The sequence below is a fragment of the Orcinus orca genome, chromosome 10 (genome assembly GCF_937001465.1).
Source record: "Orcinus orca chromosome 10, mOrcOrc1.1, whole genome shotgun sequence".
Lineage (NCBI taxonomy): Eukaryota > Metazoa > Chordata > Mammalia > Artiodactyla > Delphinidae > Orcinus > Orcinus orca.
This window is the reverse complement of record NC_064568.1, coordinates 18,806,261-18,950,439: the sequence shown is the minus strand read 5'-3', so window position 1 is coordinate 18,950,439 and position 144,179 is coordinate 18,806,261. Positions and strand designations below refer to the sequence as shown.

The following is a 144,179-nucleotide window of genomic DNA, read 5'->3' as shown; positions in this document are numbered from 1 at the left end:
TGTGCTCTGACACTTAAATGACTATTCTCAAAAGTGAGGCATAAATGAAGTGGATTTGTAATGTGGGTTAGGCAGAGATCTGTTTTCTAAACACAGTCTTAGTTCCTCTTAAAAAATATATATATATATATATACATATTTTAAAGTTCTGGAGTACGGGCCTTATCTTCAGCTTTGGTCAACAGAAAGAGGGAGATCCTATAAACAACAAGGTCCCACTGTACAGCACACAGAACTATATTTAATATCCTGTGATGAACCACACGGAAAAGAATATGAAAAAGAATGTGTATATATGTATAACTGAGTCACTTTGCTGTACAGTAGAAATCAGCACACAACATTGTAAATCAACTATACTTCAATAAACTTTTTTTAAAAAGAGGGAGCTCCTACACCCTACAATGCATTTCCACTTTACACTGCAGATTCATTTCATTCTCTACAGCCTCGCGGTCCAATACTTTTATACTCTATACTTTCACCGTCCAATATGGTAGCCACGAGCCATATGTGGTTACGGAGCCCTTGAAATGGGACTAGTCTGAATCGAGATGTGCTTGTAAGTGTAAAAGGCAAACACAACTTCCAAGATTTAGTATAAAAAAGAATACAATGTATCTCATTAGTTTTTTTATGTTGATTACACACTGAAATAACGCTATGCTGAGTATACTGGGTTAAATAAAATCTTATTAAAATTAATTTCACCTGTTACTTTTTACTTTTTAAAATGTATCTAAAAGGAAATTTTAAATCACATATGGCTCATATTTGTGTCTCCTATTATAGAGTCGGTTCTAGTAGTTGTATTGTTACATATACAGTACATATATTTACATACAATATAAGTATATATTATATATGTATCGTTCTTTTGTATATAACTTACACAAAGTAAGTTACACTTATGTTGAAAATGTGAATTTGTTCCAACGCGACTGATATGTTGAGAAGTGATTTTAGCATAACACAAATAAGGCGTCTACTTATGTCTGCAAGGAACACGAGGTGAATTCAGAAAACTGCCCCCAGCTGAACTGCGTGGCTTGGGAACACACAAAACGCTCACACATGCACAGACCTCAAACATCTCCCAGCTACTTCAGTTCACCACATGGATTACACATCACACGCACCCACATCTGGTACTACAGCTTTCCATCCAATTTTAGATAACCCTCCTTCCACCACTTACCGTAACTCACAGGCAGCCACCCACTGCTTGTGGACGCTACTTTCCCAAGCAAATGCCAGGTCTTTTCCAAGGTAAAATGCAATATGTAGTTTAGTACTCATGCAATCTTAATCAGTGAACATATGCAAAACTGGGCTGTTTTTACTACGTTGTTTTTTTTTTTTTATGTGTCACTGACAAACTTTTTAGTGTTATGCCCCTCACCCCACTTTCCCCACTTTCTCTCTAAGTCCTGCAGTTTTTATTGCAAGATTTTACATCTCATGGTATTTTTCAGTAACGTCTATGGCTGTATCTCTTTTGGACGGGGCTGTGCTACAGAACCTCGGTTCCCAAAGCAAACACTAGCCTCTCAGTCCTACCCTTAAGACACCTGCTTCACAGGGTGCCAGATCTTCCTTTAAAGCAATCTTTTAAAAAAAAACAACGCAATATGATTCTAAGGTATTGTAGGGGCAAATGTCATAGAACCTATACGAACAAGGCTAATGATTACTTTCATAACATGACTGCTAACTTTGCTGTAAATGTGAAAACAACCGTTGTGCTTTTATGAACAGTGCCAGGGGAGTGAAATAAATAAGAAGTCTCGCTGCCTTGGGGAAAGCATTTTCTTCTGCTTTGTCCAGGATAAGACAGACCGTGTGACTACATAAGAGAGCACTTCCTTAAAATCTCAGGGGCCACGATTACATGACGTCACTGGAAAAGTGCCGGTGACTGGGATTCCTGCTTCTGAGACATGACGCTTTACTTTTTTCTAGAGCCCGGCTTTATCCCGGCGCTGTCAGGATGGACCCTGGGGGCCTGACTGGAAAACCAGCATAGAATATGGACTCACTTAAACATAGACACTTCCTTAAAAGCTTTGGTTCGATGTGAATGTAAGTCATTTTGATTACTCAATTTCTATATTTATTAGGAATGATAAACCAAAGTACTTGAAAATAATTTCAGTGGTGATGAACTGCGGCAGTCGATCGATGCGGGACACGGCAGTCAATTACCCTCTCACTTTATTTTGGTCCTTGGCAATCAGTTGGGATCGATGCTCTCAGTCTCCATTGATAGCCAAGCGCAAATCACAAATAATTCTTTTAAGTGGGCTGTCACAGTGTGTGCAACCAGGTCCAACTGCTCCCTCCACGTGGGCGACTAGGATCCGGTGCGCGCTGTGGCGTTCCCAGCCCCGCCAGGTCAGCAGGAGTAGCTACGAGAGGCCAGTTCAGCCCGAGAGGACCCTCAGCCTCACAACTGCGTCTCATGACAGCCCACTCTGGCCTCTTCAAAATGGAGCTGCCTGAAGTAAGCTCGAATCTGAAACTTGGTGAAATCAATGAATTGAGCAAAAAAGAATTACCAGGAAAAATCATGCAACACTCAAGAAGGATAAAGAAAGGAAGAACTATAACCCAGCAAGGATACCCATGCATTCTAAATGTGCTTTTCTAAAAAGGAGGTGGTGGGAAGGGAGCTTTTCCTGAAGATACAGACTCTGGAGAAAGGCTGACTTAACTCAGCCCCTACGTGCGTCATTTGGGGAGGCAGAAAGACCCCTGAATTCGAAGTGAGATTCTCCCAGTTTGGCCATTCAGAAGCTGGCTGACATAGGGTAAAACAGCACCACTTGACCACCAGAGCGGTGAGTCCCAATTCATAAAATGAACAGGTTGGCTTAGGTTGACGGTTCCCAAACTGCTCCCTGGGGGAACTTTGCACCTCAGGGAAATGGGGAAAAGGTTTGAGGAGAGGAGGAAGGAAAGGGTTGAGGGGAAGGCCGAGAAGCTTCTCTCCACTCTGTTTACTTGTCTTGTGCATTTGGTTCTACCTGAGTTTGTTTCAAGGAACAGCCTAATTAGCGTGAGAGTCTGAACTCTGGAGCCAGGCGGCCTGGGTGTGTTTCCCAGCTTCCACTTTCTTGCTGGTTGACCTAGCCTCTCTGGGCTTCAGTTTCCACAAATGAGATCTGAACAGCACCTACTCTCGTGGACTGGTTATGAAGCCTAAATACATTAATATTTGTAGTGCACGCAGAACGGTGTCTGGCATGTGGCAAACTACATATGGGTTTAAGTAAAGCAAGTTTTAAGCTGCCTTTAATTTTTTTTTCAACTATAGCCCTAAACTAGGGGTCTCAAGACTTTCTAACCCAACATCCTTATCAGAAAAAAAAAATTCTGAACATGCAATCCCCATGTTTATATACTTGTATACACACATGTACTATGGTTCTAATGTATTCTGTTTTAAGGTGTGCAAACAATTCTGGAATGAACATAAAGTTGGGATATAAATAGGGAGGGAAGTTAGACCTGTTGCCTTGCTTCTCCTCCACTGTCCAGAGCTCAGAGGGCTCAGCACCCAATGCTTGCTCAGACCTCCAGTGAAAGCAGCTGGGCGAGCCTGGTTGAGCGTAAGTAGACGGCTTTGCAAATGCACAGCAAAGGGACCCTTGTCAGTATCCATTTTCATTCAAGATGCGATGCTCTGAGTGTTCTCAAGCATGCGGTGAGCACCTACTGGGTGCCCTAGGGACAGGAAAAAACTACAAGATGACGTTTATGGTCCTAAACACAACTCAGGTCGTGAGAAGCTGAGACTAAAATGCTGGCCGCAAGCCTGCCACTCAAGGATCTGTGACAGAGGGGTTGTGCTGGAGTGCAAGTGGTGTCGGGGAAAGAGAGAGTCTCAAGAAGACGGGCGTGGTCTTCTTCTAAGTTAGCACTCTAAGACTCAAAGTAAAAGCTTGCGCTTCTCCCCTGCCCTGCTACCCATTGCGGCAATTCCAGGCCAGGAATCCAGGTCTTCGTGGCTCGTGTCCGAGGGCATTTCCTACAAGATCATGATCAACCATAGTTACAGAGCTACCCGTGTTCACCGACCAACCCCACGGCCAGCTTGGGGAGCGTGAACAGTCCAGACTTCATCTGAGATCAGAAAAGCCTCTGAGAAGGCTGCCACAGCTCCAGAGGAGAGAAGAGACAATCAAGCAATTATTTAGAACTATCACATAGACATGGGACATTTCATTTATATCAGGATAAATGCCTAACTCACTCTCCTCTACAGCTATGCTTAAGAGCTAATGTTTCAGGAAGTAGCCTTCAGAGCTGAGCATTTTTACGTTACTCTTGTAGAAATAATCTGGGCTGTCTGCTCAGCGCACAGCAACCGTCCTATCTGCCCTCCTCCTACACAGAGTGACCGTGGGCAGCCACCGTACGTTAGATGCCGAAGCTTCTCAAAGCTCAGGGTGCACACCAATGATCTGGGGATCCTGCAAACATGGAGATGTGACAGGTCCGAGGTGGTCCAAGGGTCCACATCACTAACGCAGTGTTGTGATGACACCAACGTTGCTGATGTAGGGGCCACACTTTGAGTGACAGGTTGTATATAACTCCACCCACTGACCATAGCTCACTGGACGTGGAGTAAACACCTCACCAAACTGAGCCAATCAGCTTCCATTCCAGACATTTCGCTTTGAGATAGAGATTCTCTTCCTTCTGGGATGATCTCTCAAATGTGGACAGATCTGAAAACTCAAAAGCTGTCGGATAGCCGTTTTCTGCTATGTGGATGGAGACAAATGAAAGACCAGGAGGCAGAGAAAAATTGAGCAAGTATGCAAAATGAGGGACACAGACAGGACACAGACTGCCTGGGTCCTGCAGCTTTTAATTCCTGGGTCCAGGTCCTATTGATACCTCTAGGAGTTCCCTGACTTGGGTTCCACAAGACACCCCTGCATCATTACAATAATTTTCTCTTTTTCACTTAAGCTTGTTGTAAGTTGCTTTCTGTTACTTGCAACCAAAGTACTATAGACTGTCAACAGCTACCAAGGGCAAGCACTGGGCATTTTAACCTAAGACTTTACCGAGAGCACAGAGGAGGTGCCTGTAAGACAGCTGATGATGGAATGAATGAACATAATGCCCCAGGCATGGTGTTCTCTGCAACTTCCCTGTGCCCAGATTTGGAGAAACCCTTTTACTTCCTGTCTCGCTGTCAATCCTAGAAATCCAATTGTGAAAGCAGCACGCTGACTGTCAATTTTTCTTTTTATGCCATCTATTCCCTCTGCACTCTGATTTCATTCTTCGTATCTGGCAAGGGAAAAAGGGACTCGGGGAAGGTGTATTTCCCCTTTAAATACCATGAAAGTTATGAATATATCTTTCCCAAACTGCCAAAATAATTGTTTCATTTACAGAACTGAAATCCTCTAGGGAGCGTCCCAGTGATGTTCTAAATTGCTAACATCAGATACGCAGAAAACAAATATGGAGCGGGCCATATGCTCCCGATCCTGGATTTAGCATCGCAGCTCAACAAAAACTCGCATTTCAATCACTTTCAGTCGGTTTTGGGTTATGAGTATGTGCAGGGTTGGGGCTGGAAAGAAGCCACCGGCCTGGAACCTTCTGCAGAGAAGGGCTCTGTCTGCACGGCCTGAGGCGCCTGCACAAGTTACCATTTTAGAGAGTTCACTTTAAATCGACACGTACAGGCTGCAGATCCCCAAAGGGGAAACCGGAGAAGGCAGTGGCTACGTGACTGTGGAAGGAGAATCTGACAAATTTCTCCCTCTTCTTTTTTATTACTATTCAGAAAGTCCTATTGTTTGGGGGGGGGGGGCACAGCCAGGCATTTCCCACTTCTCCAGGCTGCATTATGAAAACGGCATGTAACGAGGGACAGGCAATCAAGCGCTCGGGATGGTAACAACGGTGATGGGGGTAACATTTACAGACCTCATTTTATGTTCTAGGTGTTACTCTCAGAACCTTACATATGTTAACCCATTTAATCTTTAAAATAATCCTGTGAGGTGGGTATCATCATTCTCCCCATTTTACAGATGAGGAAACGAAGGCTCTGAAAGTTGGAGTGATCGCACTAATGAGGTGTAGTGGGCCAGCTCTTGCTTTTTCCTGCCAACAGCCATTCTCCTCCTTCTGCTCACAGGTCTCAGTTTCCCTTTGGAGAACCACTATTCCCTTCTGCACATTGTTTTGGTGGGACAAAGGAGACTACCTTAAACTCTAGGACCAAAAGATCCTATCTATTCAGTCATTGTTGGACTATGAACTACACAAGGGCAGGCACTGGTTTTATCCATCTCAAATCCGAGCCCAGGGCACAGGTTAGATGCTCAACAAATAGTTGAAGGACAAACAAAGGAACAAAGTATATGATGTGTAATATATTAACGTGATGTCTTCTACAACAGCTGTGTCCTGATTAGTCAAGCCTGGTTGTGCGTTTCCTCTAGACGGATCATGCTCTCCCGGGAATATGAATGGAATCATGCAGGAATAGAAGCTTTTGGAGCTGATTCATCCTGACCATGGTGCCTTAGAAGGGCTGCTACCTCTATCCTAGACCTGACCCTGTGCTTTTCAGGTCCCGCTTTCCCTTCAGTTCTCTGAGATTACCCCTAACCCACAAATAAATTCCCTTTTTGCTTAACTGCACCAGAGTTGGTTTGTATTGCCCACCAAATCACCGTGCATTCTAAGTGGCATGTTTGGACCATTCATGACATGGCTAGACCCAGAAGATTTAATTACAGGGACACAGATCAGTGCTGAAAGCTTAGGACCTAAGGTTAGGCAAAGCCACTGACATGGAGCATTCATTTATTCCACAGACATCATTCACCGAGTGCCTTTATGAGCTTGGAGCTATAATAAGTCTTTCCCCAGATTTTTCAAGATTCACAATACACAACAATTATCAAAGTATCATACCCACTTCGCAGATGAGAAAATTAAGGCTCAAGGAGATTAAGTAACTTGCCCAAGAACATCAGCAGAGGGAGTGGCATAATTAGGACTGAAAATTACATCTTCCTGAGACCAAAGCAATTGCTCCCACCATTGTAGCCCACAGTCTCCAATGGACTGGGGGCTTGGCTCCCTGGCAGGGCTGAGAAATCCAGTTGCTAGAGCTTGGGCAAAAGGAAATAGAAAAAGTGAATGGAAGCTGAGTGTCATGTGGGTTAAACTAGTTCAAGGGATGCAGACAACCACCAAATACGTTATTATACACTCTGCATTATTCAATAACTTTTTCAGTTAAACAGAAATTTCCTCATTTCAGGAGAAATATTGTTTGAGTCAATACAGGTTCAAAGGATTGGCTCAACTGTCCCAATTCCCCTAGCTTCCGTGCTCAAGTCCCTCATAGGGTGACAGACACATGCGACCTCTTCTGTCCTAAGGACAGCCCTCTCATGTTTTACACTCCGTATGAATCCATTCACAATCAACTTAAAACCCACTACCATTTGTGAAGACCAACCGAAAATATTTAAATCAAAGAGCAGTGTATGGGCTTCCCTGGTGGCGCAGTGGTTGAGAATCCGCCTGCCAATGCAGGGGACACGGGTTTGAGCACTGGTCTGGGAAGATCCCACATGCCGCAGAGCAACTAAGCCCGTGCGCCACAACTACTGAGCCTGCGCTCTAGAGCCCGCGAGCCACAACTAGTGAAGCCTGCGCACCTAGAGCCCGAGCTCCGCAGTAACAGAAGCCACCGCAATGAGAAACCCGCGCACCACAATGAAGAGTAGCCCCCACTCGCCGCAACTAGAGAAAGCCCGCACGCAGCAACGAAGACCCAATGCAGCCAAAAAGAAATAAATTTAAAAATAAATTTTTAAAAAATTGTTAAGAAAGAAAAAGAGCAGTGTATGACATCACAGAGCCAAGTGCAATCTTTTTTCTTCTCTTGATCTAGTGAACAGCAGATGTTTTTGCCCTTATGCACCCACTTCACCTTCTTTTGCTGCCCCTTTGAATAAGCCCTTCCTGATGCTTGGTCTACGTGGCTTAATTGTGCTGACCTTAATTCCTCCTCACTTCTTAGGTGCAAAATGGGCCTGTGATTCAGGTCTGCCAAACGAACGCCTTCCATCTCCCTGGATACAATATGGGTTCAAGGTTGGCCACTGAATGGTCTCATCTGAGTCCTGGGGCTTCTGCTGGACTCATGATATGAAGAAGCCCTCTTTCCCTTGGGAGTACCAGCCACAAGGAAGAAAGAATCCTAGCGCTGCCTGAGAATAAAGCCAACGCCAGAGGAGGCAGAGCTGCTGAGAAACAGACAGAAGAAAGAAAAGTTCTTTCCATCACCTGCATGCAGCCATACCTCAGGTCTGTGCCTTGGACTTTGAAGTGAGAAAGTATGACAGAATCTCCCTTTTGTTGAAACATCTCTGAATCTCCTAATCCAAAGAACCGAGAGGAACACCATCGACTCAACCATGTGTTTTGGAATACATTTATTTGCCCTGAGCTGCTCTTGTGTTCTCCCAAATCTTCATCAAATTGCCTAAAATTTACTATTTTTTTTTAATGTTACATTTTAGAAACTTCACGCCCTAAAATTCCTTTGCCCGGAAGTTAAAGGTTTTAACATAGCAAGAGTGAAAACGTAATTCATTCCCAAGCGGGAATTTATTTGATAACTCAATTCTCTGTAATAGCCCAACTAATGTACTAAGAATGACAGGAAAAAATAGGTATGTGCCCTGCAGATTATATAATATTTACTGAAAAACCACAAGTCCCACGCTACTGGGGATAAGGCAGTAAACAAAAGGCATTTGTTTGGCAGACCTGAATCTCAGGTCCATTTTGCACCTAAGGAGAGAGGAGGAATTAAGGTCAGAAAAAAAATTCCTGCCCTCATGGAACTTATATCCTGGTGGAAGAGGAAAAGAAAATCAACATGACACATAGATAAACAAAGCAGGGCAAAGTGAGAGAAAATGGTGTAGGAGGTGATGCTATTTTAGACGATGGCCCGGAAAATCGCCGAGGAGGTGACATTTGAGCTGATACTGGTGCTAGCTGGAGAAGTATACTGTAGGCAGAGGGAACATCTAGTTAGGGACCCTGAGGCAGGGATGTGCTTCACATGTTCCAGGAACACCAAGGAGGCCAGCGTGGCTGGAACAAAGTGAGGGGCACAGTGACAGGAGATGAGTTCAGCAAGGTAGCCAGAGTCTAGACCATGTGGGTCCTTTTGGGGCCAGAAAGACTATGAGTTTGACTGTGCTATGATGGGAAAGCAATGGTGCGAGTGGGCAGAAGAACAGCATGATTGAACATATATGTGAAAAGAATCACTCTAGTTATGTGTGGAGAATGAACTAAAGAAGGGCAAGAATGAAAGAGACTAGTTAAGAGGCCACTGAGGTCCAGGCAAAAGATGATGTGGATCAAGCAGTTGAGGTGGGGATCATGAGAAGTGGATTCTAGATGTATTTTGAAGGTAGAGCCGCCGACCTGGTTTTAAGAATGGAGCCAATGCAGGATTCTAGGTGATCAACATGTGGACCGCTACTGAACGAGACTAACTATGTCTTTTAAATTAACTGTCTTAATGAGTTTATTAGATAATCTCTTAATTTTAAAATAAAACATGCTGCTTATGCAAGAATAAGGCCTTTGATAAACCGTTGAGTGTTTAAAATATCTTTGCATCATAGAACAGAAATATATAAAAATGATATACGTTGACTGTAAACAGGTGTTTTCACAGGTTTGACTTGTTTCTTTTCTTTTTTATTTATTTATTTATTTTTGGCTGTGTTGGGTCTTCGTTGCTGCGTGCGGGCTTTCTCTAGTTGTGGTGAGCCGGGACCACCCTTCATTGCGGTGCGCGGGCTTCTCGTTGTCGTGGCTTTCTCTTGTTGCGGAACACGGGCTCTAGGGGTGCAGGCTTCAGTAGTTGTGGCACGTGGGCTCAGTAGTTGTGGCTCACAGGCTCTAGAGCTCAGGCTCAGTAGCTGTGGCTCACGGGCTTAGCTGCTCCGCGGCATGTGGGATCTTCCTGGACCAGGGATCGAACCTGTGTTCCTTGCATTGGTAGGCAGATTCTTAACCACTGTGCCACCAGGGAAGCCCTGACTTGTTTCTTGATAAAGTTATTAAGACATTAGAGAAAGGTATACTTAATACAAATTAATGGAATAAACAACTAAATGAGACTTAATAATGGGCATTTGATTTTAAATATTTAATTTGTTCCTATAAACCTTGTCAATACAAACAATAAATCAGCAACAACAAGAAAAGAATGGAGCCAATGTTGGATGTGAGAAAAAGAAAATCAATGGTGATGACACCAAGTTTTTACCATGATCCTAAAAATGAGTAGAGGTGTCATTTTCCGCGATAAAGATGATGGCAGGAAGAACAGGTGTGGGGAGTGGAAACTGAGGTTAGCGTTGGATGTGTACTGTTCTTATTGCAGCAAAATACACAAACATAACATTTACCACTGCACTCATCTTTAAGTGTTCAATTTAGTCGTATGAAGTACATTCACAATGCTGTGGCCATCACCACTGTCCAGTTCCCAAACTTTCCCATCATTCCAAACACAAACTCTGTACCCATTCAACACTAACTCCCCATTTCTCCTCCCCCCAGGCCCTGGTCATCTCTGTTCTACCTCCTGTCTCTAGTGGACACGTAAGTGTAAGATGCCTACTGGACATGCCGCTGAAGATACTGGAAGGTAGTCAGACACGCTGATTCTGGGGTGGAAGGGAGAAAGGAGAGCTAGAGTCATAAATTGGGGAGCCATCAGCATATGGAGTAGTCAGCGCACAATTCCCATTTATTGAGCTCAATGTCTGACTTAGTTTCTCTCACTCCTGTGCAGCTCAGAAAATGAATATGGTGCCAGACAGAGTGCCTGGCATAAAGTAACCATTCAATAAATATTTGCTCACTTGAGCAACTAAACGCTTTGCCCTCCAGTTTGTGGGCACAACGATTCTTTGAACAAGAAATTTTAAAAGTACAAGCCTTTAAAATCAACACCTCTATTTCTTGGGGAAAAAAAAAGAGTCTGAACAAATTTAAAAATACATTGGCACTGCTATTGCAGTTTTCAGAAATAACATTTGATTTTCTGATCTCTTTGGCTGATGACCGTGCCAGAACCCAGTACCACTTGACACCACGCTATGTTACATAAACAGACTGGGAGAGACACGACCAGATGTGGCGTGTCACAGCAAGGATCAATGAGCTTGAAAAGCCGAAGAGGTCCTGTCTAAAACCAGGCATTTGAAGTGTGTTTCAAAACCTCCAACCTCTATTCACATTACCCTGGTGATGTTCGAAGAAAAATGTGATCGTGGAAAAAGGTAAAATGTTGGCTACCAAGATGGGATTCAGAGAGCAATTTATCTTCAGCCAACAAATGTCTTCTACATAGAATAATCTTCAAGCGCCAGATCTTGATAATCTCAGTCACATGCAGGCATTTAAGAGCTGCTGTTCCTTAGGGTGCAGCAACTCTTGGGCATGTCAAGGTGTGTCATACATCCTCGGGGTGTGGAGGTCCTGGGATTTATCTTTACATAATAATGTTGGAATCATCTTCTCCAGCCACACTGCCGAAAGTGCAGAAATTTGAGGATGTAAACTTGGTATGGGAAGATTTCAAAAGCCTCAGCTGTTGATTACATTCTCTTGACACTTACTTCCATCACCTGTATAATTAACCATAGCTTAGTCATCCACTGGTGCCATGGCTACAGCCCTGAAGTTAAATTGAAATGTTAGCGTAATCCAGGCTGCGAAACTCAACGCAGAGCAGTACAAGACAGGCAAGCGTTCACAGACCCCAGTGTCAGTGTTTCACTGGGAAGTGAAAACACATTGGTGTTTTCTCTCAGTCATCATACCTTCTCAATTTACAGTGGTTGTTTTGGTGGATGCTAAAGTATCTGAATATGGCATTAGTAATAGGTTAAGAAACCAATTAGCTTCTGGAGGGCATATGAGAATTTCCAATTCCTTGAGTTGGAATCTGAACTTTGAAAGCTAGGATACGTTTGCCCACTTTGAAAAAAAAGAGAACCTATTCAGTTTAGAAGGCTGGTTATCCAACTCCAGTTGTATGGGCAAAGATGAATTTACCTCCTCCGCCCAATTTTATCATTGGGTTTGGACCTTCCTGATGAGCTCAGAGGAGAAAGGAAGAAGTATTTCTCCACATCCTCTCTTTGGAGTAGAACAAGATACTCAGGATGGATTCCACAAAAGCTTTCTTAACCTAGTGCTACGTGGTGTCACTACGCTCCGCCAGACATAAAACTTCCTTGGGGTACATGAGCCTTCATCTGTCCTCAGGGATGACAGAAACAAAGCATTTTCATTGTTATTGTATCATGAAGAGATTTAAGAACCAAAGAAATGCTTAAATTCCTGTGCCTGAGCGTTGACAAAATAAAGGACTTGCATTTCTAGTGAGAGCCAATGAAAAAAGCTAGCATGTCTCTCGCAATGCACCAAGAGCATTTTCTAACAAATTCCATTGCAAAACCTAGAGCCAGAAATCTTTCCCGAAAGAAATAAAAGTTCACTCGCCTTGGGGTTTTTGAATGAACCGTATATTTAATGTAAAACCCTATTTCAATAATGTGTCCTCGGGCTTCCCTGGTGGCGCAGTGGTTGAGAGTCCGCCTGACGATGCAGGGGACGCAGGTTCGTGCCCCGGTCCGGGAAGATCCCACAGGCCGCGGAGCGGCTGGGCCCGTGAGCCATGGCCGCTGAGCCTGCGCTCCGCAACGGCACCTGAATTTGGATTCAAGATGGGGAAAAAAAATGACCATACTAGGGCTTCCCTGGTGGCGCAGTGGTTGAAAGTCTGTCTGCCGATGCAGGGGACACGGGTGCGTGCCCCAGTCCGGGAGGATCCCACATGCCGCAGAGCGGCTGGGCCCGTGAGCCACGTCTGGAGCCTGTGCTCCGCAACGGGAGAGGCCGCAACAGTGAGACGCCCGCGAGCCGCAAATAATAATAATAATAATGTGTCCTATTTTAAACTATTTTTAAGTTAGTTATCATGGCCCTATTAGATGCTGATGATGACCATTATTAGCAGGAAATTTAAACTTGAAAAAAGGAGGAAACCCAAGGCATGTAATGACATAGACAACAGGGAAGAGGGACTTTCAAAAGGTGTAGACGATTCAAGTTAGTTCAAGAAAACACAGGAAAAGCTAAGTGCGGGGGGGGCAGGGGATAAATTGGGAGATTGGGATTGACATATACACACTCGTATATATAAAATAGATAACTAATAAGGACCTACTGTAGAGCACAGGGAACTCTACTCAAGACTCTGTAATGGCCTATGTAGGAAAAGAATCTCAAAAAGAGTGGGTATACGTAAATGCATAATTGATTCACTTTGCTGTACCCCTGAAACTCACACAACATTGTATATCAACTATACAATTTTAAACTGTATCATACAGTTTTCTCTTTAACTCAACAAACAAACAAACAAAGAAAACAGAGGAAAAGCCCATAGGATTTGTTAATTAGGGAACTGGTTTATCTCTATTGGGTCAGATTGAAGGTGGATGAGGATTCTGCACAGCAAAGGAAACCACCAACGAAATGAAAAGACAACCTACTGAATGGAGACAATATATGCAAATCATTTACCTGTTAAGGGGCTAATATCCAACACATATAAAGAACTAATACAACTCAATAGCAAAAAAAACAACTCGATTAAAAAACAGGAAGATATAAGTAGACATTTTCCCAAAGAGGACGTACAGATGGCCAACAGCTTCATGAAACGATCTCAACATCACTAATCATCAGGGAAAAACCAATTAAAACTGCAAGGAGATACCATCTCACACCTGTTAGAATGCCTACTCTCAAAAAGACAAGAGATAACAAGCGTTGTCAAGGATGTGGAGAAAAGGCACCCTTGTGCCGTGCTGGTGGAAATGTAAATTGGTGCAGCCACTATGGAAAATAGTAGGGAGTTTCCTCCAAAAATTAAAAATAGACTACCAAAGGATCCAGCAATTCCACTTCTGGATTCTCAGCTGAAGAAAATAAAAACTTTAATTTGAAAAGATACATGCACCTCAGTGTTTACTGCAGCGTTACTTATGATAGCCAAGAGATGGAAACAGCGCAAGTCTCCATCAACAGGTGAATAAAGGAGATGTGGTACATATACAATGTAGATATAGATATAGATGTGGTACATATATACAGTGCAATGTTACTCAGCCATAAAAAAGGAAGAAATCTTGCCATTTGCAGCAACACGGATGGACTTTGAGGGCACTATGCTAAGTGAAATAAGTCAGACAGACAAAGACCAGCACCGTATGATCTCACTCGTATCTCGAATTAGAAAAAGGAGAAAAACAAGCTTATAGATACAGAGAACCGACTGGTGGTTGCCAGTAGCAGGGGATCAGGACTGAGCCAAACGGGGAAAGGGAGTCAAAAGGTATAAATTGCCAGTTACAAAATAAATAAATCATGGGGGTGTAATGTACAGCACAGTGACTATAGTTAATAATACCGTATTGCATATTTGAAATGTTAAGAGAGTGTATCTTAAAAGTGATAAGAAAAAAATATTTTATAACTATGTATGGCGACAGATGGTAACTAGACTTACTGTAGTGATCATTTTGCAATATGCCCAAACATCGAATCGTGTTGTACACCTAAAACTAATATAATATTACATGTCAATTATACTTCAATTTAAAAAACGTGAATGAGGAGACGGGCCAATACACAGAGGCATAATCTGTGTGGCTCTTTGGAGAGACAGGCAAGTGTAGGAAAGGAGAAAACAGGGGTGCATACGGGCATCCTAGGACTGAGGCCCTCCACATCTCATTAGTGGGATAACAGGAATAATGCAAGGTCTAGGCTAAAGGGGGTCTTTCTATTATATCCAACGCACAGTTTAAATACACGGCCATGGGTGTCAAGGTTGACTAGGGAGGCCATCAAAGCCAGAGTGGAAATGACAGCGACCACAAGAAAGCAGGGAGAATCTGCTTGGGGGAAGGTGAGGATGGTAAGGTGGTGTGTGTGTGTGTGTGTGTGTGTGTGTGTGCGCGCGCGTGTGTGTGCGTGTGTGTGTGTGTGTGTGTGTGTATGGGGGGCTTTGGTGTTTTTTTCTTCTTTTGGTATATAAATGGTTTTGAGTACTAATGAAAACATCACAGGTTGCACGGAATGTTTAAAAAATTGAATTATTTACTAAGATTTCAAAGTTGAGAGTATTTCAAATAATTTTTTTTCTGATTTATCTTGATGAGGACATGACCTGGGATATTCTCCCATGTGGCAGCAGACATCAGGAACTGCCTGGTTGTGGGCGCCTCCTCTGGACACTGCGGGTTTCTCCTTTGCCCTGATCCTCAGCATTCCCTGTTGTCCACCACCCAGTTCACAGGATCTTTCTGGTCTCCTTAAACACACGAGTTTGCAACCTCGTGGCTGGAGGTTCTAATTAGTCAGTAAGAAATAAAAAGTAGAAAGTGATGGATATATAAGAAATTATGATTAGAGGCAACTTCAGAGCCAGACCTCCAAGTCTGCCTCTCTACATAATCCACAGATTTTGAATGTAACTTCAACACCATATTTCTTCTAAAATATAAACACTTATACAATATAAAAACATTCCCTTATTCATAATTCAGAAATTCAGAGTTTTGTTTATTTTTCTAATTAACTCAATGTTGGCAAGACCTGACCTGATACTGGATCTCTATAGACGTTACTTGGACCATTAACCTGAACATTCACACATTTCACTGCAGAAATATTAAAGTACCAGTTACAGGGTACATGACGCATGGTCCATGCACCATCGTGCCTTTATAAAATCCCCCCGACTCTATATTCTGGCACTAAGAGTCTCAGGAAAGAGACTGGGATCCTTAAGTATCAACTTTCACACACCTATGAACAAAGATACAACTTTGTCCATTTGAGAAAAAAATGTCTCGGGGGGTGTCTAAAACAGTATTTTCAAAATAACATTTATGAAGACAATTAGCAAGAGTTGGGAGGGGTAATTCAGTATTCTTAAGCAAGCAGGTAATCAGAGGAACAAAGCAGGTATGAGATTTCACAACAGATTTCTGCCAACAGAAGCAGAGGACACCGGTGTATTAAGAAGCAAGTCTTTTCCCTTTGCTCCACCCCCAGACAGACCTCCACTTAATGTTCTCTGAGAAACAGACATCTTAATGCCACAGTGATTTTACAACGGGAGCTGAGAGGTTGCAATGGTCAAGTCTACTCAACAGAGTGAGATGCGTGATGACTCCATGTGTGAGCCATAGACTCTCCGGCATGGGGCTTACTCGCCAGAGACCAGCCAAGACTGTCTTCCCCCAAATGGAGGCTTAACCCACCAGAGAGAAAACCCATCGGTTTTTGCATCAGCTAGAAGTTGGGCTCTGTGGGCTTCCGAGGCCACGTTACCAGGCGTGGGCTTTCTAGGCTACAACATCCCCTGTGATGCATTTCTGACTGGTCTTTGACCAGTATTGTCAGTTGCCTGACATTCCCCCTATTTTCTCTACTGGAGTGATGGGGGTTAAATATCATTAAGAAAAGGAGCCTGATGTTCTACATAAAGCCAGGCTCCCCAGTGACCTCTTCTTAGCCAAGCGTAGTCCGCTGTTTGCAGGGAGGCTAAGTGCTTCCAAAAGCCATCTCATGGCTCCAGTAGCATCCAGCACCTCTCCCGAGTGTACGGTATTGAACAACAGGGCCTGGATACCTGCTTGCTAAGCAGAGAAGAGCACGTACCTGCTTTTATGCCAAGCCAAAGAGAGTACCCACTTGGTATCACAATAGCTTAAGATCTCTAAGAAACTGATTTTTTTTTTTTTTTTTTAAAGAGCTTTTCTATGAAGCCAGAGAACACACTGGTGAGACTGCTGTTTTCCACTGCACCTGAAGCTATGGAGCCCCTACAAAGGAATCTGGATGACGTTTCTGCCCCTTTCCTCTATAATCTCTAAGGGATTGCCACTAGACCAGGGCCACTAGACCAGGGCCACTTTGGCAGAGGCAGCACGGACTGAGCCCCTCTCGAACAGAGCATGGCAAAAAAAAAAAAAAAAAGCAACCAACGATGCCTACTGCATCAATATCCCAAAATACTTTTACTCCCCAGTGCTCATCTGTAAAAGGCAATGCTTGCTTTGTTAAAAAAACAGAACCAAAAAACACAAAACAACAACAAAACCGAGGGGATAAATGTGCTGGCACCGACGTTCAGACACCACAGCCAGGCCCTGTGGGGTTGGCCATTTTTCTAAGATTGCCTCTCTCCCCCTCCCGGGATGACAGGGAAGTCAGAAGAATGGGAAAATGGTCCAACAATCTTTTCATTCTGACCTCAGTTATTATATTCCTGAGACAGAACCCAGAGTGGAAAACACCTTCCCATTTTTTTTTGTACCCACAGTTGCAGCCTGATTTCTCTTAGTATTTTTGAAATCTTTTCTTTCACGTTGTATTGGAATTCATTTTCTCTGAAAATGTAAAAGGCCTTGTCTGCATTGAATTCCTGGACAGCGTCTCCCTGATTAAAATCCAGTGTGAGTATAACATGCTTTTAGCACGTTTCCTAGTTAATGCAGCTCTTTGGGAATAATTCCCGTCTGCTCACCTGCAAATCTGGCGCTCGACTTTTCATTCTTTCAGTCCTTACACCATATAGCTGACTCTTCCCATAATTTATGTTACAGTGCCATCTTATGGTAGTTTATGACCACCATTTATGGATGGAAAAACTCTGGACTGCCTCTTCAGCATTTTAAAGAAAGATATGGGGTTAAAAATCATCTTTAATTAATCACACCACGTAAATGTATCATAAACGGAGGTCTGTAAATAAAAAGCTGTTTCATTGCGGTCTGCTAATGCTGAACGCTGCAGAGAATAAGTGAGCAACCACACGAGCCTTAGAGCCCACTGATGAATTTCTTTTAAACGCATTTATGTTCTCATTCAGTGACTATTACTGCATAATCTGACATTAGGAAGCAGTATTTTCCATGAAGGCCATGATGTATTTGGGAAGCATTTATCAGAGGAAGAGGCTGGTCTAAGTTAGTGATTTGCTGCCCAGAATTTTCAGCTCTGCATTCTCATGGTGCCTTATTTCTTCCCTCTCATCTTCAAAAAAAAAAAACAAAAAACAAAAAACAACCCACAAAAGTCTCTGGGCCCCTATCAGCAAGACACAAGGAAACCCAATCCCACTTTTAAGCCTGATCATTTGCAAATGTGTTTCAGACCCAGGTTTAATTCGAGGAGAAGATTCCTGGGAGGAGCCTCCTTCTGGAAGTCTGCCTGCCAGTTTCTGGAGGCTTTAAGCTGTGTTTCCTCTGTCTTCTCCAGGTTTCTTTCCACCCACAAAGTGAATGTACATCGTGAATGGACCTGAACTGAACGCCTTCATCAGAACTTGGCAGTTCTGTGGCTTCCACGGCCAGTCACTCTCAGGAGGGCACAAGGGAAAAGACGGTTTCAATTCCAGGTTGGCTTGGTGGGAGGAGAGGGGGCTCTCCCATTCCAGGTGGGTTCATGGAATGGGATGGGGATGGGGATGGGGATGGGGGAGATCTGGGGTGGTAGTGAGGGTTTTACTGAAGTCATGTCCTATCCTCTTTAATGACAAGAAGTCTAAGACCTAACACAGTGACCCACCTCCAACTCTCACACTCCGGAATTCTTTGTTCACATCCCATCTCCCACCCAGACCGCCTCACTTATTTGCTCATCATTCCTATAGGATCCAGAGGAAAAGTCTGAGCTGCTGGCGCCAGGCAGTTTTCTATCTCTGGATGCTTCTTTACTCTCCATGAAGAAGATACAGAGCACACAGTGATTCATGAGGAAGGAGGCAAAATTAATACGCATTTCACCAGATCTAAAAGGAGACCTTTGTCAAAAAGGCATTTTTTTTTTTTATTAAAGGCATTCAAACGTCCAGTGTGTCTTGGGTTCTTCCTGCCCTGTCACAGTGGAACTGCTTTCCTTTTTAACTTCTCCATTTTCAGTAATTGTAGGGATCACAATTTCAAATTAAACATCTCCAACACATCATGGCGGGTTTCATGTGCTGGGTTTCCGCTCCCCTGATTCTCTAACCCCATCCCCCCTTCCACCCCCTCCCCTCCCCCAACTCTCTTTGGCTCATAAACTTACCTTTGCTGACCCTTCTGCCCTCTCCTGGCAGGGGGGGCTATTCTTGCTTCACTCCCTGCACTTGAAATGTTCTTGTCTCTTCAACTGTCATCCCCAAATCAGCAGGGACACGTCTGGTGCTCACATTTTCCCCATCTTTTGTTGAGTGTGTGTTTGTGTGTCTCTTATTGTTTCCCCTTCCCGCCCTCCCCCCGCCCCCCAATCAGAAGAACATGATCAGAGACTCCAACACACTGAGCTGAGAGTCTAAACTGCCTGTACCCATTAGGAATTCTTAAAGTGCAGATGACTCTACAAAATGACTCTTTACAGATGCAAAAGCAACATCATGGGTTGCCTCACCCCGACCCCACCCCCAACATGTATGGTTTTTTCATTGCTGTTCCAATTTAAATTTCTCAGTTTACCAGTCAAAAGAGATGCATTTTCTTATCTCCATCCTGCAAACTCCATCTGGGATCCCCCAAACAAGCTGTGGTCTTCTGCCTCTGTCACATGCAGGAATTAGAAAAAGTCTGCATAGGACCAGGGACCAGGTCAGGCCTTCTGATCCTGAACCAGGAGTCTCGATGACTGCAAGCAGGCAGGACAAGTGAACAGGGAAGATGTCATAAATGCCTTCCTCCAAGTGATTTATTTCCCCCATCCAGCCTGCTGATCTTGTGCTAATTACCTTGGGAAAGCCCAGGTTCCAGCCCTCAAAAAATCAGAAGCGAGGAGCATCTACTATCATTGCAATTATCCTACGACGTCCATGCATCGCGAGATATTATTACCCTTCCAAGTTGTTGGCCTAGTGTCTCATGTGAACAGAGAACCAGATGGGAGTTTGGGGGGCTAAAATGGATACACCAATTATTTATAGATTCGGACTAAAAATCACGTGAACTGCCTTCTGTGGAGTTCCATCTTCTGAGAAAAGACTTGAAATAGACATAGTTGTGGAAAGTCTCAGAATCCTTCAGAATAATCCTAAACATGATATTGCAAGTAGGCAGTAGTGGAGAGAAGCCTAAAGACTTTTAGAAGCCCCTCAATGAAGAAGAACGTAGTTTAAGAGCTATCTTTTGGAAAACTCTAGAATGAGACCCGGTGGTTCAACTTTATATCCAGTTGGTTTTAGTAGCATCGCCCCTAGTCACTTTTACCTCCTGGAAAAACCTTTAAAATTTGACTTGACTGCTTGCGTAGCTGGGTTTCACCAGCTTCTGAGTAGAAGGAAATTGTTCCTAGCACCTACACATGACAGGCATTCAATCAACATTTACTAAAGGGATGAAAGAATAAAAACAGACTCTCTTTCGTTAATACTAAGTATATGACTATGTCTTATTTGGGGAAGTTTCCTTAAATTCTCAATTTTATTTTTTGACTTTGACATATATTTAAGCAATCTTTTTTCCTTTTGAGGGAGGGAAGTGGAAGGGCAATATTTCTTGAAGGATTCCTTTGTGTTAGGTACCATACTTAATACTTTACCTACATTGCTTTATTTCAACCTTATAATGACCAACAATCTTTCGGACGTTACAACAGTGGAATTATAACCTGGCTGAGGTTAACCACCTTGTCTAGGTCACCCATCCAACCTACTCTGGAGCCCAAGTCCTGACTGCTCCCAACACAGCCTGTTCTGCTCTGATTTAGAATTGAGAAATGCTGCCTTCTATTATTACTCATAAATCTGAAAATCATGATGGAGGAAATTTTTGGAGAATTGCTGAGGACATTAAGATTTTTTAGGGATGCTTCCATTTTCATAGCCAAAAAACCATTTAAGGGAATCAGCAAAAGCTTTTGCTTTTGTTTATTTTTTTAAATGTCTTTAATAGTCTCCTGAAAGACAGGAACAGGCAGCCTAGGCTCAGCTCTCAACTCTCTCCAGGCTCTCCTCTCCATTAGAAGACTATTTTGGTCCACAAACTAGTGCAAAAGCTTCAAGGAGAGAAATTGAGAAATGTCCTTCTCTCTGGTGGTATCAATACTTGAGTTATGGTGTGCCTCTAAAGCACCTGTCTGTACTGATTTACCTTTTATTGATATCCACTGAAACATACAGAGCATCACTAAACACGGGGGAAATAACTTTGATTACCGTTTCCTCTTGACTTGGGAAAAAGTCCTCCTGCGTCAGCAACGGAAGATTCTGCCAACTCTATCAAACTCGCATGGAACCAAAACAAACTTTTCTATTTTCCAGTCAACTGTCATTCTCAGGGGAAAAAGCACTCAGTTTCTCCCCTTAAAAGGGAACAACGGTATGCCAAGTCATCTCCCCGACCCCCGACGCCTAAGTGTTAACTGGTCCATGAATGACGATCTTGAGCAATGATCTAATTCTGGGCCCTCTTCACCATGTGGCTGGAATAATGTCAGTTGCAAGAAATATACTTCATAAAAATTACAAGAAAGCAAAAAACAACATCACAAGAAAGCTTTCAATGAGGTCTCAAAACTCACTTTGCATGGGGGACATTTCCAAGTCAATCACCTAAAATTAAAGAAACCCCTTTGATTTTATTTTAATGACACTCGCAAAGTTGCAAACGTGGAAACCTACCTTTCCACTTGGTTTTAAATCCCTTCATTCCACAATTAATTTTCCAACTGTCACAGCATGGAATGTCGTGGGATTGTGTGTGTGTGTGTGTGTGTGCGTTCCCTGCGTATTCTTTGTACTTCCACCAAACGCTACCTTAGATCATCCTCGACAAGAGAGTAAAGGTTATCATTAGCATGTTGAATAATGGATGGCGTCCATTGTATTTTCTTGTTTAGGACAATAAATCATCCTGAAAACTTTTATTATGTTCTCTATAAAATACAAGCGCATCAGCACTTGTTATGTTTGCCTCTCCTGAGCTGGTTTGGCAGGGCGCCTTAGGCTGCAAAGAACAGCCAGGGGTTGCCAAGCAAGGGCTGACTTGATTCTGTGCCCATTCCTCCAGGGGATGTAAACATCCTGCCCTGGAATACTTCACCAACCTGTAGCGAGCAAACTCCCGTGCACAGTGGTGCACCTGGGAGAGCTGGAAACCGTGCGTCACAGCACCGACCAGGCCCTGCTGGGTAACGGAGAGGTCAAAGGAGGAAGCCATATCTACCGACCCCAGCCAGCCCCAAACAGGAGGACAGCACTGGATTCCACGGAGAACCGGGCAGGAATCGAGTGCAGACAAAGGGCAAGGGACACTAAGATTTACTGAGTACCCACCAACCACACGCCGGAGACTGTAGCAGACACTTTCACGTGCCTTATTTCATGTCCTATCGAGGAAGGCTGCTCAGTGGGTAAGGCCATGGGAGCCAGAGTGACACTGCCCTGGCCCACCACTCACTGGCTGTGTTGTCTTGGGCAACTTGCCTCATCTAATCCTCAGGATTCTCATTGGCAAAGTGGGGACGGACCAGTTAGATACTGACATCCTTTCATACCAGACCATCCAGAGCAGCGCCTTCAAACCCCAGAGCCCAAACCCTCCCACTGTCCTGGCTGCACCAGCCTCCCACAGGGAACCTCCCCATCCACTGTGGGCCACCCTGCAATCCAGGAACTAAAGAGGCATGCGGGCACAGCAGAGCCACTAGGGCCTCTCCAGTGATACAGGCTGGTTTGCTCTCATTGGTGGGTATCCGTGCCCATCAGTCATTGGATAGCTTTCCAGGGCTGTCCTAGGGAAAAGGGTGGAGTCTAGAGAACCTATCACATGACAAGCCACCCATCAACGATAACGATAGCTATGCCTATTATACCGATGCGGAAAGCTAGGCTAAACAAGGTTCAGTAACATGGGGAAAACCAAGGAACCAGGATACGCATCTAGGTGACTTGAACTCTCAGCTCCACATCTGTTGACCACGATGTATCAACTGAAGAATCCTAAGAGCCCCTTTAAAGATGGTATAAAAGAGCTTCCCTCCTAGAGAAAGCCATTGCTTCAGCTAGATTTCAAATGTCCATGCTCATTTTGAATGTCATCCTTGAGGATTTAATAAAAGGGAAGCCTGAATCCAATTGTAATGACAATGTTTTAATTATATTATCAGACTTCTTACATGGAAACTGCTTTTCTCCAGCCTGAATGGAACAGACTGATCTCAGCTGGGGAACCGAGTGTAACAAGCACACAGCTAGCCTTTTCAACCACAAGTGATGCGATGCTACTCTTATATTTGGGTACTCTGAGTGACTGGCTGAGTTGTTCTTCTGTGCTTCTCTGCGTTTTTGAGGGTGGAGGGAGAAAATGCATTAAAAAGATTAAAATACCTAATTTTATACTGTCAATGAAGTGATTTTTAAAAAATTCTTATTGAGATAGAATACTGTCAGGATACATGAAAAACAGTTAACGGCTCACCAACTGCACATGTGATTCGCATAGAGTCATCACAGCGTAAATCCATACCCTGCTCTCAAGATACAGGCTTCTGATTCTACGTCCTGCTTATCTATCAGCTGTTATCACTTGAGTATGAAATAGTCACCTGGGGGCAGGAGGGTGCTTCTACAGGAATAGCACTTAAGGCAGTGAAGTTTTATTAAGAGAAAGGAGGAGAGATAGGAACATTACTGGGGGGTGGGGGGAGGCCAGAGTGGAGATTATTCCAGAAGTAATGGAAGACTCTGCTGCTCAACATGTGATTCACGGACCAACAGCATGGACATCACCTGGGAGCCCATCAGAATCTGAGGCCCACCCCCGGTTCACGGATCAGAATCACTATTCTGATCAGATGCCCAGATACTTCGAGAAGCCCTGCTCTAGGGGGTCCAGTCTCTGCTCACACTGGGTGGAGAGGAGTGGGTACAGGAGTGGCATGGAGCGGGGAATGGAGCTGTAAGAGATGGGAAAGTACCCAAGTGTTTGCCTATGAGGTTATCTTGTCTGCATCAACTGGAGGGGAAAAACCTCTGCTGTGGGAGGCTGAGCAGGCCGTCCCTGCGGCTGCACACAGCATGGTGGCCATCTGTGTATCAAGAGAAGAGGAACGCTGTGCAGGAGCGTGGACTTGTGCAGAGCCTAAGCACGACCAGGTGTTTGAGTGGGAAAGCCAGTCTCCAAGATCAAAGCCACGTCGACTGTAAAGAGAACAGCTTGCACCAAACCCAGGCCCTCCGAATGGAGAGAGGGCAACATCTGAACAGACCAGATGGCAGCAGCCAAGGGCTCTGGAGAGCCCAGAATAAACTTGCCACAGCAGCTCGGTGGCATCAAAACCTCATTATCTGCCAGGCTTACCACTAAAGACAAACACAGGTTCTACAAGCAGGTGGGGAGAAGCCCCAGCGATCCGTGTGGTAAATGGGCAGGAATTAATTACAGGGCAGACGCTGAAGCCCCCTTTTGCGGATGACAAGGGAATGTAGTTTTTGAAAAAAGCTGGGTGAGCACTTGGCACTAACCAGTCTGGGGTCACGCAAAGCGCCGTCCCTGTGGGCCTTTGAGATGGGCAGGCAAGTTATTTTTGTACAGAAGCCTGGGTAGTTCTGGCTCAGAAGCTTCCACCCCTTCGTGCCGGGACTTTAGATCCGGTGCCACGACCCTGTCACTCCACCAGCGACCCAGCGGCCTCTCAGGGGCGCGGGCATTTCACCAACTTGTGAATTTTCCACAAGTATAAGTCGGTCTCCTCTTCACTGCCCCCAGGGAGATTTCCTTAAATACATTTAAATAGAATAATTATTATTGTTATTTTACTTTCTTCTTCTGGATGGCAACTTTCCTACATGCCGCTCAAAGAACTATTCTGAAACGATCCAGTTACTCTTTGCGAAATTCCTGGGAAGAAGGTGGGTGGTAGTTTCTCTACATTTCTGGAGGAGAGGGGCGACATGGAGGGAGGCTGAAAGGGCGGGGGTAAGGGGGACGGGGCAGAAATGGAAGCCAGGCTCCCGAACCCCATTCTCCGGGACAGTGCTCTCAAGTTCAACGTTGTCAAAGTCACCACTGCCTAGACCAGGGCCCTCAGCACCCAGCTTGTATTCAGATCCTGGTGGCAGCCCCCCGTAAGACACGAGGAAGTGTCTTTGTGCAAGTGAACGAGGCTCCTTGGGCCTCAGCATCCCTGTCTGTCTGCTGCCTCGCTGACACACCGTCTGCTTGGGGCGGGGCTCTAAGCTGGGACCCTCCTGCTGTACTGGGTAGCACAGCCTCTGGCGTCTACCCCCGCGGCGGGCTCTTCTCATGTTTTACGCGTTGCAGTGTCAATGGTATTCTTTTGGGGCAGGGAATGGAGCAGAGGCTCTGAGACCGGCTTTGGGGATTAACAGCCTGGCTCAGCTCTTGACTCCCATTCTTCCTAAGTCTCAGGACCGGGGCAGGTCACTTAATCGCACTGAAGCTCTGTTTCGTCGTCTATAAAATGGGGATGGTGATGAGTCAGTGAGATAGTGCAGACAAAGGGTCTGGCACTAGTAGGTGCTCAGTATGGGTTATACAGAGACGGAGTTAAGAGGAGGAGCCTGCTGGGGGACCGCCTGCATTTGAATCCTGGCTTACCACCTCGAGCCAACTGACCTCAGGCAGGCAGGTCACCTGACCTCACCGTATACAGAAGGTTCCTGTGAGGCCCAACCAATTCACAGATGTAACTGACAACAGATTTGGGCACAGAGCTCGAGAAATGTTATTAATCATACTGTGACTATTGTTTAATTTCTTTAATTTTATCTGGCGAGCCATGAAGACTGGCCTCCACGCCCAAAGAAAGAAGAGATGACTCCACAATTTGAGGGCGATGTGGAGGGGAGAACAGCTCAGTGTCAGGCCACTTTCCCCCAGTAATTGGAGTAAGAGTCTCGCAGCTGGACAGCGCTCCCTCTGGAATCAGAGGGACCGCGGGCTGCCACTCACTGGCAAAGTGATACTAGGCAAGTCTTTCCATCTTCCTCTCAGTCAACTCATCACCAATGGTAATGGTAATACGCTAACCACCTTGATTCGTTACAAAGGTGACCTGAGCTAACGTACACAAACGCCCTTTGTCAACTCTTACATGCTACATACATTGCAACGGTTATGAATTCAAAATACTGACTTTCAAAGCACACTCGGGTCTGAATTGTCATTTGAACAAGGGGAAACTAAACACTCTCTATGCGTGCTTTTATTTTTCATTGCTTTGAATAAAAAAAAAAAGTTTTCTTTAAAGCTCCTGTCTCAGGTAGGAGAAGAATGAAGACACTTTAATTTCCGCTGGTGCCAGCGCCCTGGATTTGGGCTTCACCCCCAGCTGCTCTCAAACCAAACCAAAACCAAACAAACAGTAGGTCCACCCACCCGGGAGACTCAAAGTAACTCTGGGTTTCTCTTTGCCGAGTTTCCTGTGGGTACTTCAAAGCCTGGAGACTTTGCAGATGTCTTGGTGGTGATTTCCCTTTAGCAAACACATGGGAAATACTCCAGTAACAGAGAGACCAACTCCACGAGAGGAAATTTGGCGGCAGAAAGAGAGGGAAGCAGGCGTGCAAGCCGAGCTGACGGGCACAGTTGCCCAGATTCATTTCTAAGACATACGGCATGCGTTTGCAGCTGGGGTCTAATCCTTTCACTCACCTCCAGCATTTACAGCAAGGAAGTATTTCTAGCCCGTGAAGAGTCAAAACCCAACCTGACTGGAAAGAATTATATTCCCTACCTCACCTTTGGCAAGACCGTCCCTGAAAACTGCCACCCCCATGGGAAGAACAGTAGGCTCTTCTACTTGAGAAGGGGGAGGGGGCAGCCGGCAGAGGGTGGGTCCTATCAACCATCGTGTTATTTCCAAATTTCTGTTTCTTTGACATTTTTGATTCTCCTACCAAAGCCAAATTCCCTTAACATAGAGTCAGAGCCATTTTTACTTTGAGCAGCTCTAACGCTTTAGCACAGAAAGTAAATCTTGACTTTCAGGAAAGTTCTTTGGTGGATTAAAATCTGCTTTTTGAATCAGGCAGCAGCTCATCCTTTGAAAACAAGAATTTATTACAAAATAACCTGGCCTATAAAACTAGACATGGACTGTTAAGAGTCTGTGCAGGCAGGGCCCCGGGGTTTGTTCCAACGGTGGGATGGTACGGGGCTGAGGGCACTCACTCCGTATCCAGCTCACTCTCCTTGGGCATCTATAGGAGCCCGTGCAAGGCAAGCGGCCTAGACCTGGGGTGATGACCACAGCTACAGGTCAGCACGAAACCCCCTCATCCACCGGGCAGCAAAGCCTCAGGACCAACCAGGTCTTCACCTGGGAGGTGCCCCATCGGCTGGCCTAGGGCTCACCCCTGGTTGTTTTACATTCCAAAGATCCTTTGAACACCTGCTGTGCGCCAGTTCTGTCACCCAGTATCAATACCCCCTTGTCTGCGGACCACCACCGTGACTTCACTCCTGCATTAGGGATGGGTATGTGACTTAAGCCTGCCCTGTCACCGCATGGCTGGGCCCTGTCCGCAGTCACTGGCTCAGGAATAAGAATGAGAACTAGTTAGAGTCAATGGTACACAACCTTGGAACTCACTAGGACTCCGGAGAGAGAAGGAGAGAAAAAAATCTCTATTTTTGCACTTAAAACTGGGGGGATATAGGTTTAGACCTGGAAGATGAAGACAAAAGAAAACTAAGAACCCAGACAACAGGTCTCCGGATCAGACTCTGCCTAAAGCCATTCCTCCGCAACTTTTCAGTTATGTCATTCATAATTTTTTTTTTTTCTTTAAGACAGTCTCGGTTGGTTTTTCTGTCACTTGGAATCCAGTAGCCCTAATGCAATGGTGATTATGGTGACCCTCTCTCATTGTACCCTAATGTTTTAAACTACTGAAGTTAATTTGGTGTTTTGCTTAATTCTTACTTTTTTTTTTTTTTTTCGTGGTACGCGGGCCTCTCACTGCTGTGGCCTCTCCCGTTGCAGAGCACAGGCTCCGGACGCGCAGGCTCAGCGGCCATGGCTCACGGGCCCAGCCGCTCCGCGGCATGTGGGATTTTCCCGGACCAGGGCACGAACCCACGTTCCCTGCATCGGCAGGCAGACTCCCAACCACTGCGCCACCAGGGAAGCCCCCTAATTGTTACTTTTAAAACATGTATTTTCCTCAGTGAAAACTTCAGGCTTGGAATGGACAGAATTCAGAAAATAAAGGCAGAATAGAGGACAGGGATGTGTGATTTAAACAACTACAAAATTATAGTCACCTAGAGAAAAGGAAACTGTGTGTGGAATATGGGGAGTGAGGTCCAGATCCTGCTCTGAGGCTCACTAGCTCTGTGACCTTGGACGAGGGACCGTTCTGCTCTAAGTTTCAGCGCCCTCATCTGAAAGAGGGGAGTGTCACTAGATGGGACCCTGATTCAGGTCAGTGACTGCTCTTGAATCATCAAAGGATGACCAGCATGGATTCAGGAAGCCCATTCATATCCAAAGGTAAATGGCAGCTTCTCTTCCTTCCAACAAGGTCCACACCTGTGTCTGGCAGGTGCAGCTGAGAAAGGTTCCTCATTGTGCTTGAGCTCACAGAGGTGGGATTATGTAACAGACAACCCCGGAGGACCTAACGTACTGGATCTTGGAAATCTGCAATGGCAACCCTGGGAGAGGGTCTCCAACCTGCCTGAGTCCTACTGGGCGCAGGAGACCACACCTTACCACCTAACCGACGGAGAGAGAGGACTTTCCCGGGCTCACCTTCCACCACAGTGGAATCTCTCTAGAACGAACCCTCACCACGAGTTTCCAAGGCACAGCTGGTCTTCGTTGTCTCTTGATGACTCCCTCTAGCTAATTGGGAGGAATCTCGCAAGGATCTCAGGAAAACCGCACTGGTTAGTTTATCAAGGTTGACGCTGGTGGGTTACACATGGGTAGTGAATGTGAAACCATCTGATAAGCTGAGTGCTTTGTTTACCTATTTGGCTAAAAATTAACCTAAGAATTTCTGCAGCTTTTAAAAATAGATACTTTTGGGCCTCCCTGGTGGCGCAGGGGTTGAGAGTCCGCCTGCCGATGCAGGGTACGTGGGTTCGTGCCCCGGTCCGGGAAGATCCCACGTGCCGCGGAGCAGCTGGGCCCGTGAGCCATGGCCGCTGAGCCTGCGCGTCCGGAGCCTGTGCTCCGCAACGGGAGAGGCCACGACAGTGAGAGGCCCGTGTACCGCAAAAAAAAAAAAAAAAAAAGATACTTTTGATCTATTTTGAACTTCATTCAATGAACAAAGTATCCCTAAGAACTGGAGATAAAGAAGCCAGTCACTGTAACAGACTCTGAACGCAAATTGCTTTCAAAACCTGTGTTCTGTCCCAGGTAAACACATTTTGTCCTCCAACAGCTCAATCTAGGAACTCATTAGGTGTTTCTGTCTCCAAGACAAGATTTAAAATTTTGTAAAAAAAAATGAAATATACAAAATGAAACGGATATGTGAAATGGCTACTGAGCTTTGTCAGAACAAGGGTATGTTATAACCAGGAGTCACTGATGCCTTTCCACAGGCAGAAGGCATCTTCTCAGCTCCCAAGGCACAAAGACACACACAAACACGCCGTCCTGGCAAAGTCCTCACACCACTGCAGCCTCCGCCACCTCATCTGAATGACATTCCAGGGCTGCTCTGTCTGGGGGCTCCATGTGGGCAAAGAGACGTAACAACCCACCGAGGCAAACCAAACAAGAAGACCAAAGTAACTCCCATTTTCATCCTCTTAGAATCTGACACACTCTCCAACTCTAACCAACCGTCCAGCAGAAACCATTTACAGCGCACAACTCATGTCATGGGGACTAGAATTCAGCAACATAAACGCAAGGGGCACAAGCCATTCTTAAAGACAAGATACAACACTGACAAGAAAAAGAATTAAAGACCACAAACCTCCACGGAAGTTTCTGCAGGGCCCAAAATTTCTGCCTCTTGGTGGCAAGATGATGCGTATTTGTCGATCAGTGGGAGTGACGACTTACTTTCTAATTCGGGGGCCTTCCAAACCCTTGAAAGTGCAAGGGGACTCTCGCAGGTTCTCTCTGCCTTCAAACGTCCCCTCCGGGAACGGAGTTAAGAGGTGGAGCTAGGCTTCCTTTAATGACGTTCTTAAACACGGGGAAGAGACAGGTGTTACTAGTAACTTTCTTTCTTGTACCACCTGAGGTAAGGCGGTGCCTCTTCACCAGGCTCACCGCATTCCTTTGGTCCCTCCTTTTGCCTACTCAGTATCCCTTACTTTCTTTACACCTGCATTCTCCCCTCGCCCCAACCCTGGCCTGAAGCAGCCCAATTTTCTTGCATATCTTCAAATATTCATAAACACTGTTACTTCCTACTAATCATTTAGGAATAAAAAAGGTGATGGGGAGGCGGCCAGCTACTATTATTATTGTTCACCTTTGCTTAAATGAGCATGTACTACTTTTATCCTAAAAACACGAATTTTCATAAAAATAAAGGGTTTCTGGACTCTACTTTAGAATGTGATTTTAAAACAATGAGCCAAATACCTAGAAACCAAAACAAAATAAAACCCCCAAACAAAACAAAAAACCCAGGCCTACCTTGACCAAAACACTGCAGTACCATGAGGCATTAACAGCAAAACCTACAGAAGAACAACGCTTAACAGTTGGTAGTGGGCCTTCATGCATAATTTTCTCATTTACTCTTCCCACCCAATGATGGGGGCGTTCATCCTTCCTGTGACCCAGGTGAGGTGGAGTGTGGCAAGGCCCGGGGATGCCTGACAAACGAACACGCACACCAGGATGAACCGAGGGCCACGGGGGGCGGCGGGGGGCGGGGGGCGGTGTGTGCGGAGTTAAAGAGGCTCAGGTGTCTCTTAGATTCCGAGAGAGGAGGGCTCCGCTCAAGCGGGAAAGCTCAGAACAGGCTCGATGGGGGAGGGGGCCTGGGCTCACCCCCAGAGCACCAGAAAGGGGTGAGCAGGGAGGGTGGGGGCGGAGGGTTTGGCAGCTTGGAGCCTGCATGTCAGAGAGCAGGGCTGAGGACGGCTCCAGCTCACGGGGGGCGGCAGAACCCTCAGTATAGTTCGCCCGTTGCTGGAATCTAAACGACAGCTTTAAATTATTAAGGGTCCTGGAATGCCACAGACGTTTTGAAACCTACCTGTCAGGGTCAGAAAGATACTTGGAGGAGGGATCTTCAAACCAAGTGTCAGCCGTGAGAGATGGACCCCTGTGACCCCACTTCCCTCCACCCACGTTTACCAGCCACCAGTCGTCGGGGGGCGGGAGGGGCTCTGGGCAAGCGGACCCTACAAAATTACGGAAGCGGACCCCACAGTGTGTAGTCGTGCGTGTTTTGCCTACATTATTAAAGGGGAAGAAAAAAACCTTCCGGGACTTCTTTCCAAAATTGTGATCTCAAGGTATGAACCATTCCTTTTGTGAAGGCGTTTTGGGAAAAGCGTAAAGCTGGCCCAGGACAGTTAGGGGACCGTATTTCATGCACCAGCAATTCTTCTCAATTTAGAAGGCAGAGCCATCACAAGGATGCAAACTGTCCTCGGATGCCCCACAGAACCGGCAGATGACAGAGCTGCTAAGAGGGTTCTGCGTTGCAATCCTGTGCTCCCCGATTTAGCAGAAGGCTTCTCTCACGCTCTCCTTTGAGAGCGCTGTCGGCGCAGACCCCCAGCAATTGCATTTGGAAGCCCATTCCTTCACCTTGTGCTAGGCCTGCCTTCACAGGTAAATCCCCTGCACTCGGGGAATTCCCTTTTTAGCCAGGTAGAAGTCAATTTCCTTATCCAAACTCAGGGCTATCTCTAACGCTTGCCAGATATCACAGAGCGATTTTTCTTTTTCTTTTTTTCTAACTTCATCTTCACAGCAGAAACATAAAAGGAGAGATCTATAAACATTTCAGATTCATAATATACTACTTCCTCTCAGTCCTTCTAAGCGGAAACTTTGCTCTTGAGTAAAGGTGAGCATCTACTAAGAAGTAATTTTCTCTGTCAGGAGGGCTCGCCATGCACTCAGTCGCAGCTGAAACGTGTTTTAATAAGGCCTTTCTCCTTTACAAGCCCGGCTTGCTTTCAGGCCCGTCCCACAGCCTCCAGCAGGAGGAAGATGCCTCTCAGATATCCTTTTGTTACTCTAATCAGAGCCAGAAGGGCTTTATTGACTTTCGGGCCTTGGGGAGTTGTCGTTCTTTTGTATCCATCTCGTACAAGAAATCAAGTTTGATTAATTTGTCATCAAGGAAAATGTGTGATCCGCTCAGAGCCAGGCCTTTGAAGTGGAAGGATGAACTTGGGCTTGCGAAAGCCCGGGTCAGCGGGCAAAACAGCAGTGGTGCCCAATCGAACACGTTCTTCTCCGCAGAGCTGCCTGTTCTCATTTAAAACACTTAAAACACACACACACACACACACACAGCCTTTTCCACGTAAACGTTCAGGGTTGGATTGCTCCCTGGCCAGGGTCTCCTTTTGTTTACTTTAATTTTGAAAATTGAGTCATCAGGGCTACAATGCAACACCCAGAGAACATTTAGCCATGCCACAAAGCGTGGGGCTGGAAGGATTTGACCTCCTGCCAATCTTAAAAGACCACTAAGAGTGGGAGAGCCGAGAGGGCTGAACTCGGTGTCAGCACGTGCTTCTGGAATGAATAATCGGAGGGGTCTCCAGCTGGGTCATGGGACAGATGCTCATTTATGATGCTCTGGTCTTGTTAACCTGCACTTAGTGGAGTTCCCAAACTGCTGAAAATGCATAAGGTAGCAGCCCCAAGATATTATTTAATCCTAGACTTAGTGTCATATTTCTTGTTCAGATGCTATATATGCTTTATAAGGAATTACAGGGCTTTTAAAAATGACAGAGTAAGCAATCTTTAGACATTCCACAGTGTAAGAATGCCCATACTTAACATGTTGGTGCACAGGCCGTTTTATGACGGTTACCCCTCAGGTAGAGACAGAAAGACAGAGTGAATTACTGAGCAAAAGTTAGGGGCTCGCTTGCCTTTGAAAGATGTTTGAAAAGCACCAACAAATTATAAACAGCCTTTGTGGTTACTGAATTCATTGTCAAAACTATTACCAGACAATTCTAAAACAATACTGAGATTAGTGAAAACACTCAGCTTTAGAAATCTAAGGATATTTTGATTAAAAAAACCACCTCTGCTTAGGGTAACATGCAAACATTCCTTCATTCAAACCTGCACTGAGACTGCAGTATGTGTAGGCATTTGGAACTCAGAGATGTTTAAGATCTACTTCCTGTCTTTCTTACCGTGGAGTAGTTCAGAAGTTCTATGGTATTTACCAATCCCCTGAATCGTAAGCTACACGAAGAAGGGATGATGTCTTGTTTATATGTGCCAGTGCCCGGCACATCTTAACTAGGATGCAATACTTACTTTAACTAAGATTCAATACATACTTGCTGAATGAGTCAGTATCCCATATAATCCTTATCTCAGCTATATTAATGCCTATCAACGTTCCTTTAAGGTACCCAGGATTCAAAGAATATGCCTATAACTCAGGCAATTCTTGGGAGCCTGCTACAGTCTTCGTCCAGTGTCATGTTTACGTGCCTGCAATCCATGTTGCACAACACGGGACTCATGCTTCAATACTAATTTGCTCGGCCTGGAAATATTTTCATCTACCAAACTTCCTTTTTTTTTTTTTTTTGCGGTACGCGGGCCTCTCACTGCTCTGGCCTCTCCCGTGGCGGAGCACAGGCTCCGGACGCGCAGGCTCAGCGGCCATGGCTCACGGGCCCAGCCGCTCCGCGGCACGTGGGATCTTCCCGGACCGGGGCACGAACCCGTGTCCCCTGCATCAGCAGGCGGACTCTCAACCACTGCGCCACCAGGGAAGCCCCCAAACTTCCTTCTTAATACATATTCCTGAGTAATGATGGCAGTCATGTCCTTAAAAAATAATTAACTGGAAGGTTCATTCAGGTTTTAAACTGGTTTGTGGCAAATGGACTCAGAAGCCAGGTACATAGAGCACAGGTGAAGCAGGTAGCTTTGTTTTCCCCAATATGGTGTGATGAGGCGGAAAGACCGGTAAACAAGCAGTTAGGAGACTAGCGGGTTTGGCCAGTGTTGCCACCAACAACTTGCAGGACTTCAAACAGCTGAAGCTGGGCCAATCCCTCACGAGGAAAGTGCCAGAGTTTCACTGGATCGGCTCATTCTCTTTACCGGACCTACTTCACGGATACAGTCAACCAGTGGAAGTACCATTTACTAACGCTTTGCATGAGCAAAGTACCGAGCCGGGTGCCTACGTATGCTGTTTGCCTTGAAGCAGCTCCACCTTCTTCCCTTCTAAAGATGAGGAAACCGGGGCTCAGAGAAGATGGGTGATTTGCTCAAGGCACAAGCTAACAGGATTTCCACGCAGTAACACAAATTTCAAACTAAGCTCCGTGCATGATGCCCAGTTTGCCTCCCTTCTGAAGGTTTGCACGCAAGGCCAAGTCGGGCATCCCAGAGAGGTTCAACCCAGACAGGATCCCACAGTCTGCCACCAAAACCTCCCAACCTTTTACCAGGATGCCTAACCTTCTGGTCATGGAATCAAATTCCATCTTCTCTGCTCTTCTCCTTTGCAATCTCTGGTAGAAGCATTTGCAAACACAAATAGTTAAAGGTCACCAGTAAGAAGCAGAAGAGGGATTTTGCACAATCCATCTGTGCTGGGATAATCCAGAATTGGCCGTGAATGTGCTGAAGGGCCTACACTATACCAGTAATTCTTTTTCACCTGCCATCCACAACAGTCAAATGTGTTATTCTTGTACATTCTTTGGAGAAGAAGTGAGGCACGTGCATCCACAGACTGGGCACTCAGTCAGTGCCGCGGGGAAGCAAACTTCAAATACAAATTTTTTAATTCCCAGTTAAAACCTTGAGAAAATAAGCAAGTGGGTGGTGCGGCCTAGTTATAAACTGGTTTCAAGTCAACTCTGCCCTGTGGAAATGATGCAAAAAAGCAGAATAGAAAATGTCTTTTTTTCCACATAAGGTATGGAATGAAGGAAAGATCATTGATTTTAACAGCTGGAAGGTTTGGGGATCTGTCTGTAACTTTGCCACCAACTGTTTGTGTGACTTTAGACAGATTCTTTATATTCTCTGGGTCATTTTTTCATCTGTAAAAGGAAAAAAGGTGATCTAGGACAGCAATTTTTCCATCTGTTTCTTAAAGCTGTAGATCTTCTCCTTTAGAAGTAAACTCTTATGTGGAATCTCAAAATCCTTGTGCTTCGGAATCTTCAACTTCCATCAAGGCAGCATAGCATTGGGAGAACGGGCTGGAGCCATTACCTTGGATATAACTTGGCTCTGAGACAGACTGACTGTGTGACCTCGGACACGTTATTCCACCTCTCTGAACCTCAGTTTGCACACAGAGAAAGTGGGGACAACAATGAGAGGATCTACCTCCTAGAGCTTTGGAGAGAAGTACATTAATTATTCCACGTGCTTAGAGGGCATGGAACTCCATACACATCAGCTATTACTGTTAATAATATAGCTGTGACCAGAGCAGCAACCCCCAGCAGAAGCACATCAGAGCCTGTCCAGTTGTTGACTTGGGGGGATAGCAACTGTTTATAGACGGTCACTCTGCACTTATCATTCAAAGGGCTCATAAATGATTTTTCTGACCTCAACTTTCATAAGTAGAGGAGCTTCTACAGAAAAAGATAAAACTGAGGTTTATCACTCGAGTGATAAAACCAAAAGGAAATGCAAGGAAGTGCTTACTGTTAAGTTAGGATAAAGGTTATTTTAATGGGGAAGGTGGGGCTGTGACCAGGAGGGGACTCATGAACGGGGCTCCTGGGGTAGTGGGCACAGCTCCTGGGGTAGTGGGCACCAGTCCTCGACCTGGGTGCTGTTCTAAGAATCTTCCCCGTGTAACAATTCACTAAGCTACACGTTTGTTTTGGGCGGTTTTTCTATATCTTGGTTTTATTTTATAATAAAAAGGTCTTAAAAGTGTTGTTTCATAAAACAAAATCAATGAGCACGTAAATTACGCTTACTGGCTTCCAAAATGTTAACGTTTTGCCACGCAACGCACGTCAGTATGGATGTGCTATCGTTTTACTAGACTTTTAAAAATATATTTTACAATAGGAGCTTTGTTTGCAGTATCCCGAAGTATTTCTGTAGAACCAGCCACCTGGGGAACACTCTTTGAAAGCCAAGGGACTTCTGTTAAAATTTTATTTCTGAGTCCGTGATTTTTTTTTTTTAAAGATACACTCTGAAAATCAAAGTCCTGCCCTTCAGAACTTGACTATCTTCACAAAACACCAATTATGTTTGCCTTAAAAGGGGGCATTATTGCTTTAGTATTGAACCTTCACTTCCTTCATTCTCCAGTAAGTCACAAAACCCAAAACTTTCCTAGGACCTGAAACCTCCTCTAGGTCTGTGCTCTCCAGAATTCTATGTGCACCGAAAACAAATGATTTAAGTTTCCCCAGTGAAAGAGGAAATCGGGGAGTAAAAACTTGTCCACATCTTTGAGGCTGGGTGGAGCACACGCACTAACCATACCATCTGTACAAACGGTACCAGAGTTCAGCGTGCTTATGACTGGAAAGGCTTATGATTTATGCTCGCTAGTTAAATATGCTTATGATTTAAACTTATTTTCTCTGGCAAGAAATACGCTAGTCAGCACCATGGCCGAGCCAGATGATGGGAAATAGATACATATTTCAATGATACACATTTTAAGGCTTGCTGAGCCTTGTAAGTGCTACTGTTTTCTTTTTATAACAAAAGACCTAACTTCCTGCAGAATTCCAGAGAGTTTTAAAAAATACATTCATTAGTGAAAGCAGTGAAAAGTTCTCTAACAGCGGTTACTACACTAAAAGAGTCACCGGTTGGCCTCGAAAAAACTGGATTTGAGGTGGGGAGGCAGAGCCTATGCTTATAAAACCACCAAGAACACATTCCAAAAGTGCACGGATAACCTCTAGGTGATAAAGGACACACTGAATACACGGCTGCAGTCACCAGACTCAAATGGGTGGAGGAGATATTAGGAAATCTTAGAGCCTTCACAGCGTTATGCCCTGCTCCTCATTTAATTAATTAATTTCATTTAATTCACTGTGTTAAAATTAATTGAGCATCATATACACAATCCTGAACTGCTTGCTTTTACAGGGAGAGTTAGGAAGAGTCTGCAGATGAATGGGAGAAATAAGAGTGCTGGCATTTTGCTTGTTTTTAAAGGCATATGTTAGCTAGAAAGCAAGAGTAAATTGACTTTATGTGGCTACATAAGGGGCAACTGAATCTTACGGGCAAACTGGGGGACAAAAGAGAAACAAGCATGATTGGTTTACTCTAAAATGAAACCATTCTTAGTAAAGGGTAAAGAAAAAGAATGAAAATAAAATGTGTTTTCTAAGACACCAACGTGAGCCCTATCACCAAATACATTCAAGAAGGGAGCAGAAGAGGGCTTCCTTGGTGGCGCAGTCGTTGAGAGTCTGCCTGCCGATGCGGGGGACACAGGTTCGTGCCCCGGTCCAGGAAGATCCCACATGCCGTGGAGCGGCTGGGCCCGTGAGCCATGGCCACTGAGCCTGCGCGTCCGGAGCCTGTGCTCCGCAACGGGAGAGACCACAACAGTGAGAGGCCCGCGTACCGCAAAAAAAAAAAAAGAAGGGAGTAGAAGAAACAGGAATAGCTGCTTCCTGCCGGAGGACGCATGGCAACCTACTAGGTGTCAGACACCATGCTAGGAGCTTCACACGCATCCAAACAGGTGGACAGAAAGTTTCAGTAGGTGCCGGAATAAACAGGGTTTGACAATCACCACACATATATATACCTGGAACCTTATTAAGATGAAGCAGTGTGGTTTCTAACATTGCATGAAATTCTAAACCTGAGGGAGTAGAACGACATTTCTATACTATAGAACCCAGTTACAGCGTGAGAATCCACGGCAACAGATTAGGAAAGATCTCGACATAAAGCTCTACAGATTAATGAACACTTAAACAAACCCCACGAAGTTCTAACTTAAGAAAAGGAAGGAGCACCAATTCACAGCAATACAGTCCCGAATCAGAAAACGGCAAGAACTTTTGCATGAAAAGTGCAAACATGTGCACTAAACACATAAATCACTATGTTTTTTCAAGTAAGAAAAGTACAGTCTAGTCTTACCTGATGGCTGCCAAAGGCTGGAATAAAAATTACTGACTTAGAGAAGCAACTTTCACATGTATCTGAACATCAAACACAACACACAATATAAAATCAAAAATAACTGGAACAGAAAACTTTTCAGTCTGACCTTAAAAATACTGAGCAAATCACGAGATGAAGCCAGATCAAAAGGAAGGGCATTACACCAGCTTGTAGCCATATGTGAAAGGGCCCCCAATGCACAGGGCACAGATGGTATACCACGGGGAGGAAGGGGCACAGGCAGATCCAAAACATCAGGCAAATAAACCGGCTTCAAGTTACACAGGTAACACGGTTCAAAAGAATGAATAACTGTGAATGCCAGTGATAAGATTTTACATTTGGGACAAAGGGTACTGGCGGTGCCAAGGTCAAGTGTGCCCACTAGTTTAAGCTCAGAAATCTTTTTGTGTTAACAATCTCAATGAAACTGAAATCTCGGTGGGGGGACATGCAAAGGGATGGTGACTTGTTATTACCCAATTACTGAGAAGATAGTTAAGACTTTTTGAAAAACCATACAGTGGCTGTCAGCCATATTACCTGATTACGGGCTGAGAAATTTTTCTTTGGGGGGGGTGATTTAATGTATACTCACGAAGCTAACAGCTCTAATTGAAACTAGAAACACTGTAACTTAATTAAAATGCTCGAAGTCCTTTAATATTCCCCATTCATCACTTATGTAAACTGCTAAAATTAAAATTTTCACCTCCTAAACCTTCATCAAACGTCGCTTCTTTGTTTGAAAAAAAAAAAAAAAAGTTCTATAGAGAACTCAGAAATGCTAATATTTACTTCGTTTGTTTCTCTCATGCAAAGTTGCCAGGTTAATAAATCTCAAACACTTGTTCCCAGATAGAAGTTTCAGAAAAATTCTCTGACTTCGACCTAAGTTGAAACTGTCATAAAGAGATCGTGCGTTTCATTAAGTGAGTTGATCACTTTTCTCAGGCAGCAACCAAAACAAAGCCATTTAAGACAGGTTTCTTCAACCTTGCGATTTCCGAAGGACACAAGAGCATAGAATATCCAAAAGGCTGTTGTATTGGATATTCTAGTAAGATACATTCAACACACACATATACAATGGGACTCTCAATTTTAGTAGCAACGATGAACAAAATAATACTGACTTCACAATGACTTTTGCTTATCATTCACGTGGTTTAGGGAATACTTTGATTTTTTTGGATACTTCCACGTATCAAAGGATCCTTCCAATTTAGTAACAGCTTTGCTAAGCCACATCTAGGAGTGACAATTAATTTGAGTGGAAATTCACTCCCAGACTACTTTGATAGTCATTTGAACACTTTTGAGTTATTTTACATGCAATTTTATAGCTCTGTAACGTTCATTTAATCTCGTTCAATGATGCTGAACCCCAGATGCCGTAAGACATTATGGAAAAGGAGTTACTGCACATATGGGGTACCTACTTTTTCTGAACATTAATTTCTTCTCTCTTAACAGGCTGAAATGGTATCTAGAAAAGAGAAAAGCCACCATTCTGTATTAAAGGTTTTATATTATGGACTTCCGGAGGTGGGCTACCTATTACTGCTTGTGGTCCTAGCCATAAAGTTCTTATTTACGAACATCACCTTCTCAAGTCTAAGTACTAATGGCTTTCTCCAGCCTTCAGAAGGTTGTTGGTATTATACACACAAATCAGGTCACCTGAGAGAGCTTGCGGGCGGGGGGGGGGAGGGGTGGGGGGGCGGCGGTGGCTGTGAGGCTCTCCCCATTTGAAACATCAAGGGGTTGGATATAATCAGGGGTTTGCAAAGTGAGGGTCTGAAGACCATCCACATTAGAACCCCTGGGGCGCTTGCTAAAAAGGCAGGTATCTGAATCAGAAACTCTAGGTTCGGGGTCGAGAAAGGAAGCACCCCAGTAAATTCCTCTGCGTGCTAAGGGATGAGAAGCCCTGGTAGATGATCTCAAAGGTCCCTTCCACTCTAAAATTCTAAGAGTCTGTGAGTTTTAGGAGTAGAGTTGTATCAGCCAGATCGATAAGACAGTGACTCGGAGCCTGAATGGGTTAACCTAAATAAGAAGTGCTGTTAGATTCCGATGCATATGTAAAAGCAGAAAACAAAAACAGAACAGTATCATCAGATGTGTGAGGCATCTATTTGGGCTTTTGTCCTCATGGGAGATGGAGAGGAAGAGCCCACTCTAACTGCTGCATAGGAGGAGAGACCCCAAGGGGGCTTTCACTGCACTTCCATTCCTATCCTTTTCCTCCTCACCTTCTGACCCCTCTCTGCTGTTGCAGCAGTTAGTTCTCCAGGCATTGACCATCGTGACTCACCAAACTCTTAAGTAACTTGTCATCGGTCTGAATATCCTCTTTTAAGAAATAAACTGTCTACAGGCAGTCCTCTACTTTCATTTGTAACGAGCGAAATGTGACAGAAACATCAATCTAGGAAAGGTGAACAGCAGACTTACATTTTTAAAGGGGAGTTTCATATTTAAAAAGAAAAAAGAATCAAACTCTAACTTTACTTCTCCCTTTGGGCACAAGATTTGCCCACTTTGATGAAATATTTCTGGTATTTCCTATATGTTAGTTTATTTCATTCCTTCTCTTCCTAACCGCTTATAGGCTCAATGAGAGCCTAAGATTTGAGATTTTTTTTTAAAGCACATCCGGAGTGCTCTATCTTTGACACATTTTTACTAGGTGTAGGAGAGCTAAACTTCTACTGGTAGTACCTCATCAAATTTTTATAAAACCACAAGAGCAACAGGCAGTGGAACCTTAAAATGATTATACAAACAGAGCTGGATACACGATGCTGCTGAGGCAGAACCGCTGGCAGGAAAGCAGCGCCACCATGTGGTCGCTCCAAACGTTGTCAGCTTTGTGTAAATACAAAAGTTGGGATCCTCTCAGAGTTGGGCATCGTGTAGCAAAATGCCCGCCTCCTGGGATAATAAGGTTACTTTCTAACACCACACTGTGACACTGCTTCAGTCACTGAGTGTGACAGGCAGAGAACGAGAGCTGCTTATAACAAGGGTATCTGATTATGTATCGGTGTATCGATGGCCAGGTTGGATCAGATATTTAGTGCGTGATCGGGGTGACATGTTTTGGTGTTAGGGGGACAGACTTGGAGTGTTCCCTGTTTAAGGAAGCCTGGACTGCGGTGTAGCCTGCAGACTTCAATGCCCAGCTCTATCACGCTGGCTAGTCCCCTGTCCTTTCACAAAGGACAATCTCTCTGTGGGTAGATTATACACTATGTCTAGTGGGCCCAATTATGTTCAAAATTTCTTTCAAGTACAAAGTCTTGTGACTACATGTATGATCTAGACATCGGCTAAATTCAAGAAAGTGGAGAAGGTCAGAGTCAAGTTAAACTCAAAGTTTACCAGAATTGTGTTTTCCTTTCCATGTTTTTTCTCCATCAACTGTATCCCTCAATTTAACAGGCACGTCATATTAAATGGACGTGTCCTCTGTAAACTACACCCTCACTTCAGAAATGCAGAAACATTGTGGGTGGGAGGAATATTAAAACGGAGTGAGCTGGCATTCAGAAAGCGCTTACAAAAGAGAACCGAAATACAGACAAGTTACTTTCAATGAGTACCATCTGTCCTTATTTAATAGGAATGACAAAGACCAGAGAGCAAGCTCTCTGGCTTCTGGATGGCTCTATGCAGAGAGTCCAGGCTACACCTGCAAAGACTTCACTGAAAGTCACCCGGATTCTACTGCAAGGACCCCCTTTACCCAGCAATGGCCGAGGGGGGGACGCCACCCTAACACTAAAGTCACGTGCCCCACAAAACATTTCCTTGTATCTCCAGAGTATTAGCTTCTTTAATCCAAAAAGGTAATGAGAGGTTTTTAAACTGATTACATCAGCTTAGTTCATACACTGTCTCTTAAGAACTAAATAGTCAATTAAAACAATTTCCAAAGCAAAATCTGACAAAATCCTCTCTTAGGGTAATTTAGATGATAGGTTTTTAACTTGGGCAAATTAAACCCTTCTCACAGCTGGTATTTTCCACAGGGTCAGAAAGAGTGGCACAAGTTCTCTGGGACAAAAAAACCTACTTTGTGTGTTAAACCATGTTTCGTGATCATAAACAATAGAAACTAGAAAACATTAATGGGAGCCTAACATGCCTATTCCTTTTATTTTTTTACTTCAAAAGGCTACATACATGCAAAAGTTGAACATGTCATCACAATGCTTTAAATAAAGTTCAAAAATAAAAATACTTCAACATCCATTTACTTGTGGAAATATATATGACAATTATAATGAAGATAAGTCAATTATATCCTTTTTTCTACTCTATCAGAAAAGTACTTATATTATAAAAAAGAATTTAAATTCATGCCCAGAATATTTTTTTTAAATCCTTGATCAATAATTTAAAAACAAGTTGGATGTTAGTACAATGTTTAAAAAAATAAAAGTTCCAGGCTTTTGAAAAATGGGTCTGATATCCTTATACCTCATTTTGAAATCACTGGAGAAACTCAAGTTTAGAAACAAAGCATTAAAAAAAAAAAAAGAAAAGCCATGATCATTGTTATTATGGTTGATGTGGTTAGTGATGCAAGTGAAGGGCACGACTTTTATAAAAAGATATTGTTTCAAATCCTTTAAAATGTTTGAATGGAGGATTTTATTTACAAACACAGGTTGCGGGCTGCAAGGAGCCCCACCTCTCTCTGCTGGTCAGTACTGCAAGAGGAATTAAAAGTCCTGGGTGCAATGAAGTTGGGATGCACCGCCCTTTTGTGAAAAGTATAAGCATGCCTTAGCTCCCCTGAGTCCAGAAAGAAAAGCCAGCAGGAGGAAGCGTCTCCAAATGGCCCTGCCTTTTTCAGGTAGACGCAGTAGGAGGCTTGGCAGAGTCGACGGAGGGAAATCAGAACATTCTGAGTGTTCCAGAGGGTGGTCATTTCCTTCTACTAAAACCGGTATTTATTTGGTAACGTAATACGATGTATCTCAACAATTCTAAAAATTAATGTGAACAGAATGCATTCAGAGTTCAACTTTGTGAATGTTCACATTCATCCTGGAAATGAGATTTAACTTCTGCTCCTAAATGAAAAAGGCAGGGGAAAGCTGCCCACACCGGAGAATGATTGATTATTGGAAACGACACACAATGTGAACGGTAAAAGGGGATCATTTAACAAAATGTGTCTGAATTCATTTGGAAAGCCCTAAGTGGGTACACACACCCAAAATTTAGAAGCAGCTTAATTCAAACACTTAAAATATCACCTCCTCTTTAGATCAGAAATTATAAGGTTTCCTATTGAGACAAACCCCTTGCTACCACTCCAAGCGCCTCCCTTTGAAAAGGCCAAATTGAAATTCTGGTTGGAAAGTATTTCCACCGAGGGTCCAAAGATCTACAGTTTGATTTATATCCTGATACTCAACTGTGGTTATAGTTTTCATGTTTGGCAACCCAACTATTCCTTTCCTTTCATCTCGGAAAAAAAAAAATTCTTAAAAAGGAAAAATAAAAGATGTGTGTGCTCTCAGTGAAAAATCAGATTAAGTAAGGTTTTTCTTTTCCCTGGGACAGAAAAAACAATGCCCAGTGCACAGTATGTAGGAATGTGTCACAACAAATAATCAAAAGACAGGTTTCACCCAGCTAGTATTCCTCCGAGGACAGTGTGGTTTTCAAAAGCAGTATTGTCACGATTATGCATATTCTCATTAACTAGGTACAGCGGAGCTACTTAAAGGGAAACCAATTTCTTGTGCCTCAATGAAAGGGGAGTATAGAAAACAATAATTAGACTGAATGAGGAGTTTAAAAGGGCAAAAAAAAAAAAAAAAAATGGAGTGAAAAGAACAGAGAATTCAGAAAGCAAAAAAAAAAGCAAGTAATGTGACGGTAAAAACCCACACAATCTCCCTCCACCCCACCTGCCACTTTGAATCCTAATTGCTCAATCTGCAAGGGCAGAAACCCACTCTAAATGGACCAGCATCGGGCTTCGGCAAGTCTTCTCTTCACTCTCCCTCCTGTTAAGACCGTTTCCAAAACCAATCAGCAAAGGACAAAGAATTCTTTACAGAGTGCAATTAGTGTTTTCCACGTCCACCTTCAAAAGCATGATGCTCTTCATGGGCTAAAGGACAGAAAAAAACAAAAAAGAAAAAAAGGAAAGAAAACTTTAAGCAAAGGATGGGGCAACCCTCCTCTAAGGCATCTCATTCAGTTTCCCCAAACGTTGGCAAGAACTCAAATACCTTTGTGTGCCAGTAACTGTTAGCTAAGGCGTGCATTTCCTGAGAAACGTAATAATGAAAATTAAAACAAGGAATAAACAAGCAATGGGCATGCTGCCTGTTCCTTCTTGCTGTGCCGGAGAGGATGAGTAATCCCAGCAAGCTGATGAAGAGGATACACTGGGCTGCCAGCAAATTCTGTAGGGAAATGCGCCCCGCAGAATGCAGTGCTGGGGAGGGGCCTCACAGAACCAAGACAGGGCCATTCACAAGCTTATCTTCAAAAATAAAACAAAACAAAAGTAAAACAAAACTGAGAACACCACCAGGAGGACAGCAATTCTCTTAGGTCCTCCCCTACCTTTAAACACCCTCTGTGGGAAATGAAGTTTCATTAAATGGATGGGTCTTTTATTTTTCCCAATCACGTTTTTTTTTTTTTTTCTTTCTTCTTTTTTTCCAGCCCTACTGTCTGGCTTGCAAAATGACTAATTAAAATTAGGAACTTCAGAATAAAAAAATGATGCTGTGAAAAATATCTTCCAAAGACTTAAATTTTTATAAAGTGGAGGTGGGAATCGGGAGACCTGTGAAATATAAAATATTTCCTCCAAGGCGAAAGGCCCAGTTTGAAAATCCACTTCCTGGACTTGGTTAAACCATCATCGTGAAGCAAGGGCAGATCCTCTTCTCTCAAATGGAAAAGTTACTGACTTGGGGCTGAAAAAGCCAAAGGCCACTCAGGATCCCCCATGCTTTGTCCACCCCCCTCCCCCCTAGGAAGGATGTCCTAGGAGGGCAGACATGGGCTGGCCCATCTCACCTCCTAAGCCCCTCCTAAGTCTGTATTTTTAAGATGGACTAAGTTCTTCAGACTAGTGTGTGGTAGGGGTGAGGCGGGGAACTGGACCATTTGCCCTTTAGGATCATCATGGTTATTCACCCAAACCTGCTCTTCACTTGGATAAAACATTGAGAGAAGCACACTTTGCAGCTCCCGGGGTTACCGCAGGTTGGCCCAATTCCCAAGGGTGGCCAGGACTCCAAGCTGACTTAATTGAACATTTCTCACATGTAGAACTTTATAAATATTTCACTTTGTATGGTTTTTTTTTTTCTTTTTAAGAAAGATTTTTAGGACAGACATCAAACAAAACGTGGCCTGCTCTTCAATGAAGTATATAGCATTGCTACTGGGTCAAGTGGGGGGGGGCACAGACCTCTTAGCGATGCTGGACCCCAAATGATACATCAAGAGATAGGAACTGTCCATGGATTTTTATTACTTCTCAGTGGGAGGGACAGTTTGGGGCAGTCATAGTTAAGACAGTGCAATCCTGATGGGTCATGGAGATGGGAACAGAACATTCAGAATCGGGAGAGTTCTGGGGAACAGGGAAAAGTTCTGTGGGCCTTGGGTTAGCCTTGGTTGAAAGGGAATATAGAAAAGGTCAAAGCCAGGAGTCAGCAAACTTTTTTCTGGAAAGGGGCAGAGGATAAACATCTTAGGCTCTGTGGGTCACAGGGTCTCTGTCTCAACTATTAACCCTACCCTTGTTACGTTAAAGCAGCCACAGATGAGATATACCCAAACAGGCATTGCTAGGTACCAATACGCTTTATATATAAATACTGAAATTTGGATTTCATACAATGTTCATATGTTACAAAGCGTAGTTCTTCTTTTGATTTTTTTCCAACCATTGAAAAATGTGGAAGCCATTCTTAGCTGCAGCCCATACAAAAACAGGTGGGAAGGGGGCAGATTTGGCTGGACAGTGTAGTTTGCCAAACTCTGCTCTAAACAATTCTCACATCAGAAGACATCTGTCATTCAGCTGCTCCGAAGAGCCCAACAGAATTTGGCGGGGGGAGGGGGGTCTCCATTCATTTAAGTTTCTCAGTCAAGTAACCAAACTGTATCTAACCCACAGATAACTTATCAACAGCCTGACCCTCAGCCACCCGCCTGGAGGCCCTGCCCAAATTCATCAGGGCTCTTTCTATGCGGGAAAATCTCCCCTGTCACGTGGCTCCTGTAACAAGACTGAGGAAGAGCGTGGAGTTGGCCATTTCTGACCTAGTTCACCCTACCACCCTACCTGTTCTTTACCTACCTACCTAACACCCTGCCTGTTCTTTATCAAGCTGTGAGTAACATTTCTGCCCAAAACCTCATTTTTCCAAATCAATTCTGCAGCACGTGGTGTATAACCCTACTGAGTAAAGGACTGCCTGCTTTATATAAAATAAAGACAATTGCTTGTTTTTTCCAATTCCAATTTTTATTTGAATAATCTTTGAATTTTTAAATGTCAGTTTATGCCCTTAAAATATGCATTTCTACTAAGACCCGCAGCCAGTTCTGCCTGACTCACGAACGTCACTGTGGCCTCCACATAAACGTAGACGCCCTAAAGGGCGCCTGATCTGGGGAGCTGCAACGTCCCCTCCTCTGTCTGGCTTTTTTCTCCCCCCACCCTCCCCCAACCCCAGCCATCACAACAACGAAGTGATGACTCATCTTTGCTTAGTCTTACCTCATTATTGCCACTGGCCTAAAAACTAGCCTAACCGCTCAGTGGCCCGATTACCTCTGTGGCCTAAACACTCCTATCATGTGTTGAGCCTGCTGCTACCCTACGTGTTAGAATTTTGAAGCAGAAGGGACCTTGGAGATCATTTAAGACCAACCTTCTCAACAGTCAGATGGGGAAGTGGAAGGAGGAGACACCGCGACTTGCTCGAGGTCACAGTGTTGAAGTGGGACAAAAGTCCAGACTGCCTGACTTGACCATTCCAAATCGCTTCTCTACTCTTTGGAGTCAAATGTGGAGAAGGTCCTAAGGAGGTAAAGAACGTGTTCGCCCCGTTCATAAATGGCGGCGAAACATACTTCCTTTTGGAGAGTTTCTGCTGGAGTGAGTCTCGTGGAGTACAAAAAAAAAAGACCCTCGGTGAACTTTCAATGAATATCTGGGCTGAAAATACAATTAATGCTCCCTATGGAGGCAAAACTGCATCTACAAATGTGCGACTTCCGCACGGCACAATCAATAAGCGCCTTCTGCAGTGCCATCCTCTGTCTCTTTTACTGAAACTTTCATTTAAAATTCAGACGCTAAGCATCTCCTGAGTATCTGCAGCAGCAGATCTGTCCCACTGCTTAAAATCTAAAGCACTGGGCCTGTGACTATATGAGTGCCTAGAGGGAGGCTTAGTCTTCATATCACAGTAAGACAATCACAAAGCAAAATCTGACTTTTTTTCTTCTCCTTTTTGACCAGGGGTTGGGAAAAGTGAAACGGTAATAGAGTATATTTCACCAATGCTAAGATGCACTCCCCACTCCGCCTCCCCACTGCACACATGAAGACCCCGGAATCAAGAACGTGCCATGGGTCAATTAGGAGCCTTGTATGTTTCTTTCTTAGTAAAATACTAAAATAATACTTATCATCAAGAGCATCTTAGAGTCAATGAAATACCGTGGTTTAAAAAAATTGGGTTACTGACTCTTGGAACAGTCTGGGGAATAGGAAATTCACCATATACGTGTAGGGCTGTCAATGCTTTGCTCTAACTCACTGTTAAAACTGTAACCCGCAGTTTGATCTACCAAACATCGGTTTAATATCACTAAGCTGTTTTCATTATGAAAAAGATGACTTTTTCAAAAGAGCACACAAAAGCAATGAACATGAATCATGATGGAAACAATGGGTCCACACACCTATTCATACTGTTAACATTTCACCACTATGCGTGCATTCTCTTCTGTGTCACAGTCATCCGTAATGAGGACGTATTAGCATTTCAGTAGAACATTCAATCTTGCCTGTGCGCAGAACGAGTTCCTCCACGGATACAGATGTTATACATTATAAATCCCTGTTTATGAAGGGATGATTGAAAATCTACCTGCCAGCTCATATAATAACTTTTTTTGTTACTGTTGCTTCGAACAGAAGGTAATTTTTTCTGAGAATGACAAGTTTGAGATCAGGTTTGAATTTTTGAAATAAAAACAGTAAGTATCTCCTTTTCTGATCCGTGTGTTTAGGCGACAACTGAAATCTCACTTCAATTTCTGAGGCTACAGTTTTTTTAAAACACCCTTAAAATGTATTTTATTGAATTATTTATTGGATTACAGAATTTCAAGCGATTCTCCCTGCACCTCATTGGCAACACGGTTTCTGTCTTTAAAAGTATGATAGAATAAGCTAGAAAGTAGTAACTGGAAATGAAGCACTTACGTTTATAAAATACGGCTTTAAAAGATATGTGGGGCAGGAGTTCATAGATCTTTTCTAAAACGGTGGCTTCCCCCACTACGGCGGCATTTACATTCCAGACTTGGACGACGTCTTCCCGGTCCCGGACACTGACACTAACTCCTATTACTTCGTCATCTGAGCGGAAGGAAGGGGGAAGAAAGAAATGAGTGATAATTTCAAGTCCGCTGGGAGCCGGTTTTCTAGCACTTATCATTTTATCTGTAAGTTGTAGAGAAGATGATCAAGACAAGGTGGCACGAGAGAACCCGTGATAAATACTGTTTCTAAGGGGGATCGTTGGACAAAAAGCAAGTTAGTGGGCAAAAGCTGCAGCAGTCGCATCACATTTATCCGGCGACTTAGGTAAACAGAGTGTCCCAGCCAAACAAATTTTCCAGACAAGTGAGTTGCCCTTCTTAACATGTTACCGAAGCTTTGGACTATTTCTTACTCTGTTTTGATAAGACTTTTTCAAGGTGCATAATGATCGGCCCCCCGAAAGCCAACTGAACTCACATGAACTTTTTCCTCGATGCTTGGCTGTCTTTGTGAGAACAGCAAGTATTTCTCCCGACTTCCCGCCAACCATTCAGAGATCTCGGGGTGGTTAGTGCTCCAGTCCCCAACATTAACTGGACCCAGACTGTGTGTTCCGAGTTGCTCATTCTGCTTTCTGTGGTTTTGCTTGCCTGCTCCTTTCTTATTAATCATCCCTGCTCTTGCCTGTTTCTCCCTAGCCGTCCCCCTTCTGGTTTGGGCATTTTAACTGTAGGCTAGAGAATCAATGACCATCTGTTAGCTCTGTGTGTAAAGTAAGTATCTTCTAAGTGTGGCCATGTCCTTAGAGCACTTCGGCAAATGGGCAGGAAAGCATTTATCTACTTTGATTAATGTAGGTCTTTTTTTTTTTTTTTTTTTTGACTAAATTCTGGATTTGGGGCTGCTCTGTAGGCATTCGAGAATGGTGGCTGGATAAGTAGGATTGTGTACTGTCCTCTGGGGCCACTTTGTGTACAGTCATTTGCAGCAAAATGACAGGAGTAAAGACTTGACTCCTGGTATACATGTTTGCAGCATATTACTGAAGTAGGGTCACCCCTCTGCCCTTGCACACTCAGCATCAACGAGTGAAATGTGAAAGATGAGCATTATCAAAGTTAGGAAATTTTGCTTTAGTTAATATGTTTTGCCTAATTTTCCTTATTTACTATAAATCTGTACATCTCAATAGCTCTGCTATCAGTTTTCCCGTGTGTCTTCTGGAGGTTACAACGTTCCAGCATTTAGATACAATTTAAATGAGGACCTGTCCAATTACTAAAGGAGTTCATCTTCAGTAAAATAATTCCTTTCTTTCCTCCGTCCTTCCCTTCTCTCCTTCATTCCCTTTTTCCCTCTCTCCCTTCTTTCCTTTGTAAATAAACTTGACTCTGGCTAAATGTGTATGACGTGACACTAAATAATTCCATGTATAGAAGTGTTTGAAAGCAGACAAAATCAGTCGAAGGTGTCAGAAGTTGGGCTTGTGGCCACCTCTGGGGGAAGGGGGGGTGTGGAGAGATTCTGGAGGCCAGTAACATTCCGTTCCTTGATCTGGGTGCCAGTTACAGGGATCTGTTTACTTTGAGAATATTAAGGTACACACGTAACAGTTTGTGTCCTTTTCTGTATACATGTCACATTTAAACAAAAATTTCCAAAAGAGTAAACAGTACCTGATCACGGCTACCCAGAGAAACTTATTATCCCCTCAAGAAATGTGTCTTATGTACGTGTTTCTTGTTTTCTCATTTATCTTCAAAGTATATTTGCTAGAGCTCAATGTTAAATTCTATGTGAACAAAAAATCATCAAGTGAAGAGGGAAGCTTTGGCATTTACCACTTTCAAGAATAGTCGTGAAGACACTAGCTCAGCCTTTCAGGAAAAGAGCAGCATTTTCCAGTCTTTTTGGTTTGCCCATTTCTACACTATTGGGCAGAGGGTACTGTAGCTTTACGGGTGCTGAAAATGCTGAACTGTCAATATTTCAGTCTCGTCTGGCTTTTGGTACCTACGCGTAACCTCCTAGCACAGCACTTTCAGAAAGGGCATGGTAAAAAGGCTGCAGCCCGTATGCAAAAGGAGATCCATCAGCAAACATGTAATATTCATAAGCAGAATCAACCGGCAAAAACGCTGATGATTTTAGGGTACTGGCAGCACAAGACGTCAGAGCTAGGAGGAGCCACTGTTTGAAGATGGGGGAAGTGAGGACCAGAGAGATGAGCTGACCTGCTGTCGTGGTGGAGCTGGGTTAATTAAGAGCGAACAGTTAATACTTAATGGTGCTCTCGTTCCAAAGTCAACCACGGAACAATAGGTCTTCTTTGCTCAATCCTGCCTATTTATTATTACTTAGACTATTTTCCCTGGTTCTGGAAACAGGAATAATTCATACAGAAAACTTCCTCTCCTGGGGATTTACTTGTTTATAATTCTACCGAAGATGCATTTTTGACTACATATTGTAAAGTTGCTACCTACCCCCTATTTAAACGGAAGGGATCTGTACTTTTAAGATAATTTCATCTTAACCCAGGTTCTGTCTTCAGTGAATAAAAAGACGTGTAAGAATTAAGGAAAACAAAAGTAGAATGATTGAAACTGTTAGTGAGGTAAATCTGAAACCTGCTTGGCACCGGCTAGGCCTATAAGGGTTCCCAAAGACAGAACCAGTTAAGACGCCTGAGGGCAAATCAGTCAATACCAAAGAGTTAAAAAAAAATGAAAGCTGAACAGGAAAAATGTGATTCTAAATGTTACCTCAGAAGCATTCAGAAGGAACTACCCAAGAAGAAAAAACAAAACTTTAAACGAGCTATTCAATTTTCCTCTCTCAGTGGTTTCACGACAAAAACAAAGCAAAATAAAAATGGGCTAAGGGATTAACAGGTACCAACTATTAGGTATAAAATAAGCTACGGGGATGTGTCGCGCAGCCTGGGGAACAGAGTCAATATTTTGTAATGACTACAGATGGAGTATAATCTTTGAAGATTGGGACTCTTTATGTTGTGTACCTGTAACTTATGGGTTTTGTACATCAGCTATACTTTAATTAAACAAACAAACAAAAAAAGCAAAATAAAACTGTATTCACAGGGCTCTCAGAAACTCACTCAGTATTTGAAAACTGAGTGAGTCTTCAAGTAAAGTCTTCAAAGTCAAGTCCTGAAGACTTTACATTTCAGCCCCAATTGTCAGATCACAGACGCTAATGGCGATTCATCCCCACCTCCCCTTTATCTCTCACTCTGAGTAGAAGGGACCAAGAGAGGGACAGGAGGAAGGGGCGAGTAATTGAGAGGGGCAGAAAGGACTGTGCCGACCTAACTACAAACTTCAGGTGACAACTAAGCCACTGGGCTCTTCTGGAAGAACTGAAACTGACGAAGGAAGCCCACCACCAGTGGTGTTAGGAGCCCAATGTCAAATTTCATTTTCTTCTGGAACATATATAAGGCTGTATGTCAATTATACTTCAATTAAAAAAAAAGAGTTTTCCTTTTTTTCTGCCTATTTATTTTAGACAGACGGTCACGGACACTATGAAGATGAGCTATAAGTGCAAAAAAATATATAGGCGTATACACATATGTATATCCACGTAATATACACATATGTAAGTATACATATGCACATACACATGTAACATGAAAACGCCACGAGCACATGGGAAAAAGCTAAGTAACTTCATAGTTACAAAAGAAGCAACTCCAAAATATGTAAAAAAGGCAAACACACAGAAACAAGGCTCAGCAAGGAACAAGCAGAAGCCAAGCACGCGCGAGCGGGGACGCCAGAGCTGAGGGTCTCATTACCTGCGACGGCACAGTCTGTGAACTGTTCCCCGATAGTCGCTAACAACAACTCTTTCCAGACTGTGGACTGGTGTGGGAAAAGAACAAAAAGCAAAGCAAAAGAAAACCAAAGAAAAGGAACACATATACATTTTTAAACAATTATCTTCAGGAGCTACCCAAGTCACAGTTTCTTTAACCTCTCACGCCCTTTCCATGCCCGTATCTGGAGCCCGCAGGCATCGCTGAATCACAGGCGTAAACACCCACGTGGTGGCACATGTTTGTACTGTTTTACACATCGCTTTGCACAGAGAGATACAAGGGATCCCAAGTCACAAACTCTGTGTCCACAAAACTGTGGGGTCCGAAGCTACAGAGCTAATCTCTAGTGCCACCTCTGATGAAGTTGAGAGCAACGTGGGGAAAATGCACTCAAACGACCTACACTTTTCCAATTTCTTTGCCTCTCACTGATTCAAAATGTATCAGCTGGTTATAAGTGAATGCTATTAGGACCATCCTTCTCTTCAAAACCCTTTCCTGCTTTTCCAGCAGTTTATAAGGTACTTCCAAGGTTACACAAGTGAAGAACACTTAAGGAAATTTCTGGTTTACTGACTACCAGAGACTTGCAGATCTCCATTCACTTGAAGGCATTTTGTTTCTGCTAAGTGACTGAACTGTGGTGTGTGTGCGTGTGCGCACACATGTGCATTTCCCTGGAAGAATCAGTGCACGCTCTAGTCCACCTCTTCCCTATGAGAAAACCTGGAGCCTCTTCTGCTGAAGACCCCCTAATGCCATCCAATCAACAGCCAGCATCCACGCACAGGTAACTGGAGGTCTCCAAGTTCTTTCCAGTTCCTCTTCCTCGAAAAGTTCTTGGTTCCGTATCTCTTCCTTGTCTTGGTTCACAGGCCCTGAACTCCACCAGAACCGGGTTTGATTCCTGACAGCCGGCTTAGAGCTGTACCCTAGGCAGGCTTATTAGCCTCTCTGAGCATCAGTTTCCTTCAGTGAACAGGGAATAATACTAGGACCGACCTCCCAGGGCTGTTGTGACCATGAAATTAGTCAACAAATGTTGCGTTCGACGGGCTCAGTACTGTGATTGCAACAACAGCACTGGAGATTTAAGATCCATTCCATAAACAGCTGTGTGTTTGCTCTGGACCAGGCGCCCACTAATGTATTAACTATAATGAGAGTACGTATTATCATGTTCTAATGAGCTGAAAGCAGCCTCACTGAATTTTTAACCAAGACCACAGCAGTCAACCATCATGGCTTTTCACTCTCAAGGAGGGTTTTCTTTTCTCTTTCCTAGACCCTCCGTCTGGTCTACCTGTCTCCCACCTAGAAACCATCCCTTCTGTTTTTTATCTGTCTCATCTGCAGTCTCTTACGCTATTAGGAACAAAGATGAGGGTGTTGAGAGGAAGTTAGGGGGAGGGGATGTGCCCTCTCCTGTTGTGAATTCAGAGGAGGCTGACCCACCGGATTCCCACCGGTCAGCAACAAAGAGAGGGCTGAGCTGCTTGGGATGAGGGCACTTGTGCAGATGTGAAAGCGTTATTATTTGCGACTGAATGTGGTCAAGTGAGCTGACAAGGAGGGAGGACAAACTTGTCTTTCAGCTACCTTTCATCCAATGCTGACGTCATGATTGTTTCTACCAGAAGTCAATGTCTACTGCAAGTAAATAAAGAACATGGCAAGGAAAAGGTGTCCTTATGGAAATTCAAAACAACTTTCTCTCCTTTCAGGGGGGCAGGAAGAGCTTCACAGGCCTTGCTTGTTTTTTTGTTTGCTCCCCTGTTTTAAAAATTATGTATGTCAAATACTAGCCAAATCTCGTAGCTATGCATCTTAACGATAGTTTGCACCTTTAACAAACAAATTGGGTCATATCTTTCGGTGTGTGCTCATCGGGAAACAATGCAAGGTCAAGCCTATGGGTCCCTGGAGATGTTTCAATCCTTTGAGCTCGTCCACGTGAAAGAAACCATGAAAAGGTGAGACTGGGGAGCATGTGTCCTTTCATCCATTTTCGAAGGCGGCTTAAGAATAGATTTGAATGCTCTTTTCAGTCGGTACAATGAATTAGAGCCCACTCCCGGGAAACCCAGGTTTCTGAAGCTTGACCACTGCCAACCAGCGGCCGAGCAGGCTGTGCCATTAACCAGGGTTTCATCAGCCCCAGAGGGAGACTGGACACAGCCTCGCATGAAACCCCAAAGGGCGGTGAGATGCAAGGCCTCCCACACATCCCCACTCTCTGTGCCAGGGTCATTCTCAGAAGTGCTTGTCGCCCCAGTGGGGAAGGGACGAGCCTTTGCTGGGAAGGATCCTGCTTCTCACTACGTAGACCCACTTCCACATGTCGGTCATGGCTGTGGAGGACATGACAGCCCTAATCAGCTTTTCTGTAAAGTTTATAGGCATGTAGCTGTTCAGAACTATATGATACAGTCACACTCTTACACCATTTCTACAGAGACCCACAATGCATTTTCAAGGTGACAGTGTAAGGCAGAAAACCCCCAAGGTCAGAATAGAACTTCTCACCCCCAGTCCCATTCTGAGTCTACCAGGCGGACTGTCTACAACGCACAAGAGGTTCATCATAAGCTGTCAACAACCCCGAACTTAGCTTCTAGAAAAGGATGAGAGCGAACCTACCGTGCTGTCCTTGGGAACTTTCATCTTCCATACGCCACCCTTTGCATTACTCTCCTCTTCCCTGGATCAAAGACCAATGTTCACAGTTACACTCATGGATTAAGTAGCTCTACATACATCTAGTTCAACAATGGATGACATTAAAAACAAAAAATAACGGAGCATTCTGCAATAAACTCTCCCCGGTTCGTTTTACTAGAAACAGAAGCAGATGAAAGAAAAAGGAAGGGGATGGAGATGGGGAGGGAAGAAGGTGGGATTCAGTGGCCAAAAGGGTAGGGAAGGTGATGGGCTACCAGGTTCTCATCCTCAAGGAGCTGGTGAGGAGAGGTTCCCTAGACCCCCTGGGGTGGACAAACTAATACAAGTGCTTCACATGTGAGAAGGCCTTTACATTTCAATGTCATGCTCTTGACATCGCCTCATCTGATTCGCATTTCAGTCTTGTGTCATAAGCCTAATAGGGGACTCAGCCCCGGCAGAGGACATCTGCTGTCTCCCTGTGTAGTAACTGCTCCCTCTTCTGGCAAGAGCGCCCCAATTTCCCTTTAAGGAGCTACTTGTCCCCTACTCTCATGCCAGACCCTTTCTGATATGGCTGATTCCATATCCTAGCTTTAAAGGTGGGCTTATGACCCAGACACTTATGACTTCGTAGTCTTTATGATTGGCCAGGGATGGAAAGGCAACCCACGCTGGGCCAATGAGAGCCTGCCCTGGCATTTTACTGGAGCTGGTGAATGCTGACACTGACAAACTTGTAGGGCTTAAGACTGGAGCTTATAAAAGCCATTTTGTCACCACAAATGGGAAAACCTGCCTGAAAATTAAGCCAAGGCAGAGAAAAGCAAAGCAAGTCTGACGGAGAGTGTCAGATTCCTAAGAAGAACTGAGCACCCAGATCTGCCTGAAATCAGCCCTACCGGTAGACTGTTTAGTTACAGAAGCCAAAAGATTCCTTTTTTTGGCTCAGTTTACGTTTCTGCCATTTGCTACCAAAGAGCTAAGATATATTCCCATTTTATTAATGAGTAAATGGCTTAGATCAGTTGAGGGACATGATGCAAGGATTTACTACTAGTTGGGACTCCAGCCTAGGCAAACTGGCTTACTGTCCTCCACCCTCAACATTACTCCAGCTATTAAAGAAGAAAGACACCTTCCCCTCAACCCTGGGCCGTGATCGGTATCATACACTTTCTATGTGGTCCACATGAGGTATGTCTGAGGTTATATGATCTTTGTTCATATAATAGATGTGGGTACCACATCTGTTCCCTCATCTCCCCTCCAGCCTATAAGCTTTTTCACTCCACTGTCCAGGTCATTATTGAACAAGTGAAAGAACAAACCCAAATGATGCCACACCCCGATACAAAGACCTGCACGGCACCTTCAGCGAGCTAATGAGGACCTATGTATTGTGAGACTGCAATGGGGTCCTCCGTGGGCGGATGCTGAGACACCTGCTCATCACTCTGGAGCACAAGGGGAAAGGGGTAGAGGGAAGGGGTCTATTTCAAAATTAAATCATGGCTAAAATGACTTTGCGACACCACCAGGAGAAAATTACTTTGGCATTCCAATTTGGCATGAAGTTATTTTATTAAGTTCACAACCATTTCCCTCCCACCTTAACCTCAAACTATACAGAAGACACTTACCAAAGTGGCCGCCTCTCTCCTCTCATTAAATGATAACTACATCTCAAAGGCAGGCTAGTCACAGGAGGAATATTATTGTACACACTCCAGAATATCTTTAAAAGAAAAACACTTTGTTTAATACACCCAGTATTGACTTACTGTGCTTATAAAATTAATGCATTAAAGCTTATAAAATTCATGCATTAAAGAAAAAAAAATCAGATCTCATTAAGTCCTACCCATTCAAACTAGATTTTTCTTAGTATTCTTCCTAATTTTCTGCTAGAAAATGTAACATAACATTAAAGAATGTTCTTTTCTGAAGTCAGGCTAAGTTGTATGCTTCAGGAAGCTATGGTTTAGCAAACATTCCTATGCAATGTGTCTCCACATAAAACAGGGTAAGGATCTTGCTAATGATTTTTCTGACAGGTATACGGCATCTAATAAAAGCCTGTAGTGCTGAATATGTGTACTGAACCATATTTCCTCATGACACTGACTCTGTCTTCTTTCTAAGCTTAGAAAGAGTCTGTTACACTTTGGATTCGGGGAATGGGGTACAGAGGAGGCAAAGAGGAATCACCTCATGTGCTCTGTCCCCCCTCCTTTCCTCTCCCAGGAGGAAAAGGAAATAGCTCAGCTGCCAAAGCCACAAGTTGCCCGAGATGCACGGTGTTAGGAATTCCATGATTGTGTGTTCTCCAAACTCATATAGTGAAACCCAAGTCCCCAATAGGATGGAATTAGGAGGTGGGGTCTTCGGGCATAATTAGGCCATAAGGATGGAACCCCCCCCCCAATGATGGGATTAGTGTCCCAATAAGAAAAGGAAGAGAGTTAGCCCTCTCTGTCCACCATGTGCGGATATAATGAGAAGACGCCTATCTGTCTATAAGCCCAGGAAGACTGCCTTCACCAGGACTTGACCATTCTGGCACCCCTGATCTTGAACTTGCAGCCTGCAGAACTGTGAGACATCAATGTTTGTTGCTGAAGCCACCCAGTCTATGGTATTCTGTTACAACAGCTGGAACTAAGACACAGGGTGGCTGGTAGTCAGAAACAGATTACATAAAAATAATAGAGTAATAATAACAATGAGAGTAACAGCAGCAACAGTAATAGGGCCAGGATTTGGTCTCTGACTTTTTTTTTTTTTTTTTTTTTTTGCGGTACGTGGGCCTCTCACTGTTGTGGCCTCTCCCGTTGCAGAGCACAGGCTCCGGACGCGCAGGCTCAGCGGCCATGGCTCACGGGCCCAGCCGCTCCGCGGCATGTGGGATCCTCCCGGACCGGGGCACGAACCCGCGCCCCCCGCATCGGCAGGCGGACTCCCAACCACTGCGCCACCAGGGAAGCCCTGTAATTTATCTTAATGGCAACGTAATTAGGAGGTACAATTATTATTCTTGTTTTATAGATAAGGAAACTGAGGCACACGGACTAATCCTCCCAAGCATCACTGTGTGCTATGACCACGAGGATTAGGACAAGAAGTGAGTTTTTACAAAGAAGAAAACCCTTCCCAGCTTGTTTGGAACGGTACCAGGAATCTCTACGCTACCAACTCTATGCACAGAATTACTATACAAATGAAAAATATCACTCTGTGTGGTGAAGTAAGTCAAGGGTGGTTGTCTGGGTCTCACAGTGGATCTGAGGAGAACAGAACAAGCAATCGGACAATTAGAAACATTAATCCAAGGGCATCATGAACAGAGCGGCATAGGTGGAATGAAATTTTATCGATGTTGAATGAGAATCCTTATGGGTTGTTTGAGCCCACGTTGTATGAAAACTGGAGCCAAATTAACCGCAAGGCCAGCAACAGGGAAAGATAAGATGAAACTGAAGGCAGAAAAAAAAAAAACCACCTGACAATAGATTTATTAAGAATACCTTATTAAAAAAAAAAAAAAGAATACCTTATAAGAACCTGCCACATAGTACGGGGAGCTCTACTCAATACTCTGTAATGGCCTACACGGGAGAAGAATCTTAAAAAAAAAAAGTGGATATAAAAAAAAAGTGGATATATGTATAACTGATTCACTTTGCTGTACACCTGAAACTAACACTTTGTAAATCAACTATACTCCAATAAAAGTTATTTAAAAAAAGGATATGAGGAGAAAAAATTTTTTTAATGCTAGGAAAAAACAAAAAAATAAACAAACAAAAAGAATACCTGGGGTCCCTTATACTAAAACGGTGCTAATGTAGGAAGTAACAGAAAATAGCTCTGTAGTAACAGTAGATGCTCAGACATCTGTCTTTGTGGAGATACCCGCCTTATAAATGGTTTGCTATCAGTGCAAATAATAAGATTACTCCAATATTTCAGTTATAGCCTGTGGTATGGGTGTGAATAGGCAGAGCTGGAATCTGAGGCCAGGCAGTTGGATTCCAAAGCCTGTACCCTTAACCACTAAGCTATTTCCTCTGCAGATATTACTACATATTTTAGGCACATCTTTCTCCAGTCCTAGAAGCCATGGACCAGGTCACGAGGTCATGGACGAGGTCACAGAGTGAGGGGCACCTGTTGAAGATGTTTTCCCACCAGCACGTGCCCTTCATCACACTGACTATGCCACTGCCTTAGCTCTAGCCTAGGACTTCTGCAATGATGTGGCAATGACCTGTGCAGAATTTATGGACACACTTATGCTAGAATATACATCCCTGCTTCCACCAAGAGGACTTTGATGCCAGCAAACTTCAAGTCTCCTAAAAGGCCAGAGCACCTGCCCTCACACCCTTGCCAAAGTTCTCAAATCCTAACCTTTCACCCAGTGTTTGAAGCACCTTGGAAAACACAACAAAATGCTTCTCCCGTTCCAAAGGTGAGAACATCACACTAAGGATCGTGCTACAGTGTGTAGCTTTAGAAGCTTCTCTTGAAAACACAGACAACTGATTTTGTTAGTCTTGGCAAATGTGAGAGGAGGAGATTACAGCCCAAGAAGATACAGTGAGAGACTTCACCCTGACATAATGTACTCATTCAAGTGCATATCTGCATGTTTCTGCATGAACACAAAATGAGAGTGAAATATGCGGTGACCGCATGGAAAAGACCCCCATTAAAGTCCGTGGCACTAAGTCGGTCTGTTTCCATATTGCAAACCTCACGCAGTGTGTAGAATACTCGTCAAGCATGTATGATGGCAAAAGAGCTGAAGGAAGGAACCCGGCATCACACAGCTCCTTAGACCTTCTTCCTCCCCTGCGGAAGCCAAAGTGCTGTTTCACTGGAAACTTGATAATTCTTGGTCATATTCTCTGTAACATACTTTTATGTTTGTTAAACCATCTAAATTTTACTACAGATAGAACCTTGCAAATAGATTTCAAAAGCCCTTAGACTTATAATTAATTCTAAGTGGTCTGCAAACAGTAGATTGCAGTAAAGCGAAGCACAATGTTTATTAATAATAATGAAGTGTTTTTTTCAAAAGCCTTAATGACAACCCGAGGAGAGGGAGGGAAGTCAGGCATCACTTATTCAGTCAACATGTGTGGACACCAAGGAGGGCAGGGCGCTGTGGTGAGTCCCAGGTGTGCTTAGATTCACTAGACAATGGTGTCCACTTAACAAATCCCCAACCTACTAGTCCTGACTGAAGCAATTATGCTCCTCCCAACAGTCCTTTGCCAAATAGATAATCAATCATTACCAGGAAAACTGGCAAATTTCCTCATTTTTTACTAAATGCTTTGAAGGAAAAAAAAAAAGAGAATATCCTTGAAAATACTTGAGAAGAAAAGATGCCATGTGGTGACAGACAACATGGTGCTAAAAAAAAAAAAAGAAAAAAGAAAGAAAGAAAGAAAAGAAAAACATGCAGCAAATACACCTCCAAAATCACAACAAATCCAGCATTTCTTCCACAGGTCACAGCATATAAATCTTTGAAAGTATTTCTGAAATTTTAAACAAACATTTTCATTCCTTAGGTATTTCTAATTGGCTGGGGCTTGCATCCCACCAAGTAAATCAATGGTTTATGGGAAGGGCAGAGCCCAGAAGAAAGGCAACTGAAGAGCTTAATGGATGTTTTTAAATTCACAGCAGATACAACAGGCTGAAAGCAAAGTGTTTCTGACCTGGGAGAGCCAGGTAGTGGAGAGAGAAATGGGTTTTGCTTTGCATTCCAAAGGTCTTAAAGTGAGAACCAAAGTTTGGAGGACTGATAGGGGAGTGGGCAATTTCTCACCACGCAGTTAAGTCAATGAATGAAAAACAAAGTCTGAGTCAGGGAGCTAAGTGGGGTTCACACATTGAGAGAACAGGAGAGAAGCTGGGGGAAACAGCAGAGCAGTGTGTATTCGGCTTCCTGGGTAAGGCCCATAGGTATATGTTTATTGATGTTAATATTTTTCAGTGCACAGGGCTTTCACTTTGGTGAAAACCCAAAGACGTGATTGGACTCAGAAGCTTATACACCATTTTAACAAAGGATGATAAATTGTGGAGAGTGACCAAAGGAAAGGGGGTCTGGGGCCCCTAGAGGTGGTATATGGTGTGACTGTGCTGAGGAAATACAGCTTAGTATTTGCTTAGTAGGTTTGTTATGCAGACTCAAGTGGTAAGAAAAAGGGATACCTTTACAAATGTAAATCTATGTCACCTTTAAAAGGGTAATTTATGCCCTGACTTCAGGCAGATAGAGGAGGTCAGAGAGCTCCTCCTGGGTCTGCTGTTTTTCAACTGCCTTCAGTTCAAAGTAATTCTTAAGCTCAAGCGCCGTTTTTGGGGTGGCATATTCTGATCCCCCTTGAGAGACCAAGTTTTACATCTGAAGTGACTGAATCACTTTCACTTTACAAGATTTAATCTCCCACCCCACCTGCACAGCGGCTTCCACTGCCAACATGCCAGCAGATAGGATCCAGGTACTTGGACTTCAGTTCTGTTTCTGCACAACTGGGCTGTGACTATGATGATGATCCCATCACGTACCCCATGAATAAATTAAATGACAGCTACATAATCCTGTTATTCTCGATACTAACCTTCACTAAACAGAACTATGAAGTAGACCTGCCTGCAGGGCTTTCCCTCTCTTTTTTCAGGAGGGAGTTTCTCTCTTTCTTCCCTCGACCCTGTCCCTTCACCCAAATGGTTCACTACAGGTCATTCTATTGCAGGATGCCACCCACCGTGGGCTGCCCTGCTGTGGTCCAGGGCAGTGACGACTTTGAATCAATCTTTCTATCATTCTCCATTATCGGTCCTGACCTGTAAAACCTCTCCTCCCAAAAGGGACAGTCCTCCTTTCCCAATGATTTGCAAAGCAATCTGCTGCCCTACCTTAATGACCTGCAAGAGCACAGGAGCTCCACAACCTTCTGATAAGGGATGATGCCTTGATATCACCGGCAATACACAAGTATAGAAGGAAGATTCTCTTCATTTTAAGAGATTGTATCTATATTTCTCTGAAGACCTTCTGTTTATGATAAATGATGCTGGATATCCATTTACAGAAGAAATATGAAGCTTCTGTTTTCCGTAAATTTAAGTAAAAAGTCGGTCAATTTATGGGACCACTGCATAGGACATAGAACAACAGGACACAGTGTGGCAAAACCTTGAACGTGATACCTGAGGTGGGTTAGAATGCTACACAGGAATGAGTTTTCAGGGCTGGAATTTTGGTCTTGTGGTAGCAAGGGAGGATCCCCTGCAAATCGTTACCTGGCCGGTAACTCCCTTCTGCCACAGGTAAAATCAGGCTTGGTCAGAAGCTGTGTTCTATTCCGCGCTGCATGCATTTAGGACATAAAAACACAGAAGAAATGTGGAAAACTTTGAAATGTTTACAAAAGAGTAAAAGGAATCAGTAAGTGCCTGGAAAACACATCTAGATGAAACATGGAATTTTCCAAGAAAGGCAGGTAAGTAGGGAACAAATTTAACTCCAACCAGAGGGCATTACTGGTGGCTGTGATGAGACTGTCCTCAGCAGGGGTCAGTGGGCCGGCTGGAGACACAGGCCTCCCTCACTCCTCAGTCAGGGTGGACCAAAAGCAAGAGGATGGACCTAGAAAAGGAGGGAGTTCCGGTCCCAGAGCACAGCGCGATTGGCTGTTTCTGCCACTTTTCGGGCCACTTACCTCCCAGCCTCAGCCCCTCCAGCTAATAAATGGGGATAACAATTCCTCTGCCACCCCCATCAGCATCTCTGATTTGCTGAGGGCCTCAAAGTACAAAAAGACATATTATTCAATATGTTCTTATGGAAAACAATCATTAATACCACATGATAACTACACTGCATCTAAACACAGATGAGGGAAAAACAGACACGATTAGGGACGTAATTTTTTAGTGCTGATGGAGCGAGAGTTCAAGAATCCACATATAGCCACAAAATGAAAAGACAGTGGGGCAAAGGCATATCCTCAAATGACTTTAAAATCAGCACGCAGGCTAGTTCTCAAATACTAAGGACTGTTCACAGATATAAGGACACAGCTTGAAATCCCCAAACTCATCGACAAGTTAAATACATTTTCATAAGTAGAGGTATTCACCGTGGTATAATCTGGGGAATAACTGCTTGAAATAAATCATCTAGAAATAGTGGTACACAGTTTTGTGATTTAAACCATGATTGAGGAATGTACAAGAAGATGTTCCAGTAGAAGTAGGCAAGTAACGGCAGACGCATTCATTATTATTCTCCAGCACTTACTGGGTGCTTTTTACGTCCTTGTGCCATTTCACTCTCACAACCTCACAATGCAGTTGGTATCACAATTACTCCCATCTTAGAGATGAGCAAACAGATACAGAGAAGTCAAACAACTTGCCTGAGCTACTAAGTAGCAGATGTGAGATACCAACCCAGGCGGTGTGACCACCCTACACCCAGGCCCACATCCTCCCCAGTCAACCGATGAAGCTGAAGTGTAGGATGCAACCTTCTGTAAAAGCTGCCAACAGCTGAGGGCTTACTAAGTACCAAGCACTACTAAGAACTATGCGATCTCATTTAACCCTCACTCAACCCTAGGGAGGAGGAACTGCTACTATCTGTTTTACAGATGAAGAAACGGAGGAGGACAGACTCATCGGAGATACGACAGAACTTCCTGACCCCTTGGGGCAGTGTTTCATTATCACCCCCCTATGTTGAAGGAGCCCTTTTCCTACTCACTTTCTTGTGAAACTTTAATACCACCAAGAGACTATATATCTATTTACGTACCGTATGCCTATCTGTGCTTTCTACAAAAAAACAGCATGATTTTTTTTGGCCACACCAAGAATCAATTTTTGCCGCCATTGAGAATGTGTGGTTACAGCTTAACAGATCATTATGTGAGCAGTCTGCTGTGACAGAAAGGTGGTTCATTTATTAACTTCTCATTCATGCATTTGATCCTTCAGTATTTATGGAGTGAAAGGAACCAGGCACAATACAGTACTCCATTTATATGAGGTTCAATAAAAGACAAAGCCAATGCATGGTGACAGAAACATGAATAGTGGTTGCTTCCGGTAAAGGACTGGTAGGAAAAGGGCATGAAGAAAACCTTCCTGACAGGATGGAATTTTAAAATCTTGATCGGGTGATAGTTACACGTTTGTGTATCTTTGTCAAAATTTATCAAACTCCTACACTTAAGAGACCTGCGTTTACTGAAAAAATTATATCCCAATGAAGTTTTGAAGAAGGTATTTCCTAGTATGTGCCGGCCTGGGTACTTTAAATTGGTCCCTGAAGACCCTATGTCACTTGCTGCCAGATACCAAGGCTCAACCAATGCTCTGTTGTCATCACACAGGGGCAGGGAAACAAACCAATCCCTCGGTGTAACTTTACCAATGTCTTCCTGGAAACCCAGGCACAGTTGTGATGTGGATCCAATGTCACAATAGCATGGGAAAAGTCTAATGAGGACCTCAAAAAAAAAAAAAAAAAAAGTGGGCTCTACGAACTTCTACATGAGGACAGGCTTTAGAATCAAGTGCTCTGAGGTTTACACAGCGGTGCTGGGAAGAGGTAACAAGGTCCATAATGTCACCACGGGGAGAAGTGAAGGGGAGCCGTTCCCGGACTCTGAGAGCATCTGTCCCTCTGGACGGTGGCCCACGTGCTGTCTTGTGACACTGCTTGTACTTGGCACCGAATGCTTATTTACAACAGCACTGTTATTCTGCTCTCCACATGCTGAGGTCATTTTCTCAAATAGTTCAGAGACAGCCTGTGGTAGGGACCGCGTCTTTACACCCGGCTTAGGGCCCTCTGTGGCCACACGAGGCACTTTACAGTCAGATTCCTGGGGCTGCATAACCATGAGTACTAAATTTCCTGAACCAGATACTGGGAGAAGTGTCTGAAAAAAGATCTCTGCACAACTCCTGTGCAAGTGAGAGGCTGCCGAAGAGACACCGATCTGTTGGAATTTCTAACACATTAAAAGACTTAAGGGCAGAACACACAATTTAAAACTGGCCCTTCTGGAAAATTCAGGACACATAGTCAATGCAAGTATGAAGCAGCCTTAACAGGCTTATCGAGTGTACAACAATGGAGGGGAAGAAACTTGGTAGAATTTGCTTTGGAAGAAAACAGTAATGTGATCAACTAAATAAACCAGGTTTTTTTTGTTTGTTTTGTTTTTTTAACGTTCATCCTAAGAGCTGTGTAGAGAAAGAACTAAGAGATCTAAGAGCTTACATTTGCTGACAACCTACCATGTATCAGGTCTCCTGCTAAGCCTGATAAAGACATCATCTCGTTCGGTCCTCAGACCCACCCATGGAGGCAGGTGCTACCATCACACCAGTCTTACACAAATTAAAGGGCTGATCCCTGCCCAGTTTAGGATGATAGAATTTGAACGTGGAGCAGGACATGGGTCCGAGACCTTCCACTTTCAGGCTCAACACTACCCTGCCCTGTGACTTTCAGTAAGCTTGCAGGTGGTACCAGGGCCTCTCACCGATGGCAAACAGAGCCCAGAGAGGGAGCGGCCAAGCTGGTGCGTAAATGAGGACACACAGTGATATCGTCAAAACCACACCAGAGTCACGAGGGTCTGGGAGACGATAAGGTTCCACACGTCACCAAGAGAAGAGCAGGCCACTCGGGCATGTGCTCAGCTGGCCTTTGGGGTAGATGTGGCTGAGGGCTGCTCTGCCAGAGTGGGCATGTGAGCTGAGGTCAGGGCACAGCCCCGGGTGGGCGCTGCCAGCACAGCACAGGTCTCAGGTTGGATGATTAACTGTCCCACGAACAGCAGGTTTCTTGATCTTACCTGTACCGTTTGTACTGTGTAGATTTTCTTCAGATTTGACGCGCACTCAGCTGCTGTGGCACCAGGGAGGGATCTAAGCAAACAGAAGCAAAAGAGCAAAGAAACAAGGAAAATGTTTCAGTGTTCGTGAAACATTCCACAGTGTAATGTAAGTGTGCAGGTCTTCACACAAGTCAGGTCTGAAACCACAGAAGCGGACACTGCTGGGATGCTAGTTAGAATTTAAAATGGGAAACTCCTACTTTGTCAAGTCAGGTGCTCGCGTCTCCTAAAGATAAGCATATTTATCCTGTGGAAGTTTAACAGGAAAACTGGAAATGTAAGAAAGACATTGGAAACCTTAAAATCACATTTTAAAAAATACACAAATAACCATGGGATAACCAAGCCTTTTGGGCCTAGGACCCTGGATAGGAAACTGGGCCTGTTGTATAGATGACAATGACAATGCAGGGTCTTGACCTGGTTATGTGTTTGAAAAATTGGTTACTTCCTTGGTGGTAAATATTCAAGAACTCTTGGGTGACCTTTTGCCAACTTTAAGAAAACATGATTACTACAAGTCACCCTTCGCCTCACTGGAATTTGCACGTGTTTCCAAATCACCTGCCTTTAGAAAATACTTTCAGTTATTTTCTCGGGCTGATTTAATTAGCTCTGCTGAACTCTGCGGTCAGAGTACATTAATCTTTAGTTTGCCATATGTTCCACTAGATGGCAACATACTACCAGCTCATTCACCAGAAGAGCCATCCACTGAGAATGGCTTCACCCAGCACCATGTCCTGGGTCTGGGGGTAACAGGACGTGGTGTCTTCAATCTGCAGAAGTGAAGCCTCTGCATCCTTGCTACCTTTCCTTTCTCCCTATACTGAATTAGCAGGTCTTGCTCAGGAAGGTTGGGGTCCAGCTACCTCAGGCCTCAGGTTGAAAAACTCAAGTCATGCTTGACAGCCCCACGTCTGGCTGTAAGGACTAAGAGGCTGGCGGTGAGCGGCAAGCACCAGCTCACAGCTGACCCACCAGGGTCTGGAATCTGTAAAAGGAATGCTCTCTACCAGCCCCTGACCCTCCGAGACACAGTCCCCAGGGGACCTCAAGATGGTGAGCTTCCTGGCAAGAGATGTGCACAAAACTGAGCCAGCTCAGAGGTGGAGGGGATGGCAGCGCAGAGGGCTAGGCCCAGGTGTGGGGCAAGCGTCAGACACCAGGGGCAGAGCTCTGCAGACTACAGTCCCGGCATTATGGACGTGGGTGTCGAACCTGATATAAAAAACCCATTTCTGAACACCGCTCCCTAGCCTGGAGGTCACAAGGAAGCATAATTACGGACTAGTGTGGAGGCAAACAAGCAGGTGGAGTCTGATAAATCAATCTTCCCCAAAGCACCAGGTTTACAACTCTTTTCTAGTTATTATGAGTGTGCCGGACGTTGTCTGACAAACGCAAACCCACAATAACCACCATGACTGCATTCTGCCGCCAGACCCGAAGCCTCAAGTAGCTACGTTGCAGAACGTGAGGAAGAGCGAGGTGCTGGGTCAGCACCTGCGACAGTGGCGTCTGACCCACGATGCATCCGTCGCTCTCTCTGGACTGCCCTGGGAACTACAGTATTGACTTACATAAATACTAATTTGCTATTTGATACAGGTTTTACGCTGTCTGGGGGCTTTAAATTACAAAAGGATTGGGGAAAAAACTAAACAAAAAAAACCCCAAACCTTAACCTTTTCTGAGTAGGTTTTCACATGAACTGTCTATTGCCTTTATATGAAAATCTACTGGCATTTATTCTAATACCGACTTTTCTTCCTTTGAAGAGTTTAGCTGACTCTCCACCAAATATGCCCAGAAGATATACCCCTGGCTGCCCAAAGCATATAGCAGAATATAGACAGGGTTCTTTCCCTAATGGGGTTGGGGGACAGGGTGGTATAAGGATCCAAAGGTAGGAAATGTCCGTTGCACTTTTTCATTTTTAAAACTGTGTATTTTGAATTTTTACTAATTGTTTTTTTTGCGGTATGTGGGCCTCTCACCGCTGTGGCCTCTCCCGTTGCGGAGCACAGGCTCCGGACGCATAGGCTCAGTGGCCATGGCTCACGGGCCCAGCCGCTCCGCGGCATGTGGGATCTTCCCGGACCGGGGCACGAACCCGCGTCCCCTGCATCGGCAGGCGGACTCTCAACCACTGTGCCACCAGGGAAGCCCGAATTTTTACTGATGTTTAACGCTACCATTCAATTTATGACGGTTTAGCATGAGTATAATTTGTGTTCACCTCATACAACATGTCAAGTTAAGCAAATAAAACATGAGAATACCACCATTTCACCCAGAAAAAAATATCACTGATAAACCTTTGCTTTATATGCCTCTTTTTAAATGCCTCTGTCTCCACGTTCTGGTCTTTTACTCATATTCTAGTGCAGCAGACAATTATACAAAGTCATTTAGGTCTGTTCCGTTTCACTGCTCTAGGTTTCTGAAGAAACCTCTGTAGTCTCCAGAGTCCAAGAAGGGTTCTAGCATGAAACAAGGAGGCAGCGCTTCGTAGGACAACATTGCCAGGGGCTGATGTGCATCGACTGAATTCTTGCTTGTGTGCTCAGCAAGTCACCTTCATCACAGCACTGAATCCTCGCAAGCCTGCGTATTCAGATGTCATTATTACTTCTTACCATTTTACAGCCGAGCAGCCCAGTGCCTAAAGAGGTTTGATAAGGTGTGGCCTCAGGACACAAAAACCTGATTTGCAGACAGGTGACCTGAGACTTCCTGCTCTTTACCCCTCACTGCTAAACTGTCCAGTCAAGCCATATACACACTTTTTAAAAAAAATAAATTTATTTATTTATTCATTTATCTCTGGCTGCGTTGGGTCTTCGTTGCTGCACGCAGGCTTCCTCTAGTTGCGGCGAGCGGGGGCTGCTCTTCGTTGCAGCGCGCGGGCTTCTCATTGCGGTGGCTTCTCTTGTTGCGCAGCGCAGGCTCTAGGCGCACGGGCTTCAGTAGTTGTGGCTTGCTGGCTCTAGAGCGCAGGCTCAGTAGTTGTGACGCACGGGCTTAGTTGCTCTGCGGCATGTGGGATCTTCCCGGACCAGGGCTCGAACCCGTGTCCCTTGCGTTGGCAGGCGGATTCTTAACCACTGCACCACCAGGGAAGCCCCTATACACTTACATTTTTTAATGGAGTTTTATAATTGACTCTTGGTGTGTTCTCATCAAGGCGGCCGTTTTTGCTGAATCCTACTTTTAATACAAGATTGTGTCCACGTTATGTTCTTCGAATAGTCTTTCCATCAGATCAAGGCAGAGAAGGTCCTCACTAAAACCAACAGGATCACGCTCAACAATAGCTCTATTCTGCTTAACATCTTAGGATGCTGATGTATTGGTGTTTGAAAGGAAATGTGTCAGCTTCTATGGAAAATGACTTGCCTAATTTCTTTTTTTTTTTAACATCTTTATTGGAGTATAATTGCTTTACAGTGTTGTGTTAGTTTCTGCTGCATAACAAAGTAAATCAGCTATACATATACATATATCCTCATATCTCCTCCCTCTTGCATCTCCCTCCCTCCCACCCTCCTTAGCCCACTCCTCTAGGTGGTCGCAAAGCACCAAGGTGATCTCCCTGTGCCATGAGTTGCCTCATTTCTTAATGAAGGAGGTTGGATTCTCTAATTTTCAAGGTTCCTTCCAGATGCTGGACAGTTTTATGTATATCCAGGTGTCAAAATAAGAAAAATACTGTCGGAACTTCTGACAGTAGTGAATCGTTGGCTGGCTTGGCCAGCGCAAGGAAAGCCATTCTCCTGCAAGCCAAATGTGATCCAGACAGTCACTAGAAAACACTAAAAAGCCTATACCTCGTGCCTGAACCTCAGCCATCCTTAGCAAACAGAACTGGGCCATATCCACAAAATCGATTTTAAAAGGGAAAACAAGCCGAGATTCGTAAGTGATCTGCCTTGTAAACAGGTCAGTCTGTACTGGACTTGCTGATTCAACAGTGAACTGTACCATCTACAGTTACTGTTTCTTAAAGTAGCAGTGTGGGCAGCTGCTGGCAAAGCTGCAGCCCCGGGAAGCAGACAGCCGGCAACCCTCTCTTCCCTGTTCCTCTAACAGATACTTGCAGCAACTGGGAGGGAAGTGTGTGTAGTGGATTTCAATGAAAGAGACTTGTTTTTTTTTTTTTTTTTTTTACTGGTATCATACATACAGTACATTCTCACATCTTTAAAAAAATCTTTTGACTTCCTTCATGTTACAAACCCAAACCTCTCAACGGAACCCTAACCAAACCCTCTCCCTGCAGACCAAGGGTGCTCATCTAGGTAGAGGTGATGGGGCCTCTGAGGAGAAGACATCTGGCAATATCCAGAGACATTTCTGGTTATCACCACTTGAGGGGTGCTGCTGGCATCGAGTGGGCAGAAGCCAGGGCTGGACAGGATAGCACCCGCAACAGAGGGTGATCAGGTCCAAAATGGCAAGAGTCCATGCTGAGAAACCCTGCCGTTTACGTGCAACAAACAGCCTAAGAAGACCTATAGTCTATTTAACCACCAAAGATTCATTGCACACCTCTTTTAGCTGACGAGGAGAAGCAGTGTTCATTCGAGACGAAGCCCTTGTCCTCATGAAGCGTATGCTCTAGAACTGGCACCCCTGCCTCTCTGAATTTCCCAGATTCCTGAAGGCAAAGAAACAATGTTTAGGTTCCTCTTTGTTGGCCTGGGAGGCAGGGAGTGTGAGAGAAAGTTGAGGGAGGAATATACCAGTAATATAACATTGAATGTGTCCATTCCTGGAAGGCTATACAGCCAAAGCTGTGGACAATCACAGAACCAAGGAATCAGGACCTGCTTTCACATTCTTTGAATACTATGTCACCCTCTCACAGGACACAGCTGGAGCTGGGAACACAGCAGTGGAACAAGAAACGCCTCCTGGTGGATCAGGTTAAGGAGTTTGAATTGTTCCACTAGGAGTTTCCCCTCTGATTTAATGATAGCAATATAGTAATGGCTTCCTTTTACTGAGCACGTACTATATGAGAGGGGTTTGCATACAGATCTCTAATCCTTACAGCAAGCTTGCCAGGTTGGTATCATTATCTCCATTTACAGACTAGGAAACAAACTCAGTGAGCGTGTTTTTGAGGAGCAGATCTGGGTTCTTTCCTTGGTCTCTCTGGCTCTGATGCCCACGATCTTCCTCTTGGAATGAGGACACTTCTCAGTAAAACACCAAGCAGTCACTGTGAGCATGGGTGGTCACAGACAGCACATCTTCCGCCAAATCCCCCTCTCAGCCCTTCTTAGGTTATCTACTCCATCCTTGGGCCCACCCACTGCCCTTGCCACTCACTCTCTCCTCCACCACCACCACCCATTTAGCCACACTGCCTGGGGGGGGGGCAGGGGCTGGGGGGGAGAAGCAGAGACGCGGGACAGGGTTAGACGCCACCAGAACCCTTGGCAATAATGATACCCCAAAACGTGATACAAGGAACACAATTCGGGAAGAACGCATTTACAGGTCATCATTTTCTGAGGCTGGACATGAGAGGAAGATAATTTACCAAACAAAAGCCAAGCTGGGCTGTGGCAGGAAGGCAGGAAAGCAGAGGGCTTGAGAGGATGGTCTTTGAAATCGACAGAACTGAGTTCCAGCTCTGCCAGCCACCCGCTGTGTGACAAGCCTGACTCTCCTGACCCTCGCTTCCCCTTTCTGAGAATGGTCTCTATCCCTACTTAGACTGCTACTTAGACTGCAAGAGCTAAGGCACATAATGTATTTACACAGCAACTGGCATCTAACAAGCAACAGTGGCTGTCGTCACCAGCGGCAGCAGCAAGAGCACAAGAGGAACAGAGGGGAAAGCCATCACAACTAAGAGACACAGAGCACATTTTCTAATCTGTGGGACCGAGGGCAAAAATCCCAAGAAGTCTGTGAGAGTGACACAGCGCTGAGAAACCCCTGGGTCCATCCTCAGGAAAGAAAGCGCATCCGGTGCCAGTCTCTCTGGGCTTAAGGCCACAGCTTCCAGGAGCTGCTTCCATTTGGACCTGGCGAATCCAGAAGCTGTTATGGTTAAGGCAGGAGTGGGGAGGGATCCTCCGAGGTCTGCCAAGTAGATGATTAGTGTAAGATGTCAGGGGAACTCTTAATGTTACAAAATCCCCAAGTCCAGCTTTATAGTTCCCCCTGTGTGTCTTCAACTTCATCACGGAATTAGAGCAAATGCATCTTAAGATTCTCTATGCAAAACTGGTTACAATCCCTTTTCATTTGGGGAATTAGGAGAAGGCAGGAAGTTCAATAAGTTGGACCAACTATTCAACTTAAACGGTTTCCAGGCACATAACCACCATTTGCATGCAATAATTCAATGTGTTGTTTACAAATCATCTTTATCTGTTCATTAAAGCAGGTTCCTGAGAATCTTGCCAAGACAGAACTCATTTAGCTCAATTTGAGTCTGAGATGCTTCAAAGCATTTTTATCCTCTCTCTTATTCAAGAGATACTTACTGTGCTCCCAGTAGGTGAAAAGATCACACAGCATGGGCTACATGCATGCATCGTTAATCAAACACCGTGAGGTAAATAACGGTTGCAACCCCACTCTGCAGATAAGCAAACTAAGTCTCAGGGTGGCGACTTGCCCAAAGGCTCACAATTGGCTAATAGGAGAGCTGGTACTTGAACCAAGGGCTCTTTGTCAGGAGCCTGAACTAACCACTTCCAGCAGGACGCCCTACCCTGCTTGGTGCTGCGAACACAACGCGGCCCCAAATACATTCTCAGCTCGCCTGCACCTTGCAACCCTCAACCCTGACTTCCCAGCAGTCCAAACGTGCCTTCTCCATTAAACCTCATCTGGGTGCTGCAGGCTAAGCTCAGGAATAAAATTCCTGGGTACAGATGCCTTTGTCGGTACCTCAGAAATTATCTTAACCATTCCTTAGCAGACCACAGCAACACTTACCAGGGACCTGGATTTCTGGAGATGCTTCCTACAAAGGAAAGAAGCTGAAAAGGCTTCCCCAAACCCTGCCCACATCCCTGCCACTTATATTCCACCAACCAGCAGCATTACCTGGGAGCTTGTTAGACCTGCAGAGTCTCCAGGCCACGCCTGACACCTGCTGAATCCCAGGTGATTTGTCTATACCTTAAAGTTCGAGGTTTGTTGATTTATATCACGTAAAGCAAATCACCATAAGAAATGGGAAATAAGAGCTAATGGAATATAGACAGCATCATCAGAAAAATGTAAAAAAAATCCTTTTCACAGATGCACTTTTTTCATCACCCAAAGAGATGATTAAGATGGGGTTATCATTAAATGTGAAGGACAATCCTATAAAGGCACTTAAACATGGGTTTTAGGCGGGGCTCTCTTTTTTTCTGCCAATTTGAAAGCAGGGAGTCCTTGGCTTAATTATCTCCTGTGACACTGGCCCCTAGTTTCCTTATTTGAGAAATTCAGTGGCAGGTCCAGATGACCTCTCAAGTCCTGCCCAGCTCCCATATTTGAGGATATGAAATACGGGAGAACTGTGTCCCATTCACTGTTCATATGCACGGGGAAGCAGTGTTCACTGGGGTGAGGGATGCCAGTGCTTTTTGGGGTCACACAGTCCTTACTCCAAATCCCGTTTCTGCTCTGTGTTAGCTGTGTGACCTCAGGCAAGTTACCTGTCCGCGCCTCAGCTGTCCCATGTGTAAAATGTTGCTGGTGCGGCCTACTTCAGTACTGTGAGGATTCTGTGGGTAATTACGTACAGCTCCAGTCTAGTGCCCGGTGCACTGAAGTAAACAGCTGTGAACACTAACTAATAGGTTAAAGTGAAAAAAAAAATGTTTAAAACGTTACATATGTTACAGGATAGCCAAGTTATGGATAGACATGTCCAGGGCACATGCACACAATAAACGTTTGGTGAAAAAACGAATGATGACTTCACCTTATATGAGAGATCAGTTCATTTCAGCCAAGAGAATAACCTAAACGGGGAAAATTTTAAAGCCAGGGATACGTCTCCTAAAAGCCCGTCGTCTTCTTGAATTTACTAACATCAGGCTCAGCTGCCACAGAGAAAATCTGCACAAGCCCAGATACTTGATGAAGGGGGTGCCTTGTATATCAGTCACTCCATTAAAGATGATTTCATTTTAATCACTTTTAAATAGATCTGTGGCTTGTGGCTACACCAGCTTCCTGTTTGAGAAAGGCTCACCTGCAAAAACGGGCCAGGGCCTATTCATAACGTTTAATAGTGCGTCTATTGAAACTGTCTAAATGCTTTATTTTTGCAGGTTTATTTGATTTTGAATTTTTTCCCTTCTCTTGTCTATTGTCACTCCTGGCCTGTGAGCTCCTTGCCGGTAGCAACTGGGACTCTTTTCATCTCGATATCTAATTAATCCTTTAGTACACGGAGGCTGGGTGAAAGAGAAGTGTTAACAGAGTTCCAGAGCTGACAACGGAACTAACAAGGGCCAGGTCACTGAAGTCTTGCCAGCTGTCTTAGGTTTGGAAATAAGGAAATGGCCTCTGCAATCCTGAAAGCAGGAAAATGTATTTTCGAGAAGCTAGTACCAGGTAAGGACTAGGAAGCTTTCTGAGTGAAGACGTTTAGGACCTTTAGGCCTGTCTGTAGGAAGCAGCTACTGACCCACAGTTGGACAGGCTGTGATCCCCTAGGTCAGGGCCTTTCCCTGCCTGAAGTAGCCAGAACCCCTTTGCCTCTTACAAAAAATAAAATCCTGGCCATTAAGAGAGCTTGTGGGTTCAGAAAGGCAAGAATGCGGAAAAAGGATAGGAAAAGTCGAAACTCCAGCCACTTTCTCCCTGTCACCTACGGCCTTCCATGCAGCCCCCTGCCCTCACCTAGACCCAGTAGGCCGCCCTGGGATGAACAAGGATGATTTGCGGATCCTCTTTGTCAAGCCTGGTCCCACCCCGCCTCCATGAGACGCCTTCTTATGGAGACACCATTGGAACACACTTGAACGTACTCCACCCTGGAAGGCGGGTCCCTCTAGAATTCAGTACCTGGCTGAACTCTTCACTGATGCCACTGAAGCAGATGGTGTGTAACCTCCTGGGAGGCCCAGGCCCATGTTGTCATCTTTGCACTCTCAGCACCTACAACAGTGACTGGCAACTAATATGTTCCGTTAATCTCACCAACAAGCAGAGCAGTAACTGTGAAGTTTTGGCACCTGAGGCATTTGTTACAAATGCACATTCTACCCCAGAGGTCTGATGGAGCAGGTCTGGGGCAGGGACAGGAGCCTGTATTTTTTTACGCTGACTGGGCGGAGCTAAGTCCTGATGGGGTGGGGTCGGTGGGCGAAGTAGTGAGGGCCCACCTCTGCGATTCAAAACACAAGAGCACAAACACTCACTAGGTACCTCCTCTGCACACCAAGGCGCACTCCGGGAGCAGACACGAGGCAGTTATGTGTCTCGTGGTCATGAGCGAGGGAGGAGGAATTAACGATCCTTAATACAAATACAGGCTATAAAGATGCAGCAGGACCACAAAGGAGGTGGGCTTAATCATGCCTGGGCCAAGCGCTTTGAAGGACAATTATAGACGTGGCAACTCAAGAAGGCCTCGAAGGATGTGTGGCAGCTTTTTAGGTGGACGAAGGGGAGGAGGGCAACCCGAGCAGAAGGAACTTCACAAGACAAATCTCAGAGGCTGGCAAGTCCATGGTTTATCCAACAGAAGGGCCAGGCATTTGCTGTTGTTACCAGAGAGAATGGGCCAACTGAGCGGCATAATGGAGTTGGGGAGACATAGGTGATGAAGCTGAAAAGGAGGTGGGTTTCAGATTAAAAAGAGCAATACAGAAGTTTCTACCACAAAAGTCAGTCAGAGCTGCTGGTAAAGGTAGGGGTGCAGACCCACAATTCCACCTGGCTGGAGCACACAACCCCACAACAGAGGCACCCTTAGGTGGTGAGAGACAGAGTCAAAAAAATGCACTGCCGTGGCAGAGGAGAGGGGCAGGGGAGTTGTGCAACGACGAGACCAGGCGTAGTGTAGAAGGCTAAGCTGTGAGCCCAGGTCGAGGAGGCCTGGGGAGAGACAAGCTTGGGAGCAGGACGCTAGAGAGTGTGACAGGAGCTGGAGGGGCCCAGGATGTGCAGAGGGAGGGACACGGAGAGGATGGGACGGCTTAGCCTTGGAGCAACGTCAAGTACAGAGCTGGACGGGGAAGGGTACGTGAGACAGAAGGGGACTCCAGGTAGGATGGTGGTGGTGTTGACCGTAACAGGGTAGGTGATGTGTGTCCAGAACTCAGGAGAGGGGTCAGGGCTAGGATGCAGATTTGCAACTGATAATTAGAGTAAAATCAGCCGCCACAGAAGGGAAAGTCACTGTGGGTAGAATTCAAGAGCCCCCTAAATATTTAGTGTGGGCTGAGCTGTCCTAGGCTCTGATCTAGGAGCTGAGGACAGAGTGGCGGGGAAAAGAACCCTGGGAAGTGTACATTCTGGTGAGAGAAGACAGACGAACAGTGCTAACCCTACAGAGACAACAAAGCAGGAGCAGGGCCTCGGGGAATGTGTCAGGAGATGCGGGTCATTTTCTATCAATGGTCAGGGAAGGTCTCGCTGAGACGATGACATTCAAGCAGAGACTGGAAGTAAGGGAAGCGCAGACCTAGCAGATGACTGAGGGAAGAGCATCCCAGGAGGAAGGACCCCCAGTGGCAAAGGCCCATGCTTAGGATGATGGAGAAAGAGCAAGGGGTCCAGCAAGCCAGAAGGGCATGTGCAGTAGGGAGAGTGACAGAGAGACAGCAGGAGAAAGGTGTACCAGGCGGGGGCAGGACATGCTGCAGAGTCTCACGGGCCACGATAAGCACTCTGGCTTTTGCTCGCAGAGGACCCGGGAGCAGAGAAGTGACATGTTTGAACTGTGGTATTTCAAGGGACCGCTCTGGCTGCTGTGATGGGAATGAACTGTATGGGGCAAGAGCAGAAGCAGGGAGAGCAGTTAGGATGCTCTTGCCTTCATCCAGGTGACAGATGTGGTGTGGTCCAGGGTCTGGGATGCAGGTGGTGAGAATACATTGGATGCTAGATGCATTTTGAGCGTAGAATCAATAGCATTTGTTGTTAACGGATGTACCAGGAGGAAGAAGGATGGGGAAGGGGATAGAAAAGGGGGGGAGGTAAGGAGGAAGAGGAAGAGAATCACAGATGACTCCAAGATTTGGGGGGGGGGGCGATGAACAACTGGAAGGATGGGGTGGCTGTAAACTGCTCTGGTCTGAGATGACACAGACGAAGGAGACAAGGTGGGGAGGGCAGCCGAGGAAGTGGTTTGGCACGTGTTGAGTAAGGATGTGTATTAGACATCCAAATGGAGACGGAGAGGAGGAGCTGGATGCGTGAGTGCAAGGTTTTGGGAATCACCAGTGTACAGACGCAGCTGAAAGCCTTGTGACTGGATGAGATCACTGGTGTGGCTGGGAACAAGAGAAGAGGCCTGAGCACTGAGCCCATGGATAAAACTTAAGAGGACAGGGGAGGGTCATCATGAGATGAAAACAAAGCAGTCAGAGGCACACAAACAAGAGTGGCCTCCAAGAATCAAGACAGGTCCGAGTTTTACACAGCCAGAAAACGGGAGGAAAACTCTTCCTCCTACACCCCCCGCCAAAATTATCCCCCAGATGTTTGAATCCTTAGCCATAAAGTCTAATTAAAAAACAAAACAACAAATAAAGACTTACTGGAGTTTACTACTGAAACTGCAAATAACTCTACTGGGGGGACTCTCAAATTCATCCATGACGGAAATAAATTAGGATGCTGGCTTCCTCACACTGAATTCAGACAAGTTGCTCTGGGGAACCACTGATGGGCGAACGGGTGGTAATTAGGGAGCACTGGATAATAATTTTAGTAGTTAGCATTTACACGTATTCTATGCTAGGACACTTGTTGGTATTTTACATTCATAGCGCTCATGTAGCCCTAAGAATATCCTATGATTATTTATTCCCATTTCACAAACCATGCAAGTGAGGCCTAGTGAGGCTAGAACATTTGTTCACCGTCACAGAGTAGGCTGGAAGGTAGGACAGGCCAAGAGGCAGGTGCCAAAGACTTTCAAGTAGCAGGAGACCTTTGGATGGTGTGGTTCTCAAGACTGACGTCATCGGCGGCAGACAGCAGCTACCTGAGGTGAAGGCTGCCCTTGGAGGGCTCTCCTGAGAGCCTTACCACCCTCTCTACAATCTTGTTTCTCTGGGGGGGAAAAAAGATACAGGGGAACCTCTAGAACACAATGTGCTCACAACTCCGAGGGAAAGAGGGGCACCCTGCATCTCCAGAGAAGTGGAGAAAGTTCAATAGTAGCTATGGGATGACGGGTCAGGCAAAATGAATTCATATGTGCAATGCTGGAGCTAAATATTATTTCTAAATTAATACAGCCACTTCTGTTGAAGATTTGGACATGGTGGCAGTAACATGTTTCATTTGATTACTGGCTTTCAGAGAACAAAAATGTGCAAACACACAGTAGGAAGGCTATAGTCTGTCTTCACTGGAGTTACCGTGGTTTTAACTTAAAAGATATTAGATATTCTTTAAAAGTTGTGTTAAGATATATTTACAACACAGGGAATAGAGTCAAGATTTTATAATAACTATAAATGGAGTATAACCTTTAAAAATTATGAATCACTATATTGTACACTGTGTAACTTACATAATATTGTACATCAACTATGCTTCCAAAAAAAAAGATACCAGATATTCTTTAAAAGTTGTGTTGCTATATAGTATTAGTATCTTAGACCCTTCTTAAAAATGTTGTGCCTGTAAGGAGACTAATTTTTGACCTCTTTATAAACACATTCTGTTGATACTGTTTCCAGCAGCCCACCAGTATCCAATGGTCCAGAGGTCCAGATTTAACACCTTGAAAACAGATACCAGGTAATAGCAATTACAACACACCTTTGAAAACAAAGACACACATGATTTCATTCTGCTACAATTTGCCAAAACCATTCTTGTTTTGACAGTAAAACGCTCTTAGCATCTCATAACGAAAGTGAAAATATTAAAAATAAAAAAACCCCAACAGACTCACTGTATCTTACCCACCCCCCAACTTCTCTGTGTCCCCAGAAAAGACAATGACTCCAAGTGTCAGTTCTTGTAGATGGGTGCTAATTCCAACAGGAAGAAAGGAATGAGCTTGTCTCCCTAAGAAAAGATGAATATCACTTTTTAAAATTCTTGCAGGTATTTTACGCAAGACTTTTAAAAACCAGATTTGCGGGCTTCCCTGGTGGCACAGTGGTTGAGAGTCCGCCTGCCGATGCAGGGGACACAGGTTCGTGCCCCGGTCCAGGAGGATCCCACATGCCACGGAGCGGCTGGGCCCGTGCGCCATGGCCGCTGAGCCTGTGCGCCATGGCCGCTGAGCCTGTGCGTCCGGAGCCTGTGCTCCGCAACGGCAGAGGCCACAACAGTGAGAAGCCCGTGTAAGGCAAAAAAACAAAAAACAAAAAAAAACCCCAAAACAAACAAACAAAAAACAGATTTGCGTCTACTGAGTAAACTTCACAGCAAACGGACACACCCATGCCTCCCTAACAATTAACCATTGAGTTACAGTGTCATCAAAAGTTCCATAAGCTCTTGGGACAACCCTGAAGTGTCATCCTTGGGCACCGGCTGGGTGACAGATACTACGAAGGGACTTTGCAATTCATCCATTTATTCATCTGTCAAAAATTTCTTGCGCTCCTACTAGGTGCCAGACACAAGTTCCTGCTCACTGGCCCGTAACAGAGGGGGAAATGTTGAGGGGTTGAGACAGATGGAAAAATAAACAGTTTCCTACACAGCACAACTCAGTAGCATTATGAACTTTATGAAGAAAAACAGGGAGGACATGAGTGAAGGGAGGGAGGAGGGGTGCTAACTTAGATGCGGTAGTCATGTAGGCATTTCTGAGAAGGTACCTGAGCTGTCCCCTGAGAAAGCTATAATTGTCCCCACTTTACCAACAAGGTGAGGCATGGCTCACCACTGAATCCCCAGTGCCTAGCAGGCGTGTGGGTCCACAGTAAGTGCTCAAGAAACAGCCGCCCAGTGGATGAGAAAGAATTCAAAGGCTGCATCGGTGGACGGGGGTAGGCGCCCGTTGTGCCACAGTAATACCACCTCCGCACACTTCCCAGGGGGCTGGTCGACTTTCCCGAGCGCTGTCACGGCGAGGGTCGCGTCCCGAGTTCCCCAAGAGCCCCGTGGGGGGTGACCAGGACAGCATCACTCGCCTCACTTTACAGCGAGGACCGATCACCCCCGCCAGGCCCAGCATCTCCCACTGCCCAGCCAGGATACCCGCCCGCCGGCGTTTCTTCTACGGAAGGAAAGAAAGAGGAAAAGTGCTGCCGAAACTTTGGCGACTGCGTGTTTTCTCTCCCGGCCGTGAGGCGAGGCCGCCCAACAGCCGCTCGCGTCGGCCCAAAACCCTCGGCTTCCGAGCCGGCTCTGCGCGAGCTTGCGCGGCGGGGCCGGCGCCCGGGGCCCGGGGCTGGGGGCCGGGCCGCCCGAGCTCACCCGGCCCGGGGCGGGGGAGGTGGGCCCCGAGACAAAGCGGCGGCGCAGGCCCGGCGGGCGCACGGCGGCGGTGGCGAGCCCCGCGACCCACTCACCTGTCGAGCCAGAAGGTCCAGGGCGAGTGCAGCGGGATCCCACCCGGCTCGGGCCGCAGCTCCGAAAGCTGCTGCAGGCCCAGCGGCGGCGCGGTGGCGGCGGCGGCGGCGGCGGCGGCGCGGGGCCCCGGCGGTGCCCGGGCCCCGGAGGGGGGCGCGGCGGCCGGGGGCAACGCCATTTTCTCCGCCCCGCCTGCGAGACCGGCGGACGCACGGACCGCGGGGCGAGCAGCGGCTGAGTCACCCAGGCCCCCGCCCGCCCCGCCGCGGCCGCCCCGCCCCGCCCCGCGCGCGCCCCGCCCTGGCCCGGCCCTTCGCCCGCCCGGCCTTGGAGCCGCGCCGCCGGGCCGCCCGGGGCCGCCGAACAAAAGCACTGCCCACGCGAGTGGGGGGCCGATTCGGCGCAGGCACCGACCCAGCGTGCGGGGACTGACGGACTCGCGGGTCTGGGGGAGGGCAGAGCAGCGGCGGGGACGAATTCCAGGCTACAGGGGTGGGAGGAACAGAGGAAAGGTCAAGCGGTGGGTTCTGCAGCCAGACAGGCGGTGAGCAAGACGTATGGGTGGGCTACAGAAAGATGGAGGGATGGAGGGATGGATGGTCCAGTGGATGGAGTCTCAGACCCACATGGTGGGAGGGGAGGAGGGGTGGACAAACATACCAGCAGTCTGAAGGATGGGTGGGAAAGCTGGCAGATGGTAGGAGGAGGGGTGGAGGGATGGAAGGGCAGATGGAAGCACAGTTGGATGTGAGAGACAGATGCCCGGGGAACCGCTGGCCAAATGAATAGAGACTGGAGTGCCCAAGAGTGCAGAAAGAAAGGGTCAGATAGACAGAACCAGGACCACTGACCGGGGGATGAAGTTGTTACAGGTCAGTTTTGCATGTTTCCTAACTCAGCTGATTTGAAGTGGCCACCAGGTGCCCAGAGTGTGACCAACTTTAAATGAGGGTGCCCAAAATCAGCCCAAAGTCTCCACACTTGCCCCAAAGCACCCACAAGGAAGGAGGAGGAAACTGAGCATCAGGAACCCAGCCCTCCGCTTTCTGCACCTCTGAATACGGAGGAAGCCCCTATGGCCATTAAGATTCCTGAGCCTCCTAGCACCGCCCCTTGGCATGTGTCTATCATTCTCTCTTTCAAAAGAAAAGGAGACGCATGAGGGCATGTGAACACACATGTCATAACTGGCGTGGACATGGACACCCTCCTTAAGCTTGAATTTCTGGATAGTGCCTCTCTGGCCTTTACCAGCTGTGGATGTAGAGTTCTGTCTCCTCAAAGATTTTCTCCGTGGCCTAGCATACATTCCGCTCTTAACCTGAGCAACTCTGGGATGGACTAGAAGAGGAGCTACAAAACTAGATGGGTTCGGGGGTTTCACAGGCATTGTAAACACCTGTTATGAGTCCCAGGGTAGGTGCCTTCCCTAAAAGGTATTCAAGTTCTGCTAAAATGACCACAATGAAAACAAAACCGCTGCTTTGCTATCCCTGCTTCGAACATAATTTTTATACGATGTATGATGCTGCAAGCAGTGACATGTTTAAAAGCCCTTCCACCTCTGAGATACAAGGGGCGCTTTCGGTTAGATGCATTTTTGGGGTTGGTTAATTTCTCCTTTTATTTTTTTCCAGGAAATGCATATATGGCAGTGTTTAAGCTATTCTGAGCACTTTATCCTTATTAACTCATTTAATCCTCACAAAATCCAATGAGGAAGATACTATTATTAGCACATTTAATAGATGAGAAGTGGAGAAGTTAAATTAACCCCAAGGTCACCCAGTTAGTGAGAGAGCCAGGATTGGAACATACGTATTCAGGCTCCAGAGTCTAGGCTTGTAACTGCCAGTCTCTACTGCCTCTCTAGCTGGAAAACTAACAGGTCCACATAGTAAAAATAAGAAAATGAATAGTAAGTCTCCTTCCCTCCCAAGGCTATCAGTCTTCTTGCCCAGAGGAAACCACTGTTAACAGTTTCCTTCCGGAAAAATGCAAGTATGCCTGTAAAGGCATATATCTACAAATATAAATTGTATACCTACTACCTATATCTTTTATAAAGAAATAGAAGCATTTTATACCACTGCCGCACCTCCTTATCTTAACTGACATTATACATTTGAAGACTTTCATATCAAAACATATAAATCTACTTCTTTTTAAGGACTGCAAAGTAATCCATTCTAAAGAAGTAATGTAATTTAATTCACTAGCCCTCAAGATTTAGTTGGTTTGCAGTCATTCTCTTTGATAAATAATGCTACCATAAGCATTTTTATATTTAATGTCTTTCCTCAACTGCACAAGTTTATTTCAGAATAAGTTTGGAGAAGAATTTTTGCCTGTGTCTAAAATTGCTAAATTACATTGCTAAATTACCATGCAAATGGTTACATGCATTTATATATAATTGATTTATAAATAATGGCTGACTCTGAAATTTTATATTTACTTAGTGACATCTTTAATCTTTATATAAAATTCTAAGGCATTGGTAGAAAGAGAGTTTTTGCTTTCTATTGATTAGAACTAGTCAAACTGTCAAGTTTAGCTTCTCCCTTATGTTCTGTGACAATACTCAGCAAGAAAGGAATATTTTAAAAGTTTTATCTGCAGTTTCTAAAAGACAGTACGCACCACATGATAAATTACTTTCAGAATTTAGAACTAGGAACAGTCAGGCAATTTGTCTTCATTGAATATCAATTATGTACCTCCCTCTCTTTTTGCTTTGGCTTCCAGGATGCTCGAAATTACATCTGCTGTTCCATCACATCATCAATATTAACCAATAAAAAAGCATCACTATTTTTATGTTAATATATTCCTATTTTATGTTAATGATCCAGGTGCACGTGTGCATCTTATACCGTGAACCCCTCAAATCTATTTTGGAAGCAGGTGATATACAAAAAATATAAAGTTTAAATCACCTTAAGATTAATAAAAGAAGTCAGGCAACATGACTAAGGTGAGAAGCAAGGAGGGAACAATGGGCATTACTTTCGTTCCCTTCCTGTCTGAAATGTGTAAGAGACTTAACTCTTGTTATCACTCTTCAGAATCACCCTTAGAAGATAATAAATGAGGAAAATTCCCCTCATCTTTCCCACTTTGCAACTGGGCAGCAGGAATTCCAATAATTTCAGGGTAGAAAGGGAACTTGGAGATTACCTACGCACACCCATCATATTACAAATGGAGAAACTGAGGCCCAGAGAGGTGAGGTGACTTACCCGAGGCCACAGCTCTAGGAAATAACACAGGCAGGACTAGAACGTGGGTAGCTTGAGATCCAGGCCAATGTGCTCTCCCACTGCGTAACACGCAACTCAGACAGCTTGGGGCGGCAGGAGGGAGGAAGAGAAGGTGACCCCACAGCCCCTAGCAATGAAAGCAACAAAAAAGACTTGAGGCACTCATAAATAATTAAGCAGTGAGCTGCAGCAGCTACTCCTCTCCCTTCCAGCATCCAGTCACCAAGGCAACTTGGGCAGGGTGCCTGCTGGTTGCCTAGTAACAGTGTGGTCTGCTCCCCTGACATGCTCCCTAGGCATCAAAAAGGATTTGAGAGCCGGAAAGAGCCTTAGACAGGGACCACTACTCCAACACCTTCATTTTCCAAATGGGTAAATAGAGGCCCAGAGAAGCCGAGTAACCTGCCCAAGGTCACACAGCTACTCAGAGGCACAGCCAGTCTCCATTTCTAGTTGCTTTCCATTGCACTATGGCTGCCTCAGGGACATTGCAGATGGAGGAGAGGAGATCTCTCCACAGTTCCTAGAACAAGAAAGTAAGATGGAGAGAGCAAGCAAGAAAGAGACAGAGACCTTCAGCTTTCATATGCAATTAACAGGAGCTGGTAATCCCATCGGCCAGACTTTCATCATCACCATGGCAACATGGGTGAGGTGGGTACTGGTTGCCTAGTAACAAGTGGTCCTCTGTCTTCCACTCACATCCGGCTCCCTGGGAGTCACAGGAACAGTTGAATGTTGGAGCTGGAAGGGAAGGCAGGGATCCGAACTCAGTCTCCTCCTTTGACTGGGGTTCAGGGCCACTGTACAAGGTGACACAGCCACAGAGCTAGCTAGTGACAGGGACCCGTTGGACAGCCAGCCTTTCCTGAATTCACTCCGTTTACTGCTGTCACAGCACTGTGGAAAGGGAAGCTTCACTCAGTAAAGACAAAACGTGGCAGGGGAATGGCAAGTGGTCCCCAGGAGGTATTTCTAACGCTCGTCTAAACGGTGGCAATTCTGCACACGAGGCCTGGCACACAAGGGGCACTCCGCACAGTATGAAACACAGGGTCTCTAAAGCCAGAACATCGAGTCAAAAGCCAGTTCTCCCCAAACCTGGAAAGCTGCTTATCCCTCTGCACCTCTGTCTCCACATCTAAGAAATGGGTATCCTGATAGTCCCTACCTCTCGAGATGCCATTAGGATTAAATGAGAAAACGTACACATCAAGCGCCTGGTATACAATAAAGATGCAGTAAATATTAAGCAGTCATTTATTCCACTTTCAGTAAATATTTGAGGCATGTCTGCTATGTAAATGCCACTGTTCTAGGGTCTTGAGATTCATTAGCGAGCAACACAGACAAAAGAAATCCCTATTTCAGGAAGCACACTTTGCAGTGGAATGAATATTTGATATACACACACACACAACACATATATCTATTTGCTTGTTGAATGGGTGGAGAAACTCATTGGCAATATGCTATGTTTATGTTACTGGGCTCCTTCTCTAAGACTGAAAAGTTTCCTGTTTACAGGGTGTGATGCTATAAATATGCAGGCCTGTCTTGTATGTGGAAACTCCCGACGTTTTCCTTTCTTTTAAAAGCTCAGAGGAAAAAGGAAGGCAGTGGCCACTAGATGGCAGACCTGTCTCCCCAGATACTGGGCCTGGAGGCACAGGCCAGGGGCACAGACCCTGACAGACACTTCCAGCAAAGGCAAGGGCTGCGGTTGGTCCATCCCAAGGCAAGGCTAGGAGGAGTGGGGGAGACTAGAAACGCCTCTGGGACACTGGGGGTGTAAGGGGAGACTGTAGTGTGGTGTGAGAGTGATTGCTTTAGTGAGACTGAATCCTGCCTTCACCAAGACCTTGCCCCAGGTAAGCTGTGTGACCCGGGGAAGTTTTATTCACCTTGCTGAGCTCCAGATTTCTCCTGTGGAACAAAGAGGTAATAACAAGAGCTCCCTCTTGTTGCTGCTTTGAGGCATGCATGAGAAAACATGTCTAAGGCACCCTGCAAGCTGTACATCGAAAAAGCTCAAGCAATGTTACAGAATCTAAAAGACCCCTGAAGGTCTGGTTCAGGGTTGCAAGTGGAAGAGAGAGGGCTGAGGGAAAGAGCACTTATTAAAGCCCTTGTGATGAGGAGACGGCGGTCCTCCCAGTCACTGGGCTTGGAAATTGTGGCACTGAGGTTTGGTTGTCCCACCTTCCACCTCCCTGCCCACCCATCAGCCCCAGAGTCCTTGTCCTGTCTTCCCGCCCTTGCACTGCTCTTCCTCTTTATTCCCAGGGGTGGCACCCGCCCCCGGGCCTCACCTGCTGAGGTCCAGCCAAGCACATTAGTCTCCCTGCTTCCGGCACCAGCCTCCCTCCCACCCGCTGTGGGACAGCAGCCTGAGCAATTGTCCCCAAACGCCCGTTTGAGCATGTCTGAAGTTTTCCACTGGCTTCTTACAGCTCTTGGGAGAAAGCTCAGACTCCTTCCGGTGGGCACCAGGGCTCACCACCTTCTGGATCCTTCCTGCCTTTCCAAGTCCGTGGCAGCGTTGAGGCATCGGCCCCTGTTGGTTCCTCTCCTGAACCTCCAGCCCCTCCGTTCTGCACAGCTGTCCCTTCTCCCATGCAGGCCTCCCAGGCAGCCTCTTCCCCAGCCTCCCCCTCTACAGCAAGTCGCCTCCACCCCTGATCCTTTCCTTCCCAGCATGTGTCCCAGCCGCACTGACCTAGCGCATCCCACACCAGAACAGCCGGTCCCAGAGGGCCAGGCCCCTGTTCTGCTCTGCTGTGTGCCCATGGCCGGCCATATATATGACACATCGCCAGGAGCTGTTCAGTAAATGAACTGGGTATACAACAGCTACTGCTTGAAAGGAACAGTCTGTGCATTCATCTCCCAGTTTCTAGACTTTCTCCCCGGTCAGTGTATCCTCTCTGGGGATAGCACATTAGTTTTCCTAAAAAGCAACTCCTACTGTTGGGCATTTAATTTGTTACCAAGGTTTGTGTCCACTATGTGCCCTCCCCTCCCTGCAATAAATATACTCTGCAAACCACTGACTCCTTATCGAAGACTAGTTATTAATGCTCCCCCAGGCCCATCAATCAGCCAGAGAGGTGAGGATGACTCAGATGAGAAACGGGACCTGAAGAGGAAGGCCAGCAGGCTTCCACATGGTCTTTGGAAGTTTTTAAAGGAGAGGAAAAGATGCACAGTAGAGAGGCAAGGTGAGCTGCCCACACTTAACAGCTGGGTGATTTTGGAAAACTGAGTCAAGCTCTCTGCATCTCCTTTTTTCTCACTTGAACAGTGAGTGCCCCGCTAGTCCCTGCCTCGCCGTGCTGCCTGGAGGCGAGGCTCTGCGTGAGCCCTTAAAGTGCCCCGCGAGTGCTGGGCACTGTTTCCTGATGCCCGTTCCTGGCAGGGAGAGCCGCACACTTCCTGTGCTTGTTTGAACACAGGTGTTCTCCTTTGCACTCTGGAGAGTTAGAGAAGAATGTGTAGAGCAACCGACTGTCCTGGTTTGCCTGGGACTGGGGCACGGAAAGTCCTGGAAAACCCCGCCTTGGTCCTCGGCAAACCGGGGCGGTTGGTCTTGCTAGGGGCACGTCCACGGAGCACGCGCTGTTGCACGTGGCTTGCCACGTCCATCATGGAGGCCTCCAGTCCCCAGAGCGGCTGAAAATTGCTGGCATAGTGGGAGTGTATTGCTGGTAGAGTGACCAGCAACCAGCTGGTCACTTCTTCACGGCTAAGAAGCTCACTGCTTTACGGATAAGATTTCGTTTTGAGCTGTCAATTATGGCTCAGATATCGCTAAGGGGAGCATTCTGCAAGCCAGTATTCTGAGGAAGGGCATCGTGCTTTCTATAGCTTTATGTTTAAACTTAAATAATCACATCATTCTATGGCTTAAGAAATCCTGATATAGAAAATATCAACTTCCTCAGCAAACTATTAGGAAGTGATGAGCCATGTTACGCAATGACCACCTGTACCTTATTTTCCATATTAGCCTAAGTTCCTTGAGGGTGGGAAGCCTACCTTTGTGGTCTCCACAGAACAGATGGCTCGTGTAGCGTATACTCAATAAATATTGGGATGATGAATCCCTGTGTGATTAAAACATTCATGAAATGTTTTATAAGTCATGTACTTCTTAAGAGCTGAGTAGTCTAAAATTTGAGAAGCTATTATCAACTGATGGGCGATTAGAAAAGGAAAATAAGCAATTTTTGAAATGAAACCACATTATTTGTTTCCTAAAAAAAACCCCAAAACCTGTAATCGCATAAAATTCTTAGAACAATAACTACCGTGTGCAAAGTGCTACATTAGGAATCAAGAAGATGCTTTCAAACAGCATTTTGGGCCAATGAAAGCTTACACAGTCAATCTCTTACCATCAGCAGGAACTGCATGCTCCCAATAAAGAAAGATATTGTCAGTTTTTTACTTCTTTCCTGTTGATTTTCATTTGTTACATATTCTGTAGATAATGTTAATTTGCACGTTATGGTATTTCTTTAACAGTTTCTTTAACAGTTGGTTTTTATGGTAAGATGGTGTCTTTTTCTGGGAAGTGAAGGATAGGCACATATTACTTACACAAAGTGTGTTAGAAAATGTGGTCCCTAGTGGGAGTTATGAGCAACATGGTAGCCCACAGATCACCTTGCATGTGTCATAAATATTTACTATGTTGACAATGATCTTGGAGATAATTAAGAATCATTTTTGTCCTTTCAAAACCTTCTAGATCCCTCAGAACTAAACTCTGAATTATCCTAACTTTGAGTTGATTCTCTATCATTCCTAAATACCCAAGGGTCATCTTTTATATTGTATGAAACATAATCTTGTCAATAAAATACAGTATCATTTCTTTCATATGTTGCAAAAGCATAGTCAATGATGCAAATAATCTCCTATCTTTCATTCTGAGGGAAAACCATTAATAAGACCATACTCTTTGCAAGAATCGAAATTTAGCAGTAAGAGGGCACAAACCATCCATAAAGGCAAGACATATATTAGCAGTAAGGAAACAAGCCTAATGAGTATAATGTCCAGATGGAAATGAATAACTGAATCATTCTCTGTCCAATCAAATAGCATCTTAATAAGTTGTTGCATCATCTCTGTTGATTTAATTTAACTGGAAGATAGGAGAAAATGAGTATGACCTGCAAAAATATCTTCATTTCCCATGCTCATTAACATTTGCCCTGTGCATCCCCTCCTTTTATTCTGAAGGTGAAGTTACCTCCAAAATGGTCTTTAGGTTTCTTTCCCTCAGAAGCAGCCCATGTCAAAAAAAAAAAAAAAAATAGCCCCAAACTGGAATGAAATTATTGAAATTAAAAGAAATGGAACCCCAGTGTAAACACTTCTCTTGCAGGCAAGCTGGTAAGTACAAGTTGTCATGGAAACAGGATGTATTCAAATTATACTAGGAATGACGTTCTTCATCTAACTAGGTGTTCATCTCCTCTAAATGGGGAGAAATTGTTGTAGCTGAAATCCATTATATTTCTTTCAAATCTGCCTTAAAAACAATCACTCCCTTTATTTTATATAGAACTACAAAGACACAGAGCCTCACTCTCATAAAAGGGAGAATTAAAACTGCTTGCAAAAGAACTGGGGCGTAAATAAAAGGCATAAAATGAAAATGAATCCCATGATATAAATCTACTGACGCACAGTGAAGGGGTGAAGGATGGAAATCAGACAATATAATACCACCTTCATTAACAATAGGACATATTTTTCTTCTATAGCATTAGTGACTATGTTTTACAGAATGATCTAGGCCAGTTCTCTGGAAGTTGGGGTGATTTGTTAACAGGTGTACTGTCACTGCTGCTGATTACAGCACAGGCCCTTGTTAACTGACATGCATGTAAGAAAGACACAGAAGAAAGGCAAGGCTGTGATGAGCAGTCATTTCCCACTACTTACTAAAGCAATCATCAAGAAACACATGGTACAAGCTAATTTTGTGGGGAAAGATTCACAGCATGGAAGGCCCATGAAGTCACAATACATCTAAGAGGTAGCTGGAAATTCTTTTTGATCAAGATGTTCCTTTGGGAACATCCTGTAATATTTTTCAGGTGAAGATAATTTCTCTACCTCCTTCCAAAAAATGAAAAAAAAGATTTTTCAGGTTTTACAGCCTGCAATGCTGAGGTCTCAACAAAGCCTTTGTCCAAGCACTTAAGACAATGATCATTCAAATTAAAATGCCAACAGTTCCAAAATATACAAAGAACTCTTAAAACTCAACAATAAGAAAATGAACAACCTGATTTAAAAATGGGCAAAGACCTGAACAGACAACTTACCAAAGAAGATATACAGATGGCAAATGAGCATATGAAAATATGCTCAACATCACGTGTCATTAGGGAATTACGAATCAAAACAACAAGATGTGAGTACACACTGATTAGAATGGCCAAAATCCAAAACACTGACAACACCAAATGCTGATGAAGACTTGGAGCAACAGGAACTCTCTTTCATGGCTGGTGGTAATGCAAATGGTACAGCCATTTTGGAAGACAGTGGCGATTTCTTACAAACCTAAACATACTCTTACCATACGATCCAGCCATCGTATTATTTGATATTTAGCCAAAGTACTGTAGTTGAAAATATGTTCACACAAAAATCTGCAGATAAATGTTTGTAGCAACTTGATTCATAATTGCCAAAACCTGGAAGCACCCAAGATGTCCTTCAGCAGGTGAATGGATAAATAAACTATGGTACAACGATTAACTGGATATTATTCAAGGATAAAAAGAAATGAACTATCAAGCCATGAAAAGACATGAGGAAGCTTAAGTGCATATTACTAAGTGACAGAAGTCAATCTGAAAAGGCTATGTACTATATGATTCCGACTATATGACACTCTGGAAAACGGAAAAACATGGAGACGATAAAAGGATCAGTATTTGCCAGGAGTTAGCGGGGAGGGAGGGAGGAATAGACAAAGAAAAGAGGAATTTTAGGGCAGTGAAACTACTCTGTACGGTACTCTAATCGCAGATACATGTCATTATACATTTGCCCAAACCCAGTGAATGTACAGCACCAAGACTGAATCCTAATGTAAACGACAGACTTTGGATGACAATGATGTGTCAATGTAGGTTCATGGATTGTAACAAATGGACCTCTCTGGGTGGGATTTTGACAGTAGGGGAGGAAGTGCATATGTAGGGGTAATAGGAGTAACGGAAGTCTCTGTACCTTCTGCTCAATTTTACTGTCAACCTAAAGCTGCACTAAAAAATACAGACTACTTTAAAAAAAATACCAACAGCAATAATAGCTACAATTTCACGACTGCTTAACTATGTTCCACATTTACTTATCTCAGCTATTCCACATATCAACCCTATGAGGTAGATACAATTATCATCCCCGTTTTACACACTGGAGGCTCAAAATGGTTAAAGAACATTCCCACAATTACACAGCAAGACGTACAGAGTTGAAACCCAAGTCAGTCTGGTTCCAAGCCTGTGCTCCTAACATGTACAAACTCTTCTCTTGAGGACAAGTTTCACCTCCCTGAAGACGTCTCTCTGTCATATGAAAAATGAGCTTGGCCTTTGACTTAGGGAAGGATTCGAATTATGCTCCCAAATGCTAAAAACAGAACACTGTGGAAAAAGTGTACAAAGACTATAGATGCTTATTAAATAAACAATACAGGACTAGTAAACATCAGAGTTCAACTACAAACTAACAGCTGTTTTAGCACTGGCTGTAAATTTGGTCGAACCATCTGCTTCCAGAGAGGGACTGTTTAAGAGATATAAACCAACAGATCCAAGAATCTCAATGAACTCCAAACACCAAAAACATGAAGAAAATCACACCAAAGCAGAGCATAATCCAATTGTTCGATACCAGGAAAAAGATACGCTATGAACAGAGAAACAAAAATAAGGATTAGAGAAGAGTTTTCATGGGAAATAATACAAGCAAGAGGATAGTGGAGCAATCTCTTCAAAGTGCTGAAATTTAAAAAATGTCATCTTAGAATTCTGTGTCCAGTAACACATCTTTTCAGAGACAATGGAGGAGAAATATGCTTCCAGCAAGATGGAGTAGAAATGCTTTCCTCAGTTTTTCTCACAGAGTACAGTGAAAACTCCTAAACATTATATATGAAACAAACAGAAGGTTTAAAGAGGGTGGCACACCAGCTAGGGACCTTGGGACCCAAGGAATGACATGATGGTGAGTTCCTTGGGATTTTTTTTCTTCTTCTTTTTTTTTTTGGCCACGTATATCCCAGATTTGGAGCTGGAAAGGCTGACAACCTGGAAATGACAATGGGTACAGACAAGAAAAGCCCCAACAAAAGCCTTTCTCCCTAACCAAAGGACATGGAAAGGAGTAGCCAAGCAAGATAAAAACTTTTAGACAAGAACTACTCTACACCAACCAAACACCATGGGAAAGACTGTGACCCTACCTCTACCCAAGCCAGCAAGGCCAGGAGGGGAGCTTAGGCTTCTACCTTCACCAGGCAGAGTGGATCCAACAAACAAACAATGACACGAGCAAAAGCCCCGTGATCCTACAATATCCTATATACAAAAAACTCACTTCAAATACAACATGGTTAAATGGAAAGGAGAAGGATGGAAAAAGATATACCATGTAAATATGAATCTAAAACAAAGAAGTAAGAGCGGCTCTCCTAATATCAGATAAAATAGATTTCAGAGCAAAGTTTACTAGAGACAAACGACGTTACCTAAGGATGAAAGGATCAACCCACCAGGAAGACATAATGACTCCAAATACATGTGCACCAAACAAAAGAGCCTCAAAATACACAAAGCAGACCCTGAAAGAGCAGACAGGAGAAAGGCAATCCACAATTATAGTTGAAGACTTAAACACTCCACTCTCAGCAACTGATAGAACTATGAGACAGAACATCAGCACGGGTAAAGAAGAAATGAACAACAAAATCAGTCAACAATACCTCACTGAGATATACCGCACTTTAGCAGAATACGCATTTTTTTCAAATGCTCTAGAATGTTCACTAATATAGATTACATCCTGGACATAAAACAAAACTTAACAACAACAACAAAAAGAGCAGAAAGGCAACAGGACAGAAGAAGGTTAAAAGTAAAAAGGATAGAAAGTCTATTTTTGTTAAACTTTCAATTTAACAAATATTTACTGAGCACCTCCCATGAACCAAGACTATATGAGAAAAACTGTTAAGAAAATAAAAGAACTTCAAGAATTCATTCGAAACCACACACCCATGTACACACACAAACACACACATACAAGCAGACATCCTGAAATCCCAGGCATAGCCTGTTAAGCAAAATTAGACATTACATTGATCCTTAGCTTGATTTTATGAGCATATCCTACCATGAAATAATTTTTTAAATAAAAAAATAAGAGTAGATAAAAGATATACTGTGCCACTTCTAATCAAAAGAAAACTGGAGTGGCTATATTATTATCACACTAATTAAATTTCAGAGCAAAGAATATTACCAGGTCAATTAATAATATAAAGGAGTTACTTCATCAAGAGGACACAGCAATTCTAAACATGTTGCTCCTGACAATAACAGAACTCCAAAATACATGAAGAAAAAACCATTAGAAGTGCTAAGAGAAATATGAAAATCCATAATTATAGTCTGAGATTTCAACACCCCTCTCTCAATAACTGATAGAACAAGTAGACGGAAAATCACTAAGAGTATAAAATATTTCAACAACATTATCGACTGACTTGGTCGGACATTTATAGAACATTCTATTTAACAACCACACAATACACATTCTTTTCAAGTACACAAGGAGCATTTAAGTAAGACAGACCATATTCTGGGCCATAAAACAAATCACAATAAATTTAATAGAATTCAAGTCACATGCGTATGTTCTCTGATACAATGGAATTAAATTAAAAATTAATAACAGCAATATCCCTGGGAATCTCCAAATATATATAGGTTAATAACACATGTCTATATAACCCATGGTTCAAAAAAGCAATCAAAAGGGAAATTAGAAAGTATTTTCAAATGAATAAGTATGAAAACACATACATCAAATTTGTGGGAGGCTGCTAAAATAGTACTGAGGGAAAATTTTATAATAAGAATACTTAGAATAGTGGTCTCAAATCAATGAACTCAGCTTCATGTTAAGAAACTGGAAAGAGAAAACTGGACTCAAATTAAGTAAAAGAAAGGAAATAATAAAGATCAGAGTAGAAACCAATAAAGTGGAAAACAGAAAAACAACAGAGAAAATGAATGAAACCAAAATATAGTTCTTTGAGATTAAAAAAAACTGACAAACCTCTAGTCAGACTGTTCAGGAAAAAATTGAGAAGAAACAAACTACCAAAATCAGGAATGAGATAGATGATATCAAGCAGACTCTACAGATAGCAAGGGAATTCTAAAGAAAACAAAGGGCTGATTGATAAGTCTCTGAAAATGAATTAACATTGGAGATGGAAAAATTCCTTGAAAGACACAAACTACCAAAGTTTACTCAAGAAATAGATACTAACTTGAATAGCCATATATCTATAAAAGAAATGTAATACGTAGTTAAATACCTTCCCACAGAGGAAATTCAAGGCTCAAATGGCTTCACTCGTGAATTCTACCAAATATTTAAGGAAAAAATAATACCAACTACATAAATTCTTCTTCTACACAAACTACACACACACACACACACACACAAAAACTGGAAAGGAGAGAATACTTTCCAACTCATTCTATTAGGCCAGCCCCACTCTGAAGCAAAAAATAGACAAACCAGTACAAGAGGAGAAAATTAGAAACCAATAACCTTCATGAATATAGATGCAAAAATCTCAAACAAAATCTTAGCAAGTAGAATATAAGAAAACATAAAAAGGATAATACATCATGACTAACTAGAGGTTCTCACAGGAATGCACATTGGTTTAACACTTGGGAGTCAATTAATAGAATTTGTCATTTAACAAACTGAAATAGTAAATCATCTCAAAAGATGCAGAAAAAGCATTTGCCAATCCAACATTCATTCCTGATTAAAAAAAAAAAAACTCTCAGGGAAGTACAGATAGAAGGGAACTTCCTCATCTACAGGTATCTACAAAAACCCACAGCTAATATCATGCTTAATGGTGAAAAACTGAATGCTTTTCCTCTAATATGGGGGAAGAGACAAATGAGGTCCATTCTCATCACTTCTATTTAACATTGTACTTATTGCCAGTGCAATAAGGCAAGAAAAAGAAGTAAAAAGCATTGGAAAAGAAAAAGTAAAACTGTCCTTATTCACAGACAACACAATCATCTATGTACAAAACCTCATGGAATTTACCCCAAAAAGCTACTAGAATTAATAAGTGAGTTTAATAAAATCTCAGGATACAAGATCAATACGAAACTCAATAATATGTTTATATACTAGGATTGAAGAATGAGAAATGGAAGTTTTTAAAAATACCATTTATAATAGTATCAAAAATATGAAATACTTATGGATAAATGTGATGAAAGATGTGTAAAAACTGTACACTGATAACTACAAAATATTGCTGAAAGAAATTAAAGACCTAAATAAATGGAGAAATATACCTTGATCACATATAGGAAGATGGAGTATTGTTAAGATTTCAATTCTCCCCAAATTGATCTATACACAATCCCAATTAAAATCCCAACAGGCTTTTTTGTAGAATTTGACAAACTGATTCTAAGATCTATATATAAATGTTAATAACTCAGAATAGACAAAACATTCTGAAAAAGAAGAACAAATTTGGAGAAATAACACTCCCTGATTTTAAAAGCTTATTGAAAAGCCACATTAATCAATACAGTGTAGTATTGCCCTCAAGATAGATGTAGATAAACTGAACAGAATAGCGAGTCCAGAAACAAACACACATATATATGAACAATTGATTTTTGACAAAAATGCAAAGGCAATTGTGTGAACAATAGTAGTTTTTCAAGAGAGGGATGGAACAATTGGCTATCCATATGCAAAAAAAAAAGAACTTCAATCCATACCTCCCATACCTCATACCATTTATAAGACTGAGCTTAATATGAAACATAAAATTTTAAGAAAATAAAACCTCTAGAAGAAAACGCAGAAGAAAATCTTTGTGACCCTGACTTAGGCAAAGATGTCTTAGATATGACAGCAAAATCAGATGCATAAAATAATTCAAAATGATAAACTGGACTTGGTGAAAATCAAAATCTTGTGCTTGTCAAAAGACACTATTAAAAGAATAAAAAAAGAAGCCACAGACCAAGAGAAAATATTTGTGAATCATATATCTGAAAAAGAACTTGACTCCAGAATATATTCTTAAAACTTTCAAAACTCAATAATAAAAATATATACAAATGGTATCATGAAAAAAGGGCAAAAAGTTGAACAGATTTATCGGCAAAGAAGATACAGAGATGGCAGATAAGCACATGAGAAGATGCTCAACATCATTAGCCATTATTTCCAACCTAGGAGAATTCTATTCCCAGCCAAACTATCAATCAAGTATGAAGGTTAAAAAAAGTGCGGTTTCAGATATGTAAAATCTTACTGAGATATATACACCACATAAAAATAAATGAAAAAAGGGCTTCCCTGGTGGTGCAGTGGTTGAGAATCTGCCTGCCAATGCGGGGGACACGGGTTCAAGCCCTGGTCTGGGAGGATCCCACATGCCACGGAGCAGCTGGGCCCGTGAGCCACAGCTACTGAGCCTGCGCGTCTGGAGCCTGTGCTCCGCAACAAGAGAGGCCACGACAGTGAGAGGCCCGCGCGCCGCGATGAAGAGTGGCCCCCGCTCGCCGCAACTGGAGAAAGCCCTCGCACAGCAACAAAGATGCAACACAGCCAAAAAATAAATAAATTTATAAATAAAGAAATGAAAAAAGAAAGAAAGAGAAGGAAAGAAGAAGAAAAAGATGTGGGCTACAGGAAACAGGAGCTCTGACATAGGAAGGTAGTGAAGAGACAAACATGACGTTGAAGGGAAGTGCCAGGGCAACAGTCGTGCAGACGGCTGTTCAGATCAGATTGAAGAGAATGAAGGTTCCAGGAGAGATGTCTCCAAGGACAAAAATACAACCACCTGATTGGATGATGAGTTTGGCTGTAGTGAGTGAAACTATATGATTCTGTCAAAAAGTTTGAGTGGGGCTTCCCTGGTGGCGCAGTGGTTGAGAGTCCGCCTGCCGATGCAGGGGACACGGGTTCGTGCCCCGGTCCGGTAAGATCCCACATGCCGCGGAGCGGCTGCGCCCGTGAGCCATGGCCGCTCAGCCTGCGCATCCGGAGCCTGTTGCTCTGCAACAGGAGAGGCCACAACAATGAGAGGCCCGCCTACCGCAAAAAAAAAAAAAAAAAAATTGAGTGGGTTACAGGCACACATCACTTTACAGGGAGGAAAAACCACAATCATTAGCTCTAAGGAAAACAAAAAAGGTGTACAATTCACAAAATGTAGTTATCATGTATGATTCAGCTGTGAACTACACTACACAGGATGGAATTTTACAATTCCACAGCTCACTGATGCCAAGTTGACTCTAACTAACTTGTATTCATTAGAGTTCTATGCCTGTTAGGAGAGTGGCAGAAGGGTGGCAGCAGGGGGGGGGGGTGGCTCTGAGAAATGCAGCTGTTAACTCATAATGTCTGTGACACTGAAATCAGACCTTCCTAAAATCACACGGAAGTCTAAGGAGAAATGTGCCAAAGTCATACCTTTTATGTGGCTTGTTTCACCATCAAAATCGGTCTGCCTTGTCTCCGAGGTAAGCCCCTTTTATTTTTGCAGATACTCTCCCTAACAGTGGTAAGAATTCTGGCCAGTGAAAGATTCTATACTTCATCTAAATCAAAACCCAGTGCAAAGCTTGGGGCGGGCGGAGGAAGAATTTATGTGTGTGGATGCGAATGTGTATAGAGGGTGGGTATTTTAAAGAGTTAAACATTCATTTTTCATTACAAGAAAGTTATTGGATAACTGGTAAAACAGAAAATCAAGAAAGAGTAGGTACATCCCTAAAGGTGTGTCTTATGGGCCTCAGTACCATAGCTTAGACCATTAGATAAGGATGTACTCCAAAAATCTGTATCTTAAAAATTATAGTCTCTATAATTCTCTAGAATAGAAAATAACAACAATCAATGCACTATTTGATTTTTGAGTAAATAAGAGAGGAGGGGGAGGAGAGGATTATAGAAGTAGTAGCTCTGATATCTACTAATTATATCATGATTCCACACACAGGAAGAGGACGTTTAAGCAACAGGTTTGATCCTATCATCTTTGGCACTCACAGTAGCACCCTTGTCCTGATAGTTGCATTCCACCTTTCGAAAGCAAAATTTAAGATCACAACATGATTTAACCCTAGAGGGAGTTGAAGCGGCTATTAAACATTATATAATAGAAAAGAGACGGGCCACATAAAAGGCTTTTTTCTCACTTGCAGCCATGGCTATAACTCTTTGAAAAATATATACTACCAAAATATCAAAAATGAGATTTTAAGTGGTGACAAATGTATATTTTTGTTTCTTCTAAATGTTAGAAGTGTTCATTTTCAAACAATTAAAATACCGCCTATAGCATAATGGTTTTTCTCAATTCTGTACCAAGTAATACAACCTTCAGTTTAGTATTTATTTATAAGATGTTGATAGGTTTTTTTCCCCTCAATTATGTATTAGTCAATGCAGCCCTGTATGTGTACTTATTAAGAATTCAGGCTTTCAGGCCAGGTAGACCAGACTTTAACCTTGCTTTACCACTATAGACTATGTAATTAACATAAGACTCAAGGTTCCTCATCTGTAAAATGGGGGTACAGGGTTTTGTAGAAGTCAACTAGACAGTGTATGCAAAACACCTTGGCACACTAATGGATCTAAAAAAACAAAACATCTTTCCCAATGGGTAGACACTGTACTGTAAAGCTAGTGACTGAATAAGAGTTTCTTAATCCCTCCTCCCAAGTTCATTTCGGCATCAAAGCATGTAAATACGGAAGCAAACCAAAGACACAACCCTTGTGCACATAACCTTATGGCAAGACATACTGATTTCTGTGACCAACCCCAGGGAAGGGCCCGAGAGTTCACACCTTAAAGGCTTACATTCACTCAGGAAGCAATGAGGAGTCCATGTCACATTCTAGGCCGGCAGCACTCTTTTGATAAGGATACTTCCTAAGGTTACAGAGGTGACCTGACTTTAATATGAAATATGGGGTTTTTTTTCACAATTATGTTACTTGCTTAGGACATCCAGAGTTGTGCAACTATCACTACCTAATTTTAGAACAACTTCATCACCCCCAAAACAAATGCTCCAATACTCATTTGCAGTCACTCTTCAATCCCCTCTACCTCAAGTCCCTGGCAACTACCAATGTGCTTTCTGTCTCCACAGATGTGCCAACTCTGGCCATTTTATAGAAATGCAAGTGTACAATACATGGTCTTTTGCATTTGACATCTTCCACTTAGCATAATGTTTTCAAGGTTCGTCCATGTTGCAGCATATGTCAGTACTTCATTCCCTTTTATGAGTGTGTAATATTCCACTACGTGGAGAATTCACATTTTGTTTATCCACTCATCCACTGACAATTGGATTACTCCCCCCTTGGCTAGTATGAGAAATGCTGCTATAAACATCTGTGTCTAAATTTTATGTGGACATGTTTTTATTTCTCTTGGGTATATACCTAGGAGTGGTATACACTGCTGGGTCATAGGTAACTCTACGTTTAACTTATGACAAATTTCCTAACTATTTTCCAAAACAGCTGCATCATTTTATATTTATACACCAGCATTGTATGAGGTTCTAATTTCTCCACATCATCGTCAACACTTGCTATTGCCTATTTTTTTGATAACAGCCATCCCACTAGGTATGAAGTGGTATCTCACTATGGTTTTGATTTGCATCTTTCTAATGATTAACGATGGTAAGCATCTTCCCATGTATTTATTGGCCATTTGTATATCTTTTTGAAGAAATGCCTATTCAAATCCTTTGCCCAATTTTAAACTGGACTGTTTGGCTTTTTACTGTTGATTCATAGGCATTCTTTATATATTCTAGACACAATTCCCTCATCAGACATATAACTTGAAAATACCTTCTCGCATTCTGTAGGTTGTCTTTTCACTTTCTTGAAGGTGTTCTTTGAAGTGCAAACTTTAAAAATTTAATAAAATCCAATTTATCTATCTTTTCCATTTTTTGCTCATCCTTTTGGTGTCATATCTAAGAAACTATTGCCTAATCTAAAGTTATGAAAATTCACTCCTATGTTTTCTTCTAAGTTTTACAGTTTTAGCCCTTACATTTATGTCTAGGATACATTTTGAGTTAATTTTTGTACATTATATTTGTGAGGTAAGGGTCCAACTTCATTTTTTTGCACATGGAGAAAACTGTTAAAAGAGTTTTCACTAAACCATATTTTGCTTATTAGAAGTGTGACAGTATGCCATGCATGTACACATGAATGACATATTCAGTCATTCATTCAACAAACATATACAGCAAGGACAATATTTTGAGATATGACCTGATCATTTTTCTTCCTGTTTTTCCCTTTCCTTCCCCACACTGAAGCAGATAGCAGGGTCCAGGCTTCCTCGCCAAGGAGAGGTTTACGGAAGGTAGCTTCCTGACTTTTGTTCTCCCAAACACCTAAATTCTGGGACCACCGATTCCCAGGAGAACTGACCAATTACACTATCCAGAAGAACAGAAAGAACAGTATTCCCCAATGCTGGAGTAGACAGGGAGTCCCCAGAGACGAAGGCAGAAGGGAGGAGCGAGAGGGTACTGAGAGAGGGGATCTGCACTGGGTTTCCCAGACATACAGCTGAGAGACACCTAATATGATATATATTCTCAGCCCCTATTCTCACACCCCAAGTCTGGCATGAGACAGCTAAGAATCACCAAACCACAATGGCTTATAAGGACAGAAAAAACATGGCTACAACTGAGCAAACATCACTGACCTCCCATACACACGCACACACTACCCTGAATGACTGTGTGCCGGGCCATCTGGGCACTAGCCTGGAATTACGGCACATCCCAAAGAAGCAAAGGTCCATGATGAAACGCCAGAAGCACCAAATTTACATGTTTTTCTTCACCATCAATGCAAAATGGCAACTCAGTCAGAAATTAAGTTTCTACGAAGCAGTTATATTTCTGGCACCCTTGATTTTATAGACTGACATTCACACCTGCCACACAAATATTGAGACATATACACATATATGTGTGTGTGTGTGTGTCCGTGTGTGTGTCTGTGTGTGTGTATGGCATCCTCCTAGGCTAGGTTGAGAATATAAAAGTCAATCAAGCCATGGTTAGCCAAGGCATTTATAGTCTAGTAAGAGCAAAAAATGTATTTACCATTTATTACACACCACCTGGGTGCACACCTTGCGTTACACTCTTTTTTTGTAAATGGATCGAATTTAATGGAATCTTCCCCGCAAAAGGCCTTTGAGGCTCAGAGGTTCAGAGGAGGTAAAGGACTTGGCTAAGGATACATGTTAGTAATTGATGGGACTCGGATATGAACTGAGATATATTTAACTCCAAGTCCATTTGCAGTCCTGAAGTTATGACTCCCTCCCATGGAGAGGCCAATCTAAGTAATATCCTTTGATAACTCAGCATCCATTGGACATAGATTTTGTTTTCTAAGAGTTGGGGTGAGACTAAGTCAAACCAACCCCCTCTAACTTGATGCTCAACATGCCCATTGGCAGATGACTAGCCAGAAGCCTGAGGCTGGACAGGAGACATCAGCCAAACTGTCTCCCGTGATGATGGGGACCATGGCCTTGATTGAATCTGTCAAGGTCTGTCAACCAGTCTTCCAAACAGCAGACTTCCATTACCATTCACGTCACCTACATGTGCAGCAAAGAAGTAACAGAACTAATTTGGGGTGGAAACCCCAACTTTTCTATCTATGTGCAAAAGGAAGCAATTTTTCTTAGAGGGAAGAATCCCACCGAGCTGTTATGCTTTGAGATGCTAGCACTCAAATTGGTGCCTAAGAAACTATTTTAAATTCTTCAGTGAAGCTCCCTAGAAAAAATAAAGGGAAAATAAGTTGATTCTGGCAATGAAATGTTAATAGTTTTTCCTTAAGTATTAATCTTCTGAACAAATGGTGACAATGAAAGAAGCAGGCATATAACTGCTGTGAGAGCCGTGATTTATATATTTTCTATTGCTGCTTCTGCTATTTGATCCTGAGAAGATGACTAAACCAAATCCCAAAGAGAAGCGTACTGAGTCATGGAGAGAAGTAGAAACCTTAGAGAAACCTAAATCATAAGGAACTAATGTCTCTCCTTATGGGTCTTTTTATGCAGAATAAATCTCTCCCCATTCGGGATTGTATAACCATTTACCTTTCATTTTCTCATATACAAAGTGAACCTCAGAGGTAAGGACCCTCTGAAATCATTTGGTCCAATTTCTCCTTTTGTAAATGGGAATATCTGAGATTCCAAGAGGTTAAGCGAAATGTCAAGTGATCATTAAAACAAATAATATGAAGATTTCATCTAAGTGGTACGGGTACTGACCTAGGAGTGAGAAGACCTGGATTCTACTGCCCACTCAGCCATGTATGAGTTCACAGAATGAAAGCACTGGATGAGATGCTTTTGAAAATCTCTCCCCTCTTTGAAGCGGCTTTAATTCTGTGAACATCAGTAGTGTTTGGTTCTTTGTTTTTACAAAGGTAGCACCTTTTTTTGCAGTTATGGTGAAGGCGCAATACGTATGGTGGTTGTGAGCGTGGGCTCTAGAGTCAGACTTTCTGCCTTGCAATCCCAGCTCTCACACTTACTTTTGGTGAAAGCCTGAACAAATTAACCTCTCTGCCTCATCTGCAAAATGGAAATTATAACAGTACCCGCCCCATAAGGCCCTTAGAATGATGAAACGAGATAACACACGTCAAGTATTCAGCACACTGCCTGGCACATAGCAAGTGCTCAGCGAACACAGGCTGCCCTTAACAGTGTCATAAAGGAACCAGAGTTGGTATCTCTGTGTGAGTTAAAAGAAGGCATCCCTTCCTCTGGGTAGAAGCAGCCCAAGTGCTAAGGTCCACATCAAGGCTGGAACTCACTGTCTGTGGCTATGTGCCTGGCTCTAAAATATCAAAGTAAGAAATCACTCCCCAGTATCCTTTGCTGATAGTGGTACCCAATGAATATGTGTCTGTTATCATGTAGGCCTTCTAGAAAACTCTTCAGAGGAGGCCCACTTAGATGGCAAGGACACTTTTGCTCTTCTTTTCTTTTCCTTCTTTCTGCCTGGAATGCCGAGGGAATGGCTGGGGTCAGCAGCCTACTGATCACGAGGAAAGGGCTAAAAGATTTTCAGAGACTCAGACTTACAGCCAATAATTCCACGCCATTAACCTCCAGACTTCTTGTTTTATGAAGAAAAGAAACTCATGTACATTTTTGAGCTACCATTATCAAAATGCAATTCCTGACCAAAACACTCTCCAAAATCTAGTTCTCTTTTCTGTCAACAAATATCTGTAGACTTGCCTGGTCAGCCACTTGTCCCTGGCCACTTAGGGGCCCTAAGTCAGGCCCTCATTGGCCATCACTTAGATTTTTACAAAATGTCCAAATGCCCTCAAGGTCCTTGCTAGTCCAAGTGTGGTCTGTAGACCAGAGGCATTAGTGTCACCTAAGAAATTACTAGAAAGGCATCACCTCCAGCCCCATCCAGACCTACTGAATCAGGATCCCCAGTGATTTCTGGGCACGTTAAAGGCTAAGGCTCTGGACTAGCCTTCCAGACTCTGCTCTGTCATTCCTCTTAAACACTACTGTCAAAATAATCTTCCTGACGCACATCAGTCGTTTTCTAATCACAGCACTTTCCTCAAAAACCTCCAAGGGCTCCTGACTGCCTATAGACTAAAGTTTAGACTCCTCAGTCTGACAAGGCTTTCTGTGATCTTGTGTCATCCTAAAAATGCCCATCACAGTGCCTGCCATGCCAATAAATAATATTCTGCATAAAACAAAGCAAAACATGAGTGTACCTGAGAAAGAACATATTTTTAAATTCTGGCTTCTCCATCCTAGGCATGGGGATACAGGGTTAGGAAAAACCAGACACAGTCGCTTGCCTTCCTGGAGCTTAGAGATCAGCTGAACCGACAGGATCTTCAAAAGCAATAAAAATACATAATACCAAATATTAAGTGCTAAGAAGGAAATGAATGGGCAATGGTACAGAGTAAGCTAGACTGGTCAGAAGAGTGGCCCAGAGGATGGGGATCCCGTTGAGGGGCTGGTCCAGGCAGAGGGAACGGCCTACGCAAAGCCTGGAGAGAATCTGGTGCAGCTGAGGATCAGAACAGGGGCTGCCCTTTCGGGCTTCCCAGAAGACTGACACCCTGGGAGGAAGGTGGCATGGGATTCACCTTCCAAATCAAGGGAAAATGCTGAATTTCTTTTCCCTGACGTATGCCTTCACTGGGACCACGAATGGGGCAGAGAGCAGGGTATGCTTCAGGGTCGCTGGTGAGTCCAGCCGTGGAAATCAGACCGAGTGAAATTTGAATCTCAGCTCTACCACTTACCGGCTCTCAACTCCCTTGACCTCCAAGCCTCTGCTTCCTCAGATATAAAGCGGGTTTAAGCATAGAACCAACTTTGTATTTCTGTGACCGCTGAGGGCGTAAAGCTCCCCAGAACACTGCCGCCCACATCAGTGCTGACCTGAATACTAGAGGTTACAAGGCTGTGATCACGACGATGACTGTGAATTACTATGAGCTTGCGGGCAGAGGGCTCATCCCAGATCCTCCGGTCCCACACCCCGCCCCCACGCCCCGAGGCCTCCCGACTCTGCCATCCCAGGCAACCTCCCCCCCCCCGCGCACGGCCACCTCAGTGACCCCAGGGCGGGCGCCGGGCACCGCCGCCGGACCCCCGTTACCTGGGGCCAAACGCGACCTGCCGCCACCTCGCGTCCTGGGCCCTGCCTCCCTCCCGGCCGCCTCCCGGCCCCGCAGCTGCTGCGGCGGCGCCCCCAGCCCAGCCCGGCCCGGGCGGCGCGGGAAGCCTCGGCGGGGCTGGCGGCGGCGGCCACGCGGCGCGCTCCGGCGGAGGGGAGGGGGCTCCGCGGCGGCGGCGGCGGCGGCGGCGGCAGCGGCGGCGGCGGCTGGCCCGGCGGGGGGCAGAGCCCAGAGGCGCAGCGGCGGCGGCGGCGGCGGAGGAGGAAGAGGAGGAGGAGGAGGATGCAGGGGCTGCGGGCGGTGGCGCGGCCCGGTCCGCAGTGAAGCCCGCGGCGCCCGAGGCGCAGGGAGTGGCCGTCGCCTCCTGCGCGCACCATTCCTGAGATGGCGGCGACGCGGCGGCAGCTCTGGGAGCCGAGGAGGGGTCACCCGGGCGCGGGCTGAGCCCCGCCGGCCCGGGAGCTCGCCGGAGACCCGCGCGCTTGGTTGAGTTCCGGCCGGCCGGCAGGCCTGCGGAGCGGCGAGGCCGGGGTCGGCCCCGGAGCGGAGCGCGGCGCCCGGCCCGGGGAGGCCGCGATGGCGAACGCGAGCGAGCCGGGCGGCGGCGGCGGCGGCGGCGGCGGCGGCGAGGCGGCCGCCCTGGGCCTCAAGCTGGCCACGCTCAGCCTACTGCTGTGCGTTAGCCTCGCGGGCAACGTGCTGTTCGCGCTGCTGATCGTGCGGGAGCGCAGCCTGCACCGCGCCCCGTACTACCTGCTGCTCGACCTGTGCCTGGCCGACGGGCTGCGCGCGCTCGCCTGCCTCCCGGCCGTCATGCTGGCGGCGCGGCGGGCAGCGGCCGCCGCGGGGGCGCCGCCGGGTGCGCTGGGCTGTAAGCTGCTCGCCTTCCTGGCCGCGCTCTTCTGCTTCCACGCCGCCTTCCTGCTGCTCGGCGTGGGCGTCACCCGCTACCTGGCCATAGCGCACCACCGCTTCTACGCCGAGCGCCTGGCCGGCTGGCCGTGCGCCGCCATGCTGGTGTGCGCCGCCTGGGCGCTGGCGCTGGCCGCGGCCTTCCCGCCCGTGCTGGACGGCGGCGGCGGCGGCGGCGGCGGCGACGAGGAGGACGCGCCGTGCGCCCTGGAGCAGCGGCCCGACGGCGCCCCCGGCGCGCTGGGCTTCCTGCTGCTGCTGGCCGTGGTGGTGGGCGCCACGCACCTCGTCTACCTCCGCCTGCTCTTCTTCATCCACGATCGCCGCAAGATGCGGCCCGCGCGCCTCGTGCCCGCCGTCAGCCACGACTGGACCTTCCACGGCCCCGGTGCCACCGGCCAGGCGGCCGCCAACTGGACGGCGGGCTTCGGCCGCGGGCCCACGCCGCCCGCGCTCGTGGGCATCCGGCCGGCCGGGCCCGGCCGTGGCGCGCGCCGCCTCCTCGTGCTCGAGGAGTTCAAGACAGAGAAGAGGCTGTGCAAGATGTTCTATGCCATCACGCTGCTCTTCCTGTTCCTCTGGGGGCCCTACGTCGTGGCCAGTTACATGCGGGTCCTGGTGCGGCCCGGCGCTGTCCCCCAGGCCTACCTGACGGCCTCCGTGTGGCTGACCTTCGCGCAGGCCGGCATCAACCCCGTCGTGTGCTTCCTCTTCAACAGAGAGCTCAGGGACTGCTTCCGAGCCCAGTTCCCCTGTTGCCAGAGCCCCCAGGCCACCCAGGCCACCCTCCCCTGCGACTTGAAAGGCATCGGTTTATAAGTGGCTCTCCCTTCACCTGCACCGCAACCCGGCTTCTCCCTTTGGCTTGGACAGTGACGTCTTTTCTCCCCCTTCTGCCCCCTTTTTAATTTTCTGAGCTGCCTTCAAAACGGCTCTCGAAGTGCATCATCACTAGGATTGTACAGACTCCTTTTGGGGGGAGGGTTTCGAAGTCCCAGCCCCACCCCAGCTCCTTGCGATTGTTCTCCTAAATATATTTTCATCCTGACAGCAGGCCCTGGAGTCTTTGTACTGGCACTGATGTCTTTTATTCCATGAGTTACTCTTTTTTTTTTCTTTTCAATAAAGGCTAAACTAATTTTTTTCATGCAACCTTTCCTAAAGACCATGGCCAGTTTTCTACAGAAGCTATTTTTGACAACCTCAAGTGGCATTTTGCATTGAGGTAGAGGAACCCAGGGGGACTTCACAAGTTTGATTTCTTGAGGGTCTTCTGTTGGCAGCAGGAGAAAGAGGGAAAGTGGTCTCAAGTTCCCTCTGAATTGCCATCGGTGGGGTCAGTTGGACTGCTGTGGTTCTTTGAAGGCGTTGAGAATTTTGTTCAGTATTGATATTGAAGTTAAAGAGCAGAAATGGGAACGAGTAGCAAGGCAGTCATTTTTAATCAGTAACAACACAAGATTTGTTTCCTACCTTGCTTTATACTACTAGGAAATGCCCGTCAGCGACAACTGCTCTTTGTATCATACCAATCTTGAGTGGAAACATTTCTGTAAAACTGTACCTTTCAAAAGAGTAAAAAGTGTTTTGGTTAGTAATGGTGTGGAGAAAATACAGTATTGCATGTTTTTGTATGTACTGATTGTGGTTCACGGATTGGGAGGGCTCAGAGACAAGCAGAGTGCTAAATCAAAACTGTTTAGGTATTTTTTGCCAATAAAAATTAAAATAATTTTAGGGGAACAGTTTGTGCTTTGAAGAGCCCAGTTTTATTCTGTCTTATGAAACTAATTGCCACTCTGAAAATTGTTATTCTCTTGTTCATGGTATAAATGGATGGAATATAATGATACTCTTCTATGAGACAAAGCATTTCCTTAAAATGTTTGCTAGGTTAAGCTGTGCTGTTCTCCTGATGGTTATTTTAAATTAATAATGAGAACTATAATTTTAAGTACTATTTCTTTGTTAGACACGTTGTAACCTTAAGTTGAAAGACTAAATTCTGCAAGTACTGTATTTTTTCGCTTATAATGCTACATTTTTATTAACGTACCTTCCGTTTTGAGGATTTATATCTGTATTTCTCTTTGCATTATATAAATATACCAGTATTTTCATTCTGGAGTGGGTTTTTGTTCCTGTTGTTGTTTGAGACTGTGACAGGTGGTAATATGCGTCTAAGTAAGGTACTCATGTTTTTATTATCCTTTTAGTGCATGCTGTTTGGCTGACCATAATTTCTAAGACATTTGGAGGCTTGTTAACTTAAAATGCAAGATAAAAAATCTGCAGATCTTCTCTTCAAGGGAAGAAGCAGTATATATATATATACTGCTTCAAAACTTTTTTATGAACATAGAAAACATGAATGTAAGCAAAGTAACCATTTTGATAAAATAATTAAAGTGGGTACAGTAAATATATTGAAATTTGAGTTGCACATAATATAAACTATTAAATATTCAGTCCAAGATGGATAAGTCATAATAAGAGGGTGTGGCCAATTTATTGCAGGAGAATGGTCAGCATTATTTTATTTTGTCCGTAAATGTCAATCAGTCTATGCAGACAGTCTCCTATTTGGAAAGTATGAGTAACTATCAGCCTGTTTCTCCCCAGATCATACGACCGGGTAGACATTAATTATCCAAGGGCCACTCATCAGAAATCTTAGCTTATCTAAAGACAGGCCAAGGAAGTAAATCTCTCCTCATCCAACATCCCCCCACCAGCCACAAGTGATCCAGGTTCAAAAAACAGAAGTCACTAAGCCTATGTGATGGTCAGAATTTGTAGCACCTGCCATGGCATAGGAACTAGGCTGTCAGGGCTAACTCCTGTATTTTGTTTTGCTTTGTTCTGACTGGATGGGAGATTTCTAATGAGAATTCAAGTGACAAGTAATGAGAAATGACGGCCAACTGTAAAGGAAAAAGAAGAACCAAGAGATGCAGAGGAACTAGCTGTCCAGAGGAATACTGTGCAGGAGCAAAACTCCCCTTGCACCTCAACAGCTACTTTCATCACTGAATTTATTAGCCTGTACTTTGATTGTTAATTATATTAATAAAGAATCATCAAGAGAAGGTTACTTGTATTTCAGAATACTCTACTTCTTGTACCAGGACAGGAACAATGTATTTGGGGAAGACTTCCATTAAAATAGCTCATTTTCTGTCATTGACAAGTTAATTTAGCACAACTCCTCCGCCACTCCTCCCCAGGTGAAATTAATGGGTTATGTCTATACTTGAAGCAAAAGAAAATAGATTGCTTGTCTATAAATCTGTGCATGTCCTGGCATGGAATTATTGGGTCAAAAATGAGCATCTTTAGGTCTTTTGACACCATATGTCAAATCGCTTTGCAGAAAGACTTACATCTACTTTTAGATTTCCACCTGACCATGTTCATTTTTTACAAATTGAAATATCTCAAAGTGGGGAGGCGAATAACAAGTCAATAACCATAATGATGAAGAATAACCTCCATACGCACCATTCAGCCTTGCCAGACCTTGTCAGTCTTGCCATGTTGGTTTCTACCTTTCCTTTTTTCTTTCCTTTTCCTTTCTTCCCTTTTTCCTCTTCTTTCTTCCCTTCCTCCCTCTCTTATTCCTTCTCTCCCTCCTTTCCTCCTCTATTTTCTTCCTTCCCTCTCTCTTTCTTCCTTTCTTTCTCCCTCTTTTTGAAAGAAAGAAAATACAACACAATCATTTCTGCCAAGGCTTTGGGCTCGCCATCAGCCATCTACATTTTCAAACGCCCTGCCCCTAAGAGGTAACAGGGTCCCAGGTCCTGGGGCTGAGTCAGGATGGATCGTTGGGTTGGCAAGATTGGTTCTACCCTTCAGTGTCTTTCCATGACCCATACAAGTGCAAAATTCTGGTTTGCCACAGAAGGCCTTTTATGGTCCGGCCCCTCCACCACCCTGGCCTCATCTTCCCCTTATATTTCCACCTCTCCCTTCTCTGGTTACCTTTGTATAAGCTCTCCCTAGAAAGCCCGTCCCCCTCCTCTGCCTGGGGACTCCCTCACCACCTCCTCTAGAGCAGAGGCAATATTCACAATATGTAATAACTGGGATGACACGGGCATAACTAACCTGTACAGCTGTACCCCTGGGTCTTAGCTGAATATCAGGTTTGTGCTGGACTCAGATCCAAGACTTCTGGAAGGCCTTCTTGGCCCAGTCACCCCTCTGCTGGGCTCGCACGGTGCACACCTGGGCTCCTGGCTCCCGCGCTGGTCTCACATCCTCCCACTCCCTACTCAGGCTCTGTGCTCCAGTCACTGCAAGTCACTGGCAGTGCCCTGAACAGACCATACTGGGTCACACCAACATGGCTTTTCTGCGTTGTTTCTTGCGTCCAAAGTCCTTACTTCCTCTTTTCCCAACTCAACCGCTGTTAAGCTTTCAAACATACAGGCTGAACTCCTAGACATAAAGGGTGAACTAATCTCTACAGAGAAGGGGAGATTGTCCCCATGCAGGTCCTGAAAAATTTCCAAGTCTCCAAACACAGTCATTAGATCTGAGTGCCACGGTGGGCTGAGTAGCAGGCTTACTGGCATTTCAAGTTGTCCGTGAACTGAGATGGCTGAGGTTGTAAAATGCAGTGGACTCAAAACACTGTTCTCCATTCACCTGGTAGACGTGCCACTCTGTGTGACCCTCCAAGACCACTGGACTTCAAGACCCCCTCTGTGAGGGGCAAAGGAGGTAATGGGAAACTGTCTCCACCCATCCATATTCTAGACCCATATCATTATCCTTTGCATTGTTTATTAGCTGTTTCTCGAGTAAACAAAATTAAAAGCAAACTTGATCTGAGTCCACGGGGTTCTTTAGGCTTTTTCTCCAACTTGGACAAGACTTTTGGGATCTACCTCAGCCTAAGAACAGAGCCCTCTTCCCCTCCCTTTTCCTTCCTTTTGGGATATTTTTGATGAGGCTGTAATGCTTGGAGCCACAGCAGCCATCTTGCAACCATGAGAAGAGATACTGTCAACATGGTGAAAATAGCAGACCAGAAAGATAAAAAGAGCAGACATCTGTTTTAACATTGTTGATCTACTTACCCAAACATGCAACCTCATATCTCTAGATTTTAGATTTCTGGTCTTGAAATAAAAACTGCTATTGCTTCAGGCACTGATATTCAGAAAGCCTGTTATTTGAAGCAACAATTAACTGCAACAATACTTAAAACAATTCCATCCTCTCCACTCCCTTGACAGATATGCCTGATATGCTGGAACTGTAGTCACAAATTTTTTAAAATTAGGCTTATTTAATTCAATTCACATTTCCAGTTATCAGATCATTCAGCCGGCTGTTAACTGTCAGATTAACCTGGCTCTGGAAAAATATAATAAAATAGATTTGACTTGATTTCTTAGATTGAAATAAATCGAGAAGATTTTTAAAAATAACTATTACAAGGCTGGTTCTATTTAATTGCACTTTATAAAAACTGTTACCATGATCAGTGTATTTTTAAGCTTTTAGTATGACAAATTTAGTTATAGATATCTGGAAAACCACCTGAATGAATCCATCTAATCTATAGGTATTTTTTTTTAATAAGTTTAATTTTATTGTTTTACAAGAATGACTGAAGCAGCCAGGATTCTTTTTGTTTTTCTTTTCTTTTTTTTTTTAACATCTTTATTGGAGTATAATTGCTTTACAATGGTGTGTTAGTTTCTGCTTTATAACAAAGTGAATCAGTTATACACATACATATGTTCCCATATCTCTTCCCTCTTGCGTCTCCCTCCCTCCCACCCTCCCTATCCCACCCCTCTAAGTGGTCACAAAGGTATTTAAGTGAATAAGAAGCCAGTTTCTATGTTGGGAAGTGCAGGGGAACACAGAGGATAAGAAAGGTCCAGTTCTCTTGCTGATGAGTTAGCAAGGTAATTGGAGAAACCTGGCCAATGTGCCCCAAACCATAAATCAAGGCAGAACATGAGATACGCCAGAAGAGGGATCGAGAAAAAGAGCTCGGGATAATGAGGAGAACAGACCTCACAGCTGATTGCCCCGAAAGGGCCCTTAGGCAGACTATCTCTGGTTGCCCTACTGAGGAAAGCAGGAAAAACCAGAAGACGGAACAAAAAATTGTCCAGTTTCCACCTTCCCCATCTTTCTGGTTCCCACATTCTCCTCACTCTGGGGTCCATTTTCAAAATAAGTGTTTCTAAGGGAAATAAAACCACATAATTCTCTCTTCAAAGTTTTCTGTTCCAACTCTATGCGAATGCTCAAGTGCCAGTAAGGGATGTGGTCGTTTGAATGGAGAAAGTTTGTTACCTAAAATCTTTTTGCAGGGAGAGCCAGCAAGTCAGATTAGAAATGTCAGAACCGAACAGAAATCAAACAGGTAGCTCTCCAGGAGACCACTCTCCTCTCTTTCCAAAGGAAGGAGGAGTAGCAGGCTCACCCTACAGAAAAAGGTATTTTGAGCTTTTGCTCAAGGGAAAAGGAGAAGAAAAGTCTTAGTAAGTATTCGATTCACCCTATATACTGGTTGCAGGCATTTAAGATAAATAAACAGCTTGAAATTTATATCTGAAAGCCTGAAGACTCAAAGTCACTTCAAATTACACAGAGAAAACATGCACAAATGTTTTAAGCTGCAACGTCAAGGCATAAATGCAACTGTCTTATTTCTCAGTAACATTAAGGAGACAAGTAAATTAAAGCTATTTTACCACTTAGCTTCTAGGAGGAATAATTTAGTCATTTACAAATTAAGTTTTAAGTGGCCAGCCTATTCTGGGTAGAGAAGATGTAAACTGGTAGGAAAGTGTATATTTAAAAACATCACTCGAGATATTTTTATTACCTGAGTTATGCCAGTCTGCGTAGCTTTCTGGGATGAAAATCTTGCTTTCTGCCAGGATGTGATATCTGAGAAGCACACACTGTTTTTCGGTTAGAACCTGTGTTGGAACCTGGAGGGTGCAATAAATGGTTTCACTTTCTTGAAGATACGTAGATGTGCTGTAAGTTTGAAAGGCTTTGAAAAATTATTAAAGTTGCAACGCTGACTTAATACATGCCTTATTAAAATATTCTCTAGAGATCATAAAATTTAAAATGCATGAGGGGATGAAACTTGTCCTCACCTTTTTCATTTAACATATTTATTCCCCCCCACCCCGTTATATTTTCCCCCATAGTCCCTGAGTCCTGACCAATTTGCATTGCAATGTGCTTTAGCAGAAGAAAAAAAAGAACATGTTAAAAAAAAAAAAAGGAAGAACAGATAGGAAAGAACCCCTGTCACAGGTATTCATTCTGGAGAGTGACATACTAAAGAGTTTAACCGTATAGTGTGTAATTCTTTTAACCCACAGTCACGATCCAGTTCATTTGCATATCTATCTTGAGGAATTATGGGATACCAAAGCTATTTCTAGAATTTGATTTGCATAATTGTTCTAATCCTTTATGAGTAGGGTGACATGTGGTCTGACAAAAGATTTTTTTTAATTTGTAAGTTACTTTATAAGTTTTATAAAGATATTAGAATTCAACACCTTTAGATATATATTTAATACCTGCTCCTATTAAAAGGAACACAATTATACAAAGGCGTGATTAGTCTTCTGCTAACGGCATGTTACTTTACTTTTTGCTAGTTGGAAAAACAGCTTCGTTCACTGAAAGTCTGTCTTTTGAAGTTTATTCTTTTTTTTCTAGCACCTCTTGGTGAGATTAAAATTCATTTAAACGTCATAAGAAAATGTGCGGTTGTAATGAGCCTCAGTGACTCTGTCTCCCAAATTTCTTAATCCGTGGGTAGATGACATATTTGAGTTTGAAACAATAGCATCAAGAAATACATTTAGGGGCTTCCCTGGTAGTGCAGTGGCTGGGAATCCGCCTGCCAAGGCAGGGGACACAGGTTTGATCCCTGGTCCGGAAAGATCCCGCATGCTGCGGAGCAATTAAGCCCGTGCGCCACAGCTACTGAGCCTGCACTCTAGAGCCCGCGAGCCACAGTTAGTGAGCCCTCATGCCACACCTACTGAGCCCGTGCGCCACAACTACTGAAGCCCACGTGCCTGGAGCCCGTGCTCCGCAAAAAGAGAAGCCACTGCACCGCGCACCGCAACGAAGAGTAGCCGCCGATCTCCACAACTAGAGAAAGCCCACGCACAGCAACAAAGACCCAACGCAGCCAAAATGAAAAAAAAAAAATACATTTACACATTTTCCTAGTGTATCGAACAGGAATGCTCTTGTGACCAAAGAATGTGAATTTAACCATTTCTGATTTGAAGATTCTTCTTCCATTTGGTTATCAGTTTCTCATTATGATATTTTTTCAGGACTGCAATAAACATGAAAACTCCATTCTGGATGTTTAAGCACTGACCACACTCCAGCCTCACACTCTCCTCTCTGTTCTTCCCCACCCCAGCAGGTAGGAATTCTCACCCAGCCCTGCCTCCTGACCATAATAAAAGCTAAAACGAACCAAACTGCCTCGCTGTTGCCACTTTGGGCTGACGTGCACCTGCTCTGTTCTCACCAGAAAATCCCACGACGTGAGTCATCAATGTTGTCACGTCTTTCCAGTGTGTGTGGCAGCATCTGTCCCAACATCCAAACCAATTTGGGGGGTTGGGGGTTGAGTCCACCTTCTGCAGGGCAACCACTCACTGTGCAAGAACACCAGAACAAAGTTTTTAAGATCACAGCAAGAGGTATTAACCAAATGATGCACTTTTGAAAAAACGATTCCGTTCATATTGATTAGGGGAGAAGCGGAAGTGTTTGAACAGAGCCCTCGAATCGGAGTGGCTGAACTGCTTCTCTGGGCTGCTGGGTGACTGCTTCAGGAAGTCGTTCAGTGACCCACTGGTGGGTTAGCCCTACCTTCACTCTCTGGGTCCAAAGGAGCCAGACTCATTGCTGCATCTCCCTGCTGGAGAGGAAGGGGAGTGCAATTTACTTTTAAGGCTGTGAGGCATATCACTTCTGCCCACGCTCCACTGCTAAGTCACATCTGGCTAAGGGTTGCTGGTAAATGCAGTCTCTAGATGTCCAGATGAGTGACCCGGTACCCAGGTAAAACCTCTTGGGGGAGGGGCAAGGGGAGGGAGAGAAAGAAGGGAGAAAGGAGGGAGGAGGGGGGAGGGAGGAAAGAGAGAAAAGAGAGAGGGACGGGGGAGGGGCGGGGGAGAGAGAGAATTTGAGAATGGATGAATGAATTGTGGAAGACAATTGGAGTCTACCAGCCATACCTTCCATTCAGGGATTTTCCCCCTCCCTAACCGAATCCAGGAGAATTAACAGGGAATATTTAACATCAGTTGTCCAACGGACTAACGATAGCAGACAACATTTAACTCCCAGAACCCAATCACAATACATAGTTAGCAATATTACTGTGAAAATTTCTTACTTTGAGCAGCAAATATTTTCTTTTAAAATTTTATACAAGAGTAAATATTCATTCATATATGCACTTCCTGGGTCTGAAAATATTTTGCTCCTCCATTTTGAACTCCAACTTGAGATTTCAAAAATATATCTTAAGAGGAAATGTTTAGGAGGACAGGCTGATCAGTGAAAGGGCCTTGGCAACATCTAAGCAGAGAGCCATCATAAAAGAAGGATTGATGTTACTACCAACACACAAGGCTGTGCCTGTCCATCTCACAGTGGACCCTATGGAGAAGGGATGAAACTGATTTGATTCGAGACAAGACAGGAGAGGTGAAGGTTTGAGGGTGGGGCGGGAGGTGGGTAGAGGTGAAACAAGACTGGCATGGAGATAATTATTGATAAAAAGCTGCATGATGGAGACAGAGGCTTCCTCACACAATCTGGTTTAGTTTTGTTGATGTTTAAAAATTTCCATAAGAAGTTATTGTTTTGCTTGTTTGCTTTGAAGAATGAACCACACACACTCATGCCAGCCTCAGTACTGTCTCTAGGGAACAGGCCTGTTCCCAGTCATGTGAGAAAACACCACTTGTGAAAACCATTAAAATGGTGCCTGACTTTATAATCTTGTGAAAAATGAAGTGAGGAAAGAGTCGGGTGAGATTTCTGATAACAGAACCAGTGATGGGTAAAGTCTGTTTATGTGTTTCACCTATCACTGGTCTGGTTTGGTAAAACAAAAGACACAGGGATATGCTGGGAAGGATGAAGGTTTTCAGTTAGATAACCGGGTTTGTAAGGGCACAGTTTTGGCACACACTTTTCTACAGTTAAAAAAAATGCTGCTCTTAAAAAAAGGCTCAAGTCAGACATGACAGTTTTCATGAAAATCAATGTTTGCCAAGAAATCCAAAGGTCCATTTGAGTTTGGTCAGTAGCTGCTGGCATAAGGTCTATTTCTACCTTAGAAAGGATGGAATCCATTCACAATATTTATATCAGACTAGATAGTTGACTTAAGTTTTCTTGCATAAATTCTCACTTTACCTTACTTTCAGAAATTCTGGCCTACGAAGTTCCAGCTTCAGTGAGAGACTGTCCCAGGGACTGGAAGAAACAGCACCACCATCTTTATAGCCCAAGACTTTGTGTGCTTTGCACAGAATTATTTTAAAGGCTCTCCATGAAGCATGATCACAAGGTTTTTGAAACAATGGTTTGATAGGTGCTAACTTTGGTAACAAGTTAAAAAATAATAACCAAATAGAAGGGTACACTCCTCAGTAAAAATAATAACGATGGAGAGAGGTAACAAATGACAAAGTTCTGTTTTTCTTTGGATCGTAGTGAGTCAGTAGGTACAGTTCTAAGTTTTCTACACAAGCTTCACATTTGTTCTCTTGGCTGTGTACATGCAGTCTAAGTTTTTAGGTAGCGATTTAAAATATTAAGTTGATATATATAAAAGCAAAATTTTATAAAAGTTATAAGTCTTTTAACCTGGGGGGAAACGGACGATGGACCCAATCAAATTTTCACCACTTATGAAAAAGGACATGTTGAACGTTATAGAAAAAGAGCATTGAGCAAAATTACCCATAATTCCACTTGAAGTCTATTTTTCTTATCCAACAAACTGACTAAGGAATGTTTCTTGAACCCAAACTAAACTGAACCAAAATTAATCCTTCTAGGACCAAGTATGGTACTTAGTACAGCAAAATCCCATACACTTATGGGACACGTTACTCCAGAGGTAAAGTTACACATAATGTGCATTTGTAAGCCCTGGATGAATAAATAATTACAAAATGGACAATTTTTTTTTTGCAACTGTTAGTGGGTTAGCACAGCCACTTTAGTCAGTTAAACACATTCCAGAAGTTGTTTATTTGCAACGTTGAATCCATTTACAACACTTGGTGGGTTTTTCAAGGCCAGGCTACACTGGCATCGCTGTACGGCCAGCACCTAGCACCCTGCCTAACCACCCATGATCGACACCCTGTTACTATTTGCTGAATCAAGACAGTGAAGTCCTGTGAGTCCATTCCTGATCACAGTCAGTTTTGCATGTCATAATTTTCCTTCATGCTCCAAAACCTCACTGATTTAACACATTATTTTTATACTACCTTAAAACTCATGCAAACAGAACCTTCCAGTACATAAGATGAAAACTTACACACTGTTAGTGCTATATTACCGACTTCGGAGTCTTTACCCATTTTAGAACGTGGGCTATATAGAAATCCGCTTGTAATACCAACTGACAGCTGTGACAAAAATAAGCATATGATATTAAAAATAAATCAAATGATATATAGTACCATCATTATTCTGATACAGAATTTTTACACAGCAATATTGATACAGGTACAAATGACGGGATGTCAGGCAATCCATTACAACAGACCTTTGGGTTACAAATAAAGTTTAAATGACAACTTAATACCGATTTAAAAATGATAACTAGTGTTAAGCCAGATTAAAATCAATACTTCCTCTTCGAGTGACATTTTCTAGAACATCTCTAACTAGGAGACTTTCGTTAAAAAAAAAAAAGCAACTTTATAAAAAGGAAAAGAAATAAATGTAATATTATACTGGAAAATTCTTTTAAAAAAATCCCAAATCTAGGAATCTGGACTAAATTAATTTGACTTCCATTCTTTTTGTCCTCATACTAGTCAAACTGCAGACCTGAAACCCACTTGCATAAGCAGGTTCAGTTAAAGTTCAGAAGCACCCCTGCCTCCACTCCATATAAGAGAAGTTTGGGGGGTCTAGTTCAACTACACATTCTTTTCGCTGTTTAAGTATCAGGCAAAAAGCTTGATTCTCATCAGTGATTCTGCCAGGAAGCTCAAGGATGTGGATCCCCACTTTAAAATGCTTAGAGGCTCAGAGGGAAATGCCAAACAATAAAATGAGAGTCTTAAAACTCACTGAGGAGTGAGGGAAAGAGACCAAGGTGTGTGTGTGTGTGTGTGTGTGTGTGTGTGTGTGTGCGCGCGCGCGCGCGTGCGTGTGCGTGCATGTGTGTGCACACAGTGGGGCAGGGGGTGTTTTAAGAAAAAGAAAGTTTCTGTACCAAAATATCAAATTCCTATTCTCCACACTTCTGTGAAAATGGAGAAGTTATTGGCATTAAAAAAAGCCACACCAAAACACAAACAGGGAAATGAATGAGAACTGGCTCCATAATGCCTTGCACTTTACATTTCTATTCAAAACATAAATCCGCTTTCGATTAAAAAAAAAAAGAAAAGTAACACATCAATTAAAAATCAAAGAGGAGGGCTTCCCTGGTGGCGCAGTGGTTGAGAGTCCGCCTGCCGATGCAGGGGACACGGGTTCGAGCCCCGGTCCGGGAAGATCCCACATGCTGTGGAGCGCCTGGGCCCGTAAGCCATGGCCGCTGAGCCTGCGCTCCGCAACGGGAGAGGCCACAACAGTGAGAGGCCCGCGTACCGCAAAAAAAAAAAAAAAAAAAAAAAAAAATCAAAGAGGAAAACGTTACTTGGAAAGTTGAGGAAGCAATAGCATTTCTTTCTGGCATATTAATTGTTTGGCACAATCACAGGTAAACAGACTTTACGGACATCGTGTGGCTGTTCACATTTAAAGTTTCTCCTCTAAAGTGGTTACTTTCGGGCTAAACAAGTATATCGGTTAAACGAAGTCCGTGAACAGGCTAAGCCGGGCAGGCATGGACACGTGTGATGCATTCTCCGTCCAAAAAATGGAACCTAAAATAAAAAAGAAAACTGAGTCAGAGCAGGAAATGTTAAAAAAACAAAAACTTTGTTGAGAAATCTCTTTGAATAATAATAGCTAGTGTTTACTGAGTATTAACTATTCATCAAACAACAGGCTCAGCATTTTTTTTATGTATTATCCTTTTCCATCCTTACGACCACTCTGTGAAGATGGCAAATACTTTAATTTACCCATTTTACAGACAAGAGACTGAGGCACAGAGAGATTAGGAGCTTGCCCAAGGTCACATATCCAGAACTTGAAGCTTGGCTGGCAGGGGGAGCTGAGGGACCAAGCTTTTAACCAGCAAGCTACACTGCCTTCTACTTGTTCTCATTTTAATTCTTTTTAGAGCGTCCTGTGACTGCAGCTCCTTGAGAAGAACATAACATTATGGGCACAACCACATGTATACAGTGAGCAAATAAAAATTCACTGATAATGAGAAATATATAAATTCATACATTTGTGCAAATATGTGAGGGAGTTCCCTGGTGGTCTAGTGGTTAGGATTTGGTGCTTTCACTGCTGTGGCCTGGGTTCAATCCCCGCTCAGGGAACTGAGATTCCGCAAGCCGCACAGCGCGGCCCAAAAAAAAAAAAAAAAATTTATAAAATAACCCCCAGAAACCATTCCTCCCCCCCACCACCAAAAAAAAAGATGTGAGACGAAGTCAAAATTCTGGGTGGGGCAAGGGGATAATAAGAGTAAAATTAGGGAAGGAGGCAAGCTCGATTTGCAGAAATGCAATAAAGCAAACCTGGGCTTAGGGAGAACCAGCAGTGAAAGGTCAGCTTCATTCCAAGAGCTGTTCAATTGCTATTTCTAAGAGCCCTGCTCATCATGTCTTGGGTGAAGCCGGGTTGAGGAGGGTCAACCAGCAACTGGGGTGGTGGTTCTCTGTGCCGCGGCAAGTGGAGGACCCTCAAAACACGTATGCTTTCTAGAGGCAAAGAGCAAAAACCATTCTTCCCCTGTAGGGGTGGTGCTCTCTTGAGAACCTGCGTGCTTTGCAAGGGATAGGGAGAAAGTTTAACCCCAGGCCTGGAGGCAATGGATATTCAATGAAATGGGATGACAAATTACCCGATCCAGGGTAACATGAGAGAGGCCAGCTCTTACAGACTCATGCCTCTGGGATCCTTCTACAGTTTCCGCAAGGCACGGAAATGCATCCTTCCCGCCTCCCAACTCTTCGGTATCATTCTAGCGTATTTCCTATTCTTTCCACCAAAAGAGGCCGCCCCACACCAGTAATCTGTCCTCAGGAGAAAATTGAGATGCATCTTCCAGATGCCCTCTAAATCATTTCTTTATACATCAAGCAGAAGGCTGTCTGCAGACAGTGGCAGAACCATTCTAACCTTATTGTTAGGTTGCACTGATTGGATGCACCCAGTTCTATGGGTGTCCAACAACGGTCAAGGCTGATTACTCTGGGTGTTATCTTTGGGTGCTCCCATGCTCGTGTTCTTCTTACCTCCTTTTTCCTTTTTCTTCTCTTCCTCTTTCTTCTTTCCTGCCTTCCATTTCCAAAATGGTTCTGGAAGGGCCAGGGAGATGGTTGAGATCATAAATACACAGGGAAGAAAGGGAAGCAGTAGGACGGCAGGGGAGGTATGAGGTGGACAGGCAGAGCCATTCCAGTTCCGCTGTCTTTTTGCAAGAGCATTATTTTCAAGGCTCTAACGACAGCGTCTACTCGGGGGCACCTTGGCCATCGGCTCCGTGCAGACGCGTGCTAGAATGGTTCTGTCACTGTGTGTGTCGAAAGGCCCACGGATAGCTGGCTCATTTGTTGCCCCCGAGACTACGTCAGAGGAGGTGGAGGCAGCAGGAATGGCCTGGACAATTACAAGTGGATGGTATGAGATGCTGTAACTCATGACCTTTATGATCCTTTCGTGACCCTGAGATCTGAGAGATTCCTTTCACCGAGCCCCAAACGACTACACGAACCAATGGTTCTCAATTTGGGGTGATTCTGCCCCCAGCCCCCCAGGGGACATCTGGTAACGTCCAGAGACATTTTTGTGTGTCACAAATGAGAAGAGGGGGCAGCACTACCGGCCCCCAGTGGCTACAGGCCAAGGATGTTGCTAAACATCCCACAACTCAGGGGACAGTATCCGCAGCAAAGAATTATCTGGTATAAAAAAATGTCCAAAAAATGTCAACGGTGCTGAGGTTGAGAAAAATGAACACAGACAGCGATATCCAAGGAGCCTGGAACAAGTGAGCTCTAACTGTAATAAGGGTGTCAAACTGTACCCATGGAGAATGCCAAGCACGTGTCTTTTATTCATTCATTCAACAGGCATTTACTGTCACCAACATATCAGACCCTACTTTAGGTACTGCAGATACAGTGACGAACCAAACAGGAAAGGCCTCTGCCCTTCATGGAACTTAAATTTTAATGACAGATACCCAGTAAGATAGTTTCAGGTACTCAGAAGAAGTGTCCTCTTGGTTTCAGTGTGGTGCTCTGTGCATCTCGACACCTTGGCCACTCTTTGGCTTGTCACGTAGGTCGTCCTCAGCAAAAGTAGCAGAAAAAAGAAATTAACGCTGGCGGCCTGCCACGGGCCGGGCCACATCAAGGCATCATGTATGAATGTCACACCAAAGCGGGAGCCAGATTTCTGCCTCGCTTTGACACAAGCCAAGTGGCCTCCTCTTGAGGTGAATTAACGCACCTGACTGAGGTCACCCAGCTAGAAAAGGAACGTGTCACAGTCAAACCCAGCTCCATCTTCTTCCAAATACCACCAGGCCCAGATTCCAGGCTCTGGGAAGAAAGGGACTCTTGTCTCTGAGGACACAGCACTCTGCTTGGCACACAGGCATTTAACAAATATTTTCTCCAAGTGTGTCCTATCTCCTGTGCCCACCACAAGCTGTGACCTCCCTGAAGGTAAAGGGGTGACCTTCTCAGGTCCTGGAGCTCCCCCTTCACCCCGAGACCCCCTGCCTGGCACTGACCAATGCCACCAAACTCGGAAGCCAAAGGCTCTCGCTTACGTAGGGTCCCTCCAGGGTCTAGGAGGGGCCCTGGCAACGTGCTCACTAGGTCGTGTGCTTTTGTGAAACCTTCAAAAATATCTTTGTGTTATTCTTTTTCTTACTGAGAGCACCAAGATTGTGGAAGCGTCAACCTAGATCTGCTCCAACTGAACTTAACATAATGATTAGATTGTCCTGCAGGTCCCTTTATACCTGAATGCTCTTTTCTTATTTTTATGCTTTTTCAAGATCCAGTCTGTGTTTCTCCCTCCTTCCTCTGAGCCCTTCTTCACTGGACCAGCCTGTAGCAGTTTTCTCCTCCATCTATGAGCTCTTAACCACACAGACCACGACTTCTGACACGATACACCCCATAGATAACTTGCCCGTTTCTTGACTGGTCCATTCACTGCTACTTCTACATTCACTGTATGACAAACCTAATAGGTGTCTGACAGTCACACATGCATGAGAAAGTGTTCATGGAAGATGCATCTTCAGATGTACAAACAGAGCCAAGGAGCTCGTCACTCAGTACCAACTTGATGGTTTACTTTAGAATCAACTATACACTCAAGCCAATGTTTCTAATAGTCTAGGTTTCCAACCAGCAAATTCTAGAAGTTACCGAGGCAGAACCTTCAGCACTCTTGAGAAGTCATGATTCCCAATACATTCGCAGCACTTTTAAAGAGAAAGCAGTCCTGATATGAAACAGAAGTATTATTCGTGCTGTCTCTCAAGACGGTCAATTGCGTAAAAGAAGGAAACACAATGGGACACGTGCAGAAAAGCCTAGTCACGTGACATAAAGAGTACTGGCCCTATTATAATTTTAATCTTAATAAAACCAGGCTTGTTACAACTTTTTCAATAGAAGTACACAGCTCAAAAAAATTCAAATGGTATAACAGTGCATAAAATAAAAATGACAAGTCCCACAGCTTCTGGTTTTAATAGCTATGCAGAGTGCCACCGTATCTTAATTTGGTAAAGTTCTAAATTGTTTCTTCTAATTTTTTTGGAGTAGGTATATACTCACATAACCCTAAATCATGCAGTACTTTATCTGCTCCCATCCTGTGAGTAGAGGGTTAACCTGGGGCCTGGGTTGATGGAGGCCGACCTGACATGGACCTGGGCCTCCCACTGCAGTGTGTCCCCAGAGAAAGTAAAGAAAAGCAGGGGATGGTGGGTCAGCCTCACTGGTTGGGTGAAACTGCACTTGAGTTGGGGGAGCCTTGAGTCTCTGGAACTAGGGGGATCATAAAAGATTTGCAAGAAATGAGTGGTAGTTTCTATGAGTCGAGAGGACACCCCCGACACACACACACCCTGGCAATCACGTATGGCAGCCACAGCACCTGTGTGGACGAGAGAGCAAAAGGAGCTGTGTGCTCAGGGAGCTGATGAGTTCCCAAGGAGGCGAAGATGCTGTACTTCCTACGTTGTGTCCTGTAAGGCTAAGTAAATGAAGTATTAGACAGGTGTGCTCAACCGGGGTGATTCCAGCCGCCTCCAACACCCCCGTCCTCCCTGCCCAGGGAACATGTGGCAATGTCTGGAAGCACTTTTGGTGGGCACAACTGGGACGGGGTGCTACTGTCATCTAGGGGGGTAGAGGCCAGAGCTGCTGCTAATAAACATCCTACAATGCACAGGGCGGCTCCTACAACAAAGAGTCATCCAGTCTAAAATGTCAAAAGAGCCCAGGTTGAGAAACCCCGTATTAACCTAAAGCATATTCATGTCCTGTGAGTCTCTCTGCCAATCTGAACCTGTAATCACGGGCATGAAGCTGTCCTGAGAGAGCAAATGCAGACAGTGGCTCTTGACATCTGTGACAGCAAATGAGCATACTTTGTTTCTTCCACCCATCTTTCGCTAAAGTTTGCACTTATATTAGTTATATTTTAGTCAGTATTAAAAAAAAATTTATACTTTATTCAGAAATTATAATGTTTCACCATAAGTTGGTTCTGAAATAGAAACAGCTAATAACTTTTTAATTCTTCCTTTTTTTTTTTTTTTTAACATGAACAAGACCCAGGTTTTAATCAGAAATTTTTTGCTTCAGGAAAGGAAAATGTATTAGTCAAGGTTTAAAGTGCAGCTCAAAAATAAAAATAGAAAATCAAAATGAGGGCTAAAAATGTTAACATAAAAAATGGAATGAAATTTAAAAACAAGGTTAATTGTTTGAAGGAAACATAGTTGTTAAACTTTTTTGATAAAATAATAAGCAATAAGAATAAAAGTACTAGTCACATAATTCTAAACTTCCAAAGCCAATGGGTAATCAGAATGGGATGGACATGGCTAATCTTTATAAACTCTAAAAGTGTGGGTATTAATAGAAACGAATGTTTCTTAAACAGCAAAGTATTCCCAATAGACATACGATTTAGTAATGCATTCTTAATTGTTAAAAAACTAATTGTTAAAAATCAATACATGTTAAAACTATTATTTGCCTAAAAATGTGTTTAGAAAACAGGCATCCTATTCTTTTTAAGTAGACATATTTTATTCTATTTTTGAATTATCAAATTTGAAGTTAAAAACTTTACAATTACAAAACCGTAGCCTAGCAGTGACTGTAAACTCTACAAGTTAACTGATACATCTGAGAAACAAAACAGTAAAATAAACTCAGGGGCCACCAGTTTCTACTTAAAGGTCTCAGTTTCATTCATCAAATACTGTTCACTTTATCAAAATAAACAAACATTTGTGGCTAATGTCAAGACCAAACCAGAATGGAAAGTTTAAAATTTGAGTAGGTGTAGTCCTCACCTATTCATAGCCCGTGTTTTTAAAGCACCAATACCTGGGACCACAGTCAGAGTTAATCCACTTTATTTTTTAACCAAAGAAAAAGAAAACAGGGAGGTAAAAGTAATAAACACATCGCATTAAAAAGAATTTTCTATCTACGTTTTTACCATCTACTAATGAGCTCTAAAACTTCAGAGTGGAGTTTCACCAGGATATGTTTATTAAAAAATGTTTGTTCTTGAGTTGTTTTGAATAGAATATAATTGAAAGATACTCTCGAAGAACTAGATTTTCACCGGGATAAATTTCGCCCAAGACAAGTAACAACTCTGGGACTAGAACTCGGTCATTGAAATGACCTATGAAAATGTGTTTTCAAGACAGAAAAATAACCAATATGAAAAGCTGTAACATCGAGGTCTAGAAACACATTTCAAGTGGGCATCTGAGAAGGGGGTAAGTTCAGATCTGACATTAAAATCTTATTTTTTCAGTACTTCAGTTCTTTTATCACTTAATTCTATTAGGAAAACCCTACTCGGTTATTATAGACTTCGTTATTAAGTGTGATATAAACACAGCACAGAGATGTCCCTGGGTTTACGGCAGGAGAATGACTTTGTTTCCTTTCAGAACTGACCTTGCACTAAACCTCAACTAGAAACTAGACGAACCCGGGGAGGCAGAATCTGGTTCTCTTGTCAAAATACCTCAGGTTTGGAAAACTCATCGGAACTACAGGATGAGACAGGGGCCAACTCTGGACCACTGTCCCTCATCTCAGTGAGCATCTTCCCCACACAAACCAGTTCAGGTTAACTGCACTGAAAAACATGTTCAAATTAAACACGATGACAGCTTTCACGGAAGTAGAAGAATATAGTGGTTAAGACCACACAGACAATGGAGCATCAGACAGAAGTGAAATCCACAGCCTGCCTTCTGACCTATCACCTTGGGACCTCAGCCACTCACTGAGCCCCTCTGCGGCCGAACGCTGTTGCACGGAAAATAGGACAAAAGTAAATCTTTCTTCGCAGGCTTCCTGTGAATATTACCGTGAGAAACACATCCACAACACTTAGTATCCAGTGTCTGGTACACCACTGCATCCAACGAGCAGCAACTAGTACTGTGATTCATACAAAAATAGTCCCCCAGAATGTGTCACTCTTCACTCGCTTTAGCAAACTGGCCCCAAGATTCTCGTACCTGGGGCACAGGTGAGGTTATACTAACACTGTACGAAGACAACGTAAGTCTTAAAGGAGGGTGAGTTAAGAGTCAACTTTTCAGCAACAGCGACTCCAATGGACAAAAGATGACTCTCGTTGGATAAGGCAGATGATAAAAACTGAGATCAAGGTCAAAGGCGGCTGGGGCTTCACCATCCCTCCCCACCTGGGGTGTGGAGGGGTGGAGTCTGGCACAGAGCCAAACAACTAATGGTTTAAAACATTTCCTGTCTCAAAATGGCCAAGAATAAAAGGTGCATATCATGCTTACAAACGACAAGACCGGCTCACAGGGAGGAAAGGTCTAAACACAACAGGAAGTATTTCTCAAGGAAACCACAGGAGAGCCCAATGCCGTCTTCAGATGGGTCCAATCAACCAGGGGCCCCACTACAGCGCACAGAGCGAAACCCAAGCCAATATACATCCTTCCTTATTTCATTCCAAGAGAGTCAAAATATTAGCTGTTATCTGTAACTCTGGAGGACGGGAAAGATGTTTGGCACTACTACAGTTTTAAACCCTAAGCCGCATGTGGGAAAAAAAAAAAAAAAAAGAAGCAGAAGGTGGAATCTAGCTTGCTTTGAAAACATTCAACCTATTTTAAGACGAGAGGATACCACGTGTAGAGAGAACACTGCAGGCGACTGAACTCGCCGCCAACGAGCCACCAGGCCTGGGACTTGTCCTTCAGCATACACCCCTGCCCCTGCACCCCACGTAACTGTTGGGTAAATGAAGACGTACCACTAGAAGAGCAAGGCACCTGCAACCTGGCATCCCTGGGGTATCTGGCTGTACTCATACTGTATTTCAAACGTTTTGAATCTGAAGGGCAATGATTCTCCAGGCTCCACAAACTTCTCTGCTCTCTCCTGCCTGCCACCCACCCCCTTCCAGATGTCTCGTACAGCTGCCCGACCCCTGCAGTCAAGAGAGCCTGCAACCCCTGGGGACACAACCTCTAAAGCCCTGTCCAGTCCTGCCATTGGTCCTGCCACTTCTTGGCAATCACTTTTCAAAAGTGGTGTTCAGGGCATTGTGATATTGAGCTGTTAGATAATAAACTGGCACATTAAATATCATGAACCTCCACGGTTGTGAACAAGGCATCCTGTGGAGAGAGTCAAAATAGAGGACTTTCAAGTGAAGATACAAGGGTGACTGCATCATGGATGATTTTCTGCAAAAACCAAAACACAAACTTATTTACTTCTGCCTTTTCGGCAGGTCTGATGTTAAACATCTTTTCAAGAGCGTGCATACTCTGATTTCTGCAAAGAAGCATAAACTATATGTATATCTATATATATAGATATATATATATCTCCTAAAGTTTTTTAAGCAAATTTAAGTGTTTGAAATTATTTTCATGAAATGCTTCTAATGCCACGAGAAGCATGATATGTAAATGATTAATAGAATAAGGATGGTAAAGGATACAATTCTCTCAAATGGAAAGGGAAAGGAGTGAGGAAGTGGTTTTCAACTTCAGCTTCTGATTCCCAACTTCTAGCACGTTACCCTGGGCTTCATGTCACACAGGCCTTGCTCAGAGTTGAGTTACTGCAATGTAAGAGAAGCACCAAGAACACAAATATATATACTAACTTTACGAGTCAGCGGATGGCAGCTGTCTCCCACTTTGCCCATCGGTGTGCAAATCCGTATGCTCTTAACCCAGATACTAACAGCACAGCACATGCCTCCACCACACTGGGGGTCCTTGTCGCAGGCCTGAAATGTAATAAGCAAACACATAAATACAGATAACAGGAATGACTCAGGCTAAGGGGATCTAAAATTAGCAGTAAAAAAAAAATGCCCTTTTAATATCCAACCACTATGATTTTAAGAATCTTACATATAAAAAAAGAACTGTTATCTTCATTTGCTTGAACATATTTACAACAAAATCTAACCAGAAGTGATTTTCCCACTGGGGTTAAAAAAAAAAAAAAAATCACCTAAATAATGGCCCACACATTATGAAAATCTTAAACCACAAGATTTTTAAAAAACAAAATGAGCTCTCTTTTTCTTGCGCTTTATGGATGAACCGGCTCTGAATTTGAAGAACGTGTCTATATTAGTCTTTTACCATACATGGCCATTAGGAACTCCATAAATCGAATCACAAGATTTTATAACTATTAACTGCAGAATACATTGGGCCCAATTTTAAAAAGGGATTTAAATGGTCTCTAAATCTGGCATGAAATGCTCCAGACCCATAAAGGCACTGATGTCGATTTTTGAAATACTACTCATTTTCTCTTTCAAATATTTGCATTTTGGTTCACGAGATTTGATGTTTCTCACACCACTGACTTGATTTTCACCATTTCCTTTTGAAAGAAAGAAATCTCACAGGCTGAGAATGGACAGACCAAGACTTTTTGCCTTATATTACTCTTTTCTGGGTGAGTAACCTGCAAAAAGGAAATTATTGGCTTCGGATATACATATGTGTACATTACAAAATTACCTGAACTATCCTATAAGATCCATCAGATTTAGAAATGCAAGCGACAGATGCAATTATCTACAGTGATTACGCAAGACTGTTGTTCCTGATATAAAAAATTGTAAATACATATAACCAAAGAATTAACTATGGAAGAATTTCCATACTTGACTAAGTAGAAGTAAATAATGAAGTCTAAACTTATTTGCATGAAAATAGATCTGAAGAACTATTCTTCTCTCCTAAACCAACCATAAACAGGATGCTTTGTCTGAATGGTGTGCAGTAATGTTTTGCTAGTGATAAGGTAAAAGCATCCTGTACTATATACGTAAGAAGCTAAAAAGTGTATAATTTAGACACAAATTTTAAATGTAGATTTCATGGAAACAACTAAAACACTTCTTCAGAGTCCTGGTTTTGGGGACAGCTATAACTTCTCAAAATGGAAATATATGGGCACACTCTTATTCACTATTTTTTCGTTAAAAGTGATCAGCTATCTTGCTTTAGAGTTGGTTTTCCTTCCTCCATAAGAATTTTTTCTCGAGCTATTTAAAACAAATATCTGGATTTAAACTACAATTTTCATCTTGGGGTATTTGAACATTTATAGGAAAATATATAAACATTCCCACTTTTCCAATTTTTATTTGAATGCCAGAAATCACACATATGTAGCCATTTTACATTCCATAATGAGACGTTCAATACACGATCTTTTCCAATACTGCTTTAACAAATTTATGTGGCCATATAAATCAATCTAAAAATAACTATATATACTACCCCCCCCAAAAAAGTAAATATTTAAGGTGGAGGTTTCAGGCAATATTTTACTTCAACAGATGCTCAAGAGCAGGAATTCTGAAGCCCCACTAGCTCTTTTAATAAGACAATCAAAATTCAGCCAAAATCTCTTAAAATTCAACCAATCACTTGGACGTTTAACAGCCTAGAGATGACATATCTAGATAAGTTATTGAGTTTTTTATTTGACTCCAGATGGTTCCTGTCATGGAAACATAACTACATTTCTTTATTGCCATGTTGTTTTAGAGAAATTTTTTAAATTCTTTTTTTTTGGTAGCACTGATTTAAAACAACAAGAAAAACAGCACACATAATTATATAATAAGCCCAGTCTAAACCTTAACAGATAAACATTCAATGTGATAAAATTTCATTTTGTAACACAAAAAGCTTCAGTTCTCAGACATACAAAGAATTGCATAGGTTTATATATTTTTAATTAGACAGCTGTTTCCTAATGCCCTTCATATTTAACCCACTGCTGATCTGTTCAAATAGTGTTGTCTTGTGAATGGAACAAAAAGATACTTATATCACAAAGGAATCTGGGACTCAGAGGATTAGGAGAAATTTAAAATGAGCCAGCAGGGGAAGAGGGGGGAAAAAAACTCATCAGGTTTCAATTCTCATGTATTCGAAAGACCTGTAAAAACTCTTTTTCAACCACAGGGACTGACAAAGCAATTCAAATACATTTGTAAAAATCTCTACAAACTATTCTAATAAATATCACAATGCTTATAATTAAGCATCTCTTGGCTGTCACCCAAATATCTATTGGCTGTAACCACATACTGTTCTAGTATGAGGACTTTCAATGTGCTATAAGCCTATTAACCAACATGGAGACAATAGAGCTTAATTTTCTCAAGACGATGACATTTCCCTTAAATTTAAATGTTATTTCATTATCTGCGTATCATCATTTCAAACACAGAAGTTTTATTTAAACCCTATTGTGTGCACTTAGATATCTGAAATAATTTAATGGAGGTGTAAAATAATTTCAGACTTAAAAAAGAAGAGTAAAGCATTTAACAATCAGGAAATGGTAGCGATTTTGCATTGTTGACGTAGACTAGACATTTTTATCTTGTGCTGTAAACTCATCCTTCGGATCCACACAAAGAAAACTGCTGGACGCAGAAGAGACCCGAACTAGTTCCTGCTTGTACAAATGATGAAGACATCTCTCTAAACTGCAACATCTACATGGCAACCTACTCCAGAATTAAGCCAGAGCGCTGGAGGTGCATTACCAATAACTGGAAGTGGAAAACTTCTACAGGGAGAACCTCGGGACGCTGGAAAAACAAAAACAAACAAACCAAAAAACCTGGAACCCAGAAGGCAGCGTCCACATTGCTTTTCAAAGTGCACGTATGTCCTCGGACCAAGTTATTTCCAAGGGTTTTTGCGGAGGATGCCTCGGGGAGCAAACTCCTTGACTACAGAATTCAGGCTCCCGGGATTTGGGGGTACTGGTCTTGCCCCTCTGCATTTCAGGACACTAAAATTTTAAGGATAGAGGCTGGAACGTCTGGGGAAAGTGCTTGAGAAAACCGCGAAAGGAAACTTCTTTCAGCTTAAGAGAAAAACAGACCAAACACGAGGAGAGAGGGGGAAGCAAGCGGGAGAAGGTGGTGATGAAGGTGATGAGGTGAGACTGTGGTCACTTTTTCTTCCAGGGAGCGCCCGATGTCCCGGCCGTCCGCGGCTTTGGGAGCAGGGCACTTTTCCAAGTGCGCCAAAGGGCGACTGGAGCAGGAGTCCCCACCCGGGATGACCCTCCCGGTGGCCCCCGCCTCCCCGTTGCGGTCGCCACCCCGCCCCCCACCCGGTGCCTCTAGGGCGCGCGCGACCCGGGCGGACAGGTGCACCGGGGGCCGCTTACCCCGGTGATGACGGCGGCGTCCCCCGCGGGGGACTTGAGCAGCAGCGGCGGCAGCAGCAGCAGGAGCAGCAGCGGGGCGCAGCGCGGGCTACTCATGGCGCCCTCGGGCCTGGGCGGCGGTTGGGGGGCCGTTGGGGGCGCGCGGGTTGGATCGCGGAGCGGCTGGCTGGCGGGCCGGCGTCTCACGCGAGCCTGCCGGCGGCTATAAAGACAAACTCCGCAGTGACTCACACCGCCACCCGGGCAGCCGCACGCGCGGGGGCCACGGCGCGGGCACACCTCCCGCGCCCACCCGGCCCGGCCCGGCCCGGCCCACGTCCTCACCGCGCACGTGCTGCCGCGGGCCCCCGCGCCCCCGCCCCGGGCGCCACGCAGGCAGCGCCCGCCGCAGCCTTCCGCACGCGCCCGCATGGCTTTTGTGGTCGGGGACACCCTCCTCTGCTGTCCTGGTTTCCCCAGTCCCACGTGCTCAGCGCCGCAAACTTGCAGCTCATTTGCTCTCCAGATGTTTAAGGAGCGCCTACTACGTGCTAGGCGCTGTGGACACAGCGGGGGGAGCAAGGGAGGTGATAAGAACCGCTCAATTCGTTCATTTTTGTATGTCACCTACTGACCCTGGGTCCGTCCTTAGGGTCCAATAATCGAACAGAAAAAGACATCAAACAAACGCCCTGGGAACTTGGAAGACGGGGGTGGGGGGGGGGAGAACAAAGGGAGGGCAAAATTATCCCACATCCCTGATGACACTGAGGGGGTCTGTGCTTCCAGCTGTGGGAGTCCAATTTCTTTCTTTCATTTCAAATGCTGTTCCTTTCTGCTCACATCTGTTCCCGACCCTCTGCTCTCTGATTTTCCTCGCATGCATTTTCTCTCTTTAACATCGCGACAGCTTCAGGCAGAGCAATTCAGAATGATGCCAAAGCGGAATGAGATCGCCAGGCTTCGGATGCCAGCCTGAGGCCCCTTAAGCTCTGGGTAGGCAGCTCTCTCTTTTACTTCCTAGCCCAAGATAATCACCCTTCAGTCTTTGTAAGATGCGATACGGCGGTACTGGGATTCGTTCATTTGTGTCAACATGACTTGAGTGCCTACTGGGTTCTAGGCCACCTATGAGAGGACCAGTGACAGATTTGCCTTCCACCTGTGACCTCGAGCCTAGCTCCAAGAATCTCAGACTGTTCTTCCTCAACGAAATTGATTTCAAGAAATCCTAGGTGTGACCATACCAAACTTGCTGCCACCGAAGTTTTGGGAAGCCCAACTTTCTTCCTGAAACCTCAGCTTTCCCTGGTCTCAAAAGGACCACAAACTGTTGAAAAGCAGATGCGTCTTCCAGCCTCTGTAATAAATGCAGTGAGGAGAGTGGGGACAAAGTTACTTTCAGACTGTGGGGCTCCCCCATGGCAAAGCATTCAGACTAAACGTGGAAAAACAAAACAAAAAAAACCAGGCAATTATCCTAATGAAAACAGCTGAGTATTTGGAAAACTAGATCTTTGACTGATTTTAGAAAGCTTTTTCATGCGTGTTTTTATGCTTGAGAAACGTCTTGAAAGAGAAAGCAAAAAAGCATCAAACTTTTTTTTTATGTTTTAAAAAATTGTTAAAATTGGATCCACGGTAAAATAAGTGGGAACAGTAGCAAGTGACAGATTGGTGGAAAGTTTCCTTTTCCAGTCTCCATGCCAACGCTAGCATTGGAATGCTGCCGGGTAAACGTAAAAACCAGTCAACAAGGATTTTAACATTCCTACAACTTTTTTTTAATGGTCTATTTCATATTTGTTACTACTGAACGCCAGCTTGGGTATTCCCTGCTTCTCCAAGCATAGAAAACCAGATACGTATTCATAGGAAAATCAGTTTTCAAAAGTAGATGTCTTCATACACTGCTGTTTGGAAAACAATCCTCATAAGGCTGTTTTGAAACAAGGTTGGAAACACTTAACAATAGGGTTGGTTTGGTTTCATATTGATTCTTTTGATCCTGCTGTTTCTTTTAATTGTTTTAATGCTTTAGAGGAGAAATGAAGGCCTCTGACTTCAAGTTAGAAAATCGAAGTCTGAAAGGTAGTTCCATCTTAGAAAGATGAAAGGCTGAGTTTAATTAGTTCATAAATATCAGCTAGGAAGGCCATTACCGAACTAGAAATTGATGAGTAGTTTAACTATTCTGTTCTCTTCCTTACTGTTAATTGTACCACATGTCAATGCAGCCGTGGGATAACTATAGAAGGAGAAGCCAACTGTGTGTAGTTCGGAGTGTAGCCTCCCGTGTTCTAGCAGACCATCAAGGCTCAGCTGAATTGAAGGGGCAGTACAGGAAAGTCCACAGATGCCAGGTTTGTGAATCAGACTGCCCTGGACTGGAATTCTCAGTGACCAGTGGACAAGTTGCTTAACTCTTTTAAAGCCTCTGTTTTCTTAGTTATAGAATGGATAAAAAAATACCAACCTCAAGGTATACAACCTCCATGGGGTTTAAAGATGGTAATACCTTAAAGTGCTTAGCACAGTCCTTAAAACATACCGGGAGCCCTGTTACGCACTGCCTCTTATTAAGTCTCTTCCTTGGGTGTCCTCTGATAATGTCAGCCAACACGGATAGTCTTTTCTATCTCGCCCACCAGACTAGATGATACACTCGCTGGGCTGAGGATCCTTGCGTCTAATTTAGCACACACTCCTCTTGGCACACAGGCATTTGGCAGGCCCTCGGGAACTGGTGACCACTGAGAGTATATCCTATGGACGACAGTCTGGAGACGGGTTACAAGAAAGAGATATACAGTGTGGACACATTTCATTTACATGAGTCAATTAAATTTACTCATCGAAAAGCTAGAAGGATACATGCTTTACCTGGGGCAGTTGATTCAGCCTGCCACTCTACTCGGGGGACATGTGACTGCAATGAGGCGAACTAGGAGATACAAACCTCTGATTACAGTCACCCTGGGACTCAGGCTGACCAAGCCTCCATCTCAACATGTGCTTCATGATTGCCAGCGTAGGGTGGTGTCATGGGTTAAATTATGTCCCTGCCGAAAGCTGTTTTCAAGTTCTTACCCCATGGTACCTGTAAATATGACCCTATTTGGAAGTAGGGTCTTTGCAGATGTAATCAATTTAAGACGAGGTCCTACCAAATTAGGGTGGGCCTAAATCCAATGCCTGGTGTCTTTATAAGAGAAAGAAGAGGGACACAAAGACACACAAACAGAAGGCCAAGTGAAGATGGAGGCAGGGACTGGAGCGATGCATCTACAAGGCAAGGAGCCCCAAGGATTGCCAACAGCCACCAGAACGGGGAAGAATCAAGGAAAGCTTCTTCCCTAGAGCCTTCTGAAGAAGCAGAAGCAGCACGGCCTTGTGGACACCTTGACTTTGGACTTTTAGCCTCCCAAACGGTGAGAGATTAAGCTTTTGTTGTTTTAAGCCCCCCAGTGCTGGTAAGTTCTCATGGCAGCCACAGGAAACTGATCCAGGTGCATGGAGCTGGAGAGTTGCACACCAGCTCTCAAATGCCTCTGCCTGGAATTGACACCTATCACTTCTGCTCACGTTTTAATGGGCAAGGAGAAGTCCAGGGACTTAGTCTGTCTTCAAGGTGACAGACAATGCAAGTCTGTAATACACTCTGGTTTCTGAGGAGAACCAGAAGTCTGGTGGGCAGCACCATATTTTACAGGAAAGGAATCCTTCATGCCTTGGACTCCTTAATGAGCACGTAACAGGGAAGAACCTTTGAATTCTATGACAAGTTAATCACTAAAGGGATGTTGCCTATAAGCTTCAATTATCCATGACGGCCCATATCTGGGAACCCTGCCTTCCAGGTAATGAGCAGTAAGCTGAAATACCTTTGTTTAGCTCTCAGGGAACATCCTGACCAGGCCCACCCACGAATGACTGCAGGGAGGAAGAAATTAACACATCCCCTCCCAGAGGCTGACCGGGACCAGGAAATGTTTGACTTTACTCCCTCCCCTTTTAGTATAAAAGAAGCCTGAATTCTAACTCAGGCAAGAGGGCTCTTTGGGATACAAGTCCACCATGTTCCCGGTGTGCTGGCTTTCTGAATAAAGTCACTATTCCTTGCCCTAACAACGCATCTCTTGATTTACTGACGTGTTGTGTGGCGAGCAGTACAACTTTGGACTTGGTAATAAGCATAATGAACTTTGAAGGATACTAGTAATTATTATAAATGATAATGTATTATTTCCTTTGTGTTTTTTCCAGTTCAGTATTCCCTATACTAGAATTATACAAAGACTCTGAAAAAAAGTAAATGTAAAAACTATTTTCTTTTAGGCGGGTGGTAAACTGAAATTCATTTATTCAACAGACATCTACTAAGTACTTACGATACGCAGATACTGTGTAAGGCACTGGAGGTACAGTGGTGAGCAAAGCATGTGAATCCAGCGCCCTGGGATTTTATAGTCTAGTGGGAAGAAGGACATGAATCAAATAATCATACAATTATGTAATTACAGGAAACATGTAGAGCACTAGGAGAGAGCATATGGGGAGACCTGGAGGTTTCCTTAAGCTAATGGTGTCAAAGCTGAGATCTGAAGCTTGAACAGGATTTAACTGAGGTAAATGCGGGCAGCGGGAGTGCGCGGCGGCTGGGCATTATTCCAGGCTGGGGAATTGCTTACTGGAGACTGGAAAGAGCATCCATGTTCAAGGAGCTGAAGAGAGGCCAGTGTTGCCCAAAGAACGAGTCTAAAGGGAAGTCTGGTACAAATGTGAAGCCAGAGCAGTGGTAGGGACCCAATACACAGCCTTTGATAGGCCACGCTGAGGATCTTAGTCTGAATATGGCTGGGGAAGAGAGAAAACATAAGGATGGACCAGGCATGACGCAAGTAGCTTTTGGAAAGGAGACTCTTTTCCAGTACCAAACTCCTCGTGCCCCTACCCCGAAGCTCTTTGGGTGAAGGCAACTCCAACCTTCTGAGGATGACCTTGGGGCCACCGTTGACCTTCTCTTTCTCCCACACCCCCTGTCCAATCCATCTGGAATCCGACCACTTTTCCTTTTGTCAGGGCCACCCTTCTTCTTCTTCTTTTTTTCTTTTTGGCGGTACGCGGGCCTCTCACTGTTGTGGCCTCTCCAGACGTGCAGGCTCAGCGGCCATGGCTCACGGGCCCAGCCGCTCCGCGGCATGTGGGATCTTCCCGGACCGGGGCACGAACCCGTGTCCCCTGCATCGGCAGGCGGACTCTCAACCACTGCGCCACCAGGGAAGCCCAGGGCCACCCTTCTTGTTTGGAGCCATCATCGTCTCCAGCCTGGATAACTAGCATCGCCTCCTTACTGGCCCCCTGGCCTCACCCTTTCACCCTTGCCCTCTACACCCTATCATCCCTCCAGCTGCCTCAGCTCTTCCACTCCAGCCATACCAGCCTCCTGGAGGCTCCAAAACACACAGGCAGGCCCCCACACTGCGAACTTTGTTCTGAAACCTTTCTTTGTCAGGACTGCTCTTCCCCACAACGATAGGAACATGACTGAATCCCTCCCTCCTTCCACCCTGACCTCAGAGGCTTCTCCCAACCACCCTGATAAACGTGCAACTGCCCCAGCTCTCCAGATGCCCCTCACTCTACTCCTTTTCACATTTTGCTTTCTCCTCTAGCACTTAGCACCTTCTGGTGCTGTTATTTACTTATATATTATATTTACTGTCTTGCTCCACCCGCCTCACACATTACCGGAATAGAAGCTCCACAAAATTGGGGATTTAAAAAAAATATCTTTTGTTCACCAATTTAAGTCCAGTGCCTGGAAGAGTGACTGGCACATGGCAGGCACTCGATAAACATTTGGTGAACAAATTACTGAAAACGTGGGGAAGAGATTGGATGGATGGATGGGTGGGTGGGCGGGTAGATGGATGGACGGAGAGATGGATGGGTGGATGAAGATGCGACTGATGGGAGGCTACTGCAGTGGTCCAAGGGGCTTCTGCTACTGTTACTGGCAGTAAAGAGGGAGAGAAGTGAACTGATTCACTCAAGCAGTGAACAGGCAGAGCCTACTATTGATCGAGATAAACAGCGGAAAAGGAAAGGTCAAGATTCATCACCAGGATTCATCTTGTATACCTGATCAACAACAGGTACGCTGGGGTGCAGGAAATTACCCGGATGTGGGGAAGGGCAGCCAGACAGGCCTGGGGTGCAGAGAAGAGGCTGGGCTGGAGATAAAATTCTGGCCAGATATATTCCCTTGAAATTATTTTTTATTTGTCCACTTCATACAATATAGCCAGGGGTTGGCAAACTGTGATCTACTACCTGTTTTTGTAAATAATGTTTTATTGGAACACAGCTACACCGCGATTTTGTGTTGTCTGTGACTGCTTTGAGACTACAAGGGAAGAGTGGAGTGCTTTTGAGAGGAAGATTGTATGGCCCACAAAGCTAAAAACATTTATTATCTGGTCCTTTATAGATTCTGCTGACGCCTGCTTTAGGTGATAAAGAAGAGGAGTCTGGAGTTTCTCTACTGATCCTCAGGGCAAATTTATTTCTTTTTCTTTTATTTTAGGGCAAATTCATTACCACCATATTTTCCTGGGCTTGTTATGGGCTGTACTTTTGATGATCTCTCTGTTTTTTCAGTTAATTCATCTGCTTCCTGAGTTTGGGAATTTTCCCCAAGTGCTACCTTCCTGATGGACACCTACCACATTCACCTTGTTAGATGTAATTTCATCTTAGTTGCCTGTTACAAAGTAGGTGCTCAATATATATTTGTCGGTAGAATTTGAGGTAGAAGGCCAATAAATGTGTGTTTGGTCTGCCATCTTGAACTGGGAGCCTGAAACCTTTTCTCACGTATATAAACGAAGAGCTCTTTCATTACTCTTGTACGTGAAGTTCTACTTTTAAAAGTGATTCCAACTTGCTTGACAACTTACTTTTTTTGTGTATCATCTTCGTATGACTTCTAATTATCACAGCATAATAGGTGGGCCTGATAATTTAATAGCTCGGCCCCATTTTTCTTTGTGTAAATGATTTTCATTGAGATGCATTCAAAAAAAGTAAAATAGGTATTCTGCTTGTTTTTTCACCCTTCATCCTTTATCATTGTGCTATTACACGGTGGCTTTTCTTGTTAATATACCCATAATATCCGTCTGAAATATCTTTTAAAAATAATAACCATGCTTTAAATGTGACATAAGAAAAATGGAATTGCTTTTACAATTCTAAGTAGACATCTATTTTAATCTATTTCAATGCTGATGATTTCTCTTTATTTTTAAATCACTATGCTTCAATTTGAAAGCCAATTGTCTACGGAGGCACTAAAATTATTTGGTCTATTCAAGTGATAATGGACAATAAAGTTTACCTATTTTTAAATAGTTGAAATATTAATCCAGGAGAGATAGTGTTCTTAAAACAATTAGTATAAAATACATTTGAAATAATATGAGGGGTCAGGATGATCATTTGCTTCTAAAAGATTTAGGTTTTATTCATTATAATGCTGAATGTCTTTAAAATTCGTTTTTAGTTTGAAGAGGGGCCTAAGGCTAAAGCTTATACATCATGTATTTCATCAAAAGGGAGGGATCGTTACGCACATCTGTAGCATATTTGGTAACTTTCCAGAGTGAAAGAGAAAGTCTCATATAGTAAAGAGTTTTTTTAAAGATAAAAGACAGGGCTAGGTCATTACTTCTTTATTATTCTAGATCAACATTTATTCATTATCCCACACTAAATTTCATTTAGCAATTTGTTTTTCTCCCCTAAATGTGAATCATATTTATTTCTCTTCTGACAGAAAGGATGTGAAATAATACGGCATCTGGGTAGAGGAATTTTTTTTTGAATTTTAGTTTTTATACAACAGTTTCTTATTACTTATCTATTTTATACATATTGGTGTATACATGTCAATCCCAATCTCCTAATTTATACCCCCCCTTCCCTCCTTGGTGTCCATAGGTTTGTTCTCTACATCTGTGTCTCTATTTCTGCCTTGAAAACTGGTTCATCTGTACCATTTTCGTAGATTCCACATATATGCATTAATGTACAATATTTGTTTTTCTCTTTCTGACTTACTTCACTCTGTAGGACAGTCTCTAGGTCCATCCAAACGGAATGACTCAGTTTCATTCCTTTTTATGGCTTAGTAATATTCCACTGTATACATGTACCACATCTTCTTTATCTATTCGTCTGTTGATGGTCACTTAAGCTGCTTCCATAACCTGGCTATTGTAAATAGTGCTGCAATGAACATTGGGGTACCTGTGTATTTTTGAATTATGGTTTTCTCTGGGTATATGCCCAGTAGTGGGATTGCTGGATCATATGGTAATTATATTTTTAGTTTTTTAAGGAACCTCCATACTGTTCTCCATAGTGGCTGTATCAATGTACATTCCCACCAACAGTGCAAGAGGGTTCCCTTCTCTCCACACCCTCTCCAGCATTTGCTGTTTGTAGATTTTCTGATGATGTCCATTCTAGCTGGCGTGAGGTGATACCTCATTGTAGTTTTGATTTGCATTTCTCTAATGATTAGTGATGTTGAGCAGCTTTTCATGTGCTTCTTGGCCACCTGTATGTCTTCTTTGGAGAGATGTCTATTTAGGTCTTCTGGCCATTATTTGATTAGGTTGTTTGTTTTTTTAATATTGAGCTGCATGAGCTGTCTATATATTTTGGAGATTAATCCTTTGTCTGTTGATTCGTTTGCAAATATTTTCTACCATTCTGAGGGTTGTCTTTTTGTCTTGTTTATAGTTTCCTTTGCTAGGCAAAACCTTTTAACTTTCATTAGGTCCCATTTATTTATTTTTGTTTTTATTTCCATTTCACTAGAAGGTGGGTCAAAAAAGATCTTGCTGTGACTTATGTCAAAGAGTGTTCTTCCTATGCTTTCCTCTAAGAGTTTTATAGTGTCTGGTCTTACATTTAGGTCTTTAATCCATTTTGAGTTTATTTTTGTGTGTGGTGTTAGGGAGTATTCTAATTTCATTCTTTTACACGTAACTGTCCAGTTCTCCCAGCACCACTTATTAAAGAGACTGTCTTTTCTCCATTGTATATCCTTGTCTCCTTTGTCATAGATTAGTTGATGACAGGTGTGTGGGTTTATCTCTGGGCTTTCTAACCTGTTCCATTGATCTATATTTCTGTTTTTCTGTGAGTACCATATTGTCTTGATTACTGTAGTTTTGTAGAATAGTCTGAAGTCGGGGAGTCTGATTCCTCCAGCTCCACTTTCCCTCAAGATTCTTTGGCTATTCAGGGTCTTTTATGTCTGCATACAAATTTTAAGATTTTTTGTTCTCATTCTGTAAAAAATGGCATTGGTAATTTGATAGGGATTGCACTGAATTTGTAGATTTCTTTGGGTAGTGTAGTCATTTTCACAATACTGATTCTTCCAATCCAAGAACATGGTATATCTCTCCATCTGTTTGTGTCATCTTTGATTTCTTTCATCAGTGTCTTATAGTTTTCTGAGTACAGGTCTTTTACCTCCTTAGGTAGGTTTCTTCCTGGGTATTTTATTCTTTTCTTGCAGTGGTGAATGGAATTGTTTCCTTAATTTCTCTTTCTGATCTTTCACTGTTAGTGTATAAGAATGCCAGAGATTTCTGTGCATTAATTTTATATCCTGCAACTTTGCCAAATTCATTGATTAGCTCTAGTAGTTTTCTGATTGCATCTTTAGGATTATCTATGTATAGTATCATGTCATCAACAAACAGTGACAGTTTTACTTCTTCTTTTCCAATTTGTATTCCTTTTATTTCTTTTTCTTCTCTTATTGCCGTGGCCAGGACTTCCAAAACTATGTTGAATAATAGTGGTGAGAGCGGACACCCTTGTCTTGTTCCTGATCTTAGAGGAAATGCTTTCATTTTTTCACCATTGAGAATGATGTTTGCTGGGGTTTTGTCATATATGGCCTTTATTATGTTGAGGTAGGTTCCCTCTAGGCCCACTTTCTAGAGAGTTTTTATCATAAATTGGCATTGAATGTTGTCAAAAGATTTTTCTGTATCTATTGAGATGATCATATGGTATTTATTCTTCAGTTTGTTAATATGGTGTTTCACATCAATTGATTTGTGTATATTGAAGAACGCTTGCATCCCTGGGATAAATTCCACTTGATCATGGTGTATGATCCTTTTAATGTGCTGTTGGATTCTATTTGCTAGTATTTTATTGAGGATTTTTGCATCTATATTCATCAGTGATATTGGTCTATAATTTTCTTTTTTTGTAGTATCTTTGTCTGGTTTTGGTATCAGGGTGATGGTGACCTCATAGAATGAGTTTGGGAGTGTTCCTTCCTCTGCAATTTTTTGACAGTTTTGAGAAGGATGGGTGTTAGCTCCTCTCTAAATGTTTGACAGAATTCACCTGTGAAGCCCTCTGGTCCTGGACTTTCATTTGTTGGAAGATTTTTAATCACAGTTTCAGTTTCAGTGCCTGTCATTGGTCTGTTCATATTTTCTCTTTCTTCCTGGTTCAGTCTTGGAAGGTTATACCTTTTTAAGAATTTGTCCATTTCTTCCAGGTTGTCCATTTTATTGGCATAGAGTTGCTGGTAGTAGTCTCTTAGGATGCTTTGTATTTCTGCGGTGTCCGTTGTAACTTCTCCTTTTTTGTTTCTAATTTTATTGATTGGAGTCCTCTCCCTCTTTTTCTTGATGAGTCTGGCTAAAGGTTTATCAATTTCATTTATCTTCTCAAAGAACCAGCTTTTAGTTTTATTGATCTTTGCTATTGTTTTCTTTGTTTCTGTTTCATTTATTTCTGCTCTGATCTTTATGATTTCTTTACTTCTACTAACTTTGCATTTTGTTTGTTCTTCGTTCTCTAGTTCCTTTAGGTGTAAGGTTACATTGTTTATTTGAGATTTTTCTTGTTTCTTGAGGTAGGCTTGTATAGCTATAAACTTCCCTCTTAGAACTGCTTTTGCTGCATCCCATAGGTTTTGGATCATTGTGTTTTTGTTGTCATTTGTCTCTAGATATTTTTTGACTTCCTCTTTGATTTCTTCAGTGATCTCTTGGTTATTTAGTGACATATTGTTTAGCCTCCATGTGTTTGTGTTTTTTACATTTTTTCCCCTGTAATTTATTTCTAATCTCATAACATTGTGGTCAGAAAAGATCCTTGATATGATTCCAATTTTCTTAAATTTACCGAGGGTCACAAAATTGATTTGTGACCCAAGATGTGATCTATCCTGGAGAATGTTCTGTGTGCACTTGAAAAGAAAGTGTAATCTGCTGGGTTTGGATGGAATGTCCTATAAATATCAATTAAATCTATCTATTTATTGTGTCATTTAAAGCTTGTATTTCCTTATTAATTTTCTGTCTGGATGATCTGTCCATTGGTGTAAGTGAGATGTTAAAGTCCCCCACTATTATTGTGTTACTGCTGATTTCCTCTTTTATAGCTGTTAGCTTTTGCCTTATGTATTGAGGTACACCTATGTTGGCTGCATATATATTTATAATTGTTACATCTTATTCTTGAACTGATCTCTTGATCACTATGTAGTGTCCTTCCTTGTCTCTTGTAATATTCTTTATTTTAAAGTCTCTTTTATCTGATATGAATATTGCTACTCCAGCTTTCTTTTGATTTCCATTTGCATGGAATATCTTTTTCCATCTCCTCACTTTCAGTCTGTATGTGCCCCTAGGTCTGAAGTGGGCCTCTTGTAGACAGCATATATATGGGTCTTATTTTTGTATCCATTCAGCAAGCCTGTGTCTTTTAGTTGGACATTTAATCCATTCACATTTAAGGTAATTATCGATACATATGTTCCTATTACCATTTTCTTAACTGTTTTGGGGTTTTATTTGTAGGTCCTTTTCTTCTCTTGTGTTTCCCACTTAGAGAAGTTCCTTTAGCATTTGTTGTAGAGCTGGTTTGGTGGTGCTGGATTCTCTTAGCTTTTGCTTGTCTTTAAAGCTTTTGTTTTTTCCGTCAAATCTGAATGAGATCCTTGCTGTGTAGAGTAATCTTTGTTGTAGATTCTGCCCTTTCATTGCTTTAAATACATCATGCCACTCCCTTCTGGCTTGTAGAGTTTCTGCTGAGAAATCAGCTGTTAACCTTATGGGAGTTCCCTTGTGTGTTATTTGTTATTTTTCCCTTGTTGCTTTTAATAATTTTTCTTTGTCTTTAATTTTTGTCAATTTGATTACTATGTGTTTCGGAATGTTTCTCCTTGGGTTTATCCTGCCTGGGACTCTCTGTGCTTCCTGGACTTGGGTGGCTATTTCCTTTCCCATATTAGGGAAGTTTTCAACTATAATCTCTTCAAATATTTTTTGGGGTCCTTTCTCTCTCTCTTCTCCTTCTGGGA

At 43.8% G+C, this 144,179-nt stretch overlaps 3 protein-coding genes and 1 long non-coding RNA gene across 13 annotated transcripts; 1 reads left to right on the top strand and 3 right to left on the bottom strand.

Annotated features, from left to right (window-relative positions):
• Window positions 1-28,089: 28,089 nt before the first annotated feature.
• On the bottom strand, window positions 28,090-81,379 carry EIF4E3 (eukaryotic translation initiation factor 4E family member 3). 3 transcript variants are annotated; one of them, XM_049715822.1, is made up of 7 exons: window positions 81,139-81,374; window positions 66,410-66,482; window positions 57,149-57,243; window positions 55,485-55,545; window positions 52,821-52,887; window positions 48,938-49,093; window positions 28,090-39,925 (listed from the first exon to the last, which is right to left on the bottom strand). In XM_049715822.1, exons 1-7 carry the CDS (start codon window positions 81,315-81,317, stop codon window positions 39,906-39,908), a joined length of 651 nt encoding a protein of 216 aa, XP_049571779.1. In that variant the 5' UTR covers window positions 81,318-81,374; the 3' UTR covers window positions 28,090-39,905. The 3 variants fall into 3 exon arrangements, with proteins under 3 accessions (XP_049571779.1, XP_049571778.1, XP_049571777.1); XM_049715821.1 differs by lacking the exon at window positions 28,090-39,925 and adding an exon at window positions 42,577-44,578 and having other exon boundaries at window positions 81,139-81,363; XM_049715820.1 differs by lacking the exon at window positions 28,090-39,925 and adding an exon at window positions 44,804-47,521 and having other exon boundaries at window positions 81,139-81,379.
• Window positions 81,380-84,440: 3,061 nt separating this feature from the next.
• LOC125965594 (uncharacterized) lies at window positions 84,441-95,867 on the bottom strand. Of its 2 annotated transcripts, XR_007479666.1 has the most exons (4): window positions 88,800-95,867; window positions 88,441-88,508; window positions 85,105-85,146; window positions 84,441-84,529 (listed from the first exon to the last, which is right to left on the bottom strand). It is a non-coding gene; the product is annotated as an uncharacterized LOC125965594 (long non-coding RNA). The 2 variants fall into 2 exon arrangements; XR_007479665.1 differs by lacking the exon at window positions 84,441-84,529 and having other exon boundaries at window positions 85,023-85,146.
• A 9,970-nt stretch (window positions 95,868-105,837) lies between these two features.
• Window positions 105,838-108,545, top strand: GPR27 (G protein-coupled receptor 27). The gene has a single exon (XM_004268018.4). It carries the CDS (start codon window positions 106,083-106,085, stop codon window positions 107,235-107,237), a length of 1,155 nt encoding a protein of 384 aa, XP_004268066.1. The 5' UTR covers window positions 105,838-106,082; the 3' UTR covers window positions 107,238-108,545.
• PROK2 (prokineticin 2) lies at window positions 107,522-132,222 on the bottom strand. 7 transcript variants are annotated; one of them, XM_049715823.1, is made up of 6 exons: window positions 131,786-132,222; window positions 128,223-128,348; window positions 121,073-121,135; window positions 114,970-119,581; window positions 113,275-113,383; window positions 107,522-111,782 (listed from the first exon to the last, which is right to left on the bottom strand). In XM_049715823.1, the coding sequence occupies exons 1-4, from the start codon at window positions 132,194-132,196 to the stop codon at window positions 119,477-119,479; spliced, it is 705 nt and encodes a 234-aa protein (XP_049571780.1). In that variant the 5' UTR covers window positions 132,197-132,222; the 3' UTR covers window positions 107,522-111,782; window positions 113,275-113,383; window positions 114,970-119,476. The 7 variants fall into 7 exon arrangements, with proteins under 7 accessions (XP_049571780.1, XP_049571785.1, XP_033280782.2 ...); XM_049715828.1 differs by lacking the exons at window positions 107,522-111,782; window positions 113,275-113,383 and having other exon boundaries at window positions 117,701-119,581; window positions 131,786-131,987; window positions 132,110-132,188; XM_033424891.2 differs by lacking the exons at window positions 107,522-111,782; window positions 113,275-113,383; window positions 121,073-121,135 and adding an exon at window positions 122,023-122,130 and having other exon boundaries at window positions 117,701-119,581.
• Window positions 132,223-144,179: the final 11,957 nt, after the last annotated feature.

Excerpts from the sequence above, each read along its gene's own strand:
- EIF4E3 (XM_049715820.1), bottom strand. The coding sequence starts at position 81,317 with ATGGCGTTGCCCCCGGCCGCCGCGCCCCCCTCCGGGGCCCGGGCACCG. Across the intron at positions 57,244-66,409 it reads ACACAGTACAAACGGTACAG|ATATTCTGGAGTGTGTACAA; the intron begins GTAAGATCAAGA and ends TTTCTTTTAAAG. Across the intron at positions 49,094-52,820 it reads CACAGACTGTGCCGTCGCAG|ATGACGAAGTAATAGGAGTT; the intron begins GTAATGAGACCC and ends CCTTCCGCTCAG.
- GPR27 (XM_004268018.4), top strand. The coding sequence starts at position 106,083 with ATGGCGAACGCGAGCGAGCCGGGCGGCGGCGGCGGCGGCGGCGGCGGC.
- PROK2 (XM_049715823.1), bottom strand. The coding sequence starts at position 132,196 with ATGCGGGCGCGTGCGGAAGGCTGCGGCGGGCGCTGCCTGCGTGGCGCC. Across the intron at positions 128,349-131,785 it reads ACGCCGCCGTCATCACCGGG|GCCTGCGACAAGGACCCCCA; the intron begins GTAAGCGGCCCC and ends ATTACATTTCAG. Across the intron at positions 119,582-121,072 it reads GAAGAAAAAGGAAAAAGGAG|GTTCCATTTTTTGGACGGAG; the intron begins GTAAGAAGAACA and ends TTTTTATTTTAG.